At 42.5% G+C, this 144,179-nt stretch overlaps 2 protein-coding genes and 1 long non-coding RNA gene across 9 annotated transcripts; 1 reads left to right on the top strand and 2 right to left on the bottom strand.

Annotated features, from left to right (window-relative positions):
* Positions 1-33,186: 33,186 nt before the first annotated feature.
* LOC145399633 (uncharacterized) lies at positions 33,187-34,252 on the bottom strand. 2 transcript variants are annotated; one of them, XR_013897334.1, is made up of 3 exons: positions 34,230-34,251; positions 33,924-34,025; positions 33,187-33,617 (listed from the first exon to the last, which is right to left on the bottom strand). It is a non-coding gene; the product is annotated as an uncharacterized LOC145399633 (long non-coding RNA). The 2 variants fall into 2 exon arrangements; XR_013897333.1 differs by having other exon boundaries at positions 33,924-34,252.
* A 17,404-nt stretch (positions 34,253-51,656) lies between these two features.
* LOC145399813 (uncharacterized) lies at positions 51,657-120,464 on the top strand. Of its 4 annotated transcripts, none has more exons than XM_080272377.1 (3): positions 51,772-54,088; positions 101,826-101,876; positions 119,917-120,464. In XM_080272377.1, exon 1 carries the CDS (start codon positions 51,883-51,885, stop codon positions 53,170-53,172), a length of 1,290 nt encoding a protein of 429 aa, XP_080128503.1. In that variant the 5' UTR covers positions 51,772-51,882; the 3' UTR covers positions 53,173-54,088; positions 101,826-101,876; positions 119,917-120,464. The 4 variants fall into 4 exon arrangements, 3 of the variants coding, with proteins under 3 accessions (XP_080128503.1, XP_080128502.1, XP_080128504.1); XM_080272376.1 differs by lacking the exon at positions 101,826-101,876 and adding an exon at positions 98,787-98,985; XM_080272378.1 differs by lacking the exons at positions 101,826-101,876; positions 119,917-120,464 and adding an exon at positions 54,418-55,989 and having other exon boundaries at positions 51,772-53,077; positions 53,958-54,088.
* On the bottom strand, positions 64,994-133,599 carry LOC145399812 (uncharacterized). Of its 3 annotated transcripts, none has more exons than XM_080272375.1 (9): positions 133,479-133,599; positions 127,705-127,769; positions 101,775-101,863; positions 94,390-94,535; positions 83,414-83,495; positions 79,085-80,355; positions 77,644-77,721; positions 77,440-77,514; positions 64,994-66,201 (listed from the first exon to the last, which is right to left on the bottom strand). In XM_080272375.1, the coding sequence occupies exons 1-9, from the start codon at positions 133,575-133,577 to the stop codon at positions 66,043-66,045; spliced, it is 2,064 nt and encodes a 687-aa protein (XP_080128501.1). In that variant the 5' UTR covers positions 133,578-133,599; the 3' UTR covers positions 64,994-66,042. The 3 variants fall into 3 exon arrangements, with proteins under 3 accessions (XP_080128501.1, XP_080128499.1, XP_080128500.1); XM_080272373.1 differs by lacking the exon at positions 77,440-77,514 and adding an exon at positions 76,480-77,386 and having other exon boundaries at positions 66,064-66,201; XM_080272374.1 differs by lacking the exons at positions 77,440-77,514; positions 77,644-77,721 and adding an exon at positions 76,480-77,386 and having other exon boundaries at positions 66,064-66,201.
* Between the last annotated feature and the right edge of the window lie 10,580 nt (positions 133,600-144,179).

The following is a 144,179-nucleotide window of genomic DNA, read 5'->3' as shown; positions in this document are numbered from 1 at the left end:
CAAGGAGTTTATGTTTGTTAATGCTGTCATCATCAACTCTACCGCTCGGGACGACTCTAATACTCTGTCCCAACCCCAGATGATTTAATTCAGCTAGCTATGTCAATGTCAAAGGAACCTGTGTAAATTCCATTAGTAACAGGTGACTCTCCTAAGCCGAGATGGACTAGAGACATTACAGTATGCCAGACATCATCGGACTGAAGTCGTTAACGACTCGGAAACTCAAGCGTGGGTAATATTAGCGTCAGAAGTTTGGGAAAAACATGTGGAAACCATAATCCAGGGTGAGGAATGATATTGAGACGAACGCAGCCTGACAGGTTACGTCACTCCATCCAACTGTAGTCTGTTTACTTTAACTGGGCGTAATAATTCCATTTCTCCATCTTGACTGTTGAGCTTTAACAATAGATTAGCACTAGAATGTGGTGCAAGTCATGAAGAAGTTCTATGGAAAGCATGTCGACTCAGTGATACCGGTACCGTACTGTCTTATTCTGACACTGAGCAACGGGAAACAACCTCCAAAAGGACGAAAATTTCGGCATAGTTAAAATGAAGCAACTGAGTGATGGGTGATTTTTTTTTCTTTTTCTTCAGCACAGTCTTTGCCTTCAATACACCCCCTTCCCCCACTTATACACACCCTCCAGTTCCACATTCCACATCCGCATATGGGTTTACCTAGGGCCACAGCAATAACATCAGTGATATCTACTCCACATCCTTCGTTATACGCTCTCTACCTAACCTCTTCCTTCCATCCCAAAACACTGTTTCTCTTGCAATAATTTCACAGCTCCTTGCCAGTCTCTCTCTCTCTCTCAGTTCGCACCAATACCGTACACAGTATCTCCCTTTCCCCTTCCTCTCCTTCCCTCCCTCTCACCCCCTGCCCCTTCAGTCCACTACACGACTCCCACATCTAGCTTCACCTCTTAATTCTATCATATTTGTATGACTGACTCGAAAAAATAAATAATAAAAATAAATAATCGGAGCTCGCTGGAATCGTATAGTAGAGATGTTCAAATAATTAATGAGATTTAACGATATTCCTACGATTACTCCTTCAGTGTTTGTTTTTCCTTCCTGTTCATCTTTTTAAAAAATGAAATTATGACATCGTTTATATAATCATGCTGTCACACAAGGAATCTGTTCAGTTTAGGAAGACATCTCGTAGTGAAGGGGTTATTATAAAGATAAATTATTCATAGTAACCTGCCCAATATTATCGTACGCAGGTTAATGTAAAGTCTACCAGTAAGCCAATTTACCGCCTCACTACCATGACGTCTTTTTTGTTTATTCTTTGTTACAAGATCATATTTTTTTTATATAGTTTATTCTTGCTACTAGACGAATTTTCCCGCTTAAGAGTCCCCTTGTAGTGAAGCAGTTAAAGATATATCCGGTATTAACCCTTCCACTTCGGATACTGTGCTATGATGAGGTATATCGTCTGGAAACAGTAAGAATGAAATAAACACCATCATTTTTTATGTTAGGCTAAGACCTGGCAAACACTGGAAGCCTGAAAAAAAAAAAAAAAAAAAAATCAGATTTGTTCGTTTCGAGATGCCTGAACACACTGGAGGTCACTGGATGAGGGAAATAAACTTTCAGGAAGACAGTTTCATACCTGACAAGTTGCATACATACATTGAAAGTATCGGTTAACTCTTGCTTTAGCTGTTTATCTCTTTAATATGATATCTTATATTCCACCCATCAGACAATTTTACTCGACTAAGAGGGGGCTCTCAAAATGAATGAGTTGAAGGCATGTCCATTCAACCGCTTGAGGTCCTTCTTAAGCTGAATATCGCACAGGTATAGGCTGTCTGCGAAGGTTTGTTGATATAATAGGTTACAATGCACCAGCTTTAATGGTCACAACGCAATTTCGTTAGCTTGGATCTTTTCTACAGATATATAAATGCCACAATCTGTACGACTCTCTTTTCAGGTTTCTCTCGCACATTACGTAAACCAGTACAAGAGAAAATTAACGTTTAAGTAAGTATATACAGTATATGAAACAATACAGTGACGTAGTCTGAGATAGTAGGTATAGCTTTACGAGACTAATATATAAATATAACTCCAAACCTGCATCAGAAAATCTTACAAAGTTCATTCTATATGTACAATTTTCGTATCTTGCAACTGCTAAATTAAAATATCTCAAAGCACCATTAATTATGTTGGCAGGATCGGCCTAATTCTGTGACATTTAGGTAACCACTACAGACAAAATGAGTTGACTTTCTTGGGAAAATACCAAAATATTCTCACCATTCACATTTACCAGTAAGGTTGTTGATATGTCACAGACTGCAGGGTAAAAACTTCAAAAGCATATCACTGAGTGAATTTCTAAAAGATGACAATCAAGTGACTGCAATAAACTACACCAGGATCCAAATTATCTCCATTTTTTTTTCCCCTTTAACTAATTGTCTGATCACTTGAGACTATCCTAGTTCTATTTATCCATCTACTTATGATCAAACGCCATAATCATTTCACCTTCATATAATAACCTCAGCTCATTCGACATCAATTTAAATTAGCACACAGATCAACAGTAAGAAAATGTTGAATCATGAATACTGCCGAATATTTCAAGAGTTTCTCTCCGGTCCATTTTAATTACATGCACCATAATTATAAAATTACGAACATAAGATGCACTTGCCCCACTATACTATTAAACTTGGTAATGATAAGTACTCACATTTACTGCAGCTGTGACTTGATGTTTGTGCCTATCCAAGCTGTTAGGCTATGTTTCCATGGGAATCTCTTTGTCTCTTCCTATTTTCGTTTCACAGTTTTCACTACTGGTTTATATTAACTTTCTAACACTCCTTGCATTGCTTTTCCCGACTTAACTTTCGCACTGATGTCCCTGTATGCTTGACATTAAAATAACCTTTACAGCTTGCTGGACGGTCTACCAATGTACAAAATTCTTTTCTGTGCATTTCTCACTTTAGGTATCTAGGTTTTCTGTCACTGCAGTCATTCTACATTAATTCTGAACATATCTCTGGCATCATCAAATCTAAGTTTTCCTATACAGTCACAATAATCCTGTAGCCACTCTGCCGTTGATGTTCGTCCACCTGCGTCCAGCACCAGCCGTCGTACTTCGTGTTTACACGTGAAGTGTCTAGTTAAGTGCTGACATTCCCGAATTCGTAACTGTTATATACACTGCACTCATACAATGAAAAACTAGGTGGCATGAGCTCTGGAACAGCTGAAATTACACAAAAACTTGCGAGACAAATGGAACGCCTCTCGTTTCTGGTCACTGCAATCAGCTACAAGAGAAGGCTATCTTCATCCTTGACTTTTAGAATATACATTTTACTTAATCATCCACCAACACCAAATACTATGGCCAGACAGTACTGAATCCCACTTTATTTTATCAGAAACTTATTTCTGGTCCAAAATACAAGGTTAATGTACAAATTAATAATGTACAGTATGTTATTGGGATGAGAATCGTCCCGAGTAAAGATTGTAAACGACGTTCAAATCAGCAATTAAAACATCCACCTATCAAAAACATTTCATGTTATACCCTACTTTATAACACGAGGCATACTACCATTTTTTTAAATAAATAAATGAATATACAAGTCTGCTATTATAAATAGGAAAGGAAATGAACATTCCATGCGTAAATTTATACGATCAGGCTACGCAACAACACAGCGACAAATAAGCGTTCTTGCTTTAGTGCTAACAGCATGTTATATAATTTGTCCAAAAAACCTTGAGATAAAATAGGTACTAAACAGCTGTTAGAGAACACAATAAAAATAACAGTAGTAATAGTAGTAGTAGTACCAGCAGCAGTAGTAGTAGAGGGAACGTTGGCGATAAAGTAGCCTAGTTACCCATATATTTTTATGAATAATTTCGTTTTCTCTCATTTTGACCTGACAAAGAAAATGACATCTTAAGTAATAACTCAAGTAAAATGGAAGACTTACTCGTATTTTCCCCAGAGTGTTGGGGCTTACACTGAATGATAAATAAAGAACCTAAAAACAAAATTACCCACATATTGAAATTATTTTGTATTGTACGATACAGCAACACCAACAACGTCAAAACTTCTATAACTTAACAGTAACAACAGGTTCAGTATGCGGGTAGAATTTTTCCATTTAAACAATTTAATACACTGGATTATAAACCCGGACCAGCTACTACATAAAACACTACAATTATCAGCAGTCATAAATTAATACATCTTAGTCTTTTCATTAAATGACTATGAGTAGAGTAGGTGCTTAGAAACATAGGTGCAAGATGCATAGACTGAAAATAATGTGATCCGTGTAAAATGTGGAATGAACAGATTGGCTGATCAGAGAGAGAGGGCGTGTCCGCATGTTACTAGGGTACTGAAGTCTGAATACGTGTGTGAGCTTGAATATGGGAGGAGGCATGGAAGGTCTAGGACTCTAGAGGATGTTTGCTGAATGTGTGAGAAAGCGAGGGATGAATGAAAAGTAGTACACACACACACACACACACACACACACACACACACACACACACACACACACAAAACCATCACCACCAAACAAACTAAAGAGCATAGCCAGAGAAGGGGAGAGGGGAGATATAATCTTTTCCTCTTAAAATATACAGGTATACTTCTTATCGGGTTATATATAGGAGAAGGCCCCTCATCAGAAGCACTAGTGTCTCTGCCATAATGAAGGACTTGCAAACCCTCTCTTTCACTTCCTGGGCTCTCTGTTATGCGAATGAAGACGGCTTATTTCACTTTAAGTTAGGAGGTATTTTGTGATATGAAGAGGGCCACCCATTTCACTTCGACAGCACTTAGACAAGAATGAAGGTCCCTTACTTTACTTTAGAGGCACTGTTTTTCTAATGATGGTCCCCAGCTCCCAAACGAGACGCTGTAACAGATGGAGTTCCCCAAGGCTCCACTTAAGAGGAAATATGTGACAAACGTAGAGGAGGGGAAAATGAGACCTTCCTATGCAGTGGAACCCCCCACTCAAGTCACCACCCTCTTTTACCCTCTGTGAGAAAATCTTGGTTATGTTCATGAAAATAAAGGAATAAAGATACAAGCACTATGCTTGGATGAACCATGAATGACACAGAGTACATGATAAAGGTTGAACACATTACAGAACACTGTTGTCGGCGGAATGACTTTCACTCATGTTGAATACCTTTATTTATTTATTTATTTATTTATTTATCTGTCTATTTTCTACAGGACACAGTCCCATCTTTTTCCACTTTACTGTTACAGCGTCTACCGTAAAAACTTGCGAGGAAAAAAATAATAATATTAAGAGACATGAATACGAAAATGTAAGAATGGAACAATATTACGGTAAATCTAGCGGTGCTGTGGTGCAGCTGGGGACAGGAGTTCGTCTGATATTTCAACCTCTTCCACAACTCACACTCCTCTGCAGCCTAATATTCCTAAGCTGAGAGAGGTTTGGTATATTTCTCTGCCCATTCATAATTCTCTTTGTTGTGATAGGTTTGTGAAGACTGTTAAGGACGTGCTTTAGTGTAACAGTAGCCAAACTTTAGTCCTTGACTCTGCATGTATTATCTGGTGAAGGTGATGGATTTGTGAATTTTCCAGTGCCACAGCCGTATCCTATGTGACGTGGCAGGCTTCGTAGTACCTCCCCCTTGGCAATTTATTTTGTATATTACACTTTAACACTGTTTTGTATACTCTTTATAGCGTTTTCATTTCGACACAGTTTGAATCTATAACATACGATAGTTTACTGGAGTGGAAGACTCAGAATACGGCGCTAAGAAAGAGGTGCTAGGGAACTTCAAGAGCCATTTATAATACGGCTCCAGTGTCACTCACATCACTGCCTCTGTATGGCCATGGTGGACACTCCCTCATACCCAGACTATACCCTTTTCACTCTAACCTGGCCAGAAACTACTATCTCTCCATCTTGAACGCTGAGTTGTCACAAGAGATTAACGATAGAATATTATGCTAGTCATGAAGAAGTGCCATGGAAAGGATAGCAAACCGTAGTATTATCTCATTCTTCCACTGAATTATATGAGCTGCAACAAGCGATAGACAAGGATTGTGGAAAGTATTAAGAATATATGGAGTAGATGGGAAGTTGTTGACTGCAGTGAAGAGTATGTATGATGGTGCTAAGGCTGCAGTGCGTGTGGATGGTGAACTGAGTGAATTTTTCTCTTTGAAGGTTGGGCTGAAACAGGGATGTGTCATGTCTCCATGGTTGTTCAATCTGTACATGGATGGGGTAATAAAAGAGGTACAAGGTAGGGTAGTGGGTGTTGGAGTGGCCCTGGTGAGAGAGGGTAGTGTTTGGAAACTCCCTGTACTGTTGTTTGCAGATGATACTGTGTTGTTGAGTGAAGACGAAGGAGAGCTGCAAGGCTTGGTGGATGAGTTTGGGAGAGTGTGTAAGAATCGGAATCTAAAGGTGAATGTAGGGAAGAGTAAAGTGATGGTCTCTGAGAGAGGTGAAGTCAGTGATTGTACAGCGAGGCTGGATGGTGAGGAATTGGAAAATGTGAGGACGTTTAAGTACTTGGGTAGTGTGACGAGTAAGGATGGAGGTTTGGAGGGTGAAGTGCTTGAAAGGGTACAACAAGGAAGAAAGGTTGCTGGTTCCTTGAAAGCAGTGATAAGAAGCAGGGAAGTGAGCATGGAAGTGAAAAAGTTACTACATGACAGTATTGTGATACCAACTCTAACGTATGGAAATGAAGCTTGGACGTTGCTGGAAGGACACAAAGTCAAGAGTGAGAGCAGTGAAAATGAGTTATTTAAGAGAAGCCTGTGGAGTCACATGGAGAGACAGGCTGACAAATGAGGATATAAAGGAGCGTTGTGGTGTGGCTGTGGATGTGATAGGAAGCGTTAGGAGGAATACACTGAGGTGGTTTGGCCATGTGGAGAGGATGGAGGGTGAAAGACTGATGAAGAGAGTGTATGTGAGTGAGGTGGAGGGGGGAAGAGGGAGGGGGAGGCCACGGATGAGATGGAGGGATGGGGTGGAGAGGTATATGAGAGAGAGGGGTGTGAGTTGGGAGCGGGGCAGTGAAATGGCGGGGGACAGGGCGACGTGAAGGCGATTTGTTTGTGGCCACCCCGAACGGGATTGAGGCGTCTGTCAATGGATAGATAGATAGATGGAACAAGCGATTAACGCTAGAATATGATGCTAGTCATGAAGAAGTGCCATGGAAAGGATAGAGAGCAGGAAATATTGTCTTCTGCCACTGAGTTATGTGAAATAAGCTGGAACTGGACAAAAATCTGGGCCAAGTTGGTCTCAAAGAACTGCAATGCCATAAATCCCATAATGGCCACGTCATTCACCCTCATAAACGGATTGAGGGAGTATGAAAAATCGATAAACTGTTGACAAATCCAGTGGTATGATGACGTCTTTTCGACCAGATAATATTATGGGAGACTTTTTGACCAGAAAGGGGTAGATATGGCTGGCATTAATCCCTTTAGCCCAAAGTTCCCCCTCCCCCTAAACTGACTTAAATCGCTCATTGGGGCAAAAATAAATAAATAAATAAAAGAGGATGGGGGAAGCCATCGTTCTAATAAATGAATAAATAAATAATAAATAAATAAAGGAGGGTGGGGAGGGCATCGTTCTAATAAATGAATAAATAAATAGATAATAAATAGGCTAAATAAAGGAGGGTGGGGTAAGGCATCGCTCTGATTCAAAATAACCATCAAATGCCAATGACCTTCACTCACCTAAACAGGATCAAGGAGGAAAAGAAAAATAGCTGAAACTGTTGACAACCAGTACTCCAAAAATCGCAGTAAATTATGTCTACGCTGCAAAAGAATGATGAGTGTGGAAGGGCGTGTCTGTTATGCTTAATAAACGTTAGCCTCGCTGTATGGTATTAACTTATAATAAGTTCCGTGAAAAAAATACACATCCTTGAGCATATTCTAAGACCTGGAAGAAATTGCACTAGAATGTCATGGTGTCGAATACAGTACTTACAAAGGAACTTAAACAGTTTTTACGCTAAACTAGCTAAAGAAGTCTCAGTAACACTGATCGTTTTGTTTGCCATACTTTGCCATCTTAGTATTCTTTCTAATTTGACAGAGGTGTTTGGTAGCTCAGAGTGAAAAAAAAAGAAAAAAAAGTATATACTGTGCACGAAATAAATAACTGTACTTAATTTCAGCAGAGCTTATTGAAAAAAAAAAAAAGGACTCCATGAACACTATCACTTGTTGAAGCTATAAATGCTCGTTTGTCGTCATTCGTTCAGCGTGTCTCCCTTGGTTGAAAAATAGCCGGACAGCCATAGTCACACTGATCAAGCTGCGGTACACATAATTTACTTTTGCCTCCCGCTTCGTCTTCCTGCGATACCTACCTGCCTACATGCTTGCCTGCTTACCTCCTCACTCCCCTGCCTGACCTACCTCCGAGCAAGATAGTCTATTTTTCAGTCAGCACCAGTCCGTCGGGAGGAACTCTGCTGATTCCGCTCTCTTCCTCCACTTCTGGAACTGGCATTCCACTTTCCCCTACTCACTCCACTCTCTTCCTCCACTTCTGATACTTGCATTCCTAAGCTTCTCCACTCCTGTTTCATCCCTAGCACTTCCTAAGCTTCTCCACTCCTGTTTCATCCCTAGCACTTCCCCCAAATTGCATTCCATTTTAACAATTCCTTCCCCATTTCAACTTCATCCTATACTTAGATTCTAACTTTCCCTATCCTCCTTCGTTCCACTTTTCCCTCACCCTTCCCTGTCTAACTCATCACACTTGCCTCATCTTGTAATACTGCCTCATTCTTCAATTTCCCCCACCTTTCCCCTCTGTCTCACCTTTACCTCATCCCTCATTCTTGCCTACCCGTCACTCCTGCTTCACCCCTACCTCACTCCTCACCCCTGCCTCACCTCTCACCCTTACCTCACCCTTCACCCCACACCCCTGCCTCTCTCCACTCGCCCTGTGTTAAAAATGGAAGACAAACTACCCAGCTCCTCACCCTTGGCCAGGCATCCTCTCGGTCTCCCTCTGCTTCTCTCCGCGCTGCTCCTAACCTCACTGGGATATCAAGTTAACTGGCAACGAAGTGGTAAGGCTGGCACATGAGCTGTTCTCTCATTTGCCCTCTTTACTACGAGAGGTCTGTGCTATCTACATACAGTCTCTTGGATGTAACAAGAGTAAAGTAAAAAATAAAGCATCCAGCTGAAAGGATTAAAAGTATGGTGGTATAGATAATTTCTGAACTGATTCTTGTTGGTACAATAGTGCGCTCTCTCTCTCTCTCTCTCTCTCTCTCTCTCTCTCTCTCTCTCACACACACACACACACACACACACACACACACACACACACACACACACACACGTGCATGCAGAACCGAGCTGAAACACAGATATACAGTAGCTCTCTCTTTCCCACAGCTGTCGAGGAGAGGTATGTGAAGAAGGGGACGGTTTTGTGCGAGGCAAAGGGATCCGCGATGATGTGTTCCTCTGCCTGCTGGTCCCATCCCTCCTGCGTCTCCTTCACGCACCACGGTCTGTCCACCACACAATTATCACATACAGTCACACAGCAGTACATATAATCACCCACCTTTACATACAGTTACACACTATCCTATCACATTCAATTGCACATCACACCATTACACACCATAACAAACAATTACACACCACAGTCACTCACATCACATACAGTCACACACCATCCTATCACACACAGCCACACACCATTACATACACCATCACACACCTTAACACATCAAGGTCTCCCCATCGCACACCAGACTTTATTTTATTTCACAACAGGGAAGATAGGCTCCTGTTCTTCACGATTTCAGTTACAGAAGACTCCATGTATCAATATTACAAGTAGTTTACCCCACAAGAACCTTCTGGGAGTGTGAAGCCGATTTGGAGGTGGCAGCCAAAACACCCCCTCAGAGGACATAAATCTGGATCAAACTTTGAATGTCAACTACTGGTTAAAAATGGTGATCAAGATTCGAAATTTTGTTACATATGCATCCATCCATCCATCCAATCATCCATCCATCCATCCATCCATACATACATACATTCTTTCATACATACAAACTCTACGTGAATAATATACCTGATACGAGACTCTGCTTATCACAATATCCCTAAAGTTTTCCCTCAGTCAAAGTAGTTCCAACCACTGCCCTGCTCCTACACAGAGGTGGGAGGATCCTGCGAACTACTGAGCACGTTCTACCTGCCCAGCGACCCACACCTACTTCCATACCCAGGCTGGAGGGTCTACACTCTCAGATTACTAACGGTGTGTGTGTGTGTGTGTGTGTGTGTGTGTGTGTGTGTGTGTGTGTGTGTGTGTGTGTGTGTGTGTGTGTGTGTGTGTGTGTAAAGGATGCCAAAGTTAGAGCCGAGGGATGTAAGGTTAGGATCGCAGGATGCTAAGGTTGGAGCTGAGGGATGCCAAGGTTAGGGTTGTAGGATGCCAAGGATAGGGTCGTACGATGCCTAGGTTTGATTCTCAGAATACTCAGGTAAGCGCCAAAGGATGCCAAGGTTAGGATCAAAGAATATCAGGGCTAGGGTCATAGGATGTCAAAGTTAAGGCCAAAAGATACCAATTTGAAGGTAGAGGGATGCTGTCATATGAGTATACAGTATGTCTCGTGGATATTTCTCTTGTGAAAATTTATCTGATGAGCATATCTTGTAAATATGGTTATTAATATAATTATTATTATGATTATCATTATCATTATTATGGTTATTATTATTATTATTAGTAGTAGTAGTAGTAGTAGTAGTAGTAGTAGTAGTAGCAGAAGTAGTAGTAGTAGTAGGCTATTATTATCATTTTCATTTCAGTAAATCTCTTATTATTATGTTTTGCGGGTATCGTCTTATAAGCATATTTGTGAGTATTTATCCTGTACCCTCAAGCACCCCCCTACAGGCAGATGGCGGAGAGGCTTGTGGTGGGGGTCGGGTACCTCTCCAATATGACCATCCTCCCTTCCTCAACCTCACCAACTGGCCCTCCTTTCTCTGTACCGCCAACACCTACATCAAACAGCGCTACCAGGCGGGACAAACAGGTCAGCTTAGGTCGTTTGGCCAAGTCACAGTGATGAACTATCTACCTAACGGCGTATGTATCTATCTATCTAGTTGTGCTTGTCTATATCTGTTTGTCTGTCTGTTCAATTGTCTGTTTATCTATCTGTCTCTTTGCTACATGACGCTGAATTCCGTGAGAAGTGGCCTGAACAAAAGGGCTTCCAGTTGTAAATGTCCCTACTCAGTAATAACCCCAGGACAAAGTGTTTCTATCTGCTTGCCTATTACCAGACACCTTAACTCCGTAAGGGATGGCCACAGAGAAATAGCCTCCATGTCGCCCTATTCCCCGCCATTTCACTGCCCTGCTCCCACCTCACACGACCGTCTCTCATGTACCTCTCCACTCCATCCCTCCATCTCATCCTTGGCCTCCCACTCCCTCTCCCACCACTCCAGCTCACTCACATACACTCTCCTTGTTAGTCTCTCGCTCTCCATTCTCTCCACATGGCCAAACCACCTCAATGTGTTTCTCCTAACGCTTCTTATCACATCCAGATCCACATCACAACGCTCCTTCACTTCCTCATTTGACAGGTCTCTCTCTCTCTCTCCATGTAATTTCATATGCTTCTCTCAGATAGCTCATTTCCACTGCACTCACTCTTGACTTGTGTCCTTCCAACAAGGTCCAAGCTTCACTTCCATACGTTAGTGTTCGTGTCACAGTACTATCGAACAGCGACTTTTTTACTTCCATGCTCACTTCCCTATTTCTTATAATTGCTTTCAAAGAACCAACAACCTTTTTTCCTTGCTGTACCCTTTCAAGCACTTCACATCCCAAACTTCCATCCTTACTCATCACACTACCCAAGTATTTAAATGCACTCACATTTTCCATATCCTCAACTTCCATCCTCACTGTACATTCACTGACTTAATTTCTCTCGAAGACCTTAACTTTACTCATCCCCATATTCACCTTTAGATTCCGTTTCTTACACCCACTCCCAAACTCATTCACCAAGCCTTGCAGTTCCCCTCGTTTTCACTTAACAATACAGTATCATCTGCAAACACTAGTACAGGAAGTTTCCAAACGCTGCTCTCTCTCATTAGGACCGCTTCAACATCCACTGCCCTACCTTGTATCTCTTTTACAGACTGAACAACCATGGAGACATGACACATCCCTGCTTTAGTCCAACATTCAGGTAGAAAAATTCACTCAGTTCTCTGTCCACACGCACTTCAGCCTTAGCGCCCTTCGCAGTATTCAGCAACTTCCCATTTACTCCATATATTCTTCATATTATATACATTCCTTGTCTATCCACCCTGTCATATGATTTCTCCAAATCCAAATCCATGAAGGCCGCATAAAACTTCTTTCCCTTCTCAAGAAAGTTTTCCACTAAAGACCTAGGAATGATTACCTGATCTACACAGCCTCCTCCTTTTCTAAATCCTCCCTGTTCTTCTCCAACTAATTCCTCTGTTCTTTCCCTAAATCTGTCAATAAGTATCCTACCATATACTTTTCCTATTACATTCAGAAGACAAATGCCTCTATAATTACCATCCACAAACTATGTGATACTGTATTTCATTAACCTTAACCTGACGAAAGCTTTGAGTCCTTTTTCAGAATTTTCACGTAGCTCAGTGGCAAAATAAGACAATATTAAGCCTATGCAACCTTTCCCTAGCAATTTTTCGTGACTAGCATCATCTTATAATGTTAATTTTTTGTTATAGCTTAGACATAAACATAGCAAACCATCGTATTATATTTATCGTACTATGGTGCTTATGAGCACTATATATAATTATCATTCTTATTTAAAGTAATGTAAGAAAAAAATCCCAGTGCTAGCTTGCCTACTGTATACATCTGCCTCGAGGACTTTATGTACCCACAGAGTGTCGTCTTGGCTTTATGCACAACAAGACCTTCTCTGCCCACAATATAACCAGCGCTGGCCTGCACTCCTTCTACAAGGCTCTGTTGAGGTGTGACAGCAGTGACGCCTGCCGGGGGGCTGTCTGTGGAGCACTGGACAAAGGTATCACTGGCATTTACCTACTGAGGTTGCCGGTCGGGGAAGATTTGTCTTTATTTTTTCCCATTTCCTGACTATTTTATTAAGCTTCAGATGGATTTTTCGATATAAGGATTAGATATAGCCTTAACGGACCCCTTCAGTACGACAGACCCGAATAATAACATCGTCAAAGAAGACGAGAATGAATAAAGAGGAAGTCATCCAGACTCAAGAAGCTTAACCTTGCAACCAATAACTCACGACCAGCACTCACTTCTTAAGGTTCAGCTACCATAGTATTAATATATTAGATGGACGAGTCATTTAATATATTCTTAACTTTACTGATGACAAGAAACTGGATATATTATGGTTATGTAGGATCACCCGGCTGACTGACTCTCACGTGTGCGTACTGCACGTAATAAAATAATATTATATGACTGTACGTACCTGTGTGTTGTTGTGGTGGTTCATAAAATATGTCTGCCTGTCTATGTACCTATGTGTGCATCCATTCATCCATCCATCTATCTATCTGTCTGTCTATCTGTCTATTGATCAGTCACTCTATCTATCTACCTATCTACGTGTCTATCTATATACAGGCGGAGTTCCAACTCAGTGCGTGCTGAAGTCTGCCACGCACCTCACCAACTCCACACAAGTGCAGCTGAATACCAAGAACGGCACTTTCTACTGGTTCGCGTCCTGCTAACAAGATCCAGGGTATATATAAGTGCTCGTATTCTAAGTGGCCTTGCAGATTTCGTAACATCATTAAGTTACCGATTTATTTTGAATATTACACCTCCATATACTTTTGTACATAATCGAAGCAAACTGTATCGATACCAGTGATATATAGCTGTATGAAAGATAACATTAACGTGTAATATGCAATAATAAATCAAGATAACCGTGCTGTGAAGTCCAATATGCCAACTAGATTATGCCATCTAGACAGTACGGGGCATCTTTTGGCATTAAGATATACAGCAATGTTATTTAATGAGTTACTGCCTATGATGACAAGGAAAGAATACAAGAATACAGAGGTGGACCAAGGGCAACAGATCTACGAATCCTTGCATGACTATGGGTTACAGAGCTGGAATGACTGCTTTTTTAATAGCTCAGAGTAAAAAAAAGTAGTGTGTCACAGAAATTAACGTAATATTTTCTGTAAAATCATTCAGCAACGGCTAATAACTATGTGCTATAATTTTCCTACAAAGGTTCGACGTCAGTATATATATACATACATATTTAGGGGGAGAGAGAGAGAGAGAGAGAGAGAGAATCACCTGCTTGGTGTTTCTTCTCACGTTGATTGGTCACTGTCCTTGTCTTATTTTAACAGTCTACTCACACTCGAGAAAAATTTCCTAGTTTGGGTCAACTTACCTAGTGCAATTATCCTTTTTTCTTATTTCTTATGTAACTATGAATATTGTTAAGCTGAACTCTCATATTGATAAATGCACTTATGCTTGCTAATGCGAGATTTTCTGTAAATGGAAATCAATAAAACTAAGTATTACGGTAATATGTTTGTATGGATATTGCAAACATTCCATAATTATATGATTTATTAGTTTAATATACGGATGTTAGTTTTAATCTCTCCCTGGTCACTCACAAAGGTAAGTGTTGTGGCCATTACCATGCGATATTATTCAGCACAGGGGCTAATGAAGGCTTATAATTTAGCACGTAACATTGGACATAAAGACCCAGCACAATCTTCAACCGTCAGGCTGCACTGCTGCGAAGTACCTTAACAATAATAGCATCAGAAGCCATTATTAGATCTAGCTATACCATGTGATATATAAAAAAAAAAAAAATTGAGGAACGGGCAGAAATGAGTGAACTGTGAAGACATGAACATTTAAGAAGGGCTGGGATGAACACCCGTGAAGATGGACCATATAACTCTGTTAATAATAATATGAGTACAGTTTCATTTTCCCAATCATACCGGAAACTACATATAGCTGCGAAATTTTGTGATATCTATTTCACTAGAAGGACACTCAGTTCAGTTACACATTTAAATCCATTTGTTTTGACTAAAGAAAAGAAGCCAGTATCCCAGCTTCAGCACTATGCCGCAGCTGCATGAAATTATATGAACCCTGGCTATGAGGTAGAAATTTCCATGGCAACTAGTCAGATAGGCCCTCCAATCTAACCACTGTATACCATCAACTGAGCAGAAAATGATTCGGGATCTTTGGTTAGAGTAGTTAAGAAACAAGAATGAAAACAGTAGCTTGTCTCACCGCAGGCCCGGCAGTACAGCGCCAGTCCGTATTTTCATCCTAGGTGACTTATTCCGGCATTTCGTACCTTGCTATTGTTTTGAATTTTTTTTTTTATCCGTTTTATGTTGACGTTGATTCATATGTAGTGCACAAAAGATATTAACGCACCAGATACAGACACAGAGGTTAAGGAAGGCGTGCTCGGGAGCCTCTGACCGACGAGAATATGAACGCAACCAGCCACTCTCAAACGAAGCATCGAGACCAGAACGATTCGCAATACTCATAAAACGGTAACAACTCATCTCATGTTACCCGCTTCGAGGTGCAGGAACCCGAGGTTAGTCTATCGTAGTGCAGTACATTTTACCCCTTCAATCTGATTACATTATTTTATCCTTGCTATCTCTAGACGATTTTATTCACCTCTGAAGACTTTGAACTGGATGGGTTAGATGCAGCCTAAATTTACCTCATCATTGTAAGAGATCGCCCCATAGCTAACTAAAATCATGTGGAGATGGCAAGAGTAAACCAAACACGTCACCGGTCTGAAGGGGTTAAGAGTAAATAGCTCCTCTTGATGATATTGGATGATCAACAAAAATCCAGTAATTTCTTGGGGTATGAATCATCGCAAAGGGAAAAGATGTCATTTTGAATCGTTATTATTATTATTATTATTATTATTATTATTGTTGTTGTTGTTGTTGTTGATGTTATTGTTGTTGTTGTTGCTGCTGCTGCTATTATTATTATTATTAATATTATTATTATTATTTTATTATTATTATTATTATTACATCATGACCCTCATTATCAACATCATTACAACTCATCAACATATAGCTAAAATGTAAGCAATTTTTATAAGTCGAATTTCAGACATGCAGTGCCAAGTCACATGCCAAAACTTTTCATTCCTACAATAAATTTCGAGTTAAATTAATTCTAGTATTTACGCGGAGTCGAAAAAAATAGCCTTGCCTTTTTTTTTTTTTTTTTTTTTTTTTTCAAAGCCCTTATACTCGTTGGTAAGGTAATCACACAACATGTTATATTTTTATGTTTTTATTCTACAGGAGTATCAGTCATGGCCAAGGGGCAGGAAAACTCACTTGCCGTATCCTCCTGCAAAGTGAAATACACAAATAAGTAGACAGACAGATAGACAGATATTTAGATAGACAGACAGACAAATAAAAAGTTGAGGTGTTTTTATTCTTACTACAACGAGACGATTTCATTCAACTTAGACAGACCTCTAGTAATTATAACTACAATATATCTAACTCCTGATATTTGAAATGTCTGTAATGCTGACTAAAATCCGCTTATGTATGCAATAATAAAATGTCATTGGAGTGAAGTGATTTTATCTCCTAAATCCCATGACCTTTCTTTTTTCTTTTCTTTATTTCTTTTGTTTCTCTTTTTTTTTTTTTTCTACTTCTAATCCATTATTAAGATCAAGGGGGACTTTTCGAAATGGAGGAGCTAGATAGTCTTTATTAATCCCATTGCTACTTTGGGACTCTTTTTAGGTTGAATAAAACTGCTTGGTGACAGATAGGAAAAAAAAATGAACAGCTTCACTGGATTTGAGAGCAAAGATGATCATTACGTGTGAAGTTGTGTTCGTTTGTCTCTGGTGTTAAAAATAAAATGAAGTCTGCCCTAAGCTGAAAACATAATTTGACGGTGGCAAGAAAAAACTAAGTTTATACTGTACCGAAAGCGTTAATGAAGACAGTTTCTTGCCCAGTATTACTAGAGTTTCCCATGTATGATGAAGAAAATCGTGAGGCAGTGACGAGAATTAGGTCAAATTTACATCATTAATGAAGGCTGAAACTGAGAGAAAGACGTTCTATGCAAGTCCCCAGTTTCTGAGGAACATTTGTGGTCACCAGTACAAATGTCCCTGCGATTAGCCTGCATGCCAGGTTATTGAGCGCATTCAGCAGGGAGGTAGATAATTCACACACCATTTACTCTTACCACAGACTTACAAACAACCGTTCAAACATTTTAGTGATTGCCTATTATCTAACTGTTTTAAATCTTTCAGTTCGATAACGCGTTTTGCTTCTAGTTTATTTTCTTTACTCCGAAACACATTTATTTAACTTTAGGTAATGACTCTTGTACTTGAAGGAGTTAAGAAGGCGGCCGTGAGAGTGGAAACCGTGGTGCAAAATTTTCCATATCACCATCACCAGAATAAACTCGGAAAAAATTTACTTGATACGGTGAGATGTCGCTGTTTTTTTACCCTACTGTATAAGATGTTGACATTTAGATTACAATCCCTTACCTCCGGCTCCACCTCCACCTCCAAATCCGCCTCCGGCTCCTCCTACTTGGTGTCCCCCTCCTCCACATCCACCTCCACCATGGCAGCCTCCGTTGCCTTGGTTACCGCCTCCAAAGCCTCCTCCGCTTCCACCTCCGGCTCCACCTCCACCTCCGAATCCACCTCCAGAGCCTCCACCAGGACGTCCTCCACATCCACCACTGTGGCAGCCTCCGTTGCCGTGGTTACCGCCTCCAAAGCCTCCTCCACTACCACCACCACCTCCGGCTCCACCTCCACTTCCATATCCGCCTCCTGAACCTCCAGGTCGTCCGCCTCCACACCCACCATGTCCACCCTGGCAGCCTCCGTTGCCTCCACCTCCCAGTCCTCCACCACCTCCTAGTCCGCCTCCACTTCCACCACCGCCTCCAAAACCTCCTCCACCTCCTGCTCCACCTCCACCTCCACCTCCGAAGCCTCCTCCTCCACCAGCACCCCCTCCACCTCCAAATCCGCCTGTAAAATAATATATTACTTAACTATATATATTTTGCATTACGCCGTTCGGTATAGTGCACCGTAGTTAACACATGGACACAGGCAAACACAAATATGCAGTGTTAATATGTCTCATTAATGTAACATATAGACATATAATACAACACATTCACCCCCTCACCCCTCCACCCACCTCCGAGCTTGGCCGCGTGTGCTGTGGCCAGGAGGACGGCCGCAGTCAGGGCCAAGATCACGTAGGGACGCTGACCAGGGAATAATACAAGGCATCAGCTTATACACATTCATTATATCATTTATAAATACTCTTATCTATTAAATACAGTAATTCAAATATACAACTGTAAAGGAGATTTCTATAAACTTGATGAAATACAACATAATACGATAGCCATTGTTTCTTGCGCTCCATCAACATCAATATCATAGTCAAGACTCTTTGATTTACATTGGGTTGAGAGATCTAGAAAAGGCCTTTTCACCTTTGATGCGTCTCCCATGTCTCTTGTGGATTAAGACCTTTTTACAGGCTGCTTGCATCACAAGTGCTGGGCATTGGAGTCACCAGATGCCGATGCCAGCAAAAGAAAGAGAGGAGATTTCAGCTCCCTACCCTCTCTCTCTTCTCTTTCGGTACACAGGTAATACATGGGTATTTGTGAATATCTGCTATCAGCGAAAAACTGCCTTTCAATAAATTCCTATATATTACAAAGTATATAAAACCTTTCATTGACTCATGCCCCGAGCGTACGTCATGAAGACTGTGTGGCAAAGTGGTAAGCTCCCCAGCAGACAGTAATGAGAAATCTAACCTAGTACCACAGGAATTTCGAACTGAATGACAAACATTTATCATTCTATGGCACTGACGTAAACAGAAACGTTCCGGTTGAAACGTGTGTTTGCACAAACATTCAGAAGGTTTATGATGCTCTAGCTACTCAGAGTTCTGCTAAATTACGACACGGAACTTACCATGAGTGTAGGAGAGACTGCAAGTCCAGAGAATGAGAGAGTCCCGAAGGTGTGTGAGTTCTGCTTACCGTCGCGTCGCCCAGGCCTTATATACCCCATGCTGTTGTTTGCACACTACCCCCCCCCCCTTCCTGCACTCTGTCTCCCTTTCTGCAACTCCCGGTCATACGTAAGAGGGGGGGCTCAAGGGCAACCTGAGGTGAAGACACAGGTGAAGGGTGAGGGGAGGATGCGTGAAGAAAGAACGAGGCTAGGTAAAACAAAAGAGGTGGAGGCAGGAGTGTGAATACGTGAGGCAGGGACGAGGACAGGTGAAGCAAACATGTGGGTGGGTGAAGAAGAAAGAAGATTAAGTTAACATCTTCACTCCGATAATGTACTCAATATGTCACTTATGCTGCCCTTGATCTATTTTATTAAACTCAGAAAAGCCTTCTTGTGTTGCAGGGGTTAATGAGGACTATCTCTTACCCCTCATAGGTGCAGTCTCTTCTAAGGTGAATAAAATCATTTGAAGGTAGCAAGAACAAATTAGAAATACGTCCTCCGGTTGAAGAGGTTAAGCGAAGACAAGAACAGACAGTGGCGATGATAAGTGAAAAGAGAGTAAGGAAGAGGCAAAGATCAGGTAAGTGTTCTGAAATGAGGCCGGCTCAGGTATCGGCAAACAGAGGTGAGTTTGGTGTGAGTACAAAGAAGACAGTGATGAAGGAAGTTCGTGCAAGGCAAGGACCGGTGAACCGAGACGAAAACAAGCTGAGAATAAATCTAATACTGTGCTGGGGAGAGCATGTAGGGCATGTGGAGATTGTCAGGCGTGAAAGGATTGAGCTTGCTGGTGAGTCTCTCGAGTGTGTGAGAGAGTTTTGTTACTTGGGAGATATGCTAAGTGTTGGAGGTGAGGCTGGAGCTAACTGTGCGGCTGGAATGAGGAGAGGTTGGAAAATGTTCAGGGAGCTGTTGCTTCTCCTGACATTGAGATGGTTCTCCCTCCATGCTATAAGATTTTGTATGCGGCATGTGTTAGGAGTGTCATAAAGGAAGAGGATATTTGCAGGCTCAAGCGTACAGAAATGACGATGATTAGGTTAATGTGCAGTGTGTCCTTGAGTGCGAGACCTGGGGGGGCTAAGTTTAAGATGGAAGAGTTGAGATAGGATGGGACTAGAGTGCGATAAGATAGGTAGATTGAGGTGGTTTAGGCATGTGGAGAGGATGGAAGATGATATTGAATGAATCACTGATGATGAATCAAGAATCGTGGATTACCATTGCTAAAGATTTCTTGGGATAAACGTCAGCAAAAGACGGAAGAGAGTTTCCACGAAGTGAGAGCTGCCTGCCCGCCTCCCCTTGTTGACTTATTACGGGGGCTGCTCACAAGGAAACTTCCCCTGTGTGTGTGTGTGTGTGTGTGTGTGTGTGTGTGTGTGTGTGTGTGTGTGTGTGTGTGTGTGTGTGTGTGAAGTAATTTAGTGGAAAATCTGACAGAAACAGTGCATATCAACAGGATAGGCTATTATCCTAACGACATTAATCATTCATTTACATGAATATGGACCATTGCTAACCTTTTCTCTTAATCGTCCGCTGATGAGCTGAAGGGGAAAAATCTGCCGGTAAGTCTACTGGGAATCAGCATAGGGCCTACTGGGAAACTCTCATAGTACGACAGTTCCACTCGACGATGCAGTGCTGGAGGCAAAAATGCTACGCCGATGATAAATCCAATTACATTTTCCTCTATGCATGAGTCTGACTGCTCATTATTTAGCATGATGGCTCCATGTGAACACTCCATAGGACTGAGGGTGTGGATGGCGCAGGGATGGAAGGAGTGAGGGGCTGGAGGGGCTGAGAGGAAGCGACCATGAGCCAGGCGCCGATTAACATTTGCGTAGCCACAAACACACAAACACACACACACACACACACACACACACACACACACACACACACACACACACACACACACATACTGTTTCTGGGGTTGACCCTCTCCCCACCCCCACAGAGCTTTCCGTGTTTGCTTGTGTGTCCTGTGGAGGCAGAGAAAAAAGGGACAGTGTTTGTGAAAGGGAGTGATAGGTAGTTCTGGCAATGACAGAGACTAAATATATGTTGTTCTTTTGTTGACAGACTGCAGGGCCAAAGTGATAGGAAGATAAAAGCAAGACAAATGTTGGGGCATGCGTCATGAGGCGCTTAGCCGCGGTGCTCATCTCCAGATGATTTTTTTTTTTTTTTTTTTTTTTTTTTTTATGTGTCCGACTCAGGGCATAGGCTCCACAGCCTGCTCTCAAGGCCCAGTAGTCCTCCTACATACCATACTCCTCTCTACATGTCACCACTTCGGCGCTAACACCCACCGTCCATATTGAATACATGCTAGGGCTGTCTCATACAGGACTGGTGTATTGGTATTAGCGGGGGTACTTTTATGACATGTCGGCGGGTCGTCTGGTAGATCAGGAAAGTCTGCTTTTCATGAAATTCAAATCCTTAAACTGTTCCCTGCCCCAGCCGGGATTCGAACCTGGGTCCTATCAGTATAACCATAAAAATTTTATAACCATATCATTTTCCAGTTGTGACTGTACGATATTATGAAATATTTTCACCAACTGTGCATACTGATATCACTAAATATTTTTCATGTAACATATTCTTCAAGATGAACTGAGATGTGCACCGAACAGATAAAGGAGAGTTGATAGTTGGCAGAGTTGACAGAAAGGCTTGCTGCAGATGTGGAAGCTGTGTGAGAGGAGCACTTTACAATGTACTGAAATGTTCCTGTCAGATGATGCGGGTGCTAAGGAAGAGGGTGTAGTTTGATATATGGTACCATAGTGATATATGGTGACCTTACAGCTTTTCATTTTACTCATGGACTAAGTAGGAAGGAGGTTTTCAAAGGTGAGGGGAAGATGGCCAGGCTCAAGGATCGCTGTATGTGTGAAAGAGTTGATCGTGAGGTAAACCAGTTGCTTCCCTATGGCACAACCATGGTCGTCAAATTGGATGAGTTCTCCTGGGACGATCATCGAGATCACTCGTATAATGAGGGAAATAAACCCGTACTGATAAAAATGAGAAACGCTGCAACTAACTAGAAATATTTTACATTTACATACCTGGTAATAAACCAAACAGTTTGTTTTTCCTGTATTCATTGTCTTCCATTTGTCCCCACCCATACGTCGTAAGAGTATTGCCACTTATACCACAGTACCAAATTTGAATGTGATATCGTATCACAGCCCTCGCTGATGTGTCGAAGGCGGACTATTGGACATCGGCAACGGGCTTTCTAGCCTGTGTCCAGAGTCGCATGTATTTAAAAATAAATAAACACGTACCAGTCAGATAACTACACACTAAGTAAGATTACATTTACAGAGAAAAACTATATCAACCATATAAATAATTTCTAAGAAAACATTTCAGGCAAACATACCAGTCAAAGAATGATTATGTCAACGTATCAAACATTTGTCAAGCAAGAAAAACCTGATTAACTTGTAATATATCCTGACAGGTTGTACTGTACTGCGCTGACCACTTTCGTCTGAGCCTTGAGTCACAGTTCGTTTGGTTTTCGCATCATTCTGCGGCCACATATTCCTAGGACGAAGGACATATCTGGCTTACGGGCCGCAAGGAGTATTTCTAATTTACAGTTATCTTTAGAATATAGAAGATAGAAAAAGTAATTGAAGAGGCGATTATGAGGAGGCAAAATCACACATACCCTGTCACATTCCAGGCACCGGACACACTTAGCTACTGTCAGATGACTATATTCAGCTGAGCGAAACCCCGGCTGGTGAATAATTAAAACTGTCTCGTATAACTCTTACCTAGAGAAAGGACACACAAAGGAGTTTATTCCGGCTACGCCAAAAGTGTTTATTTAATAGAGGACAACCCTTGTCAGATAAAGAACTGTCAAGTGGCTGTTTCTCACGTGCTTGGTTACCCTCATTCAGACTTTCATTGCTATGGACGCATGTTGGTACTCTTTTCACACTAAAATCAGATTTGTTCCGCCGAGGAAATCTTACCAGCTAGTGGATGATTTTTTTTTTTTTTCATACTGTTACACATTAGCTGCACTTGGGTATTGTATTTGGGCCATAAGCCAGGCGAAATCACAGAAGTCAAACAGTTAGGTATCCGCCAACATTTTCTGGCTGACACAGACTAAATACGTGAACTTGTTATTTCCTTCATAATACTAGGCAACCAGCAACATAGCGAGTGATAAAGGATTTCTGTGTCCCATACAGGTCGGGGTCACCGCCCCTCCTCCGTGGTGCTGCTCGGCGACCTTAAACACATATTCATCAAGATTCCCCCAGTCCCCTATTATCTCCCACCTTCAGCTAAAGAAAAGTTTTCCCTTGTGGGTTTACATGTATTGTGAAAACATATAGCCTACTGTAGCATCATATATTTCCTATGGTATACACCATTGTTTTTCAAGAAAGAAACTGTAAATGCGCAATGTCCATTTTAAATGAAAATTAATGACCGAAACTGAAAAATTTTCAACTATACCACATAAACCAAAGATAGTGCATATAAATAGTGCATCCATGTTAGTGGGTAAAATTACATACGTGGTGCGTTTCATACCTGTATATAACCTACTTAATGCCACAACTCATACAGGGGACTACGCGAGTCTTCTCCGCTATCCAACCTGCAGTGAGGGTAGGCCCCTTTGGTCACCTCTCTGTATTCTGAGTCATATATTGGGTGTCCGCAGAATGTCTTCACTCCAGGACCACCAGATATTATGTCTGTGGATTTCTAAGGGTCAGTCAAGGACAGTGAAAACGTTCCTTTATTGCCGACGACGTTACTAGTTCTGAAGCCCCGGACGACGGACGAATGGCACATACATACCTTGTAGAGAGAGAGAGAGAGAGAGAGAGAGAGATGCGTTCAGTATGCATGAAGTATGAACGTACGGATGTACATAAGTGTATACTATACATGTAAGCATATGAATACATAATACATGCGGGTCTCAAGCATGTACGTTTGTTTGGGAATACTGGTTATATATTCACATGCCTACTCAGTATATGTACACAAGTATGTGCACATTTTGCAGGATTGAGCATGCAATTTCATTCTGGTGATAGATTTTAAAAATCTGTACATCTTAATTACCATAAAATTCTTAAACTCAGCATCAGTATCATGCTAGAATAGTGACTATCATCACGTGGATTTCAGAGACACAAGATACATTGATAGTAAACGCCTATTCTTGTTACAAAGAAACTAATCCTATTATCGACATTTTCCTTAACATTGAATTCATAACAACAGAACCAGCTGCCAGTAAAGCATTTCGTCATTATGGTATTGAAATATCACATTGATTTTACAGCTTTATTCTAGTAAGATATCAGTGATGGCCAATGGGACGTCAGCTCTCACTTGCCGTAGCCACCTGCAATGTACAAAATCAATTAAATATCCAGAAAGACCGGTATATATGCATAGACAGGTAATTGGGAAAGACATTGAGTAAAATCACAGACAATATACAGTAGTTGTAATTAATTCACCAACTTCTAGATATCCTTCTTGTTACTTAAAATAGTCTGTTGGTGGTATGAATCAAATCAAAAATATATCATCACGGTGAAGGGGTCAAGATAATGTGAGCTGAAGCCTCTTACCTCCGGCTCCACCTCCACCTCCAAATCCACCTCCAGTGCCTCCACCAGGATGTCCTCCACATCCACCACTGTGGCAGCCTCCGTTGCCTTGGTTACCGCCTCCAAAGCCTCCTCCGCTTCCACCTCCGGTTCCACCTCCACCTCCGAATCCACCTCCAGAGCCTCCACCAGGACGTCCTCCACATCCACCACTGTGACAGCCTCCGTTGCCGTGGTTACCGCCTCCAAAGCCTCCTCCACTACCACCACCACCTCCGGCTACACCTCCACTTCCGTATCCGCCTCCTGAACCTCCAGGTCGTCCGCCTCCACACCCACCATGTCCACCCGGGCAGCCTCCACTGCCTCCACCTCCCAGTTCTCCACCACCTCCTAGTCCACCTCCACCTCCACCACCGCCTCCAAAACCTCCTCCACCTCCAAAGCCTCCTCCCCCACCAGCTCCCCCTCCCCCTCCAAAGCCACCTGTAGTATAGAATATCATTAACTACCAGGTCATATGTTTTGCATATCACAAATAATGCAGTTCTCATGTGTTTCATTCATATGACAGATATTAACACTGGCACCCCCCCTCCCCATCATTCCCCACATCCCCACCCCTTCCCCACCTACAGTACCTCCGAGCCTGCCTGCGTGTGCTGTGGCCAGGAGGACAGCCGCGGCCAGGGCCAGGGCCATGAAAGGACGCTGACAAAGGGACAACATCAGGGAATCAGTTTACACATGTCCGTCACATCACTTATATCTACTGATGGACATCTTATTTCATATATGGACATTAATAGTATTGCAAATATACAATTACCAAGCAAATGCATGTCAACGTAATATGATACAACAAATATGGTTTACTAACTCTCCATCATTATCATCATTTCCTTGTGTCCCATGTTTACACTCGTTAGGACGATCTAGAACAAGGCTCTAACACGTTTTACGCAACTAATCTAAAACATGGGGGATATTTTCTCTTGTGTCACAAGACCTATGACAAAATGCCTGTTGGCTGGTTGTATTGCCATATCCTTTCGCAAATACAAGGGACTGCAGCACAGAGCTCTTTCCCTTTTTATGATGCATAAGGAATAGGAACTTAGGTACATGATTAAAATAGATTTACGCCTCTTGACTACACTATTGCACAAAGGTCATTAAGTCATATAGTCACTGTGGATTTAAGATATAAGGCAGGGAGATTCTGCGACCTCCACCTCCCTTCCACTTTTCGAATGGATAGCAATACTGCATATCCCTTATGTAGAAGAGCTTCTTTGAGCAATCTAAAACAGTGCCAAAAATTTCTGATTTCTTGGCAAATATTCAAAATAACTATTCCACAGTTGTATAATAAGTTCTATTAGTTCTTACTTAGACTTAGGCTTATACAAACACTTATAAATTTAGAAGACTTGCAGTACGCTGGTCGCCCCAAGTTGGCTTATTTACAGCTTAAGATACTGTGCATAGAACTTACCATGGCTGCACGAGAGTGTGTGAGTCCGGAGAGTGGGAAAGTCCCGATGGTGTGTGAGTTCTGATGCTCTGTCGGGTCGCTCAAGCCTTATTTATATACCCCATTTTGCTACCCCCCCCCTCCCTTCTCTTCTCTCTCTGCACCTCCCTGTCTTACGTAGGACGGGGAAGCAAGGGCAGATGAAGGTGAGGAAATCGAGAAGTGTGAGACGGGGAGGAGGGGCTGCTGAGACAAGGACGATGACTACTGAGGCTGAGGGTAGGTAAAGCAAGCACGAATCAAGTAAAACAAAATTAAAAGAGGCAGGGACAAGCAAGGTGATGCAAAACCGTGAATGAGCTTATTTAGTAAATGCACGTTAGTAATATTTAACGATGCTATACTCTATAAAAAAAAAATGAAAAAAATACCATATTCCACCTAATACTAATTTTACTGCAATAGTTTTGAAAGGTTTGTGTTTCTTAGTTTCTGAGAGAATAAATAAATTTTAGCACTTCATATTGTTTTGTGTTTGATTCTCCGTTATTCGACATACATACATACATACAATCCCTAATTTCCAACCTTACCCTCATGCTGAAAAAGAGGATACCATCATTCACCTGCCTCTCTGAAAAGAATCGCTTAAATAATAATTGCGCAAAGCAGATTATTAAAGAGTAGTACTTGCCGTATTTCTGCAAATTTTGTTGTGTACAGTCAAAGACAAAAGTCGTGTCGTGAAATTTGGTGAAAATATCTGCTGAAATACTATGGTTTTGGAGCGGTCTGCTTTGTGTCGAACGATCGGTTGAGTTGCCATTGCTCCAGTTGACCAGCCGGTGGATGCCAGCATATAATTTTTTTGTAACTTACCGAAACTACATAATTATGAAATCTTTCTGACTGCTGTTTTTATTTAGTATTGATGAAGCGTTTCTCATCTCATCTTTCATTTTTATGCCCACATTATCAACGTTACAATTCAGTTAGCTTAATAGGTGTTCGGAAGTCAGTTCTTCATCTTTATTAACTAAATTAGATAATCAAGTTGATAATTATAACCTGGGACATTATGACATTATGTAAGTGTAGTAAAACAAAGTTCACTATAGTATTCAACACCTGGGAACAGAGTTATTCTATTATGATAATTGATTTTTTTTCTTTTAGAGTGGCTGGCAAACTGAATCCCACAGACGAGCTCGAACACATAAACCAGACGACCGAAGTCTACACACAGTTGTTCGTGTGCTTCATTGTAGGTGCACTTCGCTTCTTATGACGTAAGCACTGCTTGCGGGTGCTGCTTCCATCGTTGTGATTATTTCGTGGTCCTATAGTGTTGTGGTAAAACTAGGACGACCTGAACGATGACGGTTCTCCGTTGTGCCTTCCTCCTGAAATCCTAATCCGCCTTTCTATGGTTTATGCCTGTACCAAATGTTTGAGCTTTCTGTTCAGGATTCGTTTCCCGTAAACAAAGGAAGATCATGCTATCTCTCATATTATTAATTGGATGCATGTTGCTTGACCTCTCCATACCATGGTAGGCTATAGTAGGTCTGCTAGACGTTTTGTAGTAAGATGTAAGATGAAGTGTCAGGTGATCATCGCCTAACCGCTAGCATTTCGTCTTTCATACGAAGTTTGGAATCAGCAGTGCTTGCGAGTCGATGTTAAGACTTCGGAATTTCATGGGTTCATTCTTAGCGTCATCCCATCAACAGCAGATATGAAACTTGACGAAGTCAAGCTAGCCAGCCACGAACATGTAACTATGGTAGAGCTTTCATAATGTTTCAAGTCTTGCACTTAATCTTCGGACAGAATCGCGACACGACTTTTGTCTTTGTACAGTGAGGGACAATAATCGTGTCGCGGTTGTGACCGAAGATGAAATGAAACTTGTGAATCATTATGAAAGCTCTGCCATAGTCATAACCTCGTGGTTGGCAAGCCTGGATCCCTGAAGCTTCGTATGCTGCTGCTCCGATAAGAGTTCCTATGAACCCCGGGGCTTTGTTGGAGATTGGATACGAACCACATAATCGTAAATAATAATAACAATAATAATAATAATATGATAATAGTAACAAACTAATGGCCACTATAAAGAAATGCAAAGCATATAATGGATAATAGGCTAATATAGGGAGTAGCTAAATAATAGGGGAGAGCGGTGATGGTTCGGCCATTGTTTACGAAAATATTCGTTGAAGAAGGATTACTGTAAGCAGTCTAGCATTTATTGATCCCACAGTTAAGTCCCCAACCTTGGTTCTTATGTGTGTTATACTTGATGCTTCATCCTGGTTAGTTATTGAATACTAAAAATACGAAACACCCCCCACAACAGGTCCGAACCATCCCACTGTTCAAACCATCACCACCCTCCCCTATATCACATAGAGGGAAATAGATATAAAACATATATCTGAAAACCAACTATGCAAACATGAGAGCAAATGCGAGGAAAGTGATGGTGAAACATATCATACTACTAGCCTAAGCGTGGCTGTCCAAACGTCTTAATGGATTGGTCTTATCTAAAAAATTAACAAAGATATGGACCAGATGGCAACTCAAGTCAGTGCTACCAATCGTCCGTTTGATGGACTGCGAAATATACCGCATGTTTAGCCTGTCGCCTTAAGTTTTCACCAAATTTCACGACACGACTTTTGTCCCTCACTGTACATCATTTATATCAAAAGAGCAACTTCGGCTCTACTCAGTGCACATGTACAATACTTCTGCCAGCATTAAATGTCTGTCGTGTGAACTTACTGACCATGCAGCCAGGGAAGGGTGTTTTTATTTTATTTTCTTGTTTCTTGATTTCATCTGCACTTACTCTGTACTGAGACTACCTGTACAGTATACTACTTATCAGGTTCTGTGTAACACTCTTATAAGCACTCTTTCCTGTATTTCTTATCTGATATGAAAGGAGAATAGGCCATCATTATTTCCCAATACCAAAGCTTAGTAACACCGGCAGCCCAGCACATGTCAACCTTTTTGCTCTCTCTTGGCGTAGCTAATGGAATGGGGCGACGAAATGCTTGATCCATTCCGCATGATTATATATTTTTACTTCACTTCTTGCACTACCGAACGATTTTATTCAGTTTAGGAGACTCTTTCACGGTAAAGCGGTTAAACACGGTTTTCATTCACCCATATACCATGCTGGAATTTTTGTTCTCTCTCTCTCTCTCTCTCTCTCTCTCTCTCTCTCTCTCTCTCTCTCTCTCTCCATCTACATACGATTTTATTTAATTTGGAAGGGCCTCTCGTTGCGATGATTTTATATGCCACTCATGATCTGCATCTTCCATTTTCTCCAGCTCTTACAAAAAAAAATCAGGAACTACCATGGTGAAGGATTTCTCAAGATAAAAACAAAGACGAATGGAGGTTTCCGAGAAGAGAGAGTCTAGCGCGCCTCCCCTTGTTGACATTGTATTAGTAGTGGCTTTCCAGACTTCCTAACACCTCCCCTTCAGCGATTTATTTTTTCATCTTAGACCCCCTTGTACTATGTGGATGTTAGAAATATATAAGTAACGCAGAAGGGAATGTTAAGGTCTAAGGTGAAGAATATCTCGTTACTGAAGATGAAGTAATGAAGTCCCGTATACATGTCAGTTAGAATATGTTTAGTGTTAAGGGAAATGCTCACAAGAATTCACACACACACACACATACAGAGAGAGAGAGAGAGAGATAGAGAGAGAGAGACAGACAGACAGACAGACAGACAGACTTCATGGTGATATTACCGATTCACTGAGGGGCTCATTAATAGTACTACTTCACACATACGTAAATATACCAAGGTCAAACTCATTAAGAATCACCAGGTGTCTAAGATGTCCCTGTACAATCCCAGTTTCCGTATTATCATTCGCCATCAAACAGTATTATGCAAGTCAATACGACTCTCCAACTCGGGAAAGTCACGGGTCTGTTTCCGAGAAGGTGTCCCTCGCTTAGGTACAGAGGGAATAAGTGTAAGAGAATGCAGGAATAAACGAAGAGTGGAGGCTGAGGAAGCAGTGGCATTGATGGAAGATAACAAACTTTAACAGTAAAAACAAAGGAGGGGGAAGACAAACACTTTCATCATTGTCACTTAAAAAAAGACAAAGGCAATAACAAGATTCCTTTGTTTACACACACACACTCACATACACACGCATAGAGAGAGAGAGAGAGAGAGAGAGAGAGAGAGAGAGAGAGAGAGAGAGAGAGAGAATGTAGATATGGATAGATAGATAGATAGACGGAGAGGCAGTCAGAAAACATGACAATTAAAGAGTGTGCAAGCAGCATAAAACATTCTGGTATTTGACGTGAATCATTTTTGCATTACCTTTTGCTTAACGTCCGTCCCAGCATTATTCTAACTGCAGTAAATGAACAATTGGGATCAGCTAATATGCAAGACTCACAGATCTTTAACCATTCTGTAAAATACCATGTTGCTACAGTTCCGTCAAATGATGTGGTGTAGGCGTGACAGGTGTGGCTATAGAAGGGAGTGTACCGATCTGAGAACCCAACTCCATGAACTGTAAACACATTTTCATTTTTTTCCCCGTTTTTATTTAATCCAGATGTTGAAAATTCGGTAAGAACACTCATTGTGAAACTGAGGATGATGGGTGAGAGGAAGCGACCATGAGCCAGAAGTTGGTTGTTTGAGTTGCCATGAACACACACACACACACACACACACACACACACACACACACACACACACACGTACGCACGCACGCACGCACACACACACACACACACACACACACACACACACACACACACACACACACACACACTGCTTCTTATGTTGCCCCTCCCTACCCCATCCTCATAGTGCTTTCCGTGTTTGCCTACGTGTCTTGTGGCGACTTTGAATAAATGGACAGTATTTGTGAGAGAGAGTAATAGGTAAAGCCTTATTGCTGACAGAACCTTAATATACCCTGCTCTTTTGTTGATGAACTGTATAGCCAAGGTGATGAGGAGATATTTTTATTCTTATTCCTTCCTCACCATCATCTCGATATTCTTGAAATCTAGCTCGGCTTTCAAGAGATCCGCATAACCGCAGTACTATAAAAAAAAAAAAAATAAGCGTTATAGCTATGACCATTTCAAGGTTATGAGATGGATTTTACTCATAACTACTGATAAACTGCAGATATTAATTTACATGACGTTCTTTTGAGGTCAGATTAGTGTGGAATTAATATATAAAGAGCTGGTAGTTGACATAGTTGACAGAGCGGCATTGTGGTGTTTTAGGTGAATGTTGTGATACTTTTATTTTTTAATCTGAGGGATTCGTCATGCTTGTTGGTGAGAATGGGGGAGGTAAGTGTCTTGATGAAAATGCTGAGATACAGTAGGGATGTGCCACTTTCTGAGGTCATATTTATCTTAGGAAAGGCCTGTCTTTTAGAAGGCCTGATGAAGGACATATTTAACATTACCATTTCAAAAGATTTCTCCTAAAATGAATACAAACGTCTACAGACAGCAAGAATAAACTGGAAAAGACGTCACCGTATCAAAGTGGTTGATAATATGAGAACACCAAGCACGCACTGGGTCGTGGAGTGTGCCTGTGTCACCTGAAGGTTAGGGTCACATGAAAGTTAGTATCACATGAAGGTCAGTGTCACATAAAGGCCAATGTCACAGTCAAAGTCACATGAAGAACTGTGTCACATGAAGGCCATTGTCACATGAGGATCAGAGTTACATGAAGTTCAGTGTCACATGAAGGTCACGGTCGTGGCCACTATTTTATATTGCTGGCCGCCTCTCAGACACCCTCCATTGTTATACAGGATTCCCCAACATCCGGTCCTCTCCCACCTGCAGCCAAAGGAAGCAGGTTATCATTCAATCTGTTAAACACTCAACAATAAGAGTCTCCTTAACAGGTGCACTTAACAACAAATATAAAAAAAGAATCACTGTCACCATTATAACTTGATTTTTCATTACTTATCAAAATACACATAGCATTTTGCACGGCTTCCCGGTAACGATGATGCTTCCGGTTTTTGCTTGACACTTTGCCTGTTACGTTCGAGTATATGTTCTTCTGGTTTAACTTCGTTATTTTCAGATCTAACAGTTACAGGTGTTCCATAAATGACTGTCAAGAAATAAGGGCTTGCTCACGCTCACACCTTCCCGTACTGTTTTATTTATTAACAGGACTGGAAAGAATTAACCATCTTCACTAAATGTTAAAACTGTTCCAGGTCTTGTGGGGAATCGTTGTATCCTCCGTCCACCCACTTCCCTTTTGATGTTGGCAAAGTTCGTATCCACGGTGTCGGTGAAACTATTTTAAAACCAGAGATAACGTGACTTACTTCTTCGTTTAGGGTTTTGTTGAGGACTGTTTACGTTCCACCATTGCCGGAAACATTACATGATGTGGGAAGAGTGTGGTATCAAGTTAATGACTGTTGTAACATTGCTCGAGCTACTTGCTGCGCTCATACTGAAGTTATGTATAGATAATAAATCTAACGTCTGGACTTCATCATTTGGATATATTAGGTATGCACAGCAGCAGGCACACATTCATATGCGTACATACATTAGTGCATGCTTGTAATTATTTGATGTCCTGTATATTAATGTATGCACATAAATATGTTACATATAAATGTAGGTATATGTAAATGTATACATATATACATATGCACACAGTATAATTATACATTTTGTTTTATATAGTTTATTCTCTTATATATGTACACATAAGGACACTGGTAGGCATGATATGAACACAAATATGTATACGTTTTGCAGATGGAGTATTGGAGTATACATCTTTGGTCTTATTTAAGGACAATGAAACTTCACGTACTTTATAATCATTATGTAACTCATTATCAATATCATGCTAGAATATCATGATTTTAAACATCTGTAAGTCAAGAATATAATCATTACCCAGTAACCTGTCATTTACTGCAAAGGATCCTACAGCAGGTTTGTTCTCCTTGAGTTTGATCTGACGATGATGTTGAAAAACTCTGAGCAGAACCAAACACCCATCATTGTACTGAAACATCACACAGGCTATACACTGTTCTGGTGCAGTATCAGTGATGGCCAGAGGGACGTCAGTTCTCACTTGCCATACCCGCCTGCAGTGTAAGAGAACACTTGAATTAAACAAAGCTACAAAGAATGAATCTGTTCCAGGAAATATTTTAATGGGTTATTAAAAATCAGAAATATAAAATCACTATAAAATCTGGAGGTCTTTCGTATCTGTGAAAAAAAGTAACATAGCTAAGGAGGGAGTTTCTTTCCTCACGTTAAATATGAAAGAAAAATGTTACACTAATTGCATATCTCTTCAGCATACAGGAAACTCAGTCGGTTGTAAGACACGTCACGGAGGAGTTATTTTAAGCTATTGCAGTATTAAAGCAAGTAAATAAACTCACCTCCCTTTCTGTACGCGCCTCCATACCCGCCTCCTGAGCCTCCACCTTGGTAGCCTCCGCCTGAACCTCCTCCATACCCGCCTCCACCTCCACCTAGGTTGCCTCCGCCTGAGCCTCCTCCATACCCGCCTCCACCTCCACCTAGGTTGCCTCCATCTGAGCCTCCCCCATACCCGCCTCCACCTCCACCTAGGTTGCCTCCATCTGAGCCTCCTCCATACCCGCCTCCACCTCCACCTAGGTTGCCTCCATCTGAGCCTCCTCCATACCCGCCTCCACCTCCACCTAGGTTGCCTCCGTCTGAACCTCCTCCATACCCGCCTCCACCTCCACCTCCACCTAGGTTGCCTCCATCTGAGCCTCCTCCATACCCGCCTCCACCTCCACCTAGGTTGCCTCCTCCTGAGCCTCCTCCATACCCGCCTCCACCTCCACCTAGGTTGCCTCCGTCTGAGCCTCCCCCATACCCGCCTCCACCTCCACCTAGGTTGCCTCCATCTGAGCCTCCCCCATACCCGCCTCCACCTCCACCTAGGTTGCCTCCATCTGAGCCTCCCCCATACCCGCCTCCACCTCCACCTTGGTAGCCTCCGTCTGAGCCTCCTCCATACCCGCCTCCACCTCCACCTAGGTTGCCTCCTCCTGAGCCTCCTCCATACCCGCCTCCACCTCCACCTAGGTTGCCTCCTCCTGAGCCTCCTCCATACCCGCCTCCACCTCCACCTAGGTTGCCTCCTCCTGAGCCTCCTCCATACCCGCCTCCACCTCCACCTTGGTAGCCTCCGTCTGAGCCACCATAACCTCCTCCTGAGCCACCACTTCCTATTCCACCACCTCCTCCATAACCTCCGCCACCTCCATAGCCTCCCCCGCCACCACCTCCTGCCCTGTATTTACCTGTAATGTAAAAGAAAATTAGCAACATCATGATTTTCACCCCTCTACGATACGCAAACAATATAAACAAAAGTACACAACACTACATCAGACACTGGATTCACGAAGAAGATACCAGACCTGCATTTTCCAGACCCTTACCAGACCCTGCTTACATACCATTAGCGAAGTATTTGATAATGTTTGGGAAAGCTCGAATCCCTGGTAACATATCACCGTTCGGCTAAAGAAAACGGCTCTGAAAACGATTTTGGATTTCAGACCGTCATTGAAATGTAAATAAACCTCAAGTTCACTGGTGTAAAAGGTTTCATATTAATATTCCACCGAATTTAAGAAGCATAAACAGGCTACTCTAATGTTTTTCCATTATACACAGTTCTTCTACCTTCAAGTTACTAGCTGGCTTAATGTATCGACGTAATTCTGTAACTATTTCATATTAAGAAATCAAATGAACGATCAGGTGTGGCAAGAAAATATACTGATCATCTTTTGTTGGTGTATAGATGTAATAAGGAAGCAACTGCAGTAAAATTCCAGCAAGAACGCTTGCGATGATTCTGTAACTGTTTCATATTAAGAAATCAAATGAACGATCAGGTGTAGCAAGAAAATATACTAATCGTCGTTTGTTGGTGTATATATGTGATAAGGAAGCAATTGCAGTAAAATTCCAGCAAGAACGCTTGCGATGAGATGGCAAGAGATGGTATGTTTTGTTCCAGTTACGTAAATCATTAATTGGCGTTATGAACGTGATTACGGTACTGTACTGTATATGGAAAACCAGTGGAGTGAATGGATGAAAATAAAAGTCATGTCAGTAGTCAGTAGCCTGTTTATAAATGGGCGACTTTATAATGCCAGCCTACACACTTTTCAAGAGAAAAATGCCAACTTCTCATTGACTCTAACTAAAGTTACTCTCCAAAGTTTTACAGATATGAGCTGGTAACAGCTGGTAATATACAGTATAACTTTAAATAAGCACAAAGGCAATAACCACCTATCGTGCGGTATATCATTTCATATTGTAAATAGGTGAAGTGCTGTATGCTGACCGGTACGTACCGTATTATCATAAAAATTTTGATGAAAAAGAAATCTCCCAGTTGATGAATGCCACTGGAAAACATGTCGCGTTTTATAGGCAAAGATAAAACATACATACACGACTCAATTTAGTTGCCTATGATGTTTTGGATAATTTACTATTTTATTAAAACCATGAATGAATTATGATGTTCATTTTAATTAGAAAAATTAAAGTAGAATCTTGAAAGCTACACATTTGGTGGAACTTTTGGAATCATACCAAGGGATATGAAACTTTTATAACTAATATTGGTATCAGTGATGTGTAATTCAATCCTAGTTATTCGATGACCGCATATTTTCCGCTATTGTTTATTGTTTCTCAACAGCTCGAAAAGTTTGACTCATAACTTATCCATCCGAACTGGGAGGATGATATAAGCATGTTTGCTGCGGCCAAGCAAGTGTGTTTCTAATAAAATCTTTCTGTATGTGTGACGTCAGATTATGTTATCAAAGATGAAGGTGGAAAGGACAATCCAAATCGAAGTAATGCCTGGCGGTTTTGTTATCCAGTGTTTACTGATCGCGTTAACCGGAGGATTTATCATAGGATGGGAGGTCTGGTAGCATTACCCGTGGTTTTACTAGAGGTAAACGTGTCGTGAATACTATGGTACGGTAAATGCTCTGGTAAGGAGACTTAACAGAGCTGTTGCCTAACTAGAGGTCTGGTATCCCCCTCTTGAATCCAGGACTGATGTCAAAGTAAAGATTGCATGGCTGAAATAACTAGGATATCATTAAATTGGCAGGTACTCGATGTTATTCTACGACTACCAGTACTATTGACATTTACTGTATAATGCATTATCACTCACCTTTAATCAGGCTTGAGTGTGCTGTGGCCAGGAAGAGAGCCGAGGCCAGGGCCAGGGCCAGATAGAGGCGCTGGCCGGGGGAACATGGTTTATAATTGTTAGCTGCTGGCACTTAATCTTGAACTAACCGACATATTCATATAAATGTCAATATACAACTATAAAGCATATACGTTAGTATACGATATACCGTATATTTTAATTATTGCATGGCATTCTTTTTTTCTTGTTTGATGAATGATTACTGCCTTTACTGGAGGCTTGTGTATTTATCTTGTAAACACTGGTCGTGCTTACCATGCAGGCTGTGTGGTTATCCCTCAAACTCCCTAATAAAATCATATGAAACCTCCCATCTCACCCCAGATATTCAAAATTAGTTCTGTAGTCTTACATGAAAATTCAATTTCCAACAATAGTGCTGTATTATTTCGAAGAAATTATAAGAAATTCTAAATCCACATACATGTGATACAGTTGGATGTTACAGTCTGCTAAAATATTCCAAGTTAGCATCTTAAAAATAGAGAGGGTTATTTACCATGGCTGAAGGAGTGTGTGTGTGATGTGGTAGTGGGGCAGGAGTTGTGATGGTATGTGACGACACCCGGCCTTTACATAGCTCACCACATTAGCGACACCTACCCCCGTTCCTCCCCATTTCCGCCTCCCCAGCCCCTCTCCAGCCCATCCCCATTTCCACCCTCCTCCTGCCACTGAGGCAACCGAAAGTGAGGATATGTTGGGGTGGGTATTGAGGAAACCACACGTGAAGCAAGGGTGATGATTGCAGAGGCAGAGACGAGAGACAAGCGTCAGAATAAAACAAACAGAAGTGATTTCCAAAGAATTATTTAGGTCTTCGGAGGCAGCCGCTGGGAACTCCTTTCGTCCATTATCAACCCTGTCTTCACGATAACGTTCTTTATGTTTTTATGTCACTGGAAATTTTTACCTAGCTTGGAAGTGACTTTTCGATCAGGTAGGTTAGGTGTAACTTCCACTTACCTTTTACTACAAACAGTCTCGTCTAAATTTATTATAATAGCCTGCAGGTAGAAAGAATTACCCTTGAAATTACGTCTTTGTACTGAAAGGTATAACTAAAGTCAGGGGTGAATTCAACATCACAAAACATCAACTGAAAATTTCCAACACGCACATACTCAAACGAAGCCGTGTGTCTGTCTTCTGTAAGGTCATGTGGCGTGGCGTGTATTCTCGTCCGTTAAGGAAGCTCCCTAACACATCTTCCCAAGGGATTTATTTTCCTTATTGCTCCTTACTATCCCCTTCTGTTTAAATCATTCCATTACCACAATTTTCAGCATAAACAATATACAAATTTATATCAACCAGCTACTAACAAGAGTTTTTTTTTTTTTTTTTTCTGACGATCTTGGAAAAGGTTTGGCACACCGTTCAAATGGGGGACCGAATTCAGTGTACTTCGCCCTCCCTGAACTCACCACTATACCAGGTGTAGGCGTAGTCGAGCTTAAATGTCAGAAAAAAGTGTTAGCATCCACACACAAACACAGATACAAATTAATATCATCCCGCTTCACCAGACACCAAAATGGACTAATGAAATGTCGACCCCCAGTGACCCTAATCGTTCGCAATACAACGGGAAGATTTAGTGTGACATGGAGGGTGATAGCGACCATGAGACAGGCGCAGGTTAACATTTACCTCAAACACACACACACACACACACACACACACACACACACACACACACACGGACACACACACACGGACACACACACACACACACACACACACACACACACACACACACACACACACATTGCTTCTGGTATTCTCGTTTCCCTCTCAACTGTGCTTTCCATGTTTGCCTGTGTGTAGTGTGGCGGCAGAGAATAAATACACGCTGTTTATGATAGAGGTGAATATAGCGTAGTAATGATAAACGTCAAATCTACGCTGCTCCTTTGCTGAAACACTGTTAAGACGAAGGACTATCAATACTGCATAGTAATACAGAGTTACTTGTATAGCATAAACTACCGTACATTATAATTTCGTGAAGCATTGGACAAAAAAGAATAGTAAGTATTGGTATGACTATTAGTTACATGAACTGTCTCTTGTAATCCCAGGATGTTTACTTTGTTTCCCTCCCACATGTTAGCTGAACACACACACACACACACACACACACACACACACACACACACACACACACACACACACACACACACACAAGATATTTGGATATCATGCGTGAGAAGAGTCTCACAAATCTAGGTGTTGTTAAGGGATGTGATCCTCCACTGAGCATCTAGCATTTCCTTTGTTGACCGTGTGACCGTAGCACCAAAGAAAAAAAAAAGAAAAAAAAAAGAAAAAGAAAGGAAAAGAAAAGACAAAAGAAAAGACAAATAGAATTATGCATTTTGAGCTTGACAGAGTTAAGAATTACTCCACAATTTCTGAATGTATAAATTTCTTTCTTGCATTTGAAGCTATTTCTGTCAAGACTTGGGTAACTTCTCAGAGTAGGAAGGCCTTATCTAACCGAGATGATACCCGCGACGGATTTACCAGACGGGAATTTCATCCTTCGGTAATATGTTGTCATCTTACATGTATGCCACTTTCATAATATGGTTTGTTTGTAATCGTATACCTTTGTCAAGTTTAGTCATCATAGCAGGTTGGCCATAACGCATATACAGTAGCTATCCCTCTGGATCCGTACTGCTATCTTCAGACGATTTTATACAGCTTAGGGGAGACTTTTCGATTGGGAAGGGATAGATATACAGTAGACTAGATAAACCTCTCCACTACTAGAGCCTTCCTATCTTGAATAAAATAGTTTAGAGATGGCAAAAAGAAATTAGGACAAGACATCACCGGAATGGTGTTAAACGCAGTTTTAACTTCTGCTAGTGCATGTAAAACATTTTTCGTTTTTTACATTAGAAAAGCTCAAGTAGGGCAAGAGGTGGTTGGGATGTCCCAGGAGACTTGATGTGCCGTCTGTTACTAAACCGAGTATCGAAATCTACGAACCGAGTACTGAATGACCCAAAGCTTCACAATGGTTTCGGATCGTGGATAATGACGGATTATTTGATGGAAACGATCACATTAAACAGATTTTTCAATGGATTTTTTTTTTTTTCAAGGCATTATCTCTCAAATTTATCTTTACTAGTCTATTAACAACATAGGCTACTTAAATGGCTGTATTTTTGTATATCATCTGTGCTGATTTAAAAAAGAAGAAGTAAATTTAGTGTATAATTGTTCACTATACCCATCAATCTGACTCTCGTAATCTTAACTGTTGTAACCGAATGAAGACAACTGAGATCGTCGAAACGTTGCCAAATTTAAACTTAACTATTAGTACATGCGAATACTCCAGGATGTACATAGCTGTATGGTGTCAGCTAGAATAAATGGCGGGGAGTGGGAAGAGGAAGACCCAATAAAACAAGTAGAATAAACGAGAGTAAGTTAAATAAGAAAATAATATAACAGAAAGTAACCCTCTTATCTTCGCGCCTTTTCCAGTATTCTCTTCCAGCTACAGCCAGACGATTTTACTTAGCTGAGTGATTCACAGGAATCTGAGTGTTTACCCCTTTTATGGTCGGAACAGCAATAATATTCAGTACCATATAACGCTAAATAAGTCTGTTCAGCTGAGGGAGTCGCAGAAGCATGAAAGTGAAACAACTTTGAGAGGGGCTCGTTAATGCAACACTTGAGGAAAAGAAGACAAACCTAAAGCAATGAGGTATAATTCAGTTACACATAAAACTGGTGGAAAAAAAAAAAAATAGGCCATAGTAGTTCGTACACCTTAACTTAGAGGAGATATTCGTCATTTCATTTTGTAACGAATTTCCAGCAGCTTAATGGCAGAGGACGACAATATTACTACTTAACATCCTTCCCACAATACTTTTTCTCGACTAGCGCCATATTTAAGTGTTTATCTCTTCTTACAACTCAGCACTCAAGATGAAGAGATGTTAATTTTAAGCCAAGATAAAGTAGACAGAGTATAGACAACACACGACTTCCAATACGAAATAAAGAAGAGAAAGAAGACGGACAATTACAAAGCGTGTCTGGGGCTGTGTTAAAAATGCACCACCAGGAGCCGAGAGGAGGCAAGGAGAAGGAGGGGGAAGGCCCAGTGAAATAAGGGAGCATAAACAAAGAGGGAATTAAACAATGACTCTGCGATACCAGAACACTAGTCACGTCTGATGCAGTAATACCACCGCAACCTCCACCTCCATCCCATCCACCTCCACACTCCTCCTCCACTTCACTCCTCACCTACACTCCACACCCCTACCTCCCCTCCATCCCCTCCTCCCCTCCATTCCACCCACTCTTATCTCCATTCCATTCGCCACCTCTACTCCACCCCCTCCCTTCCACTCCACCGTCCACCTCCTATACTTCCCTCCATATCCAATCCACCCCCACAGTGGCTACCCCTTTGAGGAAAGATCCATTTCAGTGAATGGGTTAGCAGCCCTTTTTCAACTGCCCTCACTCTTGAATTTTTTTACTTTACAATCACGTCATAACAAATTCTCACACCTATAGATGAGTGTAAATACCAATGCATCTTTACTCTCATCCATATTAACTTTTAGCCTTGAACGCTCACATGCATTCACAGAGCTCTAAATCAGTCTGCAAAGCTCCATTCACTATTAGTAAACAACACAACCTCATTTGCAATCATTAGATTTTGAAATGTTCCATCCCTCACCATTCACCAAATAATTATTAGTTCTCAGTTTTGCTCTGCGTGACAAAGGTGAACAAAGAGAGTGGAAGAATTATGTCTTTTCTCCTTACAGCAAAACGTGTGTGTGTGTGTGTGTGTGTGTGTGTGTGTGTGTGTGTGTGTGTGTGTGTGTGTGTGTGTGTGTTTAGCCCCTACAACACAACAACGTCTGTTTTTCATTTCATTCTTGCAATCTCCAGCCGATTTTATTCCGCTCAAGAGAGGGACTTTTCAAACTGGAGACCATAGTAGATGTAACCTTCGCAAACCTCTGCACTACAAGGGGTTCTGTCCTACACTGAGTACAATCGTCTGGAAGCAGCAAGAACAAACTGGAACTGACGTCATTAGTATCGTATTCTTCCTGCTACCAGACGATTTAATTCCACTTAGAAATTACCTCTAGTAATGAAGGGGTTAATTAAGGCTACATCTAACAGCTAAAGTTAAAAAAAAAAATCTACAAAATTAATAAAAGCCGAAAAATCTACCAAATTAAAGCCTCTGAAAGTTGTAAGATAGAAATTATTTACGTCATGGAATTGAAAGGGTTGATGTATGTTCAGTAGGAGGAGAGTTAGACAGTTCAGGGAAGATATTGCATCCGAGGTGAGAGTGCAAGTGTATCACTCAAAAGGCCGAATGACGACACACATCTGAGAAAAGGAAACTTGAGTGCCGTGCCCCTTATGTAAACAGTACCACACTCTTAAATATCTGTTGCTTTTGAAACTGGAATTACAGTGGAACAAAAATACTAACGCTATATAGGCCGAATGATGTCACGCATCTCGGAAATGGAAACTTCAGTTGTTGTTCCTAAGGAAATACTGACTGTCTTAGTGATCCTCATGTAGATAACAGGTAAAAACTCTAAGCCTATTTCTTCTTCCTTGAATTATGCGTTCTCAAATGGCTATTGCTTTCGAAATTGGAGATGGTGAATTATATTAACTTATCCCAGAAGCATTCAAAGAATTATTCATGTCCATTCACATTAATCTGTCTCTCTTCATTTTCCGTATGTATATATCCCTCTTCTTTCCTTGTTTATTTGTTTCCTTTTCTTTCCTTTCATCTCCCCCCCCCCTCTTCCCCCGGTTATTTGCTCCTTCTCTTTCATCTACCGCTCATCATCTTCTTTTTATCTATTTTTACGTAAGTCTTTTTTATCTGCTCTTTTACCTTTATCTGCCCTCGTTTATCTGACCCTGTGTTCCTCCTCTTTTATCTGCTCCTACACTCTTTAGTCCTGTTACCTTCTTCTCCTTTTATCCCATTATCCCAAGTCTCATTCTCTTGCATTTATGTTTGTCGCTTCTGTGCCTCTAAATTTACTCTCTCATGCAATGCCGTGGCTCGAGTGGCAGTCTGTAAGCACTCACCCTGCCTTAAGTCCACACCGACCCCTCTGCACCCCTGCCTCACCTATTATCACCCCTGCCTCACTTATTATCACCTCTGTCCTCTTCCCTGTCTCACCTGTCCTCACTTGCATTCTCCCCTCACCCCTGCCATACCTGTCATCGCTTTACTTCATCTGCCATCATCCCTGGCCTTATTTAGCTTCACCCTTGCCTACCTCATCCCTGTCCTTCCCTGTTCTCACACCATGCCTCACCTGCACTCAGTTATTCTCACTTGTCCCTCAACTCTGCTTATCATGGTCTCGTCTCCGCTTCATCTGTCTGCACCCCTTCCTCCTCCTCCTCATTATCATCATCATCATCTGTTCAGTGTGCTGACGATCTCATATCCTTAATCTGGATACCATCAGACAATACTGTTCAGATTAAGTGAGACCACTTGCAGCAAAGAGTTATTGAAGGCTATAATCTAACTTCTACCGTTCAAACAGATTTTCCTAAACTGAAGAAATCGTCTGGCGGTAGTAAGAATAAAATAAGTGTCAACATTATGAAGGAGTTAACCCAGCATACAATATCAACATTGAAGTTTAAGCAGGGCAGTCCAATTCTTTGCACTCTTTCGAAATATCACACAGCGGAGAATATCCCCGTTTCACCTTCCAACCTCCCCTCTGCTTGTCCGCCCGTCCATAAGTTTGGTAGAAGCTTCAATACCGCTTGCAGCATAAATTCTGTTGGACACTTGAGTTGCTACATCTTTTTTCTACCTACTTGTACTAATACTTGCCTTACCTATCCTAATGACTTCCTAGTTTCTCCGCATAGATTGACCTGGCTCACCTTCTGCAAAATTCTCTCCTCTAGATCTCTCCTCACCTCATCTCTCCTTTTCTCTACATCGTTTTTCTGTTCTCTTTTCCCAGACTTCTTATCTCATCTTACCCTACTTCTCCTAATTAGTCTCCCTTTCCTGTTTCTCTTTTCTCTTCTCATCTCATCTGTCATTTCCTCTGCTCTGTTCTTCTCTCTTTTCCTCCTTGTTCCTCTACCCTACTTTATTCTTTTTCTCCTTTCCACTCCATCCGTCCCCTAACCTTTCTTTCCCTCCCCACCTCATCTCTCTTGCTCTTCTCTCTTCACTTATTTTCTCTTCTCTCCCCTCTACACCTTTCCTCTCCTCTCTTCAGATTTCCTCATTTCTCATCCCTCACTACCCCTTCTCTCGCCCACCCTCCTATCTCCTGACCTTCACCTGCCCTTGTATACGTAATCCTATCCCCCCCTCATCTACATTGAAGGAGAAGGGGTCACTTGGGGTCACAGTCCTTGGGTATATAAAGTCCAAGGTGTGGTTTGGGGGCGTCAGGACTCTCCCTTGATTACTCCGGACTCACACACTCTCCCTCTCTCAGTCATGGTAAGCCAACTATGCTTTTATAAAATTTCTTAAGCTTAATCCTTTCACCACGATGTCGTATTTTGTATTTCACTCTTCTTACCCCCAAGTAATTTTATTCAGCGTTTTTGTTTTTTTTTCGAAATAGAGGAGTTATATACAACCTTCAATAGTCATTTTGCCACCAAAGGCTCTCTTATGCTCTCTTCAGCTCGAAATATCTCCCGGCTGAACAAATTCGTCTGGTAGCAGAGAGATCAGAATGAAAATTACCTCCTCGAGCTGAAGAGCTTAGATCCAGTAATATTTTACTCTAACCCCTTCAGTCCTATGACTTTTTTTCCCATCCTTCTTATTTCCTGGCGATTTACTTTGGCTCAATACAGATTTTTCAAACTAGAAAGGGTAGATATAGTATTTATTAGCCCGCCAGTTACTTGGATGATATCCCAAGTGGAGTAAAATCGTCTGACAGTAGCAAGAATAGAAAATCAATGACATAGAGTGAAGGGATTAAGCAGCAGAAATTCCCCACCCGCTGATTTCTTTTTCCCCCCAGATTTTTTTTTATTTTCGCTATTTTTCTCAGTCTGATGACCGTGCCTGTTATTACTGTTTCGTTGATGTTTATTTCCCTCTCATTTCCCTCTGCATGCGTCCTTCATTCTTATACGTAATGGCGGATACTTAAGACACCCAACTCAAACTTACCCTAACCGCGCTGATCCTAACCCATATCTAACTAGGATACTAATTTGACCTAACCTAGGCATAATGCAGTCTAAGTTAGGCTCCCGATTAGATTTTAGGACCCCGTCACAACACCCGAGAATGAACCAAGCCACAAGGATAAACAGGAAAACGGGAAATTAACGCTCCCATGTCCGTATGTCACACTCTTGGATGAATAAAACAGTCTGGCCTTAGCTGAAACAGAATACGAAAGGTTTTTCGACCATGAGAGGTCTAGCTTGGTAAACAATAACAATTTTAAACAATCATAGCATATAAAAGAAAGAGGTTATGAATGAAAAGAAAAAAATAAAGCCCTAGAAAACTCTGGAAGAAAGAAGATATGGAGTAACTTCTTAAAGTAAAACATATATTTACCTAAGAACAAGCCTATTCAGTAAGAGTGTTCCTTAAACTAGATGAAATAGTTTGAAAGTATTAAAAGAAATCAACCGCTAAATACAATAAACAGACGTCAGGGCAGAAGTGGGCTATTCCCTGAATACCATCGGGATCAAAGGAATGAAAAGCTGGGCAGAAAGTTTAAAAGAGAAAAATTTATACAAACACAGTTACACCTCAAGGGGATAATATATGAGTCTGGATGCTGCCATATACAGTATATTGATTACTACTGGTTTATCACTCTCTTCGCAGCCTTAACACTATTTTCACGGTCCTATTGATTTTTACAGTCTTATCGCCGTTTTTGCGGTCTTATAAATCAATGTTTTCGCATTTTGGTCACAGCATTAAATCTGGAAGGAAAACATACAAAAACATACAGCTACATACCAAGAAGATTTTGTTCGGCTCACTATCACCATCACCATCAACATCATCATTCTGACCTTTTCCCCCACCCCAGATTATCATCTACTGTGCATTATTTTCGCGTCCTGATCAAAACTTTCGTGGCCTAATCACTCTTCCTCTCCCCCGGCCAGCGCCCCTTCCTGGTCCTGGCCCTGGTCTCGGCGGTCCTCCTGGCCACGGCTGACGCAGGCAAGTTGTTCGGAGGTATGTGAGACTGGATATGTACTGACAGAATGGTATGAGGTGGCACAGATGTAGAATGCTGTGGCGTAAATGGAAGTCGAGTTCTGTGGGTGGAGTTAATGCACCAAATGAAGAGGACTGGAGTGAAATAGAATGGAACAGATGATGCAGGTGGAATAGCGTGGAGTGGAGTAACTGATGTAAGTGGAGTGGAGTGGAGTATCTGATGCAAGTAGGGTGAAGTCGGGTGGAGTGAGATAAACAGAAGTGGAGTGGAAATGAATACATGATGCAATTAAAGTGGAGTAAATGGAATAAAGAGAATAAGTGGAGTGGAGCGGAGTAAGTGATGCATGAAGGGTTGAGTGGATGCTGCAAGGAGAATATCAGAACTCTGGATGGATTATGGCGACTTATCTCATCTCCCACAGGTGGATTTGGAGTTGGGCTTGGAGCAGGTGAAGGCTTCGGAGTTGGAGGTGGAGGTGGACTTGGACTAGGAGGTGGAGGCAACGGAGGCTGCTCGGGTGGACATGGGTGTGGAGGAGGTTCAGGAGGTGGATTTGGAGGTACTCATGGCGGTGGATGTTCAGGGTTAAAATGTGGGGGTGGGCAGGTTGGAGGTTCTGGAGGTGGATATGGAGGTGGCAGCGTAAATGGAGGGGGAGGCTTTGGAGGTGGTAGTAATGGAGGCTGTCATGGAGGTGGATGTGGAGGGGGAAGCCATGGTGGAGGTGGAGGTGGAGGACTAGGTGGAGGTGGAGGTGGAGGCATTGGAGGCGGTAATAATGGAGGCTGTTATGGACGTGGATGTGGAGGGGGAAGCCATGGTGGAGGTGGAGGTGGAGGACTAGGTGGAGGAGGAGGGGGAGGCATTGGAGGCGGTAATAATGGAGGCTGTCATGGACGTGGATGTGGAGGGGGAAGCCATGGTGGAGGTGGAGGTGGAGGACTAGGTGGAGGTGGAGATGGGGGTGGAGGACTAGGTGGAGGTGGAGGTGGAGGCTTTGGAGGCGGTAATAATGGAGGCTGTCATGGAGGTGGATGTGGAGAGGGAAGCCATGGTGGAGGTGGAGGGCTTGGAGGCGGTAATAATGGAGGCTGTCATGGAGGTGGATGTGCAGGGGGAAATCATGGCGGAGGTGGAGGGCATGGTGGAGGTGGTGGAGCTGGAGGAGGCTTTGGAGGTGGTAACCATGGACACGGAGGCTGTCATGGAGGTGGATGTGGAGGCGGACATCACGGGGGTGGAGGTGGTGGATTTGGAGGTGGAGGTGGACTCGGAGGTCACGGGAACGGAGGCTGCGGCAGAGGAGGATGTGAAGGGAGTCACGGTGGAGGCGGTGGAGGTGGAGGTGGCTTTGGAGGCGGCGGCGGCTTCGGAGGTGGAGGTGGAGGTGGCTTCGGAGGTGGAGGTGGAGGTAAAAGACTTTAATACTTTAGCTTTCGCCGTAAAAAAAATTTTTAAAACCATATTCTTGCTATTACCAGACAATTTCCTGTGTGTGTGTGTGTGTGTGTGTGTGTGTGTGTGTGTGTGTGTGTAATGAAGAGGTAAAAGCAATACAGCAACAACAAAAGAGAAAAAAAGAAAAAGAAAAAGAACACGTCATCCTACTGAAGTGGTTAAAACCCTTGAGCACGCTGACGTGATTTTTTTTTTATTCTCATTACCGCCAGACGATTTTATTCAGCTCCGGAGATTTTTTTTTTTTTTTTTACCACAGAGATTAAACACAGACTTCACCATTCCCTTATGCTATTAAAGGTCCTTCCTAACTTAAATAGAATCGGCTGGTGGCGGCCTAAGTAAAATTGTAATAATAATAATGTCATCGTAATGAAAACGTATTACTAATGTTTTAGGAGTTTATTATATATCTAATTCAAGCTAAAGTAAAGTGTAGACTATAAAAAGAAAAAATAATCTGAAAACCTTTGCCACTTTTTTTTTTTTTTTTTTTTTTTCGCTGCAGGAGGTTACGGCAAGTGAGCCAACGAGTCTTCCATACCAAAGCAAGACTCTCATCTGAACTTCACACCCTCAGTACTAGAGGTCTTTCCTGAGGTGAATAAAACTGTCCTGAGGTAACAAGAATTAAAATAAAAGCTGTCGTAGTTACAGTGTTTCTAATCCCCTCAGAACAAAGAGGTGTTTTCGAAGATAATTATAATAATAATAGTAGCAGCAGCAGCAGCAGCAGCAGTAGTAGTAGTAGTAGTAGTAGTACTAGTAATAATAATAATAATAATAATAATAATAATAATAAATGAATGTAGCACTATTACAATGCAAAATCATCGTACAGAAAGTTATATGATGAAGTTTTGCAGAATTAATAATCTGCATCATCAGCAGTATTCGTATTATAGAGTAAAAACATTTGTGAAAGTGAATGATACATTAGGTTTACCTTGCTTGTTGGAGTGAAACAGCGATGTACAGTGAGGGACAATAGTCGTGTCGCGGTTGTGACCGAAGATGAAATGAAACGTGAATCATTATGAAAGCTCTACCATAGTCATAAGCTCGTGATTGGCAAGTCTGGATCCCTGAAGCTTCGTATGCTGCAGCTCCGATAACGGTTCCTATGAACCCCGGGGCTTTGTTGGAGATTGGATACGAACCACATAATCGTAAATAATAATAATAATAATAAACTAATGGCCACTATAAAGAAATGCAAAGCATATAATGGATAATAGGCTAATATAGGGAGTAGCTAAATAATAGGGGAGAGCGGTGATGGCTCGGCCATTGTTTACGAAAATATTCGTTGAAGAAAGATTACTGTAAGCAGTCTAGCATTTACTGATCCCATAGTGAAGTCCCCAACCTTGGCTCTTATGTGTGTTATACTTGATGCTTCATCCTGGTTAGTTATTGAATACTAAAATACGAACCCCCCCCCCCCACAACAGGTCCGAACCATCCCACTGTTCAGACCATCACCGCCCTCCGCTATATCACATAGAGGGAAATAGATATAAAACATACTACTGAAAACCAACTATGCAAACATGAAAGCAAATGCGAGGAAAGTGATGGTGAAGCATATCATACTACTAGCCTAAGCGTGACTGTCCAAACTTATTACTGGATTGGTCTTATCTAAAAAATTATATAACAAATATATGGACCAGATGGCAACTCAAGTCAGTGCTACCAAGCGTCCGTTTGATGGACTGCGAAATATACCACATGTTTAGCCTGGCTCCTTAAGATTTCACCAGTTTCACGACACGACTTTTGTCCCTCACTGTACCTTATCATATGGCTGTTCATCGTGCATAACCTACGGATAAAAGATGAAAGCAAGGACACTTGGTGGTGCTTGTTACGACAGAAGTAACAAGCCTCTGATAAGTATTGCCATGCAATACAAAGTCCCATACCGGCGTACACAGATGTAGGTATGGCTGTTAAGGATGACTTGTCTTAGTCCCAAGTGTGACCTTGACCTTGGGAGTAGATGGCTGGTTGTTACGCGCGACACACCATCAAGGTATGGGGAACTTGTATCAAAATATGTCCATGCATGAGGAATTTACAGAGCGGACATAAAATTGCCGACGGATTGACGGACGTACAGACTAACTTGGGCAAAACTATAGTCCCCGACCAGTTTGACCGGTAGGGGACTGAAGTGGGAACTGTCTGCCCCTCTATTTGCATATGATGTGGTGCTAACACATGAGGAGTAAAATTTAAGTGTGGCAGAATTTAATGAGAGAGAGAGAGAGAGAGAGAGAGAGAGAGAGAGAGAGAGAGAGAGAGAGAGAGAGAGAGCAGGTTGTTCAAGACAAAAATCACCCAACTTCAGATCATTGATTCATTTCATGAAATGCAATTTACGGGAGATGAAAATTATACATAGAAAAAAATCCCCACAAATAATAAGATATTGAAAATTGCACAAATACATACCGTAATACATCAATAAACTATACAAAACAAGGTTACGTAATACAATGTCTTCATGATACAAGATAATAAAAGATGCACAAAAAATTAAAGGCAGTTGATATAAAGATAGAGGTAGCCTACTGAAGGACGGTAGAAGAAATGAGCGGCATTAGTAAGACAACTGCCGATACAAGAAACATGAGCAAGAAAGAGTGAATAGAGAATTAATGGGAAAATGAATGAACGAACAGATTCTGCGGAGAGATTGGAGTGAAAATGTTGTGAACGTACTCCCAAGGGAATGCAGCTTGATGGTCTCCACACAGCTCCAGCACACTGACAAGCTTCTGTGCAAACTGTCATAATGACTAATGAATATACAAGAGCACAGGATCCCCAGATATGTATGTTGATATGGTTTGACCTTTGATCCAATATGTCCCTTTTAAGACTACCCCCTCCCCCCCAAAAAAAAAGGCTATCTGAAGGTACTGGACTATATAGTAATACTGTTCTTAGCTTGCTGTTTCAGTGCTGCTTCTATGTACACTTACGTAGCGCAATACAGAAATATGTACGGATTATGATTTTTTCTGCCTAGTTTACGAGTCTACGAATTATATGGGATACATTTTGCCAAGAATATTCATAGGTTGTTGCAGTGCAGAACATACCTTTATCCTCGTTTGTTTTTCTTTATATATCCTACTGTACTTAACCAAATATCTGTTTAATTATGACAGTAAAGACAAAAATGAGATCAATGGAAGGAGCAAATATATGAAAATAATGTATATTTTGCCATCATAAAGTATATAACCACATGTTATACAGTAAAAAGTCTCATTACCAGCTATTAACAGTACTACCTATACACATACAGTATACTGTACATAAATATACTTCTCCGTACTCTCTCTCTCTCTCTCTCTCGTCTTTGAACACCTATTTTTTTCACTTTGGAATTCTTTTATATGCGATACGAATATTCTGCATGTTGCACGAATGTAAACAAGTGTATTGTGTTAATCAGTAATCTTAAATAATTACCAAATTTACTAGCAACGCATACTTCTTACCTGTGAGGTTTAATGCCATCTCTCTTCGGTGAATTCCTGTGCCCTTTTTAGCATCCCTAAGCAGCACAGTGGATCATGCATATATTTTCCGGACCACAAGAGCTGATTTCAAAGGGCGCGGGTGTTAAGTAGGGCGGTTAAATATGGCTGCCACTACACCAGCGCTGCCCTGGCGGCGAACTGACAAACTATGCGGATCAACAAAGATAAACTATGCAGAGCGGATCAAAACAGATACCGATTCCCTCTAACATTCCCTAACAGTAGTTGTAGTAATAGAGGTGGCGGTGGTAATGGTGGTATGCATTGCGCAAAATGAATGGTACCCAGAAAATCATGGGGAATCTCAACTGACCCTTTCGAGTCTAGGAAAGCTTTTCATATCTGAATAAGATTGTCCGCGTGAACGGAATAAAGTAAACAAAAAAAAATCACTGAAACATTGGTACACGCCTTATCCCTTTTAAATATAAGTTCCCTCACTAAACGTTTTGAGAGCGTTGTCTGCGCACGGTATAAATAGACATGACGTCATTTCTAACCAATAGGAGCCACCTTACACTTGCGTGCTTGTGGGAAGAGGCCAATCACACCCCGGCCAGCTACACGTCACATCCGCCCAACACTACACAACCGCTCAATAGTCAATACGCACGGAATCGGGAAACTGTGGAAGGAGAAGGTACGGGTGGCTCTATCTTGCATTGTTTTTCTCCCTCAGAAGCTGTCATATCTACACACATCTATGTAAGTGACTTAGACCTTTGTTAAGAGCAGCCCAGACTCAGCTCAACATTGGAAAGTGGCTGGTGCTTTAATAGTATTACACCCTGTGATCTCAAGCCCCCCTCCGCTCAACCACCACAAAATGGCTGATTTTCCTTCATTTGACCTGTTCTCTGAGATTGAAGATCTAAACAGGTTTGTCGACGAAAAGTGTGGAAGCAAGTTTGATTTTGTTAGTTTAGATGAACATGTAGATTTGAATGTTGGCATCCCAAGTCATGGTATATTGGATAGTGATACTCTGCTGGCTGATGTCTCCAGCAATGCCCTGCTTGGGGATCCTCTGCTCAACTATATTGAACAGAATGAGTTGCTTGAGCTTCAGTCGGCATCACATAGCCAAAACCCTGAGACTCTCATCCCAGTTTCCCTTCCAGCGGACCCTTCACCACTGCCCACCAGTGCTCCAGATGTGGCCAGCTCCAGCTCCACTGCTGAGAAACTGACCACCCAGAGTGTCTCTCCTAAACTAGAAAGCAGTGTTCTGCATACCTCTGAGCAGCATGTTACTGTGAAAGCAGACTCCAACACAGCTACGAGTGGTAATGCAAGTGTGAAAGCTCCTGTGCGCATCGTTGTGAAAACTCGAAGAGAAACGCCAAGCAGAATGGTTGCCCCAGTAAACCTACAGAAGCCACCTCGGAGCTTAGTGAAAATTCCAAGGGCAGTTCCAGTTCAAGAGAGGTCTCGACTCCAGACAATACGTTCTGGTGGGAAGCTTGGACCATCCACCCAGAGCAGCAGCAATAGCAGGAGTCAAACCCCCATCACCCAGGCCTCTTCACGTAGCATGCAACAAACAGTTGTCGCATCCTCCACTTCATCATCCGTGTCGTCAGTCGAGACAGTTAGTGCTGATGAAGGTCATCCATTCAGATCACTTCACCCAAGGCGTTCTTCTGAATCATCTGAAGGGTCATTTAGCTGCCAAGGAGTCAAGAGGAAAGCATATGAACTTGGCCCGCAAAACGATCCAGTGAAGGAACGATGCCGTCTGAATGCCATAAATGCCAAACGCAACCGGGATATAAAAAAGGCACACATGCAGGAGCTGGAGAGAAGGGTGGAGAGCATCATTCGGGAGCGGGATGAGCTGGCAGGGGAAAATGAGAGTCTCCGGGAGGCTAAGCTGAAGCTAGAGCAGCAAGTGAAGCACCTAAGTAACGTTCTACATAACCAGTCAAAGTTGTCAACACTTATCGAGAAGCTTGGGCCTGCTAATGTTGTGCTTGGTGACATGATAACCAGTGCGTGTGAAGAAGAAATTGTGTCCAGTGGTATGTGTTTACATGTTGATGGTGATGAAGCAACAATAGAATATTGTTCATATTGTGCAAAGAAAGCTGGTAAAAGATTTAGTTTCACAAGCTGAAAGGCACTTTTGTCAATAGAATATTGTTCATAATGTGCAGAGAAAACTGGCAAATTATATAATTCATGGGATCAGGTTGACTTGTTTTAAATGAAGAATAATGCCCATATTGTGCAAAGCAAGCTGGTAAAAGGTTTAATTTCATGGGATAAGGTGAAGGACATTTTAAAATTGTGATTATACTGTGCAAAGAAAAATTATCAAAGATTTAATTTTGAGATAAAGTGAAACTTTTTTTTTTTTTTTTTTTTTTTTTTCCGTGGTTGAGTTCCTATCTAGTTATTAGTATTTTGTCAGAACTTTTCTTTCCCATTTAAGACCATATTCTGGGTAGCATTTGGAGACAAGCACATTTTTCTCAGACTTGGTATTAGCCTGCCATTGTAGTACACTTTTGTTCTCATGTACTGTGCATTACAAGATAAATTACAGTATGTTTATATTAGAACAGTGTAAAATGCATGCAGGAGAATATAAAGGTGCAGTACATACAATTAATCACTGAGAAAGTGTGAAATCTCCAGTCACAGAGTACGACTGCTGGTGTGGTTTCCTTCCTTTACTAGAAAACTGTGTACCCTAAATGAAATAATGTATGTACTGTACAGTCATGGTATGATAGTTTGTGTATGTACAGCTGTATTAAGAAGTTATTTGTGATTTGGTTGTAAATATTGTAAAGTGCTTACAGTTAAGTGCCTGTAAGAAGTATTACACAGTACAGTACTGTAATATCCCATGTGAATGTCTACTTGTGTTACGCTTTTGTCTTTTTCCCTCCACAGCCAGCGGGAGGTGACTGGACTGGGCGGCAGCTGACCACGGCACAGGTGGGATGGGACCCCCTGATCCTTTAACAGGACAGGGACCCGTCCCAACCACACCGTACTAGCCCTGCCACCTGTCCCCTCTCTTGGTAAGCATTTCATACTGGAACTGTGTGGAATAGGGCACCCACATCAAGTATCTTTTATATATAAATTTGTGTCATAATTCATTGTACAGTACTTAGTAGAGCAATGATGTTTATGAAAATAAGTATGGTATAACATTCTTGTACATTTTTTTAAGTGACTGATCCTCATTTCTGATTATATAGTTACATGCTACTTGTTTTACTCTAAAAGGTGTATATTGTAATAAGATTTATACACCTTATAGCAGCCTTTCATTAATTTACTTAGGTTCTACCATCCAACCATTTATCCTGAACCACTTTATTGGAAAAGTTCTTTTAACTTACAGCCACTGTCCTCGGTGACCAGCAAGTCTACCCTCCTCTAAAAGTTAAGTATGTTGGGTGAGTTGGTTTGTACTTAGCCATGAAGAAATTCCTCCTAATTAATGTTGTATAATAACTGAAACTTCCTAAAGGTGTTGTGATAAATCTGTCTATAATTTTAGAGATGTAATTTCAGTGTACAAGATAGGATTATAAGCATAACTCCCTGGGTGCATTAGAAGGTCATCACTGTGTTTGTGACAAGGGAATAGCTATAGTGTAACTGCCAAGCCAATTGTTCATTTATTTTCATGTGAGATGTTCTGCATTACTTTGTGTTGATAGTAGAGGTATATTATGATAACTGTTTGGTCAGGATGCCAGCATGTTTCATTAGTTTCTTTCGGATTTTGATATACAGTACTAATGTGTTCAGTTTCTGCTACAATATTGTCATTTACCATGTTGCAGGGACTGTTTGTAAGGTTAACTTCTTCAGTCTGATGACATTTTGTGTGTGTGTGTGTGTATATATATATATATATATATATGGAGTCTCTGTGGTACAGTGGTAGTGTGCGTTTTTGTACACGGGTGAGCCAGGGTTTGCGCCCTGCCAGGGTAATAAACTTTGGGAGTGTTCATCCAGCCACGTACTACCTTGGCGGACACAGGGGGTGCTCTGGTTGAACCAGTGTCGCTTACTATAGAGTATGCTTGCACCCAGTCAGCTTGCGTGGGCCGACTACACTTGGTTCACAGACTACATACACATCCAAAGCCACTACAAGTACACTTACAAGCACTTCTCACCCTACATACAATATCTACCAGACAGCCTAAGCCACTTGGTAGAAATACATTAGCTGTATTGTCCCGACTTTGGTCGGTATAGGCCAGTTCTGCAGTGGATGATGATATATATATATATATATATATATATATATATATAGCTGGCTACACATGATTTTGTTTACCTTGACAGGGTTTTTTAAAAGGGGAGTTTATATACAGCCTCCAATACAAGAAATCTTTTCTGAATGAAAATATATATATATATATATATATATATATATATATTTTTCTAGCTTCAGATGATTTTGTTTACCTTGGCAGTGTTTTTTAAAAAGGGAGTTTCTATACAGCATCCAATACAAGAAATCTTTTCTGGATGGAATACAATCTGTTGACATAGAATGGATAAACCAGGTGATAAAGTACTTCGTCAGATTGAAGGGGTTAAGCTGGTGTATCTTGTGCAATGTTGCTTATCTCCACTCCCCTGCCTTGTTTTATGTATTGACATGTTTCCTCCGGAAGAAGCTTAATTAAAGGTTTTAGTTTCCTGTTTTTTTGCACATGAAGGCTAGGTTCTGCAGGTAGATTGAAGTTTTGTCAAATATTTACGGTGATGTAAAGTGGAAGCACCCAGGGCATTCATGTAATGGAAGTCTGCATGGCTAAGTATGTTGAAAAATGATTGGATGGTAATTTGCATAAACTGGAGTACAACTACATCATCAGTTCATTGTATATAATTCATTATGCAGTACCTGTATCTAATAGTATATTTTTATAATAAAATGTAAATTATTTGAAGTTCTTACTTCCCAGGTAAACCAGTATCTATAAAATAATGGTGCAATAAGTTCATGTTATGTCACTTTTTTTTTCACATAATATACAAAAATTACCTTTTGATGTTTCATTGTGGCATGTATAGCTGCCAGTCACTTCCACCCCCATCCCCAGTTTACAATACTAAGTGTAGAGAGGTCTTTATTTTGAATGCATCATTTACTTGAAGGGCTCTTTTTAAAGATAACATGCATATGGTTTTAGTTATGGAATAAAATTATCTCCATTTGCTAGTGCTAGTACTGCATGTTATGAAGGGTTAACAAATCACTTGTTAATATGCAAAATTGAAACTTGTCAAATATCACTGGGGTGTGTAGTCTTTTCCTTGTTCAGTGTTTGAGATTGTTTCAGTTGAATTTAAGTGGGGTTCCTGGTGGTGTGAGTTAAGGCATTGCTATCATTGTGGCCCATCAGAGTTCACTTTCAAGGGGTGTGTGAGTTTACTACTCATATAATGCAACTATGTGTGGTTTTTGGTATGCAGGGCAATGAGATTGTAGTTTTTTGGGGGGATTTAGATGGTCATAAAGTGACAGTTTGAGGATATGAAGGGGTACATGGGGGATGCCCAGGTGGCAAGAGGATACTTGAAATGGGGAGGCAATGAACGTGATTGTGTGCAACATGAATTTTAGGAAGAGAGAGTAGGCTGGTTACAAGAGAGTCTTAGGGGAAGTAGTAACCATATTGACTATTTCCTGGTTAGGAGAGTTGATATGGGGTTGGTGCGAGATACTAAGCTGTAGGGAGGTTGCCAGATATTGAGCAGCATGGAAAGCCGCAGTTAAGGTGACCAAGGCCAACGCATGCAGGCATGTTGGAGCCTTTATAAATGATATGATACGAGTTTATTAACGAACAGTAATTCTGCATGTAATATTTGGGCACAATAACTGTAAATGTTACTTGACCTAATACTGTACTGTATGTCTCTTCCCCTAAACACAAATATTCTTTAGCCTACTTAGATAAGTGGGTGTGTGTCGATCAAGACAGACAAATAGGTGAATTAACAGAGATCAAAAATCAGTTTGTATCATCTGCATATAGCAAGGCACCATGTCAAACTTCAATGCTCTAGATGCCCACAGATGTGTGGGCAAATCATAAATTTACTTGCAGATTAAGAGAGATACGAATGGTTACCTAAACCCCTGGGAGGTTTTACTGTATGAGCGAAAAATTGCTCCACACAAGGTAATAGCCACACTACTGAGTCTCAGGCAGGAAACTCAGTCACAAGTAAATCAGAATCAAAATCTAAATTTGGGACTCGTATTGTTACTCATGACTCAACTTAGATTTTCTTTTTTCCAACGTAGCTTCCAGCAACTGCTCAGAGGTAATTACCTGTTTTGCATTTGGTTTAGCTTCCAGCCCATAGAAAACATAAGCTATACCAAGGGCAGTATCAATATGGAGGTTTCTTAAGATACAGTGTATCATATGTATACTGTATATGTAGTTTTCCGTTTATCATGGGTTTCTTTTTCCTTGCTTTCTGGATCCAAGCTCAATCCACCTGAAAATGACAAAGAGGAAGGACGATGATGATAAATATACAGTAAACCCTTGATATTACAGACAAATCGGGAAAGCCAGGTCTGTTAACTCCAAGGGTCCCCCCAAGGTGGGATTTAAAAAATGTTTAAAAATGAATGAATACAATAGCATATTCTAGTTCAAAAAATTTAAACTATACCTATTTTACAATAACGACCCATAATTTTGTCCTTTTGCAGCCTACTTCACGTCCTTGTCATAGCACCTCTTCATAACTAATACAGTATAACTTTAGTCTGTTACTACAACTCGCCAATCACAATGGGAAGAGGGCAATTTTAGACTAGAGTAAAAAAAAGTAGAAAAAACATGTACTGCGACTCTAGCTGACGAAAGTTTTGGTGGGCTTCATGGCATTTGTCAAATCCAATATCTGCTATATTAATTGGAGTTCTTTATAGCAAGGTTTTACTGTATATGTACAAAAATTAACTGACTTTTGGAAGTACACTTACAACTTAAATCAGTCATTTTCATTTCCCAGGATTGAGAGAGTAACCCATATACTGTACTACACCCAATGTTCATTATCTGCAGTTGGTTCTTCAAGATTCACATCTTGACAAGCTAGGTCAATGGGATCCAATTCTAACATTTTCAAAAAGTTAGACCATGGAAATTACTGATTTAAAATTAGCAGTGCCACCCAACTGCTGTTAGAAAAACAACAGGGCTTTGCCATTTGCTAAGGGGTGCTATACCAACCACTCCTGAAGCTTAATTTGACATAAATTACATCCCTTCTAGCTTGGCAGTTGACAGAATGGTTCCTTCTGAAAGGCGATTGTTTCATTTTGTTTCGTTTTTGAAGGCTCCAACATGCTTGCATGCGTTGGCCATGGCCACTTAATGGTGTCTGTCCATGCTGCTCGATCTCTTGCAGCTCCCCTACTCAGTCCCTTATCCCTGAGGTCACACTCAATTACCTCACCCAGGCCTTTTTCGGTCTACCTCTCGTAACCCTACCCCCAACATTGTCACTTCTCACATTCTGCACCCAATTATCATCCTCCATCCTCTCCACATGACCAAACCATCTCAATCTACCTCTCACCACAACACCAGTACACTCCAGTACCATCCTACCTCTCAATTCATCCATCATAAACCAAGCCCCCCCCAGGCCTCACACTCAGGGATGCACTACACATGCACCTAATCATTGTCATTTTTGTATGTTTGCGCCTGTGAATATCCTCTTCCTTTACTGCCCAAGTCTCATTACCATACAATGTTATATTCCTAACACATGCTGTATACAAAGATTCCTTTCAGTGTAAGGAGAAGCAACAGCTCCCCGAACTTCTTCCAACCACTCCTCACTCGACCCACAGAGCTCTAGCTCCAGCCCCAACTCCAGCACATAACATGTCTCCCAAATATCAAAACTCTTCCACACACTCAAGAGACTCACCAGCAAGTTCAATCCTTTCATGCCTGACAATCACCACCTGCTCTCCCTGGCACACCGCACGCATGAAATCAGCATCATCTCGCAGTCTGCCTCTAATACCACCACATCTCTTATGCAGACACTGTACAAGATGGAATTACTTCCCATGCCCTTGCGGCAAATCACACTTGGCCACTCTCCCTCTTTTTTTACAGTACTGCCACCAACCCTAGATACCATCACTTTTGTTTTATCTGCATTTAAGCCCTTGTGCCCCATATCATCTCTCTTTTTTCTAAATCTTTTCTCTGCCTCCCTTTCATTCTCTGCAGTCAACACTAATCATCAGCAAACATCTCCAGCGGGAGTCCATTTCTGAAGTCATGTGAGAGGGCTTCAAGTACCATGATAAACGACAAGGGGCTCAAAATTGACCCCTGGTGCACACCAACATTGACGGAACACTCATCAGTCAAATCTCCACCCTCACCTGGGTGCGAGCACCCACATACCCGGTACTTGTACATGGCCATAACTACCCTAACCAGCCACTCCTCAATCTCAAGCATTCTCATTCTTAACTTCACCACCTTTCTAGGAACTGTCAAAGGCCTTCCCCATATCAACAAAAACAAAGTACAGTTCTCTTTTCTTTCCTATATACTTTTCCTGAAGCTGTCGAACAATGAACATGGCATCAGTGGTCCCTTTGCCTGGCATAAACCCAAACTGCATCTCATCAATATTCACCCATTCTCTAATCATACCTTCTACAACTCTCTCCATTACCTTCATTATCTGGTCTAAAACTTTTACGCCTCCATAATTTCCTTTTTCTAGGGCATCACCCTCCCCCTTGAACACACGGTAAAAAAAAGTATCGCACAAAAGGGGTACAATGATATCTGAAATAATCAATAGAGCTTGTGTGGTACTTGAAAAATAAATTGATTATCAGCTAAATATGCATGTAGGAGCAATATCAACCATAAATTGTCATATGCTACTTATGTAAGCATGTTTGACCAAAAAAGGGAAAAATCATCAAATATCTCTAAGAGTCCATCGTCCGTAGCGTCAAATTGTTTTGGGCCAAATGTGCACCGATGCCTTTTTTAATGTGTGTACACATTTACAATTGCGCTCTTCAGTGTTATGGGAAAATAATAAATGCGGAGTCAATAATAATAATATTATAGTGCAGTGGTTCTCAAGCTTTTAGACCTGCAACCCACCACTTTAAGCATTAGTACAGGTTCTCAATCCTCATCCTTCCCCAAATCTTTCTCTCTCACATACAATCACAGACCCAGCAGCCCATAAACTAGTTTAGTAGGTTGATTTATTTTACTACACTGCAGTACTGTGGTTAAAAATAAAATAACACCGAGACTCAACATTTGGACACAACAGAGAAACCACCACCACAGTATACAAACAATACATACGTTCAGTGATGAATTATGCAAGCCCTGCCTGGGCTTCTAACCTCACCAAAACACACTACAACACTCTACAGACCATACAGAACAAGGCCCTAAAAATAATCACAGGCTGCACAGCCACTACACCCACAGACCACGTACATCAAGAAACCAAAGTCCTCAAAGTCAAGGATCACCTAGACATGAGAGGCACCCAGTTTCTTGCTGCAGCTTCCACAAACCCACAACATCCACTACAGTACATGACAGCACATCCACCCACACCAAGGAACATCAAAACAACACCCAGCACACGATACCATACACAAATACTGTCATCTCTACCCCCTCAGACCAGCTTCCAGAAGCATATCCACACTCAGATCACTTGCCTCTCCATTCAGTCACTTAAAGACAACACACAGCTGCATGCACGGCCTCCTGACATCCACCCTTCTGAATCCTATCTTCCTCGTGAGGACAGGGTCCACCTGGCCAGGGTGAGATGTGGGCACCATCCAGCCCTCTTAAGCTACCAGAAGAGGCTGAACGACTCCGTCACTGATGCCTGTCCAGGATGCAACACAGCACCCCAAACTATTAAGCACATTATCTAAGACTGAAATGCACACAATCACCTACGCCAACAACACAACATACACTCTTTGGGAGCTCTGTAGGAAAGCCCGATCTTGGCCATGGCCTTCCTAAGGGACTCGGGGCTGTTCGGCCAGACTGCCTAGGGAACAACTACTACTACTACTGTGGTTAGGTGCAACAGACTGATACCAAATATCAGTTCTTCTAATATCGGACATCTACTTCAAAGCGTTCATACTGGTAATTTGACATCAAACGCTCTCAAGAATCACGTAAAATCAAACTATCTTTGAGAAATCTAAGATTTTTCTGTATCATTGTGTACTCAACGGATCATTACTGTATTTTCAAAAATTTTAAATTTCTGTATACTGAATGACTTTGAGATAACAGCTGTAAAAAACTTTGAGCATATACTGAGTAACCAGTACAGGCTACAGTCTATCAGTGTTATTATGAATATGCTTATAGCATAATGATACAATTTCAGTGAAATAAATAGTGCACATTAAATGCATGAGAACTATGTTTCCATGAACCATCGGAATTCCTCTTGCAACCCACTTTTAGGTCACGACCTGTAGTTTGAGACCTACGAGTACTCTTAATGGTTCATCTTCTGGGTCCTGCTCACCCTGCTTATAATGGGAGATATAGAAATGCATCAGCTTGAGATGTATGTATGTCAAGTTCAAGTTTGAGATGAAAGTGGGAGTAATTGTAGCATATGCACCGTGTGATGACGAGTGAGAGAGAGAAGACAGGTTTTGGAATGAGCTGGATGAAGCAGTGGGACAAATGCCCAGGAGGTATAAAGTGATCGTAATGAGAGATATGAATGGAAGAGTAGGCATTGGTCCTGAGGATGACATAATGGGTTGTAATGGAGTACCAGGGGAAAACGATAATAGGAAGCGACTGAAGGATCTGTGTCAGGAAAGAAGGTTGTGCATTTGTAACTCATATTTTAAACACAAAGATGCACTAAAATATGTATGGTATAGAGGGAACGGGGATCATGTTAAAAGAAGCCTGATTGATTATGTGCTCGTAGAGAAGTTGATGCTGGGAATGGTTGGTGATACGAGGGCTGTGAGAGGACAATGTGGAGGTCTGTCAGATCATTTATGATTGTGATATGCAATATCAAGCTGAGAGAAGTGAGGTGGACCAGGAGAGAGAGAGAGAGGAGCAGGCAGGCAGGAAGACTAAAAGTTGAGAAGCTGAGGATCAAAGAAATGGCAGATGATTACAGGACCAAAGCAGGGGAGGAGTTGAAATAGTGAACTGGAATGAAATGGATCTAGACCACTTCTGGAATGCATATAAGGATTGCTTAGATCAGAATGCTAAAGCAGTGTGTGGTGTGACAAGAGTAACAACAAAGAAGAAAGGTACAGCATGGTGGGACGAAGAGGTTAAGAGAGCAGTGGAGGAAGAGGAAGAAGTGGCTGGAGTGGTTACAGAACAGGGGTTCAATTGAAATACGAACTGAATATACTGAGAGCAAGAAGCACGTGAAGAGACTAGTGAAGAGGAAGGAGGAGGAGGTGAATTATGATCTACAAGAAAAATGAATGCAAACTACTCTGAAAATAGGAAGTTATTCTGGAAAGAGGTGCAGAAATGTAGAAGTGACAGCAGAAAGCAAAGTCAAAGTGTGAAGGATGTAAGTGGTTGATTATTAACCCAAGAGGATGAAGTAAGGACCAGAAGGAAAGAATATTTTCAAAGCCTAATGAATGGGAATAAAGAGAGAGCAGAGCAGCTGTAAACATGATTGGTTTTGGGGGTGTGCCGAGAAGGAATGCAGCTCCAGGAAAAGTGACACTCGCACAGGTGAAGAACGCCGTGAAGTGGCTGAAAAACAAGAAAGCAGCTGGCATTAATGAGGTGTATGCAGAGATGATTCAGTGTAGTGGAGGGAGCAGAATGTGCTTGTTGGAGATATGTCAGAAGGCATGGATGAGTGAAACTGTGCTAGCAGAGTGGAAGAAGGCTATGATTATACCCCTGTACAAAAATAATGGAGAGCGAAGTGAGTGCAAGAATTATCGTGGCATAAGTTTATTGAGTGTTGTAAGGAAGTTACATGGAAGAATGATGATAAAGTAAGAGAGATGTCAGAAGTCCTAGTGAGTGATAAACAAGGTGGCTTTTGGAGTGGCAGAGGATGTGTGGATCAAATGTTTGCACACAGATAGTGGAGAAGGTTTGTGAGGAGGACTGTAAGATGTTTATGACATTCATGGATCTGGAAAAAGCATATAACAAAGTAGACAGAGAAGGATTGTGGAAGGTTTTGTGCATGTACAGTGTAGATAGTAACCTGCTAAGTGCCATCAAGTTTTTATGGTGGTAGTGAGGCATGTGTAAAGGTAAATGGGCATCTACAGTAAGTAAAAAGGTTCACAATCAATGTGGGTGTGTGACAAGGTTGTGTGATGTCCCCAAGGTTGTTCACTACATACCATATATATGGATGATGTGATGAGAGAAGTAAAAACACAAGTAATGGAGAGGGGGATGGCGTCGGTAATGAATGGTGGTGGGTGGAATATCTCGTGCTACTTGCAAATATCGGACAAGAACTTGATAGACTAGTGCAGAGTTTTGCTGATGTCTGTGAGCGTCGTGCCTTGAGTGTAAATGTAGAAAAGAGTGAAGTGATGGTAATCGAGAGAGAAGGTGACTCCCAGTGTGATGTTACAGTGAATGAAGAAAGATTTGGTGTGAAAGTTCAAATAACTGGGTACAGTGATAGAAAAGTGAGGAAATTATGCAAAAGAAGTGGAAAGTAGAGTGACACAAGGAAGGTAGCTGATGCTTTGAAGACACTGAAAAGAAACAAGAAACTTAGAGTGTTGCAGCTGTGAGAGGCTTACATGAGTGTTTGTGTCAACTTATAACATATGGATGTGAGACTATGGTCTGGCATGAAAATGAAAAGTCAAGAATGAGAAGAGTGGAGATGGGACTGCTGAGTAATGTATGTGGAGTAGTGAAAGTGGATAGGATACGAAATAATGTGACGTGAAAGATGCGGAGTGAGGAGTCTGTGGATATCACAGTCTAAAAAAGTATACCAAGATGGTATGGTCATGTGGGGAATATGGACAACAATAGTGGTGAAAAAGGTATATCTGAGTGAATTTGGCACCTGGTGGTATAGTGGGTAATTAAGGTGCTCCAATTGGATTGAGCCTATGCAGGTTTATACCCAAGGGGTGGTTAGGGTTTATTGCTCCTGTAATGCCACTCAGGGATGAGTGAGGCTGGTCACTCTTATCTTAGTGTCAGGACCAACTTGCCCAGCCACGGGCTGCTACGCTCCTCATGAGGCAACATAGGACTGAATGATAAATGAATGAATGAATGATGATTTGAAGGAGGGATGAGGCGAGGTAGGCCAAGGAGAATGTGGAGGGATATGGTGGATGAGTGTGTAAGGAACAGAGGTATGGAAGTTGGTGAGGCTGGGGGACTGACAAGAGATCGAGCTGGCTGAGTGAATGTTGTGAGAAGTGAATGATCAGGGATTTGGCACCCCTTATTAATGTGACAACGTTCGAACTGACTCTATCGGATGTGTTTATGTGAAGCTACAGAATGTGATGAAAGAGTTTAGCATATCAGATAAAGCCAGGATTCTAGGGGCTTGAATGATGAGTGAATGGAAGTGTGGCCCATTGGAGTTGGCAAACTTGGGTTGTCTGGATGTTGCTATTCCTCACCCTACCCTAGGGTGGGAAAGGAGGTCTGGATGATGATGATGATGATGATGATGATGAAATATGGTTATATTAATAATGATGCTGAAAGGGAAACAGGCTCCTGTACTGTATCCTAAACCCTTCCTGCTTTACTTGTTGCACAAGTAGTGAATGAAACAGCTCTCACCTGTCTAGATGAAATATAATCAATGTTTCTTATACAAATTTCTTTCCTCAGAGGAAAGTAAAACTTTAATTTATTCTACAGTTTATTTAAAAATAACTCTGATGCATTCAAACAACAAAAATGTATGAGTAATGGTTTCACAGCAGGCTTACTTTACAGAATTAATTATATAATTCTAAAATCTGATATAAAACCATCACACATCAACAAACATTAACACATTCAAACTTTAAGCACTCATTCACACATACTTATTTTATAAATAACACTTTCTTAAATGAATATAGCACTGTCACTACATATCCTTCAAAGATGCAAATGATACTATGAATAACAAGTGTAGCCTGAGGACAACACTAAAGTCAAGGAAAATTACAACTGTACTCTTTCACTTCCAACATGTAAAAGTGAAGTAAATGCCAAAAATTAAATATGTTGTACTCAGCATTATTTCAGTGACATACATACTTCAACATTGTGTCTTACTGTTGTTATGGTCCTTACTACAACCATAATCACTGCATTTGGAAAATGCTGTTTACTAAACCTGTCCATGCATATCTTTCAGTATTAGAGGAACCTGCTATAAGATGCCCAAGACAGAAAAAGAAAAGGATTTTTCCCTAAACAGGGCAATGCAAATCTGCATTTCAGTTTGTTGCAAAATGTTAAATGATTTCCAGCCAAGAAAGTATTTTACCAGCTTGCTTCCTCATTTAAGGTGGGGATGGGGTGAAAGCATAAACTTAACTTTTTTAAATTAATAACTCTAGTCTTTGAAAATGACAAAACATTAACCACCAACATACTCCAATAACAACAATACGTCAGACATTCAAATATGGCTAGGAAATACTATGCAAGTGTTGGCATACCAATTTTTACTCATAGATCATACAACTTGAAAAAGGTCTGTAATTACTCACAATTTTGGAACGAGTTGATGCACAGATAATCATCAAATGCTTGGTATCTGCAGAACCAATTCTCTTTATGCATCAAAATTAAGCAACACATTAGTCTTCCAGAAAAATTAATCACTTTATCATACATTACCTCACATACACAGTCTTCAATACCTAACCTGCATCACACATTTATTCTCATTCTGCTAATGAAAATGGAAATCAGTCTGAGTCAAATTTGATGGAGTGGACCTGGGTGTCAAGGGCTCCACCTCGGTAAGAACCTTTCTTTTTCTTGTTCTTCTCATGACGAAAGCCCTTACCCCTGGTAACTTTAAGATCCTTGTGTGCCCGCTCGCCCCATGACCCAGATGCTCCACGCTGCAAAACAACACTTGTAAATACATTGCATCACTAACCTATGCCACTCCAGTAGTTGTTATTAAACCTTCACTAACCTACACTTCTACTACTGCATAGCTAGTACTGAATCTTGCCAAGAAAATTTTCAATACGGACAACAGAAGTTGGACATCAGTGTGCTTGTAACATGGAGGGGGGGGGGATAAAAATAAAATACAAAACCATGACAGCTGTAAAAAAAATCCTGCCTAGTAATACTAACTGCAACAATAAAGATAATATTTGCTGGTCCAAGAATAAACAAGATTTCGTTACACAAATAAAAATTGTGTCATATCAGGCAACTTGAACATTTAGCTTAGCGGATGCAAACTCCTGAATACAGGGTATTCTGCTACACTGTTCAGCAAACCACAACAATTTTACTGGTATGTTTGGCACACATTGTAAAAAATTATGGCATTAAGAAATTTTACTTGTCAAAATCAGTCAAAAGCTGCAGGTCATGGCTCAGGCCAAGAACCATACCTGAGGTATGTTCATAAAAATTACATCCAAATAATAAAAATTCTATCCAATACAGAATATAAGCTAATGAACAATCAAATTTATTTTCAGTAATTTGCATATATACACTGGAGCATCACTTCTTGTTGCCACAATGCCACACTGATACAGGGAAAGAACCTCATTGAGTATAAAGATCAAAAATCAAAATCTTACAACAAATGGAAATTTTCGGAAAGCATTTAATACTTGTATTATCTCAAGCTGCAGTCAAAACCTAGGGATAGGAAAGAAAAACTCAAAATATAATGAACAGCAAATAATGAATAATAATACATACAACATGAGTTACTCAATCCAATTCACAACTGTCAATAAAGACAAAAAATACAATACAATATATCAATGCAAGTACAGTACTCATTCAATATTCTATTTCACTCTGAAGTTCCCAGGGAATATAACGAATAAAAAGAAATAATAATGTAGTTGATCTATTACATTATATATATATATTATATGCATCACATGGGGCAACACTGGATTAGATGATGAATATATACATACATCCACCCATCATCCAATCCTTTGTTGCCCTATAAGAAGCGTAGGAGCCCGGGGCTAGACAAGTTAGTCCTGACATTTAAGGTGAGAGTGAACAGCCTCACTCACCCAAGTGGAATGACGTGAGCAATAAATCCCAACCACCCCTTGGATATAAACCTGCACCAGCTCAATTCGATTGGAGCACCTTAATTACTCACTATATATATATATATATATATATAATATATTTCGTTCTCGTTTTTGAAGGCTCCAACATGCTTCCATGTGTCGGCCTTGGTCACCTAATGGCGGCTCTCCACGCAGCACGATCCATTGCAGCCTCCCTGTTCAGTCCCTCAACCCTGAAGTCACACTTAATGACCTCGTCCCATGTCTTTCTCGGTCTACCCCTCATAACCTCACCCCCAATATTAACACTTCTCACCTTCCTCACCCAATTATCATCCCCCATCCTCTCCACATGTCCAAACCATCTCAATCTACCTCTCCTCATCACAACACCAATACACTCCATTCCCATCCTACCTCTCAACTCTTCCATTGTAAACCCAGCCCCTCCAGGCCTTGGATGCAGGGATGCATTGCACATCCACCTAATCATTGTCATTTCTGTACGTCTGAGCCGGCGAATATCTTCCTCCTTCACTGCCCAGGTCTTACTACCATACAGCATTACACTCCTAACACATGCTGCATATATATATATATAATATATTTCATTCTCATTTTTGAAGGCTCCAACATGCTTCCAAGTGTCGGCCTTGGTCACCTAATGGCGGCTCTCCATGCAGCACGATCCATTGCAGCCTCCCTGTTCAGTCCCTTAACCCTGAGGTCACACTTAATGACCTCGTCCCATGTCTTTCTCGGTCTACCCCTCATAACCTCACCCCCAATATTAACACTTCTCACCTTCCTCACCCAATTATCATCCCCCATCCTCTCCACATGTCCAAACCATCTCAATCTACCTCTCCTCATCACAACACCAATACACTCCAGTCCCATCATACCTCTCAACTCTTCCATCGTAAACCCACCCCCTCCAGGACTTGGATGCAGGGATGCATTGCACATCCACCTAATCATTGTCATTTCTCTAAGTCTGAGCCGGCGAATATCTTCCTCCTTCACTGCCCAGGTCTCACTACCATACAGCATTACACTCCTAACACATGCTGCATATATATATATATATATATATATATATATATATATATATGTGTGTGTGTGTGTGTGTGTGTGTGTGTGTATACACACACACACACACCTACAGGTGACTTTACACTTCCTCTTCTTTCCTTCATTCTTTCCTCTTCCTTCTGCCTATGGGTGACTCTACACTGAGTGGCAAGCCAAATGGTTTCCTGTATACCAGGAAACCATTTACTATGCTGGGTAGCAACCATATAACCAAATTATGATGCCTGATGGTTTTGTGGGTAATTAAGGCACTCCAGAATAAGCCTGTGTAGATTTAAATCCAAGGGATGGTTTAGGTTTACTGATCACGTAATGCCACTCGGGGATGAAAGCAGCTGGTCACTCTCATTTTAAATGTCAAGACCAACTTGTCTAGCAAAATGACTGTCAGTATTGTCAGTTTAAGAGAATTCTCAGGACTGAATTGCTTTGCTACATCTGTGTTGAATCCTTCAGTAATGATTTTTTTCACATTTTTTCACTGACTACCATTGTCATGTCACTCTCCCATTTATAAATTTATAAAAAAAAAATAAAAATAAAAAATCCACTGAGTAATTATATTTTTCTCTACTGAAACTAAGGCTCTTCCATTTCAAAGGATACATTAACTATGACAGAACTGAAGTTCTGACTTCATTCTGTACTGCATGTGCCTGTGGAGATTTGACTGCTTGGAATATGTGTGTGTGTGTGTGTGTGTGTGTGTGTGTGTGTGTGTGTGTGTGTGTGTGTGTGTGTGTGTGTGTGTGTGTGTGTGTGTGTGTGTGTGTGTGTGTGTGTGTGTGTGTGTGTGTGTGTGTGTGTGTGTGTGTGTGTGTGTGTGTGTGTGTGTGTGTGTGTGTGTGTGTGTGTGTGTGTGTGTGTGTGTGTGTGTGTGTGTGTGTGTGTGTGTGTGTGTGTGTGTGTGTGTGTGTGTGTGTGTGTGTGTGTGTGTGTGTGTGTGTGTGTGTGTGTGTGTGTGTGTGTGTGTGTGTGTGTGTGTGTGTGTGTGTGTGTGTGTGTGTGTGTGTGTGTGTGTGTGTGTGTGTGTGTGTGTGTGTGTGTGTGTGTGTGTGTGTGTGTGTGTGTGTGTGTGTGTGTGTGTGTGTGTGTGTGTGTGTGTGTGTGTGTGTGTGTGTGTGTGTGTGTGTGTGTGTGTGTGTGTGTGTGTGTGTGTGTGTGTGTGTGTGTGTGTGTGTGTGTGTGTGTGTGTGTGTGTGTGTGTGTGTGTGTGTGTGTGTGTGTGTGTGTGTGTGTGTGTGTGTGTGTAAGCAATCCCTCTATTATCCAGATGTCCATTATCCAGACGCTGCAATCTGAATGTTTGAAACCATTATTCAAACATTTTTCCATTTCATCCGGACAAAATGCTTGCATCCGGGTGGAAATTATAGCTGTGTGAACATTTTTTCCAGCCAGGCTGTTTTTTTTCATGTGTTTTTCATGTCACTGCTAGGTATGGCCCCGCAGTGGAGATTGCTTGTCTATGGTTGATGGGTCTGCTTGACCATGGTAATTGCTAGGCTGTGTCTGCTCGACCAGACAGAGTAATGTTAAACAACAGGAACAAGTGTTGTATGATGTACTTTTTTTTTTTTTTTAATGCAAAGAAGGAACCAAAGGCCATGAGCCCGCAATAACAGTTCCCTCCAAGAGAAAAACAAAATACAAGAGAGAGCCAAATTCAAGATCTGATCATTTCGAGATGCCTGGGCACACTGCGTTTGAAAGACTGGAGATCATAGGAAGCAGGAAATACAGACAGAGGGAGACAGTTCCAGAGCTGACCTGTTGCATAAATGAAGAACTGGGAGTAACAATTAACTCTTGCATTAGAGAGCTGGACAGCAGAGAGATGAGAGTTTGCTGCTAGACTGGTGCTACGTGCCCGTCGTAGAGGTGGAGGAATGCATGCAGGCAGTTCAGAGGAGGAGTGACCATTAAAGTAGCGATGGAAAAGAGATAAAGATGCAACAATGCGGCGAAGAGACACAGGTTGAAGGGAGTCAGTAAGAGGAGGAGAGTTAATGAGACAAAGAGCCTTTGACTCCACCCTATTGACAGGAGCTGTATGTGGGGAGCCTCCCCACACATGAGAGTTGTACTCCACACAGGGGTGGATAAAACCCCTGTATAGAGTCAACAATTGTGCAGGAGTAAAGAAGGAACGGAGTCGGCTTAGCACACCTAATTTCTTGGAAGCAGATTTCAGATTTTACAAGAGATATAATATAATCTTTCCAAGATAAGTCCCGAGTAAATGAAACCCCAAGCATGTTCAAGGATGATGCAGGGTCAAGCTGAATATTATTAAACATTAGTGGGTATACCTGCGGAAGATTTTGTCGGGTTGATAGGTGTAAGAACTGTTGTGGCCTTTTAGAATGGCTTTCAAGGTTAGATTATTATATTCAAAGGGAGGCCAGAGGAAAAGTCCATTATCTGGACGGATCCACACTCCGGACATGCCTTTGGCTCTGTTACGTCTGATAATCGAGGGATTACTATATACAGGTATATATATACAGTAATCCCTCTAATATCCGAACATCCCCCCCCCCCCCCCAACTAACCGGACATAAACGTCCCGGGATCCAACATTGCCAAAATGGTCCGAAAACCGCAAAAAAAAAAGAATAAATAAATAAATTAAAAAAATCCTGCCCGTAATTTGAACTTGCTGCGCACGGCGCGGGACAGCTTTGTTGTGGCACGTCATTCCTCCGATGTCTGATAGAGCGCCGCTGCATCCTCCCCACTTTCTGCCTATCTCTCGTCGCGAGTGCACGCTCGTCGTCATGGCTGCCCACGTGCTCGCTTTTGTGGTGGTTCCTTACCTGCTGCAGGCACTCCTGCTGCTCTCGGGCCTCCTATTAGTGTGTGTGATGATGGCCCCGCCGCCTGAGAAGAGGAAGAGAGTGGTGTTGACTCTGGAGAAAAAACGGGAGATATTGGAGAAAGTAGATGCGGGGTGGTCTTCTTCCCGCATCCTCCGCGAGTTCAACCTGGCCCGATCTACTTTGTTCCATATCAAGAGATCCCGAGACAAACTCATGCAGTACACGGCTGACTTCTCGTTGAGAAGCAAACGCAACGTGGAGAGGAAGGTGATGTTTACTCCCAAGTTGGCTGAAATCGACCGCTCCACGTTGATTTGGTATCGACAGCAACGTGTTGCTGGTGTGATGGTACGTGGAACGGAGCTGAAGGCTGCTGCTGAGAAGTTCGCCAGGCTTCACGACGCCCTAGACTTAAAGGCATCCGAGGGTTGGCTCTTCGTGTTCAAGTTACGGCATGGCCTTACCAACCGTAGAGCTCATGGCGAAGCTTTGGACGCTAACGAGGATGGAGTTGACAAGTTTCAGCACAAGGTGCAGGGCTTGATTGACAGGGAGGGCCTCACTCTCGGTCAAGTCTACAATGCTGACGAAACTGGTTTATTCTATCGCTCTTTGCCAACGAACACTCTAGCCGAGGAGACGGAGAAACGTGTACCTGGCCACAAGCTCTCCACGGAACAGATATCTGCTTTGTGTTGTGCCAATGCTAACAGCATGCACCGGCTTAAGCCCGTTATTGTTGGCCGTGCAATGCAGCCTCGGTGTCTTCGTGGGGTGATGGATGTCCTTCCTGTCGTCTGGTACCATTCTTTGAAGGCATGGTTTACAGCCCAGATCTTCAAAGACTGGTTCCACCGCCACTTCGTCAAGGAGGTCATCAATTACCAGACGAAGACACTGGGAATCCCGCGCGATCAGGTAAAGGCCCTCCTTCTCCTCGACAATGCACCTGCCCATCCGTGCGACAAGGACTTGGTAGCTGAGAATGGCCTCATTAGGTGCATGTTTCTGCCACCTAATACGACTGCTCTCATCCAACCAATGGACCAAGGAGTCATCATGGCAACAAAGCGCCTATACCGAAGGAAGTTCCTGGACAAGGTGATGGTTGTTCTCGAGGACGAGGACAAGCGCAGGGAGGGACGGGACACACGAGGCCAGCGGACTTTGGAAAACGTTCGCCGCTACAACATCAAGTCTGCAATCTACAACTGGGCCAGTGCATGGAAGGAAGTCCCTGTCAAGACTCTAGAAAATGGGTTAGTCTCGTCTGCTTCTCGGAACGGATGTGGAGTATGATTTTCTGGGGTTTGACGTGAATGACTTCCATGCACGGCTACGTACGCATGGCGACGATGTTGATGTGGACGATGTGCGTGAGTGGTTGGATGACGACGAGGGCGATCCTGGGTATCAGACATTGTCTGATATCGAGATCGCATCTTCAGTTGCAGGTGTCAGTACCAAGCTTGAAGATTCCGACGAGGATGGCGACGATGATGCGGACTCCTCTCAGCATGACACTACTCCAGCCATCCCTAAGCTGAGCGCACTCCGGGAACACCTAGAGTTCGTTCTTGACTACCTGGAACACCCGGACTGCGACAGGGAGATGGGGCCCTTGGGACTTGTGGAGGAAGTGCGTGCTTTCAGGCAGCGCATCATCAATCGTCAGAATTGTCGGTCCTTGCGTCAATCAACGATTGACAGTTTTTTCAGGCCCGTGACCCCTGCTGCCCAGCCCTGGCTCCACTCCGTTGCCTTCCCATGACAGGCCCTCATGCTCCGAGCCACAGCCCAGCACATCAGCCACGGTGGAGTCACCGCTCGATGTGAGTTTGCGTCTGTCTTCAGAGTTGTCTGCGGTGGGTACGCCATCACCACGACCCAGCGACGCACCCCTAGGTCACCTGCCAGTGATACTCTCGGACTCTGACAGTGATTAAATAGCAAGAACTTCTCCACTAGACCACATGGGAATTTACAGTGTTGTGCAGTGAAAAAAACAGCGTGTTGTGTTAAGAATTTACAGTTGTGAGTGAAAAGACTAATTTGGAACAAAATTTAACGTAAATAGACTTGTTTGTTTTTGCTTTAGAAAATTATTAGAAGAATGGGAAAAGTTAAAGTGCAGAGTGCAACACTTAGTAAGTTACAATGGAGCATTAGTTAGACAAGAGTGCGCACTGTGAAGAGAACGGACTTCTGAGTGCGATTGACTAAGTTCAGTGCAAGACTTCATGAACAGTGTACTGGAAGTGCTTCAGGAAATCCTTCTTACTGTCAGAGTCCGAGAGGAGGCGGTTATTCATCGAGATGGCCATGGACTTGCTGTAAGTAGGCAGAATGTTTCATATCGTACTTTTTTCCATACTATACTTACCTCAAACACCTCATTTCACTCTTTAACCCCTTAACCGTGGGGCATCACTTTCGTGACGCTTGGGAGCAAGGGATCATACCGCGGGGCGTCGCTTTTGTGATTTTGTGTTATTTTGAGTTCACCCGGGCTTCCAAGTGGGGGCTTGTATCATCTATCGGTACTGCCAATGTCCAACACTAGTCAGCACTCCTAATCTCATCTGTACTCCCATCCATTGTTGATAATTTAGCCATTTCTCCCCATTCTTGACTCCCCTCCCTACCCCCCCTCCATTACCCTATCCTCTCGCCTGCCCGGCCGTGCTACGCTAAGTAAATCTTCCCTGGAATTTTTCACTGATTTCATCCTTTGAAATAAGCCCTATGCCCTATTCTTATACCAAATAATATATACAAGAAAGAAATAAGGTAAGTGAGAGTGCCATACACCTGGAATTGGCTAATTATCACCTGACAACACCTCATGTGCACTTGTTCGCTAATTTTCGCTGTTTATTTCCCCTTGAAATATGCCGTATAATTTATTTTCGTAATAAATATACATATAAGGAGGGAAGGGACAAGCCTAAGTGATATTTACATTCACCTGGAACTACCTAATTTATAATGCATTGTCTAGATTTCCTGCCAATCATTTCACTGCTATAAAGTAGCTGTGTCAAGAGGCTAAACGTTGGCAGTACTGATTTCCCTAGGTAGGCCACCACCCCGTCCCACCCTTATCAGTTCACTCTCATCTTCCAGTCTGGGGGTACGTCCGTTCGCTCTTGCTAGCTTCAGGGGCTTTTCACCCCCATGCAAAGGGCCCTGTGACCTTTACCCCCTACTAAACCTCGTGTGGAAAGAGGTAAAGGGCTGACAATTGATAAAAGAATGACTACAATCTTTCTATTGAGTAAAACAGTGCAAGTGGAACTGTAAATAATGTGTAAACAGCAAGTGAAAGTAATGAATGTAAATATACGTGAACAGTGGAAAATAGTTTTATAAGTTACTTCAAGTGACAGTGCATAACACAGTGTAAATAAAATAGAAATGTAAATAACGTAAATAAAATAGAGAACGTAAATAGAAATGTAAATGAGTAGTATTATAAGAATACAAGTATATACCCTAGGAGTAATGAAAGTGAAAGTTTCACTCTAGCATGTCTGAATACTATGAGTTATGAGAGTGAAATTGAAAGTGACATTCACTCTCAATGCTAGTATACAGGACGAGAAAGTGAATGCAACGTATTTTACTGAAAGAAATTTAATCCCTACAGTGACAATAAACGAATACTACTGAAGGAAACTTATGGATAAAGACTGCAGATATATATAAGTGTTATATAGTAATAGAAATATAAAGTGTGAGGGGTTTTATGAATAATAAATGACAGAGTACCAAGAGCGAACTAGTGCAAGCGCAATGGTCAGACGTGCTCGTAATTTTCATTGCTTTCACAAAGGGTTTTTTTTTGGAGTATGGATCCCAAACTACTTGAAAATCATAGAGTAGTGTTTATAGTGTTAATATCTGGCTGTGGTAATCATATTACGGGTTGTCGGGAAGTGTAAAGTGGAGACTTCGTTACCCAACTTCAGAGGTCTCCACAAGCCTTACGGTAACCAACGAAGGCTCAACAAACATTCCAGGAGAAAGCTGAAGGTATGTGCCATAAGCATATGTAATTTTAATATTCTAGGACTAATAACTGATTTTTGGCAAATATTTTTTGAGAGTCTGTCGGAGCCCAAATAACCCCACGGCACACGCAAAACATTGGTAAACATGCCCGCGGTGTAGGGGTTAATGTCCTTTATTGGTGTGAATAGGGTGTTAGGAGCTATGCATGTGCAGTAGGAAGGTGTATTTCTGCATTAGGCTAGGTTAGGGTCCATAAGTACCAGTCCAGGAGCCAGTAACCAGAATGTTTAATATTGTATGAACCTACCTCTAAACCCTCATTTTATGCTTCTTTTGCATTTATTTCAGTCATTTATGTGACTTATTGGTGTGATTTGGGTCTTCAATAGGTGCTATGCATGTCCAGAGGGAGTTGTATAGGTGTTTCTCTGAGTTAGAGTCCATAAGTACAAGTCCATAAGCTGGGGCCCAATATCCAGACAGGACCAGTATCCGGACCTGCCTATGGCCCTATTACGTCGGATATTGGAGGGATTACTTATATATATATATATGCATCTTTAATTTTTAAAGGGTCCAACATGCTTGCGTGCACTGCGTCGGCCTTGGTCACCTAATGGCAGCCCTCCATGCTGCTTGATTTCTGGCAGCTTCCCTATTCTGACCCTTATCCCTGAGATCACACTCAATAATCTCATCCCAGGTCTTTTTTGGTCTCTCTCACAACCCTACCCCTAACATTCCCCTTCTCACTTTCTGCAGTCAATTATCATCCCCCATCCTAATGAACAAGTTTCTAACCACAGAAGTTCTTAATTAAAATTACATGTTTGCTAACCTGTCATTACTTGCACAATGGTACATTTAACATACAATTAATCCTTCATTTACATGTGGTATGGTGAGGGATGTTTACTCTTATAATGTATGGCACATTACAATAATGCACTTACCAAAGGAATGTGCTGAGGTGCAGCATAATTAAGAGCAGCAGCTCTGTGACATTAGTAGGTTATATCTGGGAGTGCAGTACCATGGACTGAACTGAGTCATTAGCAATTCTAAGCCTCAATAACACACAGCAATGAGGGAAAAAAAAAAAAAATCACTACAACCCATATTATTTCCTTTAAACTAGAATAACCCTAGGTGCAAAGAGCAGACCAGAACTAGCAAAACTTACATTCTTCTCTTTCCCTGTATCAGATGTGGCAGGTCTAGTCATCCCCAAATGTTATCTTCTTGTTCTGCCCTGTGCCTTGGCTCATGCCTAATCCTGGGCTGCTATTAAACCCACCCTCTCGCCCTCCCCTTGAGTCTCCATGGCCTCCTCTGAATCCTCCTCGCCCACGTGAGAAACCTCCACGACCACCTCTAAATCCTCTATCATATCCACCAAAAGATGACCTCCTATCATTCATACCATCACCTTTTCCATCATAATCCTTGAAGCCATCACGGCCACCTCTGAATCCCCCACCAAAACTTCTCCGTCCACCACCATTATCGTTGTCTCGGAAGCCCCCACGTCCACCCCTGAAGCCCCCACGACCACCAAAAGATGACCTCCTGTCACCTCCATCATCCCCATTTTCATCGTTCTTGAAGCCTCCACGTCCGCCTCTAAAACCGCCACGTCCACCAAAGGATGACCTCCTGTCACCTCCATCATCCCCATTTTCATCGTTCTTGAAGCCTCCACGTCCGCCTCTAAAACCACCACGTCCACCAAAGGATGACCTCCTGTCACCTCCCTCATCCCCATTTTCATCGTTCTTGAAGCCTCCACGTCCGCCTCTAAAACCGCCACGTCCACCAAAGGATGATCTTCTGTCTCCATTATCCCCATTCTCTTTATCCCTGAAGCCCTCACGACCCCCTTTAAAACCTCCATCTTTCCCTCTAAATCTGCTACCACCATCTCTCCCTCCTCTGAAACCTCTGTCATTCCCATCGCGATTACCAAAGCCCCTGCCTCGTTCACCCCCACCTCTGCCCCAACCCCTACTGTCCCCTCCCTTCCCTCGGTAGCCCAGGCCGGCACGAGGAGGTTTACTGAAGCTGCCGTCGTCTTCATCATCATCTTCCTCCTACAAGGAGAGAGAAAACATAAAATAGAATGTGTGTTGGGAATGATCATTACCTTAGCCTCGAAAGAATTGCAAAATTTGGGGTTGACTTCCATTTCCTCTGCCTTCACACGTCTGAACGGCTGATTCTGTTAAGAGGAAAAGGAGTTCTGAGCATGATAGCTGGAAAAAATAAATAAATAAATAAATAAAAAAAATAATGCAGATACACAGTGTAGTTATTCTCAAATACAATTTCAGTATCAACATCAACTTACTTTCTTCATTCCAGGAGTTGTGTATGGTGTGTTCACAGATCCATGCCATGTGTTATTCAAGGAAACTGTGTTATAACTCTGCAAAGGCAAACTTAAAATTTATAAGTGTTTATGCAGTTATATTAATAAGCTAAACTGAACCTTGGATTCACAAAAGCTTGAAGTGAAATATCTAAGGTTGTTGCAACTTCAAACATGATTAAAAAAATATATATTCAGTACATATATATTCAAACCACTTTAACTTCCCTAAGTATTGTACTTCACTACCAACACTAACTACACTAAAACAACTGTTCATAAGTATGCTGGAACTAACTCCTCTGAACATGTGGATGCTATTTACAGAAGGAAATACAGTATACCAATTTTACGAAAAAGGAGCAGCTTTACCAGTCTGACCAAGAGATGGCTTCAAACCAAAATGCCCGACGGTTATACACCTGGGACTAGGAAAGGTGTGGACAGGAGTAGCTGGTTTGTGTAGTACGGTACCATTATGAAAGTTTATAATGGCTCAATAACAAGTGCAAGGTGGTTTTGACAGCTGGGAAATGTTAGTGTACTAACAGGCCTGTTTTGAGCTTCATACAAGGGATTTCTGGTCTGAATTGTCTTGTACCTGTCCTGATGGCTGCTATGAAGATATGGTACTGGTACTGGCTGCAAGCACCAAGGGGGTGGCTGTGAAGATTTCACGAAGTGGAAAACAATGTAGAGTTGAACAGTTTAAGAGTGCATGTGGGTAAACAAACTTATTTTTAAAGAGGTGGACAGACGCACAATAAAGGAGGGTGTTCATTGAGCTTGTGTCACATATAGTACAGTACACAGGAAATACAGATAACAGGAAGCCTATTGGCCCATAATGAGATAATCTGTTGGGTAAGCACAAAATGCAAATGTGTATAGTTACTCTAAAGGACAGTTTCCAAGGTCAAAAGTGAAAAATAATGTAGGATTTATGGAATGTATCTGGACTGCATATGCTGAATAATATATATTTAAAAAAGCAAAAGATCTGAAATACATGGATAGATAATCTACTGATTAACAGGTAGAAGTGTATCCTTTGATGGTATGACTGCATACAGGCAATGAATTTGAACAGATGTTAAGTGTATGGAGTGAGCTGATGGGTAAATGCTCTTGAAGGACAACATGCTAGATGAAAATGACTAGGTGTGACTCGGTAGGGTATGGTGGTTAAGAAACAGTAAAAAATTATAACAAGACAGAAACAGATCGATGATGTAAGTCATTGCACATGACTAGTTAAACCTCATTCTGCCCGTGGAACAGCCACTGTTCTAACTATCATGAACAAAGGGGTGTAAACCCCTTTTAACATTACAAAACTTCAGCTAAAGCACTGATATATCCTTACAACACAATATCAACACTCAGAATTCAGAGTGGACTGAGAGGTGAAATGGTTTACCTTGGATGGAATGCCATTCTGTGTGGGTGTGGCTGCTTTGTTCACTTTCTTTGGTGCTGTATCTTCATCATCACTGCTCTCTTCACTGCTGGAGTCATCAGAACTTGCCTTTGTGGTCTTCTTAACTACGGCTGTTTTCATTTTGGTTACCTTGGCTGAGGTCTCCACTTCACTTTCATCACTTGATTCTTCTGAGCTACTTTCTTGTTTGGTCACTGGTTTTGACTTGGCTGGGGCTATAGCAGCTGCTTTTCCTTTAGGTTTAGGAGGACTTTCATCTTCACTTTCATCAGAGGACTCTTCAGAACTACTCTCTTTTGCTGCAACTGCTGGCTGGGTGGTTTTGTGTGCAGGCTTTTCAGAAGCTCTGTTTTCCTCCTCAGAACTATCACTGTCTTCCTCTGAGCTCGAGTCTGCTTTTTTTACAAGCTTAGCAGGCTTTTGCACTGCTTTAGGAACCGGCTTAGATGGTTCTTCATCCTCTGAACTTGACTCTTCTGAAGTTGACTCCTCCTTCTTTGCTGCAGCTGTTTGCTTTGTTGCTGGTGCAACTGGCTTCTTGGGTACAGAGTTTGTTTGGGCTTCATCGTCAGAACTGGATTCTTCTGAACTTGATTCATCTTTTTTTGCAGCAGCTGCATGTTTTGTTGTTGGTACAACTGGCTTCTTGGGTACATTCTTTGCTGGGGCTTCATCTTCAGAGCTGGATTCTTCCGAACTTGATTCCTCCTTTTTCGTTGCAGCCGTTTTAGTTGCTAGCACAACTGGCTTCTTAGGTGCAGTCTTTGTGGGGGCTTCATCTTCTGAACTGGATTCATCTGAACTTGATTCACCTTTCTTTACTGCCTTTGGTGGTGGCACAGGTTTCTTGGCAACTGGCTTAGCAGGTTCCTCATCCTCTGAACTAGATTCTTCTGAGCTGGACTCTGCTGCTTTCACTGGAGCAACCAACTTCTTCTTGGGAGAAGTAACTGGTTTACCAGGTGCCTCTTCCTCTTCTGAACTTGATTCCTCAGAACTTGACTCATCAGCTTGAGCTGTAGGCTTTTTGGTCACAGATACTTTCTGAGGTACCTTGACATTAGCACCAGCTGGCTTTCCAGGCTCATCATCTGAACTGGACTCCTCAGCACTGGACTCACTAGCTTTAGCAGCTACAGGCTTTCTGACAGGGACAGCTGGCTTAGCTGGTTTAGGGGGCTCTTCCTCTGAGCTGGACTCTTCTGAACTTGATTCTTCTTTCTTTTGGGGTGGTTTCACTACTGCTGCACCTTGATACGTATAATATACACAATAATTAATTTTTCGATATGAACAAAACAACAACTACTGTTTCTATCTATCTATCTATTGTCAGACATCTTAATCCCATATGGGGTAGCTACAAACAAATCACCTCCACGTCGCCCTGTCGCCTGCCATTTCACTGCCCTGCTGTTAACTCACACCCCCCTCTCTCATATACCTCTCCACTCCATCCCTCCATCTCATCCTCAGCCTCCCCCTCCCTCTCCCCTCCTCCACCTCACTCACATACACTCTCCTCATCAGTCTCACCCTCCATCCTCTCCACATGGCCAAACCACCTCAGTGTGCTCCTCCTAATGCTTCCTATCACATCCACATCCACACCACAACGCTCCTCATTTGTCAGCCTGTCTCTCCATGTAACTTCACAGGCTCCTCTTAAATAACTTATTTCCACTACTCTCACTCTTGACTTGTGTCCTACCAACAACGTCTAAGCTTCACTTCCATACGTTAGAGTTGGTATCACAATACTGTCATGTAGTAACTTTTTCACTTCCATGCTCGCTTCCCTGTTTCTTATCACTGCTTTCAAGGAACCAGCAACCTTTCTTCCTTGTTGTAACCTTTCAAGCACTTCACCCTCCAAACCTCCATCCTTACTCATCACACTACCCAAGTACTTAAACATATTCACATTTTCCATTTCCTCACCATCCAACCTCACTGTACATTCAATTACTTCATCTCTCTCAAAGACCATCACTTTACTCTTCCCTACATTCACCTTTAGATTCTGTTTCTTACACACTCTCCCAAACTCATCCACCAAGCCTTGCAGCTCCCCTTCGTCTTCACTTAACAACACAGTATCATCTGCAAAGAACAGTACAGGGAGTTTCCAAACACTACCCTCTCTCACTAGGGGCACTCCAACATCTACTGCCCTACCTTTTAACTCTTTCATTACCCGATCCATGTACATATTGAACAACCATGGAGACATGACACATCCCTGTTTCAATCCAACCCTCAAAGAGAAAAATTCACTCAGTTCACCATCCACATGCGCTGCAGCCATAGCACACTCATACATACTCTTCACAGCATTCAACAACTTCCCATCAAATCCACATATTCTTAATACTTTCCACAATCCTTGTCCATCCACCCTGTCATATGCTTTCTCCAAATCCATGAAGGCCGCATACAACTTCTTTCCTTTCTCTAGAAACTTTTCCACTAAAGATCTGAGAATGAATATCTGATCTACACAACCTCTTCCCTTCCTAAAGCCTCCCTGTTCTTCTCCAACTAATTCCTCTGTTATTTCCCTAACTCTGTCAATAAGTATCCTATCATACACTTTTCCTATTACACTAAGAAGACAAATGCCCCTATGATTACCACACACTTCTTTTTCCCCTTTTCCTTTGTAAAGTACAAGGGAATAATTATAACTGACTTCCAATCCTCCGGGACTTTACCTTCCTCCCAGGCCAATCTGCACATCTTCCACATCCATTCTACTACTATCTCTCCCCCACGGTTCAGCATTTCACCACACACTCCATCAATTCCTGGGGCTTTCCCCAATTTGACTTTCTTCATTACTTCCACAACTTCTATCCTACTGATTTCTTCCTGTCTTCTCATCTCCCTCCTTCTCCCAGCCATTCCCCAGCCACTGATACTCGCATTACTTCCATTTTCTATGTTCAACAATTCCTTAAAGTGTTCTCTCCATCTGTTCACTTTTTCTCCCTTCTCCATTAGGAATCTACTGTTTTTATCTTTCACTCCCCTACTAACTTCACTGCCACCCTGTCTTACTCTCTTCACCTCTTTCCAGAACATTTTCTTACAGTCCCTCCACTCTCTTCTTACTAATTTTTTCACCCCTCTCTTCCTTTCTACATATACCTCTCTCTTCTGCCTCTCAACTTCGAAGCCCCTATTTCTCATTCATTCATTGTATGCTTTCTTCTTTTGTGCCACAGTCTGTCTCACCTCTTCATTCCACCATGCTGTTCCTTGCACCCCCTTCTGTCTTCTCTTCACCCCACACACCACATCACATGCTGCACATATTTCTCCTGTGAATATCCTGCACACACCTTCCACGTCCCCCTTCTGCTCCAATTCATATTTACCCAATCATTCCTCGATTTCTCTCTTATATTGTGCCTTTTTCTCATCCTCTTGTAACCTTTCCACTCTCCTTGCAACTACTCCTTCCTCCCGTCCTTCCCTTCTACTATTTCTCCATCTTACTTGGATCTTGATTCTGGCCAACACCAAGTAGTACTCAGAAAGTCCACTCCCCCAACCTCTATAAGCTCTTGCATCCAATACACATCTTTGCATCCTTTCATCAACACACACATAATCAATCATTGCCTTCCTTTCATTCATTTCACCACCCACCCTTCTCATCACTCGCCATGTATACCTGTGGATCATTTTGTGCCTCAAGAGGGTATTGGCTATCACCAATCCCCTCCCGGTACAAATGTCCACTAACGCACTGCCATTCTCATCTATCTCAGCAGGCACACCCCACTCACCAACTATTCCATCCACCTTCACATTTCCTACTTTACCATTCATATCACCAATCAAAAACACTCTCTCATTCCTTCCAAACCTTTCCATGCACACTTCCACATTTGTCCAGAACTCTTCTCACTCTGCTTGCACGATCTTGCGTTGGAGCATACACGCACACAATTGCCCACATTTGTATTCCAACTTTCCCCTCATCCTAAAAAAAAAAAAAAAATGGTGGTGGTGGTGGGGTGGGGTGGGGTGGGTTTGGCCATTCATTCCAGACATTTATGATAATGATGACCAATTCCACAATAAATTAAAAAAGATCATAAACTTCAACATAACAGGTCCTGCTGTATATGTAACCCAGCATTAAAATGGCTCTATCACATTTTAATCTGAAAATACAAATATAAAACAACTATGTATTAGGACAAACCACCTCCCCATTACACACTGAACATTGAATCTCTGGGCATAAATCTCTGCTTGATCACATACTGTACTGAAGCTACCCTGAAGGGAACTGACCTGGCTTAGGAGGTACTTGCTTGGGTGGTTCTTCTTCCTCTGAGCTGCTCTCCTCACTACTACTCTCCTGAGTATCATTCACCTGTACAAAAACATCCAGTCAACACCTTACAATCAGTACTGTGCATGTTTCAGTTTTGTACCTCATACAAGTAGCTTATATGATTCTATATAGTATATATTTGCAATAATGCTTGTTAGTACCTGGTAACAGGAACTTGCAACATAATTTCTGTTCAGATAAACAACACACCATAATGAATCTACTTGTTAGCTATGTGCTTACCAACCAATGGTCTGCTGGTGAGTGGAGTGATGGGAATGTGTATAAGATAAAAACATGGAAGACAGTTAAAGCTAATAAGCAGGATATTCAGTGAAATTCTGTTAGTAAACTACAAGTGCTTGTTCCTCTCGCACACGCACTGACACCAAACTTGACAAGGACCTGTTCTGACATACTGAGCAGACCCATGTGAAATTTCAGCTCATTCTACCCAGCGGTATAACCTGTAAAGGGTTTCCAATGTCTGGCGAAAAATCAGGCACAAAAGTGCACATGGTTTGCATAGCAATTATAATTTACGCTTGATTTTCAGCTCATTGTTGTCTTTTAATGTATGGCAGGCTGAAATCCAAGGGGGTCAAATGTGGAAACACACACACACACAATGCTTATTTATAAAGTATTATTGATACCTTACTAAAAATATGATTACTGGATAGTAATCTACTGCATGAAAACAGTGATTACTGATGGAAATGCCAAAGAACAAGTGGATGTCTATAACTACAGTAGGTACCCACAGTACGCGAGTATATGGGCAGCAGAGGACACCGCGTACTAGGAATTCGTGTACTCTGAATACATAAACTTATGGGAAAAATTATATATGGGCGGCACCCTCCTTCGTGGGCAACCCTTGAGACTCCTTTCAGACCTAAGTATTGTACTGTACGGGGAAACTAAGACATATTATCCAAGATAAAGTAAACCAACAAGATTATGGCTTTACTAAGTCAACAGAGATATGGCTTAACTAAACCAACAAGAATATGGTTGCTGACATTAACCCTAGAGGACAAGAGGCGAATTGTCTCCTGCACCACTCGGTTTCGGGACAGTTCGGCATCAAGTCAATTCGCCATTACAACAATAACAAGACAATTCGCCGTCATTACCCCCTTAACCGCGGGGCGTCACTTTCAGGACGCTTGGGAGCAAGGGATCATACTGCAGGGCGTCACTTTTGTGATTCTGTGTTATTTTGAATTCGCCCGGCCTTTCAAGTGGTGGCTTGTATCATCTATCAGTACTGCCAATGTCCAACACTAGTCAGCACTCCTAATCGCATCTGTACTCCCATCCATTGTTGACAATTTAGTCATTTCTCCCCATTCTTGACTCCCCTCCCTACCTCCTCTCCATTACCCTATCCTCTCGCCTGCCCGGCCGTGCTAAGTAAATCTTCCCTGGAATTTTCCACTGATTTCATCCATTGAAATAAGCCCTATGCCCTATTCTTGTACCAAATAATATATACAAGAAAGAAATAAGGTAAGTGACAGTGCCATACACCTGGAATTGGCTAATTATCACCTGACAACACCTCACGTGCACTCGTTCCCTAATTTTCGCTGTTTATTTCCCCTTGAAATATGCCGTATAATCTATTCTCGTAATAAAAATATATATAAGAAAGGAAGGGAGAAGCCTAAGTGATATTTACAATCACCTGGAACTACCTAATTTATTATGTATTGTCTAGATTTGCTGCCAATCATTTCATAGCGTATATATTAGCAGGTTTCACCCCGCTGACATTGGCAGCATTGCATTTCCCCTAGGCAGGCCACCACATTGTATTCAGTTTACTGTCGTCTTTCAAGGTGAATGCACGTCGGATTCGTGCCTGCCCAATTCCGTCGCTTTTTAGCACCATGCAAAGGGCCCTGTAACCTCTACCCCCTACTAAACCTCATGTGGAAAGTGGTAAAGGGGTAAGTGACTGCTGCTGAACGTGAACTGGCTAATTTGTCAATGAAAATGATAGACAGTGACTACGATCTATCTGGTGAGTAAAACAGTGCAAGTGGAAATGTAAATAATGTGTAAACAGCAAGTGAAAGCAATGAATGTAAATATAAGTGAACAGTGGAAAACAGTTTTTTAAATTACTGCAAGTGACTGCATAGCTATCTATTCTATCTATCTATCTATCGCCAGACGCCTCAATCCCGTTTGGGGTGGTCACAAACAAATCGCCTCCAAGTCGCCCTGTCCCCCGCCATTTCACTCCCCTGCTCCGAACTCACACCCCCCTCTCTCATATACCTCTCCACCCCATCCCTCCATCTCATCCTCGGCCTCCCCCTCCCTCTTTCCCCCTCCACCTCACTCACATACACTCTCTTCGTCAGTCTTTCACCCTCCATCCTCTCCACATGGCCAAACCACCTCAGTGTGTTCCTCATAACGCTTCCTATCACATCCACATCAACACCACAACGCTCCTTTATATCCTCATTCGTCAGCCTGTCTCTCCATGTGACTCCACAGGCTCCTCTTAAATAACTCATTTCCACTGCCCTCACTCTTGACTTGTGTCCTTCCAACAATGTCCAAGCTTCACTTCCGTACGTTAGAGTTGGTATCACAATACTGTCATGTAGTAACTTTTTCACTTCCATGCTCACTTCCCTGTTTCTTATCACTGCTTTCAAAGAACCAGCAACCTTTCTTCCCTGCTGTACCCTTTCAAGCACTTCACCCTCCAAACCTCCATCCTTACTCATCACACTAACCAAGTACTTAAAGTACTCACATTTTCCAATTCCTCACCATCCAACCTCGCTGTACATTCACTGACTTCACCTCTCTCAAAGACCATCACTTTACTCTTCCCTACATTCACCTTTAGATTCCGTTTCTTACACACTCTCTCAAACTCATCCACCAAGCCTTGCAGCTCCCCTTCGTCTTCACTCAACAACACAGTATCATCTGCAAACAGCAATACAGGGAGTTTCCAAACACTATCCTCTCTCACCAGGGCCACTCCAACATCCACTACCCTACCTTGTACCTCTTTTATTACCCCATCCATGGACAGATTGAATAACCATGGAGACATGACACATCCTTGTTTCAACCCAACTTTCAAAGAGAAAAATTCACTTAGTTCACTATCCACACGCACTGCAGCCTTCACACCATCGTACATACTCTTCACAGCATTCAACAACTTCCCATCTACTCCATATATTCTTAACACTTTTCACAATCCTAGTCTATCCACCCTGTCATATGCTTTCTCCAAATCCATGAAAGCCGCATACAACTTCTTTCCCTTCTCTAGAAACTTTTCCACTAAAGATCTGAGAATGAATATCTGATCTACACAGTGTGAATAAAACAGAAATGTAAATAATGTAAATAAAATAAAGAATGTAAATAGAAATGTAAATGAGTAGTAATACAGTAATCCCTCCACTATCCAATGTAATAGAGCCAAAGGTACGTCCGGAAAGTGGTCCTGTCCGGATAGTGGGCACCAGCCTTCTGGACTGGTACTTATGGACCCTAACCCAGCCTAACTTTGAAAGCCACCTAAATAACTTCCTACCGGACATGCATAGCACCTATTTAAACCTATTTAAGACCCTATTCACACCAATAATGGACATAAAGCATGAAATAAATGAAAAGGAACCAAAGAATGAGGAATTAGAAGTGACTGTACCTCAGCCAGGGAACTTACATCACGTTTGTGGCTGCCTTTCTAAGGTTTTTGCAGTGGAGAAAATGCTCTTGAAGCACGTACAGTAATCCAGTGTTGTGCTGCACTTAATTCTTTGCACTGTGAGTTATAATTGTTTAACACTGCACATTGTTCCTAACTGCACCACAGTTCTAACCGCCAGTTTAAACTGCCAATTTGCACTCCACAGTTGATCCTTTGCACTATAAGTTCAAATTTCTTAACACTGCACAACACTGTAAATTCCCATGTGGTCCAGAGGCGAGATATTGCAGTATGTTCACTGTTTATTCACAAAAAACGAGCACATGTGGCTTCCAGTGCGATAAGCATCTATTCACAATCGAAGTTAGGGAGTAACTGTTGATGTCGGAGAAACAGAGTTGCCAGTTCGCAACGGCCACATTACCAATCTCCTCAACTTTCATTACCAAATTTAACTTTTCATTACCAAATTCGTAAAGCTAGCATTTATTCTTCACTAATTATATATACAAGTGGAGAGGTATATGAGGGAAGGGGGGGTGAGTTGGGGGGAGGGTAGTCAAATGGTGGGTGACAGAGTGACTTGGAGGCATTTTGTCTGCGGCCACCCTTTGCGGGATTAGCGCGTCGGGCTATAGATAGATAGATAGATAGGAAATACATGTAATAACTCTCCTTATAATTAACAGCATGTTGATTATTTTCATGCTGTGTAGGGTAGAAGATTAATCAGAAAGAGCAAACAATCCACCATCTCCATCCTGTGTATCCTCATACATGTGAAAAATCTGTTTGGTAATGCATTATTCTGATTCATCACCAAACGAATTTTTCATAACCAAATTGGCCCACATTTGGTAATGAAAAATAACAAACGGCAACCCTGACAGGGAAGGGGGGAGGGGGGAGGAACGAAGGGGTGAAGGCGCCATGGTGTAAGGGTGAAGGCGCCATGGTGTAAGCAGCTGTTTGGTGCCGCGCAGCAATTTCAAATTACGGGTGGGAAAAAATTCGGGTATTGGGGGGATTTTTTTCTTTTTTTTTTGACATTTTTCGGTTCTGATGGTCCAGGCTCACAATGTCCGGTAAGTGGGGATGTCCGGAAAGTGGGCGTCCGGAAAGTACAGGGATTACTGTATAAGAATACGAGTATATATACTAGGAGTAATGAAAGTGAAAGGTTCACTCTAGCATGTATGAATACTATGAGTTATGAAAGTGAAAATGAAAGTGACAGATTCACTCTCAATGCTAGTATACAGGACGAGAAAGTGAATGCTACGTATTTTACTGAAAGAGAAATTGAATGCCTACAGTGACAATAAACTACTATTACTGAAGGAAACTTATGGATAAAGACTGTAGATATATATAAGTGTCACATAGTAATAGAAATATAAACTGTGAGTGTTTTTATGAATAATAAATGACAGAACACCAGCGGCGAACGATGTCAAGTGGGAGGGTCATACGCGCTCGTAATTTTCATTGCTTTCACAGTGTTTTTTTTTTTGAGTATGGATTCCAAACTACTTGAGAATCATAGAATAGTGTTTCTAATGATAATATCAGGCTGTGGTAATCATATTACGGGTTGTCGGGATGTATAAAGTGGAGACTTCGCTACCCAACTTCAGAGGTCTCCACAAGTCCTACGGTACTCGACGAAGGCTCAACAAACATCCCAGGAGAAAGCTGAAGGTATGTGCCATATGCATATGTAATTTTAATATTCTAGGACTAATAACTGATTTTTGGCAAATATTTTTAAAGAGTCTGTCGGAGCGCGAATATGCCCGCGAGACACGCAAGTCAGGCAAAAACAACCCCACGGTTTAGGGGTTAATGAAGACAGCTATGGGTGACGCCAGAATAATTCAAAGGCGACTACAGTGAGGAAGAATCAAGTTAATTAAACCACCAGTGATGGAGAGTGGAGACTTGTCTATAAGCCATTTCCTGGGGAGGATCAAGAGGATGATGCAACGTCTGAGGTGTCAGAAATAGACTTTGAAATGTTTATGAACGAAGTGAGTGCATTAGCTAATGAAAGTGTTGAAAGTGCTGGTGACAAGAGTGGTAAAGAATGTGGTGTGTCAAGTGGTGCAGGAGAGAATTCGCCGTCAGACAATTCCCCATCAAAACATGGAGAATTCCCCGTCAGGACAATTCGCACCCTGAACAATTCCATCATTCTATAAATACAGTATACTTATTATTAATTAATCAATACTTTAATAACCATCAAAGTCTATGTTCAATAGCGTAGGCTTTGGATATTGTTTATTAGTTGCATCTTCAGTCAATATTGACCTATGTTCTGGTGCCGGACATCATTTCCATGATGAGTTGTAGTCTCACACTATTTTTACATATTACATACAAAGATGTTTTGACTTAAAAAGAGTGTGTAATATAGTGTGAAGATAATCAACCAAACACCATCTTACTATAAAGTGTGGCATAGGAAAGGATGAGCGTCCAGACTTGCAAAGCCCAGCATTTTCTATCATAAACAATGAGGGTAAGGGAAGGTGATAGAGAAATATGAACTGTATATATGTTTAAAGTCTTGGGGAAACATTTACCCTGTTGGTATATTTTAATGTAATCAATACTACTTTATTGAGGTGTATAATATGCATGGTAGAGTTGTGATACTTCTATTCAAGTATAAATCCCAGTTGTCTGTGGAATTTGGCACCTCTATATTTATGCTGACCTAGGGCCACCCCCAGCAGGGAGGCCAGCCAGCTAGAGCAGAATGCACTTATCATTCAAACGAGAGGGACGTATTACTCTGAGTTCTCTCTGTGTCATAGTTGTACCTTGCTGTGGCCAATAATGAGAGATAAATCTGCTCAGTTTTCTGTCACCTGCACACGCTACCTACCATTCCTTCAACAGGATCTACACCGATTCCCATCATCTCCTGTGTGTGAGAATGACACTGGTGGAGAGCAACTCTGTGGTGGAGAGTGTCAGCCAGAAGTGACTTCGACCAGGCAGAACATTATATCTTGATAACCTACTTGGAACCCAATCACGCCTACGTTGATATATAATACTGGTGATCAGCTGTATAATATGCATGGTAGAGTTGTGATACTTCTATTCAAGTATAAATCCCAGTTGTCTGTGGAATTTGGCACCTCTATATTTATGCTGACCTAGGGCCACCCCCAGCAGGGAGGCCGGCCAGCTAGGAAGGAGTAGTTGCAAGGAGAGTGGAAAGGTTACAAGAGGATGAGAAAAAGCCAGAGTATAAGAGAGAAGTGGAGGAACGATTGGGCAAATATGAGTTGGAGCAGATGGGGGACGTGGAAGGTGTGTGTAGAATATTTACAGAAGAAATATGTGCAGCATGTGATGTGGTGTGTGGAAGGAAGAGAAGACGGAGGGGGGTGCAAGGAACAGCGTGGTGGACTGAAGAGGTGAAACGGGCTGTGGCACAAAAGAAGAAAGCATACAATGAATGGATGAGAAATAGGGGCGTGGAAGAAGTTGAGAGGCGGAAGAGAGAGTTATATGTAGAAAGAAAGAGAGAGGTGAAAAGATTAGTAAGAGAGAGTAAGAAGAGAGTGGATGAGGAATTTGGAAGGAATTTGAGTGTAAAGAGGAGGGACTGTAAGAAAATGTTCTGGAAAGAGGTGAAAAGAGTAAGACAGGGTGGAAGTGGAGTTAGCAGGGGAGTGAAAGATAAAAATGGTAGATTACTAGTGGAGAAGGGAGAAAAAGTGAGCAGATGGAGAGAACACTTTAAGGAATTGTTGAACGTGGAGGATGGAAGTAATGCGAGTATAAGTGGCTGGGGAAGGGCTGGAAGAAGGAGGGAGGTGAGAAGACAGGAAGAAATCGGTAGGATAAAAGTTGTGGAAGCAATGAAGAAAGTTAAATCAGGGAAAGCCCCAGGAATTGATGGAGTGTGTGGTGAAATGCTGAAGCATGGGGGAGAGATAGTAGTAGAATGGATGTGGAAGATGTGCAGATTGGCCTGGGAGGAAGGTAGAGTCCCGGAGGATTGGAAGTCAGGTATAATTATTCCCTTGTACAAAGGAAAAGGGGAAAAAGAAGTGTGGTAATCATAGGGGCATTTGTCTTCTTAGTATAATAGGAAAAGTATATGGTAGGATACTTATTGACAGAGTTAGAGAAAGAACAGAGAAATTAGTTGGAGAAGAACAGGGAGGCTTTAGGAAGGGAAGAGGTTGTGTAGATCAGATATTCATTCTCAGATCTTTAGTGGAAAAGTTTCTAGAGAAGGGAAAGAAGTTGTATGCGGCTTTCATGGATTTGGAGAAAGCATATGACAGGGTGGATAGACTAGGATTGTGGAAAGTGTTAAGAATATATGGAATAGATGGGAAGTTGCTGAATGCTGTGAAGAGTATGTACGATGGTGCGAAGGCTGCAGTGCGTGTGGATGGTGAACTAAGTGAATTTTTCTCTTTGAAAGTTGGGTTGAAACAGGGATGTGTCATGTCTCCATGGTTGTTCAATCTGTACATGGATGGGGTAATAAAAGAGGTACAAGGTAGGGTAGTGGATGTTGGAGTGGCCCTGGTGAGAGAGGATAGTGTTTGGAAACTCCCTGTACTGTTGTTTGCAGATGATACCATGTTGTTGGGTGAAGACGAAGGAGAGCTGCAAGGCTTGGTGGATGAGTTTGAGAGAGTGTGTAAGAAACGGAATCTAAATGTGAATGTAGGGAAGAGTAAAGTGATGGTCTTTGAGAGAGGTGAAGTCAGTGAATGTACAGTGAGGTTGGATGGTGAGGAATTGGAAAATGTGAGTACGTTTAAGTACTCGGGTAGTGTGATGAGTAAGGATGGAGGTTTGGAGGGTGAAGTGCTTGAAAGGGTACAGCAGGGAAGAAAGGTTGCTGGTTCTTTGAAAGCAGTGATAAGAAACAGGGAAGTGAGCATGGAAGTGAAAAAGTTACTACATGACAGTATTGTGATACCAACTCTAATGTACGGAAGTGAAGCTTGGACGTTGTTGGAAGGACACAAGTCAAGAGTGAGAGCCGTGGAAATGAGTTATTTAAGAGGAGCCTGTGGAGTCACATGGAGAGACAGGCTGACGAATGAGGATATAAAGGAGCGTTGTGGTGTTGATGAGGATGTGATAGGAAGCGTTATGAGGAACACACTGAGGTGGTTTGGCCTTGTGGAGAGGATGGAGGGTCAAAGACTGACGAAGAGAGTGTATGTGAGTGAGGTGGAGGGGGAAAGAGGGAGGGGGAGGCCGAGGACGAGATGGAGAGATGGGGGTGTGCGTTGGGAGCAGGGGAGTGAAATGGCGGGGGACAGGGCGACTTGGAGGCGATTTGTTTGTGGCCACCCCAAACGGGATTGAGGCGTCTGGCAATAGATAGATAGATAGATAGATCAGCTGTGGGGTTCCAACCAGCTGATATATATTGGTGGTCAGTAGTGGAATCCCTACCAGCTGATACAACTAAAGGTGCAACTAATAATATCCAAAGCCTATGCTACTGAGCATTGACTTTTATGGATCCTACTGAAATATAGTTAGTACTGTATTGATTAATAATAAGTATACTGATGGGGAATTGTCTGACGGCGAGTTGTCTCAGAACCCTAGCGTGCAACTCCTGCATCACTCAACACACCACCTTCCTCACCACTCTAGTCACCAGCATTTTTGACACTTTCACTAGCTAATGCACTCACTTCGTTCATAAACCCTTCAAAGTCTATTTCTGACACCTCAGGCATTCTATAATTCTCTTGATCCTCCCCAGGAAATGGCTCATAGACAAGTATCCACTCTCCATCACCGGTGGTTGGCGCTTCTTGGGGTGGCAATGTCACGTGCTCGGGGTAACTCCAAATTTGGGCCACTCCTCGCTGCCAGTCTCACTTACGAGTTCAATTCACGTACTAATAAAAAAGACACTAAAACCAGAAAAAAAACAGGCCCTCGAATACAATGAGGATCGCGTACTCTGAACTCGCATACTGTGGGTACCTACTGTAGATGTTAATGACACTATCTATCTATCTATCTATAGCACGACGCCTTAATCCCGCAAAGGGTGGCCGCAGACAAAATGCCTCCAAGTCACTCTGTCACGCACCATCCGACTACCCTCCCCCCAACTCACCCCCCCCCTCATATACTTCTCAACTCCATCCCTCCACCTCATCCTCAGTCTACCTCTCCCTCTCCCTCCCCCCACCTCACCCACATACACCCTCTTAGTCAGTCTTTCATTCTCCATTCTCTCCACATGTCCAAACCACCTCAGTGTATTTCTCCTAATCTTCTCAACCACATCCACATGACACAAACTTAGAAATTTAAAGCCTCTTAACCATATCCATTTTGGATTTGGAGAAATGCACTGTAATCTACATTCCGGTGTGTGTAAAAAAAATAACATTTTGGTATTTATATGGTGGTAGGTGGGGGTGCTCACCATCCACTCACTCAATGGGGTGCTGCTTTGGGTGTCTGCCGTTTCCTCTCCTCCTCCCTTCCTCTTCTCTTTCTTTTCTTCATTCTGCCTATGGGTGACTTTACACTCCTTCTTCTGTCTTTCCTTCATTTTTTCTTCTTCTTTCTGCCAATGGGTGACTCTACACTGAGTGACAAGCCAAATGGTTTCCTGTACACCAGGAAATCAATTACTATGCAGGGTGGTAATCATATAACCAAGTTATGGCGCCTGGTGATTCCGCTGGTAATTAAGGCGCTCCAATCGGATTGAGCCTGTGCAGGTTTATATCCAAGGGATGGTTAGGGTTTACTGCTCAGGTAACCCCATTCAGGGATGAATGAGGCTGGTCACCCTCATCTCATAAGTCTGGACCACCTTGCCTAGCCCCCGGCTCTTACACTGCTCATGGGGAAACATAGGATTGGATGATGGATGGATGAATGGTATTGATACATATATTTTTTTTTAATCCAATGCCTGAGGTGCAAACAGAGCAAACAGGACTGGATTTTAAAAAGCACCCATAATTTTCATGGAGCTTCAGTAATATATGAAAATTTCATGATTCCATGATTCAGGAACTTAGGGTTGAACCACCCCACTCCCATATACTCTTCTAGTCAGCTTTTCACCCTCCACTTGCCAAATATAGTCCTAAAATCAATACTGCTAGAATTCATAATACAACAAATACACATGATCTGGACTGACTGACACATGTTACATACTATGTGATATCAACAGAAGTAAGAAATGTTCCAAACCTTCTTGGCAGCTGCAGGGGCAACTGCCAGCTTCTTCTTGGGAGGCTCTTCCTCTGAGTCTTCTTCTGATGAACTGGATTCTTCAGCCTTTTTCTTCTGGGACACAGGCCCATTAACTTTTCCATTTACTAGTTTGGCTGGAGTTTCTGTCAAGATATGACACAAATTACAGTACCACAACTGCCTACAATACACAATTTCATGATCTCAATTGACCTGTAATGCAATGAGCTGATGGCCAGGTCCAAAAAATTAGCATAACAAACAGAACCTATATAATGTGAAACATGGCTGTCCCAAAGTTTCAAATTAAACATTTTTCTATCACTATGTGAACACATATGGGTAGCACAAGTATAGTGAGTGAGCATACAACCAGTTAAGTTTGATAATTTTCCACCAAGTAATTCTTCAAACATCTGCATTTAACTTACTATCCCAGTCAAATCGAGGATTAGTGCCCCTCCCTGTAAAACAATTAACTCTAAGCCCTTGGCCACCCCGATTGGGATACATGGCGTCTGGCAATGCATGAATGAATGAATGAAACATGTGGTAGGTGGGGGTGCTCACCATCCACTCACTCAATGTTGTGCTGCTTTGGGTGTCTGCCCTTTCCTCTCTTTCTTCCTTCCTTCTTCTGTTGTTCCTTCATTCCTTCCTTTTCCTTCTGCCTATGGGTGACTTTACACTCCCTCTTCTGTCTTTCTTTTCTTCATTCTTTCCTCTTCCTTCTGCCTATGGGTGACTCTACACTAAGTGACAAACCATATGGTTTACTGTACACAAGGAAACCATTTACTAAGCTGGGTGGTAACCATATAACCAAATTATGACACCTGGTGGTTAACCCCTAAAGACCTATGCTGCACAATCGTGCTTTTGTGTAATTTGACACACCAGCCTATCTCGCACGATCGCTAAAGACACACAAAAAACTGGAGGAAGGTAACTCCGCCCCTTTGGTGATGTATATGGAATCAGACCAATGAGAGCTAGAGTGTCTGGGGTGGTATAGTGTGATTGGCCCCCTAAGGTGGGAGAGAAGGAACCCCCCCCCCACCACTGTCACTTTACCTCCCTCAGCCCCATTGCATGATCTTCACATTGTCCCCTCCCAACCAACCATACCCCAACATACCCCCTACAGCGGTGTGTGCACAGCAACCCTTCTCCCCGCTCCCTCCATCCTCCTCCTCCCTCCAGCCGCACACACTCGACCTCCACTTTTTGCCTGGCTTGTTTTGTTGCTATGGGCATATGCCAGACTGACATTTCATGCCTAGGGATCACTTCACATTGACATTAGTTATGTATATATTATTATTTACCGTAAATAATGCATTTTCACTACATTTTCTGTTTTCACCCATGGGGGATTGGTAACATTTTTGCATCTTTGATGGGTGATTGTGCGATAACTATTTGGTCAATCTGGCTGAAACATAAATTTTCAGATGTGTAAATTCAGTCTCTTGAAATGTGGAAGAAAAATTTACAGTATACCTTAGTGAAAGTTGAAAAATTGACCCCGTTTTGCGGCTGGAGGGAGAGACCTGCCGAGCAAATTGCGTACTTTATGGGTTAAGTGGGTAATTAACCCCTCAAGTACTAAGCTTGTCGATCGAGCTTTTGTGCAATTTCTTATAAGGACGAGCAATGCCGAACGTGCAACATCCCCAAAAAACTGGCAGTAGCTGGCTTCTAACCAATTAGAACTAAGTGTTGGACACACCGGAGGGGGGACCTAGGCCCGTACCCAGGCGATGGGAGGTGTACCCCCCACCTCCCTCTCTCCACGTCCCTCTACCCCACTACCTTGTTACTACCATGGAGGTAGGATTAAGGAGGAGGAGGCGCGCGGTCCAGAAAGTGAAGTCAGATCCGCCATCTTGGGATTGGCAAGAAGCAGCAGGTGTCCGCAGCACCCAGCCGCACCCTAGTTTAACCTCACTATGCACAAGAAGAAAATGAATGTTAAATTAGCTGCACAGTTACTCAGTGAATCAGTAGCACAGTCTCTTAGATTATGTATTGATGAACAAATCAGTGAATTTGGTGGTTGTGAAGCCACGATTGATTTCATTATGGTTTTCAACACATTATTTGATATAATGAATTCTAGAAATCTAAACGCAACTGGATACAAGTGCCCTATGCAACATAAAAATGCAGATAAAATCAAGGATTTTCTAATATCAGCAGAAACATATATTAGAACGCTAGCGCTCCCTGATGGGCAGCTCGTCATATCTTCAAATAGAAAGACAGGCTTTCTTGGTTTTCTTTTTTGCATAAGAAGCCTACAGTACCTCTATGAAACCTTAATTGCAACTCCAGTACCCACCCTTAAGTTTCTGATGACATACAAATTAAGTCAGGACCATACTGAGTTGCTGTTTGGGCTAGTAAGAGGTATGGGAGGTTGGAACAACAATCCAACAGTAAGGCAGTTTTCTGCTGCATATAAGAAATTGCTTGTGCACAATGACCTACAAGATATTGTTCGAGGCAACTGCTTACCACTAGAGTCTGTGCCAATATTAAATGTATCCAGCAGGTGTGTAAGAAACACTGAAAGTAATTCTTCTCTTCAATTAATTAATAATTCAGTCCTTAAAAGAAGAATACTAGATGATGCAGATAATCAAGAAGCAGGTGACTATATATATATTCCAAGTCATTCCCACCTCTCAAAGTGTGTGAATAAAATTGTGGCATATATTGCCGGTTTTGTTGCATATAAATTGATGAGGTCATTACACTGTGAACCATGCATTTCCGCCCTAAGCTTAGATAAGGATGATGCAAGCAACCTTCACTCACTAGCTAAAGTAAAGGACAGAGGAAACTTGGTATATCCTTCTGATAGTGTCATTGACATTTGTGTAACTGCAGAAAAACTGTTCAGAGAAAAAGTGTCATGTAACAGTGCAGGGCAGGGGACTATTACTAAGTTAGTTACTTCAGTGTTGGCTTATTGTAACCAAAAGGACATATTCCCCACCTTAACTAGTCACATGTATGACACAGACCCTCAGGTAAACCACCTGCATCTGTTAGTTAAGGCAGTTGCCGAGACATATTTGCAGGTACGGTTTAAGTATGAAGGTACACAGATAACTAATAAGTTAGCAAGTAATGTTAAGGTAAGGAGCCGTCAGTTGTACACCAAACTTATTCATTTTAGTGGCCAATAAATACAAACTATATTTAGGATTAATGATTGTATAATAATGTACTTATAACTATGTACTTTACAGTAGACTAATAAATCAGGTATTATTAGGTGTACAATGAATATTTATTATCCACAACATATATGAAAAAAAAATCAGGGCTCTCCTTATTTCAAAATCGATTACTAAAACATTTCTATTTCTATTATGTAGATCATTACACTGAAAATACTTTTTTTTTTTTTTTTTTGCGTGGGTACTTGTTTTCATATATTATAATTGAATATCAATATGCAAGGTACTTGAAATAAAAAAAAATGTGTTAGTATAAAAGGAAAAAAATGGTTGTAGTACGTTAACATATAACGAAACAATTGATACTACGGGTTGGCGCGGCGCGGCCTTTCTGCCAGTCCAGGGCATTGGCCAGAGCGGGGCAGACTGGCTTCACTTTCCCTAGACACCTTACCCCGTGCACGCCGCCTCCCCTTTATCCTACCTCAATGGTTACTACCCTACCTCCCACCATTCTTACCACCACCACCACCACCACCACCCCCCTCCCACACCCTCCTAATGCATCCACCCCCTCTCACGTGGATCCCCCCCATGTCCCCCCCAAGTCACCTGGGGAGACGGTATTTCCCCCCTACCCTCTTTCCATGTCCCTGTACTCCACTGGGGTCCTTCTTTTGTGTCTGGTGGTGGTCTCCTCCCATCCTGCCATCCCCATAAACCCCTTCCTGGCCTAACCACCTCCCACCACCTCCTCCCACTCCCAACCCCTAGCACGCAGCATCTTTACCTCCCCGGCCTCGAATATTTTGCGTATTTTTTTACGCTTTATGGCATGTGTTATTTAATCATTACAATGAGTCCTTGATATACGAAAGGGATAGGGACCAAAAAAAAAAAACCTTTCATAATTCGAAATTTCGCATATTGGAACAATTTTCCCCATTGAAATACTGTACACATATAAATGGGGGTATGTGTCCCAGGACTCCCTCTGACCCCTACCTAAACTTCACCCCCCCCCCCATTAAGAAGTAAGCAATACCTGTATACAACTGTAGAGAAGGTGGCCATATTCTTGTACATCTCCTTTTTCTTCGTCACAGTTCCAATGGTGGAAACAGCAAGGCCTAAAGCACGCCCAATCTCCGAGACTCCCTGCCCCTCCTCATGGGGTCTTATAATTTCCAATTTCCTTTCCAGAATTAGAGTACGGTGCTGCTGCTTCTTTGCAGTGGGCTCCCCCAATGCTGGAGGTGATGCAGGGCACTTGGGAGGCATGGTGAAACAATACGAAAAGGTGAAGGGCTGCGAAAATATCCTCATGTACAGCGAGGCTGTGAGGATAGGAGGGACGTGGACTCAACTGAGAAGCGCGCAAAAATTTGTTTACCAGAAAGAGGTTAGTTCGTTTTCTCTCAGCAAGCAAGTGCGGCGCTATGCACCATGTCCATTTTGAATTTTTCATACAGTATTCCATTAACCCCTTCGTAGTTGACGGCCTTGAACAACACTTCACTATTTCGGTGTGAATGACATTGAGTTAAGGCATTATAAAAAACTGCAAACAATTACGGGAAGGGAACGAAGGTCACTGGTGTGTGTACATGACCCTACTCTACCATACCATCAGTCAGGTGTTCTCTTCACTCCACATTGATGTTTACATGCTTATGTTACATGCGCCCTAATTTTGAGTAAGTTTCTTTCAGCAAGAGAACATAATTTACCATCCTCAAAATAGTCAGAAAAATATAGAAGACAAACTACAGCAGAGGAATATGAACTGAACTGGTATGGTCTTTAGGCTGTATGCTTACACGAAAGATTATGGGTTTTACAATTTTGAGACGATATGGAACAAAAGTATTTGCTAATCAGAAAAAAGTTACTCTTTCGTCCCACATGTTCTCGTAGGTTAGCATTCAGTTAGCTCCCCTCTACCTTTGTCTCTTCGCAGCACTGTTGCACCTTTATCTCTCTTCTATCACTACTTCAATGGTCACTGCTCCTCTGAACTGTCTGCATGCATTCCTCCACCTCTACAAGAGGCACGTAGCACCCGTCAAGCAGCAAACTCTCATCCCATTTCTGTTCAACACTCTAATGCAAGAGTTAACCGTTACTCCCAGTCCTTCATTTATGCAACAGGTCAACTCTGGAACTGTCTCCCTCTGTCTGTATTTCCTGCTTCCTATGATCTCCAGTCTGTCAAACGCAGTATGTCCAGGCATCTCGAAATGATCAGATCTTGAATTTGGCTCTCTCTTGTATTTTGTTCTTCTCTTGGAGGGAACAGTTTTTGCGGGCTCGTGGCCTTTGGTTCCTTCTTCCTAGCATTGGAAAAAAAAAAAAAAAAAAAAAAAGGTGAACATCAGCTGCCTTCGTGGGTAGGATTACCCAGGAAAACCCAGAGTGGGGAAGAACTACTATATTTAGTAAAAAGTTCAAGGTGAGCAGTGCTTTGTTCTATTCACATGGTGTGTAACAATACCCACCACCTCCAGCCCCATGCCACATTGCCCCTCCCCAACACAGCACCTTCACCACACCTGAACCTCCCCACAGCCTCAAGCAGTGGGGAAAGGAGCAAAAGGTAAAGGAAAAAGCAGGGGGAAGAAAAGTGCAAGTCGTGGGGAATGTAAGTAGACAAGCTCTATTCCCTCTCCTCCTCCCCAACCTACTACCGAATTTCCTCCCCATCCTGACGACGGCAATGGAGGTGGCCCCATTGGTGACGAGGGTGAAACAGAAGGAGGGGATGAAGTCAGGTGGGACTGGAAAGACGAGAGCAATTTCATTTTCATCATTCACCCCATCACAGGCGGCAATACAGCAGGTTGGGCTGTGCCAAAGCTGACTCCTACCTTGAGGAGAATCGATTTCTTCAAGAATTTTTTCATGAGGAGCTCATATTGAGACTCATTCTCCTCTCTAACACCTATGCTGCCTTCCATCAATGTGTGGAGTGCGACATGAGGTTGTGCATAATCCCATGCTTTGAGGAACATCACACCCTTCTCCACTTCTAAGTGTTAGAAACCTGTGTTATGTGCAAAAAAAAGAAGCCTATAGTGTTACTGAAATGTATTTATAAATTAGTGTATGTTATTTCATAAATAACTGTAATGTATAATATATAAATTAGTGTAAGTGATTTCACAACAATAAGTGCAGTGTAAGTACTTCATATACAACTTGTGTAATGTGTCTCGTATGTTCGAGCAAAAGACACACACAGTGAGTACAATGCGCAAGAATAATTCACTGTGTGAAAAAAAGATGCAAATGTAAAATATGTACAGTATGTGTGGGCAGACACTTATGTGAAAACTAGAAAACCCAATAATACGAACATTATTAGAAAAATGCCACTCACTGACTCGAATGTTATAATGTGCCCTCACACATAATTGTGCTTGGAGACATTTCCCACTTCATCTATATACCTTCCGAAAGTGTCCCTGGGTCATTTGGGATACTCACCCATGAAGAACACAAAGATCTCCTACCTCAACTCACTGGATGTCTGCAGCGGCTGATGAAGTCTACGGACGTTGCTCTAAACATTGCAGTTACTTGCCGTGAGAAAATTGACTTCAAAATTTACCTTTTAGGCTTCTGTGAGTACTTTCAGGTTGTTTTCCATGTTTTCTCATCATTCCTAACCTATCTTTTATATATAAAAAAAAAAAAAAAAAAAAAAAAAAAAAAAAAAATGGAGGCTGACACTGAGGTGCCATGAAGATCCCAAGTCAGCCAGCACCCGGCGGGTTTAATGCAAGATTCTTACCCAAACCCTAGATAACAATCACACGATATTCCTTTTTGTCCCCTCCCTGTAGTTACCCCTTTTAATACCTCCCGTTCTACAACAGACTATTACCTCTACATTGTACTGCTAATTTTCTTCAACTCCCATTTTCAAACTGAGGCTACGTTTTTTTTGCCCCCCCAGCTGACTGGGGGGGCAAAAAAAAAAAAAAAAAAAAAAAAAAAAAAAAAATCAATACTACAGTACAGTGAGTTACCAAAAATCTGCAAATGTAATGGTAGATGAATAATGTAATACAACTGCATATCAACAGAAAGATTATCATTAACAGCCACAATGAGGCACAATGCCGTAAGGTACAAAGAGAAGCATACCACCAATACCCCTGACTTACCACAAAGTGACTGTACACCTACCTCCACTCTCATCTGAGTCTGATTCATCTTTCCGAACTTTCTTTGCCGCAGGTAAATCTAGGCTCAGTCGTCGCTTGTTTGGGGAAGTCCTGTCGGGCAAATGTAAGTTTGTAATTACAGTTCCACATCTTTTCCTGAGAACATACATTTCAATAATAAATACATAGTAAAAGACACTTTAAACCTACCAGGCATTTTCTTCTTGCAGCCTTGAACACAGTATAGGCATACCCAGGTTTAACAATGCAACTGGTTAAGTAAAAACCCACTGCTAGGCAGAGTATCATAACTCGGGGTAGATTTGGGATGCATTTTTTAGCCTTCGTTTCCCCTCCAACCAAGTCCTAAACCCACCCAAGAAAAAAAAAAAAAGCAATCTAAATGGCCTAACAGGTGTAAAAGAAGCTAACCTATGCCAGTGCCCATCTCACTTGTACCCAGTCATGGTCGCTAGAGAATGCAATCTCCAACTCGTATTCACACTCAGTTGAGAAGCAGCAGCAGCAATGCAAACAATCCCACCATCAGACAGTCCCAGGACAATTAAGCAAACATCTGTTGTCCATAACAACAATGTATGAATGACACCTAATCGTCCGAGGTGCGAACTGTGGTGACGGAGAATCGTTGATGTTTTGATGGGGAATGCGATCGATGTGATGCAATCAATAGCCTTTTCAACATCCCCTCTTTATGTTGTTTTTGTTATTGTTCTAGTTGCTGAGCTCCTTTACTTTCTTCCCTCTTATTTTCCAACATTTATATAGAAATTACTTTGTATTTTCAAAGTGTTTTTCCATCAACAGCCTGAATGTAAACACATGATTTATCAATGTCACAGTTTTCATCAATGCATGAAATATTTACCCTCTAAGGCTTTCATAATTATTAACATTTATTTAAAATTATTATTATGTATTCCAAGATGGGCGGGATGTTCAACGGCCAAACATGACATATACTTTGCTAAGTCACCTACTTGTCCAAAGTGTTTTGTACCTCATCTGATGGGTGAGAATCCAAACCCCAATTGACAGTGTTCACTTCACCTATGATTAAAACACATTACTCTAAGTCTAAAAACAGCTTATAAATCAACCCAAACACAAAATTTAAGTCTAAAATATCAAAATCAGTAAAAAACAAATCAAACCCCAATGCAAAACTGGGGGTAGGCCTACAATAGGCAGGGTAGGGTGGTATTTCTACCCCTGTCACCATAAGTGGTAGGTGGTGGCAACCATCATCCACTCACTTGATATAGTGCTGCCTACTTCTTCCTTAGCCTTCATCATTCTTTTTCTGTGTCTGCCCTCTTCTCTTCCTATTTCTCCCATCTTCCTGTCATTTCTTATTGCTTTTCTTTCCATTACAGGTGGCTTTATATTGAGTGACAAGCCAAATGGTTTCCTGTAAGCCAAGAAACCATTTACAAAGCTGGGTGGTAACCATATAACCAAACCATACGTGCTCCCTACATGTCAGCAAGTGGGTTGGTGGAGGGTTAGTGCCCCTCCCTGTAGAACAAATAACTCAGAGTCAAATGGCCACCCCTTACGGGATTACGGCGTCTGGCAATAGATAGATTGATAGACTATTCCGGGGTATCACATCTAGGGTATCGTAAATCGGGATTTGCCTGTACCGTATAACAAAAATATAAACATGAGTAGTCAACGGAGTGCAGTATTCCCTCTAATAACCGAACGCCCAATATCCGAACATCCCCACTAACCGGACATAATCGTCCTGGGATCCAACAGTCCCAAAATGGGCCAAAAACCGCAAAAAATTCGTAAAAAATCTGACTTTTTACCCTCCCGTAATTTGAAATTCCCGCCTAGCACCGAACAGCTGTTACACCATGGTCCCTTCACCCCTTCCTTCCTCCCCCTCCCCCCTCCCCTGTCAGGGTTGCCATTTGGTATTTTTCATTACCAAGTGTGGGCCAATTTGGTAATGAAAAATTTGTTTGGTAATGAATCAGAATAATGCATTACCAAATGGATTTTTCACATGTATGAGTGGTGTGGATGTGATAGGAAGCGTTATGAGGAACACACTGAGGTGGTTTGGCCATGTGGAGAGGATGGAGGGTGAAAGACTGACGAAGAGACTGTATGTGAGTGAGGTGGAGGGGGGAAGAGGGAGGGAGAGGATGAGGATGATGTGGAAGGATGGGGTGGAGAGGTATATGAGAGAGGGGGGTGTGAGTTGGGAGCACGGCAGTGAAATGGCAGGGGACAGGGCGACTTGGAGGCGATTTGTTTGTGGCCACCCCAAACGGGATTGAGGCGTCTGGCAATAGATAGATAGATAGATAGATGAGGATACACAGGACGGAGATGGTGGATTGTATGCTCTCTCTGAGTAATCTGCTACCCTACATAGTGTGAAAATAATCAACATGCTGTTAATTATAAGGAGAGTGATTACATGTATTTCCACTTGTATAATATAATTAGTGAAGAATAAATGCTAGCTTTACGAATTTGGTAATGAAAAGTTAAATTTGGTAACGAAAGTTGAGGAGATTGGTAATGTGGCCGTTGCGATCTGGCAACTCTGTTACCCCGCCATCATCAACAGTCACAGTCTAACTCCGATCGAGAGCAGATGCTCATAGCAGTGCAAGCCACAGGTGCTTGTTTTTTGTGAATAAACAGTGAATAAACTGCAATACCGGTACCTCACCACAAGAACACACAGGAATTTACAGTGTTGTGCAGTGTTAAGAAATTAGAATTTATAGTGCAGAGGATTAACTGTGGACTGCAAACTGGAGGATCAAACCAGTCCAGGAGCAAGGGACTTGTAAGTACCCAGGATGTTTAATATTGTATAAACTCACCTCTAAAACCTCATTTTATGGTTCTTTTGCATTTATTTGTCTTTTATGTCCCTTATTGGTGTGATTTGGGTCTTAAATAGGTGCAATGCATGTCCAGATGGAGTTGTATAGGTGTTTTTCTGAGTTAGGGTCCATAAGTACAAGTCCATAAGCTGGGGCCCAATATCCAGACAGGACCACTATCCGGACCTGCCTATGGCTCTATTACGTCGGATATTGGAGGGATTACTCTTACTAGCTGCACCAATGCCGACTTTATCTGTTTAATACTCTTCATTCAACCTAAATAGTAAAGTTACATCACAGTGTTAGTAAAATGAAACAAATCTACGAATAACAATGGACTTTACACAAAGGAGTGTCAGCAAAAGGAATGTAATACTGTAAGTACAGTATAACAACAATTATAAAAATCATCATTATCTGTACCTCCTTTCTCACCCTAGGCAGAGCTGGGCACCACTGCAATCACTTCCGCAATCCGCAATTTCCACAATAGCAGACCGCATAATTTCAGTTGCGGAATTGCCATTGCGGCAAACTCGTTCAAAATTTGTGGTATTGCGTTGCAGAAGTACTTCTGCAATCGCAATCCTGTCTGCAATCTCCCACGTCGCAGCGTCGGTTAGTATAGGCTACAGCATGACTTGTGAATATCATGCTTAAGCAGGATTCCCAGCCACCAGCGGTGGCAGGCGAGGCTTCACTGCATCAGTTAGCAGTAGGGATGGGAAATACCAGGAGAAATTATTTGATACGATACAATACGGTATACTACAAGCCAGCTTGGCAGTAAATTTTGTGGCATGCATAGCTAATCACGCACAGTTGTGACATGTAGGTGTGAAGAAGCGTCAACGTGTCACAAGTGTGAACTTCTGAACTTGAACTTCCGGATCAGTGAGGACTCTGAGAAGTGGTCCGAGTGAAGTCAGGAATGGAGTCACTAGTGAGGGTCACGGTGACTGTGGGAAATTAATGTCATAAACAGATTATAAATACAGTAATCACTCTAATATCCGGATGCCCAATAACCGAACATCCCCACTAACCGAACCTTATCGTCCTGGGATCAAACATTCCCAAAATGGTCCGAAAATCCAAAAAAATTGGGAAAAAAATCGATTTTTTGCCGTCCGTAATTTGAACTTGCCGCGCGCGCCGCGTGAGAGCATTGTTTTGGTTCGTCATTCCTCCGACGTCCGATAGAGCGCCGCTGCATCCTCCCCACTTCCCGCCTGTCTCTCACCGCGACAAGACCTGCGCTGTTCGCCATGGCTGTCTTCAGAGTCTTCTGTAGTCGGTACGCCATCACCACTACCCACCGATGCACCCCTTGGACGCCTGCCAGTGATACTCTCGGGCTCTGACAGTGAATAAACAGCAAGAACTTCTCCACTAGACCACACGGGAATTTTGAGTGTTGTGCAGTGAAAAAAACGGTGTGTTGTGTTAAGGTTTTCAAGTTGGGAGAAAAGACTAAGTAGAAAAGAAATTTAACGTAACTAACCTTCTTTGTTTTGGCTTTGGAAACTTAAAAAAACTTGGGAAAAGTTAATGTGCAACACTTAAATTTAATGGAACATTATTTGGACTAAAGTGAACACTGTGAAAAGAACGGACTTCTGTGTGTTAGTGACTAAGTTCAGTGCAAGACTTCAGGAAGAGTGCAGTGCAAGTGCTTCAGGAAATCGTTCTTACTGTCAGAGTCCGAGAGGAGGCGGTTATTCATCGAGGTGGCCAGGGACTTGCTGTAAGTAGCCAGAATGTTTCATGTTGTACTATTTTCCATACTATATTTACCAGAATGTTTCATATTGTATTTTTTCCCATACTATACTTACCAGAAAGTGTCATACTGTACTTCTTTCCATACTAAACTTACCTCATGCATGTGCAGTAGGAACATGTTTTTCAGAGTTCGGTTAGGTTCGGTTAGGTTAGGTTCGGTTAGAGTCCATAAGTACCAGAATGTTTATTAATGTATGAACATACTTCTAAACCCACATTTTATGTTTCTATTGCATTTATTTCAGTCATTTATGTGCCTTATTGGTGTGATTTGGGTGTTAAATAGGTGCTATGCATGTCCGGAGGGAGTTGTATAGGTGTTTCTCTGTGTTAGGGTCCGTAAGTACAAGTCCATAAGCTGGGGCCCAATATCCGGACGAAACCAATATCCGAACCTACCGATGGCTCTATTGATCCGGATATTGGAGGGGTAACTGTACTGTAGATGAGAATGCCGCCAGTGCATTAGTGGACATTTGTGCTGGGAGGGGGTTGGTGATAGCAAATACCCTCTTCAGGCATAAAATGATCCACAGGTATACATGGCGAGTGATGAGAAGGGTGGGTGGTGAACTGAATGAAAGGAAGGCAATGATTGATTATGTGTGTGTGGATGAAAGGATGCGAAGATGTGTAATGGATGCAATAGCTTATAGAGGTTGGGGAGTGGACTTTCTGACCACTACTTGGTGGTGGCCAGAATTAGGATCCAAGTAAGAAGGAGAAATGGAAGAAGGGAAAGACGAGAGGAAGGAGTAGTTGCAAGGAGAGTGGAAAGGTTACAAGAGGATTGGAAAAAGACAGAGTATAAGAGAGAAGTGGAGGAACGATTGGGCAAATATGAATTGCAGCGGATGGGGGACATGGAAGGTGTGTGCAGGATATTTACAGAAGAAATATGTGCAGCATGTGATGTGGTGTGTGGGAGGAAGAGAAGACAGAGGGGGGTGCAGAGGAAGGAGTAGTTGCAAGGAGAGTGGAAAGGTTACAAGAGGATGGGAAAAAGGCAGAGTATAAGAGAAAAGTGGAGGAACGATTGGGCAAATATGAATTGGAGCGGATGGGGGACATGGAAGGTGTGTACAGGATATTTACAGAAGAAATATGTGCAGCATGTGATGTGGTGTGTGGGAGGAAGAGAAGATGGAGGGGGGTGCAAGGAACAGTGGGGTGGACTGAAGAGGTGAGACAGGCTGTGGCACAAAAGAAGAAAGCATACAATGAACGGATGAGAAATAGGGGTGTGGAAGAAGTTGAGAGGCAGAAGAGAGAGTTATATGTAGAAAGAAAGAGAGAGGCTGAAAGATTAGTAAGAAAAAGAATAGGGTGGATGAGGAATTTGGAAGGAATTTGAGTGGAAAGTGGAGGGACTGTAAGAAAATATTCTGGCAAGAGGTGAAGAGAGTAAGACAGGGTGGAAGTGAGGTTAGCAAGGGAGTGAAAGATAAAAATGGTAGATTACTAGTGGAGAAGGGAGAAAAAGTGAGCAGATGGAGAGAACACGTTAAGGAATTGTTGAACATACAGGATGGAAGTAATGCGAGTATAGTGGCTGGGGAATGGCTGGGAGAAGGAAGGAGGTGAGAAGACAGGAAGAAATCAGTAGGATAGAAGTTGTGGAAGCAACGAAGAAAGTTACATCGGGGAAAGCCCCAGGAATTGATGGAGTGTGTGGTGAAATGCTGAAGCATGGGGGAGAGATAGTAGAATGGATGAGGAAGATGTGCAGAGTGGCCTGGGAGGAAGGTAGAGTCCCGGAGGATTGGAAGTCAGGTATAATTATTTCCTTGTACAAAGGAAAAGGGGAAAAAGAAGTGTGTGGCAATCATAGGGGCATTTGTCTTCTTAGTATAATAGGAAAAGTGTATGGTAGAATACTTATTGACAGAGATAGAGAAAGAAAAGAGGAATTAGTTGGAGAAGAACAGGGGGGGCTTTAGGAAGGGAAGAGGTTGTGTAGATCAGATATTCATTCTTAGATCTTTAGTGGTAAAGTTTCTAGGGAAGGGAAAGAAGTTGTATGCGGCTTTCATGGATTTGGAGAAACCATATGACAGAGTGGATAGACAAGGATTGTGGAAAGTATTAAGAATATATGGATTAGATGGGAAGTTGTTGAATGCTGTGAAGAGTATGTATGATGGTGCGAAGGCTGCAGTGCATGTGGATGGTGAACTAAGTGAATTTTTCTCTTTGAAAGTTGGGTTGAAACAGGGATGTGTCATGTCTCCATGGTTGTTCAATATGTACATGGATGGGGTAATAAAAGAGGTACAAGGTAGGGTAGTGGATGTTGGAGTGGCCCTGGTGAGAGAGGATAGTGTTTGGAAACTCCATGTACTGTTGTTTGCAGATAATACTGTGTTGTTGAGTGAAAACGAAGGGGAGCTGCAAGGCTTGGTGGCTGAGTTTGGGAGAGTGTGTAAGAAACGGAATCTAAAGGTGAATGTAGGGAAAAGTAAAGTGATGGTCTTTGAGAGAGGCGAAGTCCGTGAATGTACAGCAAGGTTGGATGGTGAGGAATTGGAAAATGTGAGTACGTTTAAGTACTTGGGTAGTGTGATGAGTAAGGATGGAGGTTTGGAGGGTGAAGTGCTTGAAAGGGTACAGCAGGGAAGAAAGGTTGCTGGTTCTTTGAAAGTAGTGATAAGAAACAGCGAAGTGAGCATGGAAGTGAAAAAGTTCCTACATGACAGTACTGTATTGTGATACCAACTCTAACGTATGGAAGTGAAGCTTGGACATTATTGGAAGGACACAAGTCAAGAGTGAGACCAGTGGAAATGAGTTATTTAAGAGGAGTCTGTGGAGTCACATGGAGAGACAGGTTGACAAATGAGGATATAAAGGAGCGTTGTGGTGTGGATGTGGATGTGATAGGAAGCGTTATGAGGAACACACTGAGGTGGTTTGGCCATGTGGAGAAGATGGAGGGTGAAAGACTGATGAAGAGTGTATGTGAGCGAGGTGGAGGGGGGAAGAGGGAAGGGGAGGCCGAGGATGAGATGGAGGTGGAGAGGTATATGAGAGAGGGGGGTGTGAGTTGGGAGCAGGGCAGTGAAATGGCGGGGGACAGGGCGACTTGGAGGCGATTTGTTTGTGGCCACCCCAAACGGGACTGAGGCGTCTGGCAATAGATAGATAGACAGACAATTGTTTTCTACATTACCAATCGATTTACCCCCTGTCTGTGCACTTTGTATTGAAAATTGTGAAACTGGACTGCAGCCATAGTACTGAGGTAGCAGAACAGCACATTCTAAGTTTATTGTGGAATTGCTGTAGCGGAAGGTAAGGGTCGGAGGTTGCAGAATTGCGATTGCGGAGTTGAATTTTAGATTGCGGAGCCCAGCCCTGAACCTAGGGCAGGTTGAGGAGTAGCAACATCCAGACAGCCCATGTCTGCCCACTCCAATGGGCCATGCTTCCATTCACTCATCATTTAAGCCCCTGAAATCCTGACAGTATCTGATATGCCAAAAACATTCACCACATTATGTCCCATCCATCATCCAATCCTACATTGCCCCAACAGGAGCGTACGAGCCCGGGGCTAGGCAGTTGGTCCTGACATTTAAGATGAGAGTGACCAGCCTCACTCATCCCTGCAGGTTCACATAAACATATTAGGTAGTCAATCTGGATGCTGTCATGTTAAAAAGGGGTCCCAAATCCCTGATCTGGCACTTCTTCTCACAACATCCGCCCAGCTGGCTCGATCTCTTGCCAGCCCCCAAGCCTCACCGACTTCCATACCTCTATTCCTCACACACTCATCCACCATATCTCTCCACCTTCTTCTTGGCCTACCTTGCCTCCTCCCTCCTTCAAATTCACTCAGATATACCTTTTTCACCACTGTATCGTTATCATTCTCACCACCTGACCATACCACCTCAGTACGCTCTGTTTGATTCTGGTGTCCACAGACTTCCTCACTCTGCATCTTTCATGAATCACATTACAGTATATCGTATCCTATCCACTCTCTGTACTCCACATACATTCATCAGCAGTCCCATCTCCACTGCTGACTTCGTTTTCATGCCACACCACAGTTTCACATCCATATGTTAAAGTTGGCATTAACACTCCTTCATGCAAGCCTCATGCAGCTGCAACACTCAAGCCTGTTTCTTATCAAGGTCTTCATTGCGCCAACTACTTTCCTTTCTTGTGTCACTCTACTTTCCACTTCTTTTGCACATTTTCCTCCCTTTTCTATCACTGTACCCAGGTAGTTGAACTCTCTCACCAATTCCAGGCTCTCTCCATTCACTGCAACATCACACTGGGAGCCACCTTCTCTCTCAATAACCATCATTTTACTTTTTTCTACATTTACTCTCAAGGCATGACACTCACAGACATCAACAAAACTCTGCACTAGTCTACCAAGTTCTTGTCCAGAATTTGCAAGTAGTACTGCATCATCAGCATACAACAAATTTTAGATATTCCATCCACCACCACTCATTACCAACGCCATCCTTCTCTCCACTACTCGTATTTTTACTTCTCTCATCATCCCCATCCATATACTGTACTGTATATACTGAACAACCATGGGGACTTCACACAACCTTGTCGCACACCCACACTGACTGTGAACCATTCAATTAGGTGCCCATTTATGCTACTGGCTGCACATGAGTAATAAACCCTAACCTACAAGCTTAGCAAATATGGCCGTCCGGCTCCCCATCAAATGGTCAGAGTCCCCCAGCCGGCCAAGATCACTCTGACGCTCCCGGGCAAGCGCGGGCGTCTGCCTCCCTACCAAAAGGTCAAAGTCTCCTGCCCGACCGGATGGCTCAGACACTCCCTGAGGCCATGATGTACAGGAGCTCCAGTGTCACTTATTTGCCTGGCCGAGTGAAACTGACCATTGCATTTAGAGGTCGTTTAAGTGCTTTTTACTTGGGTACTCATAGCCATGAGCAGGAGGAGACACAGCAGCTCAGCATTCATGTAGCAGTACCAGACCTCAGTTCCCACCTTCTCTTGCGAGTGTGGACATGCTTGTGACCATGGCTGCTTCCACTGTTACGTTTGTGCTGGTTCCCTATCTTCTTCAGGCCATCATTTTCCTCTCTGGCATTCTCATGTTTGTGATGATGGCCCCACCACAGCCAGAGAAGCGAAAGTGAAGGTTTGAATCTGAAGAAGTGTGAGATATTGAGCAAGGTTGTGGGCTGGACCACTTCACTCATTCTGCGGGAATATGATCTGGCCCATTCAACCTTGTCTGGTATCACGAAATCATTGCCTAAATACGGATTGGACTACAACGATGCCACTCGGAAGGGCGACAGGAAGGTGATGTCTTAGCCCCACCAATACGTCACTGAGCAGTCGACTTTGGTTTAGTTCTGCCAGCAACAGGGTGCCGGCATGCTTGTACGTGGGACCGAGCTGAAGGCAGCGGCTGAGAAGTTTGCAAGCCTACACAACATGCACAACTTCAGGGCACCTGAAGGCTGGCTCTTCTGGTTTAAACTTCGACACGGACTTACTGGCCATAAGACACGTGGCCAGGCTTTGGACGTGGCAGCGGAGGATGTTCAGCCGTTTCGCCAGAAAGTACAACACCTGATCAATGACGAGAGCCTAGCTCTCGGTCATGTGTACAATGCTGACAAAACTGGCCTCTTCTACCGCTCCTTGCCCACCCACACCTAAGCAAAAGAGGGGGAGAAGACTGTGCCTGGTCGTAAGTTATCCAAACAGCGTGTCTCAGTCTTGTGCCGTGCCAATGCGTATGGGATGCACCACCTCGAGCCCATTATTGTCGGAAGCCCAAAACAGCCACGCTGTCTCCATGGGATGGTGGATAGCCTGCCTGTTGTGTAGTACCATTCTCTGAAGGCCTGGTGTACCTGTAAGATCTTCAGAAGTTGATTCCACAGACACTTTGTCCAGGAGGTTATCCGCTATCAAAAAGAGAAACCTGGTATCCCTCGCAACCAGGTGAAGGCACTCCTGATCATTGACAATACCCATGTGCATCCACCCGAAAAGGAATTGGCTGCTGATAATGATCGTATCAGGTGCATGTTTTTGCCACCTAATACAACTGCTCTCATTCCATCAACGGACCAAGATGCTATAGTGGCAGCGAAGAGACTGTACCACTGAAGGTTTCTGGACGAGGTGATATGGTGCTAGAGGACGAGCAAGGGGACGACACACGTGGGGAACAGACCTTGGAAAATCTTCATTGTTACAACATCACTGCTGTGTTCAACTGGGCGACTGTTTGGAAGGAAGTCTCTGTCAAAACCCTCGAAAGTGGCTGGTCTCATCTCCTGGAATATGAGGCCGCGCACGACCTTGAGGGATTTTACATGGACGATTTCCACTTTTGTCTACGTATGGCAGGTGAGGATGTCAATGTCAACGATGTGCAGGAGTGGTTGGACAACGACAGCAGCGATCCAGCTTATCAGATGTTGTCTGACGAGGAGATTGCCACTGCTGTCTCTGTGGGGGAGATAGAGGACAGCGACGAGGATGAGGACCCCGACTCTGAGCACCCCACCACTCCATCATTCCCTCGTCTTGTTGCGCTACGTGCCAGCATTGAGCAAATGTTCAATTACCCCAAGGACCCTCATTATGACAGGAAGTTGGTGCCACTCAAGCTGGTGATGGATCAGCGGACAGTCATGGATGCTGTCATCCTTCTTCAGAATCACTGCACAAACTGTCAGACCAAGATTGAATCCTTCTTCAACCCTGCCACCCACACAAGTGCGAGCCTGTTCTCACCACCACGACCACATTGTCCCCTGTCTTCTCTCTCGGACCCACAACTGAGCACGTCGACAGCCACTAAGTCACCCTTAGGCGTGAGTTTGCTGCTGTCTTTGGAGTCTCCTGAGGTGGATAGGCCTCCATCACCTCTATGCACATTGCCACTCATCGCCCAGCTCCAGCGAATGGAGAGGAGGAGTAGGAGAAGGAGGTGTCTGACATTTGTTAAACACCAGCCAGAGGGACTACTGGGTTACAACACCTGCCCGCCAGTCACTGGGTGGTAAGCAGTGCTGGGCAGGTGTGCAAACACTTGCGCAAAGTGCAATTGCACACCCTTGCGCTCCGGTGATATCGTTTGCGCATTCTCGCTGGTGCAGTGGTAACGTTCTCGCTTGCCAACTGGTGGACGGGAGTTCGTGCCTCGCTCAGGTTGCGAAAAGTTTCACTGACGAAGTGGGTGGTTACTGTCCCCCTTGAGCAAGGGGACGGGTGTGTGCGTGTGTGAAGGTCACAGCCTTGCCCTTAGATTGGACTATATGAGCTCTCAGTTCCCTTCCGGGAGGGTAAAAGCTGACGATCACGACCACCAAGTGATCCTGACCGACCCGGTGAATTACGAGACCATGCGCAATTTTGCGCTTGCGCACCTGCCCTGTGGATTGCGCACTGCGTAATCCAAGGGACACGTGGTCTTGGGAGCTTCCCGCATGGCTGGACAATGGATGGGGGAGGCTGGGTCGGGTCACGAGGGTGGGTTGGTGGGGGGAGGCAGGAGGGAAGGGGGTAGTGGCATTTCTAAATAAGCTTCAACAGAGATAATGTATTTTTTATAGTTTTTAAATTATTATTATTAGTAAATAATAAATAATTATTTATTAAGATTAGCATATGCTGCAATTCCTTACTAAAACCATTAAAACATATTATTTAAATCAAATACCCACAGCCTAATAATTCATTAGGCTGTGGATATTTGATTTAAATACTCTGTTTTCATGATTTTTTTTTTTTTTTAACGAATTACATATGCTATTGTATATCTATATTGAATTACTAAATAAATTGTCTTGACAAGACAAGAGAGAGAGAGATAAAGGGCATTATTCTGAGAGAGAGGGAGGGAGGGAGGGAGGGAGGGAGGGAGGGAGGGAGGGAGGGAGAGAGAGAGGGAGAGAGTAAATACGGGAATGGCAAAGGAGCGTCCCTTTGAATGTGGAGATAAGGCATAAACTTCGTCCCTCTTCTCTCTCTTATTCTCCATTCCTTCCCTCCTCTCTCTCTCATTCTCCATTCCTTCCCTCTTCTCTCTCTTCTTCTCCATTCCCTCCCTCCTCTGTTGGAGAGAGAGAGAGAGAGAGAGAAAATACGGGAATGGCAAAGGAGCGTCCCTTTGAGTGTGGAGATAAGGCATAAACTTCGTCCCTCTTCTCTCTCTTCTTCTCCATTCCTTCCCTCCTCTCTCTCTTCTTCTCCAATCCTTCCCTCCTCTCTCTCTTCTTCTCCATTCCCTCCCTCCTCTGTCGGAGAGGGAGAGAAAGAGAGAGAGAGAGAGATGATGATACAGTAATCACGTGATCTTTGCCAATGCCTTGGTAAATAAAGACTGTTTTTCCCGGACATTGACCTACTGTACCTCAGTCACTGCGGGTGGTGGGCAGGTTGCTAATTTAGTAATTTATTTAATTATACCAATATAAATTTTACAGTAATTCCCACAAATATATGCAAATGATTTGCGCTAGTGCTTTGCGACATTGCACAAGCTAAATATTAGACTCCGTACTTGTGCAAATTACAAATAATAGAAAATAATAATAATAAATAAAAGTAAGTAGTTATGCTGTTTTATTTAAATATCTCAATATTTTTCATTAATTCCCAAAAATATATGCAAATGGTTTGCGCGTGTGCTTTGCGACATTGTGCAATCTAAGTATTTGTCAGATTGCGCATTTGCGCTTGCGCAAGGTAGTGAACTATGGATTGCGCTTTGTGCTTGCGCAAGGTCCTTCTTCGTTTGCACTGCCCACCACTGGTGGTAAGTACTGTATTCTACTGTGGATTTTTTTTTTTTTTTTTTTAAAGCATTGTTTTCTTTGTCTCTAGCATTATACTGGATATTTTCACATGTGTTTTGATGTCTAAATACAGTACTGTACCACAGACCGAAGAACACTGCCACAATTAGGTGGGGGACTGAGCATATAGGCTGGGTATGGGTAGGGTATTGGTAGGTAGGACAGCTATTGCTCCGTGTCCCGACGCATCGATGGCTCTGTTACGTCAGATAATCAAGGGATTACTGTAATAATAGGTACAAGAAAGTGTTACAAATAACACCACAAGTACACACAATGGATTGAGACCTTGAGAGCACATGCACACCATGGAGGTATCAAGGTATTGGAGAGAAGGCTAAGTATCATCCTAAGCACTGCACCTCTGCATGTGCTACAATAAATGTACAGAGCAAAGGACTGTGGCACTGCACAGAACACAATGCAAATATTCAATCTTCCTTTCACTGTAGAGATATTGAATTACATAACTGAAAATGGTAGGTAGCAGGTGGGGATGCCAGACCTCCATTAAGTTTCTGTACAGGTACAGTAGTACAGTGAAAGTCCTATTATTCGGCATCTACAGGTCCGGGCTGATGCCGAGAAATTGGATTTGCTGAATAATAAAAAAACCTACCCACTCAGTACCTTAATATATTGGTGAACACTGTCATCACCACTTATGGTATTACAACTGTGTTTGGAGAGAGTACTGTATACTGTACAATACTGTAAGCAATACAGTACTATACCTGAATCTGAAATATATATATAAATTAGTGAACATATAAAAGTGTAATGACTGTAGGCTTACAAGTCAGAGAACACTTCCTGGATGGTCGAAATGATACGGAATATTACCTACCAGCTCAGTACATCATTTGTATTGGTGAACACTGTCATCACTACTATTATTATTACAAATGTGTTTGGAGTACTGTATACAGTACTTTTTCCAAACACAAAATATAATAGTAAGAAAATTACAACTACTTATATCATTACAAATGTGTTTGGAGTGAGTACTGTATACAGTACTTTTTCCAAACACAAAATAAAATAGTCGAAAAATTACAAGTGGACGAATATGAATTGGTAAGATCTTTCTGATGAAAGTTAAACGTACATTTAGCGCTCATTCTTCTGTTCGTTTTTTTGTTTACATGTGAAAGGGAGAGTACTGATGCAAACAGTAATGTATTCCATTTACCCCTTAATAATCTCTGGCATTGAACAACCCTTTACAGTACCGATGTCAGTGATGTCAAGTTAGTGTGAGCTATAAAAAACTGTTAACAATTATGGGAAGGGAACGAAGGTCACTGGTATGTATACACGACTATATGCTATGATTCCAAGCTGTCAGGCGGTTGCTTAATCTCAGATGTTTTCGCCCATTTGGTAAATACACCATAACTTTATCAATTCTCCTGTGAATCATAGTTAATCATAGCATGGGTTTAGGAAGCTAAATAACACATCTAAGAAAATGGAAAATGTAATCCCTCTCTGAGTATGTAGAGTAAGTGTCTTCCATTCCTCTGAAATCAATTTATTTTTCTTAAAGATGTGAAGATAATCGTCTGGCACACCTAGCAATATGTTATTTAGCTTCCTAAACCCACGTTATGATTCGCTATGAGTCACGGGAAGAATTGATAAAGTTACGGTGTATTTACCAAATGGGCGAAAACATCTGAGATTAAGCAACTGCTTGACAGCTTAGAATCGTAGTAAAGAGTCGTGAAATATACCAGTGACCTTCATTCCCTCCCCATAATTGTTCATATTTTTATATAGCTCACACTAACCTGACATCACTGTAAAGAGTTGTTCGATGCCGGAGGTTATTAAGGGTTAATGGGATACATTACTGTTTGCATCAATACTCTCTCTTTCATGTATAAACACAAGAACGAACAAAAGAATAAACGCTAAATGTACGTATAACTTTCATTAGAAGAACTTAGCAATTCATATTCCTCCAGTTTATTTTCTACATTTTTCCGACTTTATGTTAGGTTAGGTTTGGTTAAATTATTAGGTACAGATAAACTAGGTTAGGTTAGGTTTAGTTAAACACTTAGGACAGTCCCTTCCACCATTATGCTGAGGAATCAAAATACAAGAGCTGTCACAGTCATACAGCTAAAAACAATGGGGAAACTGATTTAACAAGCAACATTTATTTATGGGTGATGCATTGCAATATCAGTGGTTCATGGGCTATGCAATTATCGGTAAATGTCATTTTCAGGAAGGCGTCAAGAATGAGTGAATTTCAAGAATTTGCAAGGGGGCTTGGAACATAACCCTTGATAACTGGGGGGGGGGGGGTTACTGTTCTGTATGATACTGTGCAATATTGTAATCTATACAGTACTATACCTGAATCTGTAAAATATAGAAACTAGTGAACATACAGAAGTGTAATGAAACATTAGGCTTACAAGTCACAGATAACACTTCCTGGACTGCCGAGATGATTCTGGACATCAGCTAAACAATCAAAGATTCTCATAAATGGAACTATTTCTCAAAACTGCCAAAATATCGGATCTACCGAATAATCAGCTGCTGAATAATAGGACTTTTACTGTAATACCTTTAAGTGGTTATACAGTCCAAAATGAATGACAAGTTATACAGCTCCTACAGCTGACCCAAAAAAAAACCTTGACCAAAAATGTATCCCTACTGGACCCATTTTTTTTTTTACATAACAGAAGGAAAAACAAAATTAAAAAATAATAATAATCCATACACCAGATTACTGGTGTCCTCCATGTTTAAGACTGAATCAATTTACGATAAATCATTATGCAACGATTTTTTTTTTTTCCCCAAAAAAAATATCTCAACAAAGGTGTGCTATCCAATGGGTGGCTCTGTGCCAGTTATGATTCCCCAACTACATGTGGCCAACAAAGGTTTATACCTGTGAGATGACTGGGGTTTACTGCTCTCATAACGCCATTCAAGGATGTGACTGGTCGCAAGTATACATACATATTACACACACACACACACACAAAAATTTGGTTTTACGCCAGGTATCCCCGAAGGGCTAAGGCGTTGCCCCTGGGTTGAGGACTCTGGATTGGAGTATGTAGCATTTTATGACCGGATGCCCTTCCTGATGTCTACCAATAATGACCCTTGGGTGGATTCGATCCTCCATCAGAGAAAAGCACTCTAACCCACTGAGCCACAGCTGCTAAATATGACATCATGCTTCCACTAAACAAATCTCCATACTATGGCCAACCATGGTACTGCAGATGCTGACCTGATAACTGGTAATTCTGCAGATCTATATTTCAGCATGACATTCATCCATCATCCAAAACTATATTGCCCCATGAGGAGTGGAGGAGCCCGGGGTTAGGCAAGTTGGTCCTGACATTTAACCCTTTGATATTTTCGGCCCTCTGCCAGTTGTGTCTGTGCCAGATTCAGCCAGGCGCACATAGAGCGCGCCATCAAGCAGCAATATTTGTACTTAATCGGCCACTAACTTTTCATGGTAAATTAATGAATATGGTACCATTTTAAAGCTGAATAGTTGCTCTTTATCGTAGCATGGTTGAAAAAGGTAAATATGATACCTACAAGGTCAATAAGATGAGCAGAAGTTAGCCAAAAAGGAAAAATCGCACAGCCTTCAAGAGAATATTAGTAACATGAAATTTGATAGCACCATGTCAATCTACATTAAACTCCTTTTCTATTGATATGTGGGTTACGGCAATTTATGTTAGTTTTCATAGAGAAAAGCGAAAGCTCTCACTGTCACGCTGGCAAATATCCATGTTGGTAATACCAGTATTATTCATGGTAAAAACCAATTCATTATGCATATCTATCTGATGTACTCGTCACTGTAAAAACAAATAGTTGGAAAATGATAAACAGGATAATGTATGTGGAATAAGGCCAGATTTAAAAAAAATAAAAATAAAAAAAAAATAAAAAAAAATTCAAGTCATCAGAATTTCAATGGTCAGATTTATGATGACGTGAAATCGCGTCATCAGAATCTCACAGGGTTAAGGTGAGAGTGACCAGCCTCACTCATACCTGAGTGGCATTACATGAGCAATAAACCCCAACCATCCCTTGGATATAAACCTACACAGGCTCAATCTGATTGAAGCACCTTAATAACCCACTAAACCACCAGGCACTACAATTTGGTTATATGGTTACCACCCAGCATAGGATTTGGCTTGTCACTAGGGGTGCACCGGACAGTAAATTTTGCTATCAGGCTGGATACCGTACTTGAAAAAATATCCGGCCGAATACCGGATAATAAGCAAAATACAGTTTGCAGATATACAATGAAGTTATTACTTTTCAATATCATACCTATATGCTTCTGCAACTTATCATAACTGTGTGTGCTGAGCTAACATGCCTAATTTTATAATATAACTATTATCTACTTCATAAGAGCTCATAACGACGGAGAGAGCATGGCTATTTTGTACTATAAATTTAGACATAATGTAATGACTAATAAATATGAACAACTATAAAATCAAAGATTATTATGCACATAACATTTTAATTATCTTCTCAGGTTGAACATTTTGGTCATAAATTATGAAAAAGAAGATAATAACCTAATGTCTATAATACCTTCAGTGTACCTAACTGGTGATTATGTTTACTTCAGGTCCTGCACAGGAGTCAGCTGGTCCATGATGCCTAATGTTGCCATGTAACTCTTTCTGAGTCATAACTGGGAGATTTCATTTAAATTTAGCTCTCATAAAAACTGTCTGAAATCAATATGGAGAATGTCTTATAAAGAAAGATACCTATGGAGAAAGATGTCTCTCTAGCTGAGTCAGCTGAAGAAGTTGACAGATATCTACAGCTTCCCCTTTTAGCACGAGAAAAATGTCCCCTTAAATACTGGAAGGAAGAGGATAAGTTTTTAACCCTGAAGCAACTTTCCAGCAAGCATCTGTCAACACCAGCATCATCGGTATATTCGGAAAGATCGTACTCAGAATATGGCAATGTCTTCGAGGAAAAGCGTTCACGAATGTTACCAAAACATGGCAAGATGCTACTTTTCATTCATCACAATGGTCGAAAGTTTTCTTACTAGTTCTATATTGTTTGAAGATTGATTCACTTAGGTATTACTTGCTATATTTTATTTGATATACAGTATTGTATTCAAGAATTTACATTGTTTTCAAGATTAAATATACTCAGTAGCTACTATTTTATGTGAAAAGCTTGATTTATACTGTATCTCTTAAAGCAAGTTGAAATGTATCATAATATATAAAGAAATTTAGACTGAAGTTTATGAGACTCTTTACTATGCTGTATTATCATGCCAGATCGGATATCCGGTGCACACCTACTTGTCACTCAGTGCAGAGTCACCGATAGGCAGAAGGAAGTGGAAAGAATGAAGGAAAGAATGAAGAGGAAGTAAGGAAAAGAGGAGAGGGCAGACACCCAAAGCAGAACTACAATGAGTGGATGGTAAGCACCCCCACCTAACACCACACCTCTTCCATAGGACAGTACAGTATTAATATACTGTACAGTATTTTATTAGGAAGAGGTCTGGTAGTAGGTGGGGACACTCACCATCCACTCACTCAATGTAGTGCTGCTCTGGGTGTCTGCCCTTTCCTCTCTTTCTTCCTTCCTCTTCTGTCTAGCTTTCCTTTATTCTTTCCTTCCCTTCTGCCTACGGGTGACTTTACTCTTCCTCTTCTGTCTCTCTTTCTTTCATTCCTTCCTCTTCCTTCTGCCTATGGGTTACTCTGCACTGAGTGACAAGCCAAATGGTTTCCTGTACACCAGGAAACCATTTACTATGCTGGGTGGTAACCATATAACCAAAGTACAGCGCATGGTGGTTTAGTGGATAATTAAGGCGCTCCAATCTGATTGAGCCTGTGTAGGTTTATATCCAAGGGGTGGTTGGGGTTTATTGCTCACGTAATGCCACTCAGGGATGAGTGAGGCTGGTCACTCTCATCCTAAATGTCAGGACCAACTTGCCTAGCCCTGGGCTTCTACACTCCTCATGGGGAAGCATAGGATTGGATGATGGATGGATGGATGTACTAGCTATGAAGTGCTATGACAAAGATGCAAATTAAGCACCAAAAAGGCAAACTTATGGGCCAAGTTTGTGTAAACTGGGAGTAGTTTTCATTTACAGTACTAGAATAAGAGCCTGTTGTCACTTTAATTTTCATTCATGGGTTTAAATTCCCTCCTGGGGGGAAGGGCAACCCTCAAATTTATTGAACCAGGCTTTCTCCCAATTAGTTCAATATAGCAAGGGCCTACTGTATGAGTGGTTAGCATCATTGACTGTGAAGCTGCCAACCTGTTACCACCAGGGTGTCACTCATCTCAGGGTGACCATCCGCCCTTTGTGGACTGGTAGGTAAAATGAGTATTTATGCTAACACCTAGGGGAGGTAAATGAGGCAACCTGGATAGTACAGTGGCCCTGTATCCCAGGACAGTGGGTGAAAAACTTGCCACGGGCTCAAAGGCTAAATTGCAAAGATGAGCACTGCAGCTAAGCACATCAAAGTGTTTGACCCCACCTTACTGTAATGACAAAAATTACCGGTGCATAAAAATCTGTACATTACAACAGGACTGCAGTCCTCAGGCCACATGCATTTGACTGTATTTTTCCAAATTTCCAGAAATCAATTTCTTACACTGGGCAGCCCACTTCCAATAGTATTAAATTTTGATGCTGGCCATCTTTGCTTTGGGCCTGGTGGGCACAGGAGGGCAACTCAGCAGCCTATCACTTGTGTGTTTACATCACACTGTGCTGCTGTGGAGCTTCAGGATGGATCATTAAAGTTGGAAATGTTCAGAACAGTTGGTGGGACCACAGATCCAAGATGAACATGGGGAGGTTACTAAGACAGGTGAGTGGTGTGGCTACCATCGTGGTGTTAAACAATACATGTACTGAAGAGCAGAAGAAATCAACAATGATGATGGAAGAAGGAGCACAGACTACGCACTGCAAATAAGAGATATACTCTGAGGGACACTGACTGTTGAAGGTGAGGAATAAGGCATATGGGGAGTGGTTCAAGGGTGAAAGCAATTATTTTACGGCATGTACATCACTAAATACCATACTAAGTCCGGTAATATATAGATCCAAACTACACTATGAACTACTCAAAAACTAGTCTCTCTATCCAGAAAGTATGAAGTCAGGCCATACTATTTGGACACCATTTCAGTCTACAGGTTACATGTCTCCACAAACTCCTAACAGCAGGAAATTGGGTAAATGGCTATGAAAGCTGCTTTGTTTTGTGTATAAGTCACCTGGTTGGAAAAAAGTATCTCCAATAGTTCAACATAACGGTGTGACGAAATACTGAATCAAAAGTCATTTACTGAATTGGCATTTTTAATAGGAAAGGTTTAGGAAGTGGAGAGATGGTATAGGGCAAAAGGGTTTAAGGGTAAATGCAGATAAAACAAAAGTGATGATATCTAGGGTTGGTGGCGGTACTGTCAAAGACGAGGGAGAGTGGCCATGTGCAGTTTGCCACAAGGGCGTGGGAAGTAATTCCATCTTGTGTGGTGTGTGTGATAAATGGGTGCATAAGAGATGTAGTGGTATCAGAGGTAGACTGTGAGATAATGCTGATTTTATGTGTACGGTGTGCCGGGGTGAGCAGGTGGAGATCGTCAGACGTGAAAGGATTGAACTTGCTGGTGAATCTCTTGAGTGTGTGGAAGAGTTTTGTTATTTGGGAGACATGTTGTGTGCTGGAGGTGGGGCTGGAGCTAGCTCTGTGGCTAGGGTGAGAAGTGGTTGGAAGAAGTTCAGGGAGCTCTTGCCTCTCCTGACACTGAGAGGGCTCTCCCTACGTGCTAAGGGGTCTTTGTATGCAGCATGTGTTAGGAGTGTAATGCTGTATGGCAGTGAGACCTGGGCAGTGAAGGAGGAAGACATTCGCCAGCTCAGACGTACAGAAATGACAATGATTAGGTGGATGTGCAGTGCGTCCCTACATCCAAGGCCTGGAGGGGCTGGGTTTACAATGGAAGAGTTGAGAGGTAGGATGGGACTGGAGTGTATTGGTGTTGTGATGAGGAGAGGTAGATTGAGGTGGTTTGGACATGTGGAGAGGATGGGGGATGATAATTGGGTGAGGAAGGTGAGAAGTGTTAATATTGGGGGTGGGGTTATGAGGGGTAGACCGAGAAAGACATGGGACAAGGTCATTAAGTGTGACCTTAGGGTTAAGGGACTGAACAGGGAGGCTGCAATGGATCGTGCAGCGTGGAGAGCTGCCATTAGGTGACCAAGGCCGCCACATGCAAGCATGTTGGAGCCTTTAAAAAACGAAAACGATTATAGGTCCATACACACCTAATTATCTGAAATCTGGTCAAAAAAGTGTGTTTAACTTAAGTATTAATAAAAAATCAGGATTTAGAGTGAAAACATGCAATAGCTGGTGGGTATTTCCCTGTTAGGTCACCAACACGCCTTGACAGACTTCTGTTCAGCAAAAATTTTGATTTACAGTACTGTACAAATAAATGTACAGTGAAATTTCAAATTTCGATGGGCATATGTACTTAAAAATCATTGCGAAATTCAAATCATCGAAATTTAAACTGAACTTCTTGTGGGAAAAATTAGTTTGGGTCCAGGGCCTCCGAACCTAACTCCCTAAAATCATGATTTTTCGCCCACACCCCCTGTAAACTTTATGAACTATAATTGTGGTTAAGTAACTGTAGTTCTGCATTGTATTGCCATACTGTTAGCAAGTGTATACTTGGTGTATTTCTGCCCTTTCCTGTATTGCCATTTCTCCTTTGGCTGCGAAGATTTAGAGGTGCCAGGCTGCTCTCGTACATTACCACTGTAACCCAAAGAACCACTCTTGCTTGCCATCTTGAAACAGGTAAGTTGCTATGAAAATACAAAGAAAATACATACAACTAAATTGCAGTGAAATGTGTATCCACATATGGAAGGTACAGGCTGAAAGTGCAGCGCTTTGGCTGTAGAGGGCTGGCTGCTGGCAGGACAGTCGCAAGATGGCCGCCGACAACAGAGCATCGCCTTGCACATGGCTTGTTGTTGGAGGTGCCTACTCCCATCCGGGAGCTCGTGTCCTTAAACAACATGACTATTTTTTTTCTCAGTCTCTATTGTTCATTTCTATGTTGCATCTTATATTCATAATTACCGTACTTCTCTTCGTTTCAGAATTCTGCCTACTGTATTTGCTAACACCTGTAATTCATTTTGTTTTAGTATTTCTACTATTGATTCTCTTCCTTTAATTACTCGTTATATCTTCAAGTTATTAAAGTATTAATTAATTAATAATAAGTATATTTATAGAATGACGGGGAATCATCCAGGGTGCTAATTGTCCTGACGAGAAATCGTCCATGTTTTGACGGGGAATTATCTGAAGGGCGAATTGACTTGACGGTGAATTGTCTCGGAACCATATCATCGTATGCTTCATGTACTGTATGAATAAATGATGTTGATTTTCACTCTCTTCTTGACACGTCACATACGATATTAGGTTAGGCTCATACTTTTTCTTATAATTTTCCATCACTTCTAGCATTTTGGTTTGCATCAGAAATATTATCTTTGCTTGGTTTGGTTAAAGTCTAGCCCTGACAGCACGTCACATACGATATTAGGTTAGGTTCATACTTTTCTTATAATTTTCCTTTGCTTCTAGCATTTTAAACTTGTAATAACCTCTACTCCATCTTATATATGCTTGCATTACTCTCAAACGTCTACATTTTACGGGTATGCTCTCGACGGGCAACGGTTGCCAATTCAGACACATCAAAACATGAAGAGTTGTCTCACATTACATAACACTACATCATTTACCATACGAACTTAAACTACATAATTTAACAAGCAGCTATTTAAATAAAACATTATTGTTACATCCCAGTCCCCACACTGCCACAGACTCCAACAGCAGTAGTACAGTACAGGAAGGACGTTGCCCAGCAAGTTGTTCTTCCTATGGTCAGCTTTAAAGTGTACAGTACACAAGATCAGCTGAGGCAAAAATACACACTGGCTTCTTAAAGTCCACTGTCTTTATTTTCCAAGTAATTCCACTTAATGCTTTTCAACTTCTCTTCAATGTTCTCACAAGCACTGGAGCTATACACACTTTACCGACTGCAGTTACACTTAATGTTTAACAACACTTCTTAGTACACTTAATGCTTGCTAACACTTCACTTATTACACAAGTACTGATAATAATCTTCACTGACAGTAAATACACTTAATACACTTCACTGTCTTCTCAAGTTCCAATGATATACAACCTTCAATAACCCGTCACTGTTTTCACAAGTACCAGTACTGAAAGTATACAATCTTCACTGACACTACACTGCACATCACTCAAACCAAAACTGAGTGCACTTCACTCAAACTGACCTGAAACCCGACTAAACTTGTAATAATCTCTACTCCGTCTTATATAAGCTTGCATTACTCTCGAAACGTCTACATTTAATGAGTATACTCTCGATGGGCAACAGTTACCAACTCAGACACATCAAAACATGAAGAGTTGTCTCACATTACATAACACTCTAAATCATTTACCATACGAACTTAAACTACATAATTTAACAAGCAGTCATTTAAATAAAACATTATTGAGAAAAAGCACATTAAATTAATGCATAACTTACGAAATAACTACGCTCACAAACAGCTGGCTAACTGGCAACTCTGACTCGTACAGATACGGGAACTACTGTACACGAAACTCCAAGAAGGTACGAGACTACATAACTGGCAAATCTTCCTTCATAACAATATTATCTTTGCTTGTTTTGGTTGAAGTAGAGATTACCTAACTGGCAAATCTCCCTTCATAACAATATTATCTTTGCTTGTTTTGGTTGAAGTCTGCCCTGAGAGCATCGAAAGACGCGACATTGCATCGAAACGTAAGGTAGGCAGACCACTACAAAATACATCAAAATTTGATTCATCGAATTCTATCCATCCATCCATCATCCCATCCTACATTGCCCCATGAAGAGCATAGGAGCCCGGGGCTAGGCAGTTGGTCCTGACATTTAAGATGAGTGACCAGCCTCACTCATCCCTGAGTGGCATTACATAAGCAATAAACCCCAACCATCCCTTGGATATAAACCTTCACCGGCTCAATCCGACTGGGGCACAATAATTACCCATTAATCCACCAGGTGCCAAAATTTGGTTATATGGTTACCACCCAGCATAGTAAATAGTTTCCTGGTGTACAGGAAACCATTTGGCTTGTCACTCAGTGTAACAGAGTTACCCACAGGCAGAAGGAAGACAAAACTGTTGAAATCTGAGATTCCACTGTATTTGTATATTAAATCAGTATTTATACAAAGCAGAAGTCTATCAAGGTGACTTGTCAAGCTAAAGGCAAAACAGTTCCACTAACTTTAGCAAGTTTTTGTTTTAACAGTTTAATTAAACAAAGTTTTGACGGGATTTCAGATAAGTAGATGTGTATGAACCTATATGGTGATGAAAATTACAATACTGTACAGTAAAACCTCAATATGATGGACTGCAATATACTGGAATTCGCTTTCATCAGAATCAAGGAGCCAATTAGACTAAATTATTATACAATATATCGGAAAGTCCGATAAAGTCAGATGCGGTCCAGACTGCCTGAGCACTTCAGCTAGGCTATGTTCACAAAAAAAAAAAAAGGTATATAAAAGACATGTTTATCAGTGTACAGTACAGTATTAGTATATATAGTATACCACTTGACTATTGTAGTGAATGTATAATACAGTACAGCAGGGCTCTTGCTAACTGCCAATGGTTGCAAGCCATTTGGCTCCTGTTTCAGACTTACGAACCAAATAAATTTTTAGTAGCCAAACTGACAACGAGCCGAAATATTTTACGAGCAACAGATATACATTTATTTATTTCCTTACACATTGTCTATTTTTAAACATTCACATTGGCGACATTGAAAGACTTAATAATCAATCTTTTGTTCATTTAAGTGAGATTTACTTATTATTGTATGTAGTTTACTGGGTTTTGAAGTGGATGTATTTTCTCCTCGCCAAAAGGCGCCTTGCATGTAAAATTTGTTTGCCGAAGGGAAAAAATACTCGCATTTGCGAGCTGTGGCTCGCCAAACAAGAGCCCTGCAGTACAGTACCACAATGGTAGTGAGCAACCGGTGGTACGATTCGGACTATTGTCTGTTATAGAGATATCAGAAAAAGTTCAGGTTAGCACGCAGAAGTCAAGATGTCGCTTTTTTCTGAATGGCTTGGGCCCCAGTTAGTCCATTAGTAAGGTCTTACTGTATTTTCCAATTAAAAGTGCCGATTCAGTATTTCATCGCACCCTCAAACAGGTAACCAAGATACTCACTTCAGGTAATGTTTCACTATATCAACCACGGTAGGTGCATCAACTGGCAACTTTGGCAAACCATCCTGAAAGGAAATTCTAATTAAAAGTTACGAAATAATTATACAAATCAGATAACAGTGTGCTTATGAAGACAGCTATACTTATTTCTTGGGGTAAAGAAATAGTGTATAGCTATGCTTATTTTATGACCAAAGTTCTACTGGTGCTAACTCCTTTTGGGTGAATAACAGTACATGCATACTTGTAACATCAGCATCTGCAGTAATTTTATATGAGTATTTGAAAAAAATTTATTTACATACTGGCATTAGGGCTTAGCTATTACTTAAAAAAGCTTAATGCCACACAATCTCTGAAGAAATGTCAACTGCTGTATAACACCGTACTTGCAGGTACAATATTAGAATATAAGCCTGGGGGCAGATACTCAAAAGTGGTCTCATGAATGCTCTCTCTCTTAACAAACTTTTGCAATCCTAAAATAAGATATGCCACGGACAACCAAAGACCCCAGTACTCAAATACTCGCTACGATATCCCACGCTAGCCACAACCTAGCTTGCTAAAGGGTCAGTAGAGGACCACCTGATATGTGTTCAACCTAATTAGGATGTGCCAGGGGCAATGGGTCGATTTGGACCAAAACCTCATTCAACCTAATTAGGATGTGCCAGAGGAAATGGGTTGATTTAGACCAAAGCCTCATTTGTCCCCACATCATTTGTTAGGTTAGGTTAAATTGTTAGATTTGGTTGGGTTATGTTAGCTGGGATGAACAGTTAGTGATGGATTGACCATGGAGCTGAATCAACCCAAATGTCTAACACTGTGGGTGGCCACTTGCCATGGTTTGCATGTAAAACTGATTCCATAGTTATCTTCAAAACTGCACCTTTCTAAAGTTATCACAATGATAATTACATTACAGCTTACTAGGGAAAAAAACATACAACTGTAAATTTAAAGCAGGTGAGCTCTCCTGCAGTTTTACCTTAACAGAGATTGGATGCCATGATTAAGGTAGTGCTGCCTACTTCTTCCTTCACCTTTATCGCAATTTTTCTGTGTCTGCTCTCTCTTTTCCTATTTCTCCCATCTTTCCTGCCATTTTTTATCACCCCACTTTCCTTTTCAGGTGGCTTGACACTGAGTTACAAGCCAATTGGATTCCAGTAAACCATGAAATCACTTACACTGCTGGGTGGTAACCATATAACCAACTCAAAGGTGTTCCCTACGTGTAAGCTAGTAAGCTGGTGGAGGTTTAGTGCCTCTCCCCATAAAGCCACTAAGTCAAAGACAAATGACAACCCCTTACGGGATTATGGTGTCTGGCTATAGATATAGATAGATTACACAAACATGAAAATCAGTTGTTAAATTATCATTACTGGTATAGGCATTCTATTTTATGAAGGCAGTTTGGGTGGGGCCACCTGAGACCTCACACTGCTAGCTCAGTTGCCACATCACTACCCCACACGTGCTCCTCTCTCTCTCTCTTTCACTATAGTAGGACTCGCCTAAGTTTGCGGCTGTGGTGTGGCCCGCACCTGTGTACAGTGTTGCCACGTTTTCTATACCGTTATCTCTCTCTCTCTCTCCTGGTGGGAAATGTGAGCCACCCTGAGTACTTTTGATTCTTTTATAAGTTATTTATAATTGTGCTTTCATTTGTTAATTTGGTTTTGTTATATTTAGTGATATTTATCATTTTTTGTATACAGCGACAGATGACCCGTTATTGCAGTACCATGATTGATTTTCATTCATTCATTCTCTTTCCCCTTCCTCCATCTCTCTCTCAGCCTGACAATGCCTCCACCACCACCCCCCGTCATGCCGACAATGCATTCAACCTTGCCCCTCTCCTGCCTGCTTCTCTCTCTCTCTTTTAGTGCAAGAGACATTTTGGATATTTTCTTTTACATAATATTGTAAATTTGACATCATTTCCACACCACCCCTGAGATCAAGGTCACCGACTGGGTGTGGAAGTGTTGCCGCTCGCGAGTGAATGTTTTTTTTTTTTTACTTCAGTATTGGCATATGCCTACTATTTTGTCCTACATATTAGCTTATGATTATAAATGTGATTATTCCTCGCCCTTAAAATTACAGTAAAAGCCAGTAAATGTGAGCATTTTTCCCTAGCAACACCTGTACAAGCTATGCTTGGGTCTATGGAGGGGTATGTACTTTACCTTAGGCCAGACTGGGTGTGTCAGTGTTGCCACTCACAAGAATTATATGAATTATTTCTTTTACTTTGGATATTGGCATATTTCTTCTTTTTTCAGGCTCATTCTCTTATATCCATAACTGTAATATTATTACCCACTCTAAAACTACGCTAAAAATCATTAAAAGTGACTACAAATTCTTTTAGCAACACTGTACAATATGTATGCCATGTTTCTGTGTTACTGTATAAATATTTTATGCATAATAAGATTACTGTTGATTCATCCATCAAAATACACAAGTGTAAGTTTTATTCATCTGAATTTATCGTATTTGTGTTGACTTGTACTGTACATAAATAGCTTCCGTTTCACATCGCAAGTTGGGGAAACATGGCACCATTGTACACAGGTGCAGGCCACACCACAGCCGCAAACTTAGGCGAGTCCTACTATAGCTCACTCTCTCTCTACTTCTAATTGTAAATAAATTCTTTGGCTTGACTGTGGAGAATGTGAGAGCAGGTTGATGGGCAAGCTTCCATGGCAGGAGACTGACAGAGTATGACCTGCACACGCATGGCTATCCCTCGTGTCACTCCAATTGACAACGTCGCAAAATCAACGCTGACAAGTCTTAAGGGACTTATACTACACTATACCTTTTTATTGAATTACATCTATAAAGAGTATTTAAAATTCATTTTTAAGTAGTTACTATTTTCAAACAGAGAGAGAGAGAGAGAGAGAGAGAGAGCAGGAGTAATTACTCATGCGTGTCGGTGGTGATGTGGCAGCTGAGCTAGCGGTGTGAGATCTCAGGCAGTCCCACCCAAACTGCCTTCATAACACAGAAGGCCTATAGTTAACAGGGACTCTCCTACATTAGTACATTTCCTCCACGAATGGAAACATTATGAATTCCAACATTTTTAAAAATGGACTTATCATCATCATCTGGACCTCCCTTCCCATCCTAGGACAGGGTAGGAAGCAGCAAAATCCAGATAGCCAAATTTTGCCCACTTCAATGGTCCACACTTTCATTCACTCATCATTCAAGCCCATGGAATCTTGGCTCCATCTGATAGGCCACAAGATTTCCATCATGTACTGTAAGCTTCACACATACTGTACCTATCCGATAAAATCAATCCAAATGATGTCATGTTAAAAAGGGGTGTCAAATCCCTGGTCATACACTTCTCTATACAATATTCAACCAGCCATTTCCATCTCTTGTCAGTCCCTTAACCTCACTGACTTCCATACCTCTCTTCCTGACACACTCATCCACCAAACAGACTCTCCACCTTCTTGTGGCCTACCTCGCCTCCTCCCTCCTTCATATTCGTTCAGATATACCTTATCCACCACTTTATTGTCATCCATTCTCTCCACATAACCATATCATCTCAGTACACTCTTCGATTCTGATGTCCACAGACTTCCTCACTCCACACCTTTCACATAATTCCGTATCCTATCCACTCTCCGTGTTGCACATAAAGTCCTCAACAGTCCCATCTCCACTGCTCATACTCCTGACTTCGTTTTCATGCCACACCACAGTCTCACACCTGCAAGTTAAAGCTGGCACAAACACTCCTGCATTTAACTCTCATGCAGCTGCAACACTCATGCCTCTGTTTGATATCAAAGCCTTCATAGTACAGCTACTTTCCTTCCTTGTGTCACTCTACTTTCCACTTCTTTTGCACATTTCCCTCTTTTTTCTATCATTATATCCAGGTATTTGAGCTCCCTCACCAATTCCAGTCACTCAATTCACCATAACATCACACTAGGAGTCACCTTCTCTCTCAATAACCATCATTTTACTCTTTTCTACATTTACTCTCAAGGCACGCTGCTCATAAACACCTACAAAAGTCAGCACTGGTCTACCAAGCTCTTGTCTGGTATTTGCTAGCAGTACAGCATCATCAGCATACAGCAAATTTGAGATATTCCATCCATTACCAACACCATCCCTCTCTCCAATACTTGTGTTTTTACTACTCTCATCACCCCATCCACATATATACAGAAGGGTGTGACAAAACAGCGAATCGGTGGTCATTTACCGAATCAGCACTTTTACTTGGAAAATATAATTTTTATGACCACATACCCTACTACACACTTAATTACCAGAAATCCGGTCAAAATTTTGTTTCATTTAGCTGTTAATTAAAAAATCAGGATGTAGAGCGTAACCGTACTAGAGTTAGCAGAAATTTCACCTTCAGCTCCTCATCCTGATTTTTTAATTAATAATTAAATTCAACAAAATTCTTACCGGATTTCCAATAATTAGGTGTGTATGAACCTATGAGGTCATCAATATGATATTTTCTTATTAAAAGTGCCGATTCGGTATTTTGTCACACTGCATGTTGAACGACCATGAGGACATCACATAACTTTGTCACATGCTGACACTGATTGTGCACCATTCACTTAGATGCCCATTTACTCTTACACATGCTTCACTACTACCATGAAAGCTCTTAATGAATCTTGCAGCTTTCCATCTACACTGTAAATGTGCAACACATTCCACAATCCTTCTGTGTGTTTACTTTATCATATGCTTTTTCCAGATCCATAAACAGTAAATTTTTAGAAGTAACCAACGTTTTCTTTTATTATTATTTTTATGGTTTCCAGTGCAAAATACCGTGTTTTAATTAGTTTTGACCTTCATTTTGGGGGGAAAATCCCCCTTTGGTAATTCTGAGTAAGATTTCCAAAGGTGGGTTTATCCCCCCAAATCAAGATCAAAATTAATTGAAAACACACTATTCTGCACTAACCCAAACTAACCTAACCTGACCTAACCTAGGGCCTGACATAGACCGACTGCACATTCCTGCACCAGCCAATATGGCACGACATTCATCCGCTACTGAGAGATAGCCTAGTCTAAGCCACTATATGACGACCCCTACAAAATTAGCTCCCCCAACTCAAACTAGCCTTAAAAGGTAAGTCTTGGTTAGAATAGTTCAGGGACGTAATATAATGAAAATCAGTAACGTTGGTTACTTCTACAGTTATACCCCATAAACACCTTATGGTCCTTCTCACAAGTCTTCTTCAATATCTGTCTCACTAAATACTTGATCCAAACATCCTCTGCCACTCCTAAAGCCACCCTGTTTGTCACTCTAAGCCTTCTGTTCTCTCTCACTTTATAACAATTCTTTCATAAAACTTGCCTACAACATTCATTAGACTTACGCCACGATACTTCTTGCACTTATTCGTGACGTTATTAATTGAATAAACAATGGTGTTCTCAATTTTCACGCCACAGAATATAAAGACTTCGATGGTCTTCCCAAAGACCTAAGGAATACCGGTACTCAACACTTAAAATGCGTATGTATTGTTTCCGTTAGTAGCACCAGACTTGCCGGGATTTTATATAATTCAGCCCCTCTATCAACACGGCATACCCTTGCATATGAGGGCTAGGACCCACACGCGGCACAACAGACGACGCACAGTTGGTCAAGCTTACATTTTTCACCCAGGCTTAAAACATGATTCTCACATCGCAACACAAATAATCATACTTACTGCACCGAGCTTCTTCCCTGCATTTTGTCCTAATTTTTTATCTTCAAGTGTCAAATAACTACAAACAAGAGCCTTTGCAAGCTTCTCAGCGTCCGCCATAGTCGTTGTTGTTCTTGCGGCGGTAGAGACTCGTTTATGAAGCTCGCTACTCGCTAGTCGCTACTGCTAGCCAGCACCACGTGCATTTCACCGCCACCACTAACCCGAGATTGTACATTCCACCAGTTGTAAAACGTACGGAGGGCTTATGCAACAAAAGGTGGTGGTGGTTAAGATTCACAAGTAATGACCCTGTAGGGCAGGTGTTAAGATAGTCCATTACACGCGTAATTGGTAAATGTACGGTTTAGTAGCAGCAGAAGAACCTTACCAGGTCAATTTTTTTTTATTTTGCTTTTCCATATTTTTCTTTTTGTGATGGTAAGGGATTGTTTCGTGATGATTTTGTTTCCCTGTTGTTTTTAGCCATGCTTTATTTTCTCTACCTTTTACAACAATAAATATTCCTGTTCTATTCATCACCCTCGAATGTCAAATTTTTAATATAATTTGAAAAAGGTGTGTGGCAAGACCCGCAAACTTCTTTTATTGTATTAGCACTCTGTACTTTTTACAACATGTATTCTCCCGCATCTGGTCTGATCAGCTGATCGGGTCAGGAATTGAAATATGGAAGGGGGGGGTCTATTGTGATGTGGCAGGGGTCTGCGAACTGTGCAGTTGACCCTCATGTGGTGAGGAGCGGTTTCTTCTCCCCTTAGGGGCTATGATAAAAGCAAATGTGTGTGTTTGTGAATGAGTTATTTGATGAGTGTGTCGTCCTGTCTCGGCTACCTCCCTAGGGTGAAAAAGCCAAGTTTTGCCGACGCAGATAGTTTTGCCGACGCTTCTAGTTAGCAGTAGTAACCTACTGTAGTAGGTGGGGCGTAGCTGTATCGGCGCCCCGCTCCTAATCCTTTCAGTCTCTTTTGTTATGCCGTGCTCTGATCACTTGCTTTCTTTTATTTAAAAGTTTTCACAGTTCATATGTTGTCTTTCTGTTTTCCGTTACTTGTCGCGTAATGCCGGACACTTACTAAAAGTTAAGCAACTGTACATTTCGACCCGTTAAGTATGGCTAAAACATTTCGATCGGTCTTTTGGATGTTAGGTTGTTAATTAGGTTAGAACTGATTGAACTATATGTTACTGTAAAGTTATACAGAGTACATACGCATGCTTACCTAAGCGTTTATCGTATAAAGTACCACCAGAAGCCAGAAATAGATAAGCGGCAGAACTGAATTGGATTATTTATTGTTGTAAAAGGTTGAGTGCTAATTCAACAAAAGAAGGTGGTGGGTCTTGCCACGCACCTTCTTCATCCAATACAGTTACATACAGTTAGTAATTGGACATTCGTGGGTATGGCCACACCAGTTTTGGAGGTGAACTGCAGGAGGATGCCAATCCACATCACCTGTGATGCAGATTATACGTGAAAGGGATTTAATTCCCGAGCAAGGCAACTATGGCCATTTAGCCCCGCTAGGTTACGGGAGCGCGCTACCACTCTCGGCACGGCAGTCCCGGGCGAGGCTCGAACTCGCAATCCCCCGATCACGACTCCGATGCCCTACCACTGAGCCATCGTGCCCAAAATTATTATACGTGAAAGAGATCTTCAAAGCTTGTTGTAAACTCTGTACCTTTTTGAAATATGAGATGTATATACCAAGGGGAGACCACATACAGGCGCGAGAAGCGATCGGGACAAGACGGGCATATGTCCCCAATCACCAGACGCCCCTCTTCCCCTCAGCGGAATCCACGAGAGGTACGTTGCCCTGCCTTATTACCCTGTACCTGAACCAGCGCTCACCAGAAGTGGGGCAGGATCTGTGTGCCGACAGACACCCTAAGTAGGACCGCGACGACGCCCGCCGTGCTAGTCGGAGTAAGGATGCTCACCGTTGCTTCTTTCATTTACAACCACCAGCAGGACCACGACGACACCCACCATGCTCGTCAGGGAGGTTATGCCCACTGTGTTTCCCTCACCTGCAGCCCCCGCCGGGAGCAGGACCGTGGCGACGCCCACCGTGCTAGCCGGAGAAAGGACGCCCACCATACCCTTCTTGCCTGCAGCCCCAGGGTCTAGCAGGACCGTGGTGGCACCCACCGTGCCCACCGGGGAAGCCCTTCCCACTGTGTGGGCCCCATCTCCTAAACCTTCGGCACTTGCAGAGGGTCACACCTCTTGCTCGCCTCACTCCTCCAGAGGCTGAGCAGGACACCCCTCTTACTCTCCCCACACCACACGGGACAGGGCAGGCTCCCCAGCGAAGTCCCTGGTGGAAGAGGTCTGGAGTGGCCCTATGGTGAGTCTGGGGGTACACTTACTACAACCAGCGCCCCTACGTCACCAGTCACTGTCGGGCTCCCTGAGGAGGAGAGACCGCAGGCAGCCCCTGCCATACTCCCAATGAAGGCGAGACTGCAGACACCAGTCACAGAGGGATGCCCCTAGGACTCCCGGCTGAGACCTCCCTAGACAAGCCAGCGAACCGTCCTCCACCTAGCCCATGCGCAAGGCAGCACACCTACTCAACCTGTTCGGCCCCAGCTCAGAGGGCCGACACACTGATGGAGGCCCCTCCAGTGAAAGGCCTCCCTCTACACCCTCCACCAGCCCTCACCCGATGACCCGGAGTACACTAGTGGTACCGTGCCCCTTCAGAGAGCGCACACTTGTCAAGACACCTCCCACACCTGGCCACCACTTGCAAGTATCTTATTAGCCCACTAGTCCCAGACTCTGATCCTTAAACTCCCTATAGTGTGTATAAGCTATCACATTGTATTAAGTCAAGTCACTGTATTCTTTGTGAGTAATGTACGTGTAAGACTGGTTGGCCTATGTTTTTAAGCCCTGTTCCTCTGGTTCCTTGCTCCGGACCCTGTCTTGGAAAGAACCCAATACAGTATCAGGCCCACATACTCAGAGAGCAAGAAGTTGCTCTCTGAGCACGTGGCATGACACTTTTACAACAATAAATATATGAGTTCAATTTAGGTATTAAAATGATCGGTGATATGAATGGTGAAGTAGGGAATGTGAAGGTGGATGGAATAGTTCGTGAGTGGGGTGTGCCTGCTGAGATAGATGAGAATGGCAGTGCATTAGTGGACATTTGTGCTGGGAGGGGGTTGGCGATAGCCAGCACCATCTTCAGGCATAAAATGATCCACAAGTATACATGGCGAGTGATGAGAAGGGTGGGTGGTGAACTGAATGAAAGGAAGGCAATGATTGATTATGTGTGTGTGGATGAAAGGATGCGAAGATGTGTAATGGATGCAAGAGCTTATAGAGGTTGGGGGGGTGGCCTTTCTGACCACTACTTGGTGGTGGCCAGAATCAAGATCCAAATAAGATGGAGAAAGAGAAGAAGGGAAGGACGGGAAGAAGGAATATTTGCAAGGAGAGTGGAAAGGTTACAAGAGGATGAAAAAAAAGGCAGAATATAAGAGAGAAGTCGAGGAACGATTGGGCATATATGAATTGGAGTAGATGGGGGGCGTGGAAGGTGTGTGCAGGATATTCATAGAAGAAATATGTGCAGCATGTGATGTGGTGTGTGGGAGGAAGAGAAGATGGAGGGGGTGCAAGGAACAGCGTGGTGGATTGAAGAGGTGAGACAGGCTGTGGCACAAAAGAAGAAAGCATACAATGAATGGATGAGAAATAGGGGCGTGGAAGAAGTTGAGAGGCGGAAGAGAGAGTTATATGTAGAGAGAGATGAAAAGATTAGTAAGAAGAGAGTGGATGAAGAATTTGGAAGGAATTTGAGTGTAAAGTGGAGGGACTGTAAGAAAATGTTCTGGAAAGAGGTGAAGAGATTAAGACAGGGCGGAAGCGAAGTTAGCAGGGGAGTGAAAGATAAAAATAGTAGATTACTAGTGGGGAAGGGAGAAAAAGTGAACAGATGGAGAGAACACTTTAAGTAATTGTTGAACATAGAGGATGGAAGTAATGTGAGTATAAGTGGCTGGGGAATGGCTGGGAGAAGGAGGGAGGTGAGAAGACAGGAAGAATTCAGTAGGATAGAAGTTGTGGAAGCAATGAAGAAAGTTAAACTGGGGAAAGCCCCAGGAGTTGATGGAGTGTGTGGTGAAATGCTGAAGCATGGGGGAGAGATAGTAGTAGAATGGATGTGGAAGATGTGCAGATTGGCCTGGGAGGAAGGTAGAGTCCCGGAGGAATGGAAGTCAGGTATAATTATTTTCTTGTACAATGGAAAAGGGGAAAAAGAAGTGTGTGGTAATCATAGGAGTATTTGTCTTCTTAGTATAATAGGAAATGTGTATGGTAGGATACTTACTGACAGAGTTAGAGAAAGAACAGAGGAGTTAGTTGGAGAAGAACAGGGAGGCTTTAGGAAGGGAAGAGGTTGTGTAGATCAGATATTCATTCTTGGATCTTTGGTGGAAAAGTTTCTAGAGAAGGGAAAGAAGTTGTATGCGGCTTTCATTGATTTGGAGAAAGCATATGACAGGGTGGATAGACAAGGATTGTGGAAAGTAATAAGAATATATGGAGTAGATGGGAAGTTGTTGAATGCTGTAAAGGGTTTGTATAATGGTGCTAAGGCTGCAGTGCGTGTGGATGGTGAACTGAGTGAATTTTTCTCTTTGAAGGTTGAGTTGAAACAGGGATGTGTCATGTCTCCATGGTTGTTCAATCTGTACATGGATGGGGTAATAAAAGAGGTACAAGGTAGGGTAGTGGATGTTGGAGTGGCCCTGGTGAGAGAGGGTAGTGTTTGGAAACTCTCCATACTGTTGTTTGCAGATGATACTGTGTTGTTGAGTGAAGACGAAGGGGAGCTGCAGGGCTTGGTGGATGAGTTTGGGAGAATGTGTAAGAAACGGAATCTAAATGTGAATGTAGGGAAGAGGAAAGTGATGGTCTTTGAGAGAGGTGAAGTCAGTAAATGTACAGTGAGGTTGGATGGTGAGGAATTGGAAAATGTGAGTAGTGTGATGAGTAAGGATGGAAGTTTAGAGGGTGAAATGCTTGAAAAGGTACAGCAAGGAAGAAAGGTTGCTGGTTCCTTGAAAGCAGTGATAAGAAACAAGGAAGTGAGCATGGAAGTGAAAAAGTTACTACATGACGGTATTGTGATACCAACTCTAACGTATGGAAGTGAAGCTTGGACGTAGTTGGAAGGACACAAGTCAAGAGTGAGAGTAGTGGAAATGAGTTATTTAAGAGGAGCCTGTGGAGTCACATGGAGAGACAGGCTGACAAACAAGGATATAAAGGAGCGTTGTGGTGTGGATGTGGATGTGATAGGAAGCGTTAGGAGGAGTACACTGAGGTGGTCTGGCCATGTGGAGAGGATGGAGGGTGAAAGACTGATGAAGAAAGTGTATGTGAGTGAGGTGGAGGGGGGGAGAGGGAGGGGGAGGCCGAGGATGAAATGGAGGGATGGGGTGGAGAGGTATATGAGAAAGGGGTGTGTGAGTTGGGAGCAGGGCAGTGAAATGGCGAGGGACAGGGCGACGTGGAGGCAATTTCTTTGTGACCACCCCGAATGGGATTGAGGCGTCTGGCAATAGATAGATAGATATAGAAAATGCAGTAGGACATCAAAACAGACCGCAACGAGCCACCAGAAGGAGCCCACGGAGGAGTGTACACAGCACGAATTAGCTCTGGGCGGAAACAGCTTAAGTCCATCTGGGCTGCGCGCCCCTATGACATGGAACTCGTCCACCGCCACCATAGCAGGAATGCAAGACGACCTGCCAGGCGAGCTGCCCACAGATCAGACCGGGGTGGAACTGTTTCTCCAGTTCCTAACAGCACCCCTGAGACGGCCGATAGCAGCTCACCCTCCTACAGGAGATGGCCGGATGCCAGTCTGGAGGAAACTAGGAGACAGCCTGAAGCCGCTCCCGCCGTCGTCAGTAGATGGCCTGAAGCTGCTCAGAAGGTGCCCCTCGGAGAGACGGCCTGAAGCTGCTCGGAAGGTGCCCCTTGGAGAGACGGCCTGAAGCTGCTCGGAAGGTGCCCCTCGGAGAGACGGCCTGCAGCTGCTCGCCCTCGTACAGGAGATGGCCCAAAGCCGCTCTGGAGGAAAAGATGGTACGGCTTGAAGCCGCTCCTGCCTTCATCAGGAGACAGCCTGAAGCTGCTCGGAAGGTGCCCATCGGAGAGACGGCCTGCAGCCGCTCACCCTCCTACAGGAGACGGTCTGAAGCCGCTCCGGAGGCCAATCAGGAGACGGCCGGTAGCCACTCCCGCCTTCGTCAGGAGGCGGCCGGAAGCCGCACTGAAGGTGCCCCTGGAGAGACAGCTGGTAACCGCTCACCCTCCTACAGGAGACGGCCTGAAGCCGCTCCAGAGGCCAATCAGGAGACAGCAGCTCACCCTTCTACAGGAGACGGCCTGAAGCCGCTCCGGAGGCCAATCAGGAGACGGCTGCTCACCCTCTTACAGGAGACGGCCTGAAGCCGCTCCGGAGACCAATCAGGAGACGGCCGGAAGCTGCTCCCGCCTTTGTCAGGAGACGGCTGGAAGCCGCTCTGAAGGTGCCCCCAGAGAGACAGCCTGGGTGGATAGCGGAAGGTGGAGAGCGGGGGGTGGGTGCAGGGGTTGGTGGTGTGGTGGACGTGTGGATGGCTCTGGCAGAAGCAGGGATGGGAGCCGGGGTGGGTGAGACCAAGGGGGTGTGGGAGGGTGGCAGTTGGTGGGTTTGGTTGTCGGAGGGGGATGGAGGTTGAGGTAGGGGTGTGGTGGGCGGCGAGGGTGCGGGGGCGTGGGTGGGACACTTGGTGTCGGGCATGGTGCTCCAGGTACTAAGTGGTGATGGGGTGGGGGAGGTGTGAGGGCTCGGTGGTGTTGGTGAGCTGTCAGGTGAGGTACTGGACGTGGTGGGGAGTGAGGTGGGGGGGGCGGGGGAGGGAGAGGGAGAGAGAGAAGGGGAGGGGGAGATATAGCAGTCGTAGGAGGTAGAGGAAGGTGGCGTGGGGGTGGGGTGGGGCATGAGGCCGGAGCCGGGGAGGTGGGGGCGTGGAAGGGGCGGATATGCCGGTTTCTGAGGGTGCAGGATGCGCTGTGGTATTCTACGGTCACCTGGTAGGGGTTAGGGACGTGAGTGATGGTGTGTGGCCCCGTAAAGCGCGGGACAAGGTTGTGGGGGTGCCATGATTTTTCATTCAGTCACTCTCTCCCTCTTTCCTTCCCTCCCTTCCTCCATCCCTCAACACCTCCTCTGGCCTGCCTTCCTCCCCCCCCCTTCTCTCTCTCATCTGTGGTGTTTTAGGATACATTTTGGTTATTTTCTTTTACAATATTGTGATGCTAGGTGTTTTAAGTTCGGCTTCCCACACTTAAAGCACCTAACGTGTAATGGGGTCCTCTTTCGAGACCGGGGCTAAGACAAATAGGAGAGAGACAGGACACAAAAACTCAGGCAATAACCTTACACATGTATTACTCAGTCAGACAAGGGAAACAGATGTTACAGACACGATATTCTGGGTGATCATAAACTCTTATATCTAGATAGGATGAATAGCATCTTGCAGGATACTGTCTGGAAATATAGTGGAAACAATACTCGAGGCGGAATGTTCTAAACTAGTATAATCCAGGGTCTCTACACGAGTCGAGATGCTAGGGCTAGGGCCCAGCTACTGGCCGTGGCTTCCTAGGGGTGCGGCTACTGGTCAATAAGGCCTGGCTACTGGCTGTGGCCTGAGAGGGTGAATGTCTGCCAACAAACCCAGGTACACCTTCGGAGCAGCTACAGGCCGTCTGACGAAGGCGGGAGCGGTTACAGGCTGACTCCTGCAGGAGGGGTGTAGAGCAGCTACAGGCCAACTCAGGGGGAACACCTTCAGAGCAGCTACAGGCCGTCTGACGAAGGCGGGAGTGGCTACAGGCCGTCTCCTCATAACCCTCATAGTAGCTACAATCCGTCTCCTTAGTGAGGGACAAGCGGCTACAGGCCGTCTCTGGGGGAAAACATTCAGAGCGGCTACGGGCCGACTCCTGCAGGAGGGGTTTGGAGCGGCTACAGGCCGTCTCCGGAAGAACACCTTCAGAGCAACCACAGGTCGTCTCTCGGTGAAAGTGGGAGTGGCTTCAGGGCGTCTCCTTATTACCCTCAGGACGGCTACTGGCCGCTTCCTTAGCGAGGGGCGAGCGGCTACAGGCCGTCTCAAAGAGGAAGACACTTTCAGAGGGGCTACAGGCCGTCTCAAAGAGGAAGACACCTGCAGAGGGGCTATAGGCCGTCTCCTGAAGAAGGCGGGAGTGGCGGGTCGTCTGCTTTGGGGTGCTGGCAGGAGCTGGATAGGCAGCTCCACCCCTTAGCTGGTCGGTGAAGGGTCGCTTAGAAGGTAGTGCAGTATTCCTGCCATGGCGATGGCAGACGGGCTCCGCGTCATAGGGGCGCGCGGCCCGGGCTGACTTGGGCCGTCGTCGCACTGAATCCCGGGGCGCTGCTGCTGCTTCTCCGTGGGCTCCTTGTGGGGGTATTGGGGAGTTCATGGGGGCATTATGCTGTATTCCTTGTGGGGGTGGCTGGGTGCTCCAGGGGGCACTATGCTGCATTTTAATTATATTGTACATATTGTAAATTTGATTTAATTTCCACACCACCCAGGAGGTAAGGACACAAAGGAAAGTGACACGAGGAGGCTCTGGCTGAGTTAGTCTGGGTCTGTGTGAATGTTGCCGCTCACGAGGGTTTAATGTATTATTCTTTCTTTTACTAAGAAATTGGCATATTTTTACTTATATTCCTGCACATTATCTTATAATCATAATTGTGACATTATTATCCACCCCAGAAATACGGTAAAAGCCAATAAAAGTGACTACATTTTTTTTTTTAATAACACTGTAAAGTATTTATGCCACGTTTCTGTATTGCCGTATAAATATTACATGTATAATAAGTTTACTGTTCTTTCATATATTTTAGTACACACGTTAACACTGTTATGTATTTATCATATTTGTGATGCCTTTTCACATCACGGGTTTGGGAAACATAGCAACTCTGTATAGAGGGGTCGCGCCACACCCTAGCCGCCAGTTTAGATTTGTACCACCATAGCTTAACAGGAATAAAAAGCAGAGCACATATACAAAAAAAAGCAGGTGATTGATCTTGCCCGCGGTCCAGTGAAACCGGCAGGGCATGATCTTGCCACGCAGTTTCAAATGGAGGGTAGGTCCATACAGTCAGTGGTTACAAAGTGCATACGGTGTACAACAAAACGAGGTGTTGGATATTGCCACAAACTTCTTTCAGCAAATTAGTAACAATCTATCTACCTATCTATTGCCAGACGCCATAATCCCGTAAGGGGTGGTCATTTGACTTTGAGTGAACATCACATATATCTACAGAGAGAGGGAGAGTCCAGGGGTGGATCCAGGTATTTTCGATGTGGGGCGGGGGGCTCTGAACCATTGAGCTCTATAGTATGGAGGATTGGAGGGGCTATCTCCGCAGCGTGTGTGTGACTGACGGCCACACCCACACCCATTGCCTCCACCATGGTAATGTAATTAGAACACTGTTCTTAGCTTACGGCTTCTGTATCGCTGTTGCTTACATAAGCTGAGCAATGGGCCATGACACTATGTTTTAGCTGCACAGTGGACCATGGGACTGTATTTTCCGAATTCATTGACTGATTTCAAAAGGCGCGGGCTTCAGATGTAGTGCATAAACACCATCAGTGCCGCCCTGCGGCCCTAGGCCCTGGCGGCGGGCACACAATATGCGGCGCTACCTATGAGAAAGCTTCCCCATATGATAGTGCTCAATGATCTGAAATGACCAAAGACTTGACATATAGTATTGTTGGAAATGCCTGATTAGTCCCAAATATCTGTTTTATTTGTGCTCAGCTTGTTATTACCAATTTTATGTAAATTCAATAAATCAGCATCCCAAGTGTACTGCCCGTAGTTCTTGTTTCATTAATCGACATTATTTTTTTCTTGTTGTGGGGCTGCTGGTGTATTTAGAATTATTTAAATGACATGAATATTCTGATTACATTGTCAATTGAAGAAGAAAATGTTTGCGTCACTGAACTGACTACTGAAAGGTTTTATTGGCAAATTCAATTTATTGCACAAACATTTCCATTCTTTCAATAACTTTAGAATAAGAATCTTGAAACAGATGTCAGAAACTGCTTGTACAGGCATACTTCAAAGCAACATGTTTAATTGCTTATAACATGTTATCCGTCCAATACTCTGGATTTGAATATATAACTATACATGCAACATTTGCAACATTTTATATTTTTTCAGGAAAAAACACCACTTTAGAGAATAACATAAACTAATGAACAGCATATATATTTTCAAAATTTCAGAATCTTAAAGTACTTGTTCAGAGTACAAACCACAAACTGATTCTTATATGCCTAAGTAACCTAACCTGACAGTTAATTAACATCTCAGAGACTCAGATTAAAATATAAAATCAAACTGCCTTTTTCTTTTTACTTCCAAATCTTTCAGTCACTTCCTGAGTACAGCATTGATTTCAGTTTCAAGGTGAATATACATTACAGCCAAGCCTGTCAGCCATTCATCATTCACCCTGTTGCGAAGGAAGTTCTTTAGAATCCTCAAGGCACTGAAGGCTCTCTCAGCAAGGCAGGTAGTGACAGAAA

Source organism: Coenobita brevimanus, chromosome 50 (genome assembly GCF_032717465.1).
Source record: "Coenobita brevimanus isolate Jiangsu-jjx chromosome 50, ASM3271746v2, whole genome shotgun sequence".
NCBI classification, from domain to species: Eukaryota; Metazoa; Arthropoda; class Malacostraca; order Decapoda; family Coenobitidae; genus Coenobita; species Coenobita brevimanus.
This window is presented reverse-complemented; position numbering and strand designations above follow the sequence as displayed.

What these genes read in the sequence shown, in the direction of transcription:
- LOC145399813 (XM_080272377.1), top strand. Translation starts at nt 51,883, where the DNA reads ATGGCTGATTTTCCTTCATTTGACCTGTTCTCTGAGATTGAAGATCTA.
- LOC145399812 (XM_080272373.1), bottom strand. Translation starts at nt 133,577, where the DNA reads ATGGCGGACGCTGAGAAGCTTGCAAAGGCTCTTGTTTGTAGTTATTTG. An exon ending in GCAAGTACCTCCTAAGCCAG is followed by an intron (nt 80,356 to 83,413) that starts GTCAGTTCCCTT and finishes ATACGTATCAAG; the next exon opens with GTGCAGCAGTAGTGAAACCA. An exon ending in CAACTCCTGGAATGAAGAAA is followed by an intron (nt 77,387 to 77,643) that starts GTAAGTTGATGT and finishes CTCTCCTTGTAG; the next exon opens with GAGGAAGATGATGATGAAGA.